The sequence below is a fragment of the Cervus elaphus genome, chromosome 1, assembly GCF_910594005.1.
Source record: "Cervus elaphus chromosome 1, mCerEla1.1, whole genome shotgun sequence".
NCBI classification, from domain to species: Eukaryota; Metazoa; Chordata; class Mammalia; order Artiodactyla; family Cervidae; genus Cervus; species Cervus elaphus.
The window spans coordinates 29,602,077-29,746,255 of record NC_057815.1 but is presented as its reverse complement, the minus strand read 5'-3'; the positions used below and the strand labels follow the sequence as shown (position 1 = coordinate 29,746,255).

Below are 144,179 nucleotides of genomic sequence, written 5' to 3'. Positions count from 1 at the left end.
GCGACTCCATAGACTGTAGCCTGCCAAGTTCCTCTGTCCATGGAATTCTCCAGGCAAGAATACTGGAGTGGGTAGCCCATCCCTTCTGCAGGGGATCTTCTCGCCCCAGGGATTGAACCCAGGTCTCCTACATTGTAGGCAGATTTTTTACTGTTTAAGCCACCAGGAAAACCCAAATTTTAACAAAGTGGCTTTCAATATGTTTTGGTTTCCCATGTAGCTTAAGAACATATTGTATTAAAATGCTGATGGAAGTGTTCCAGTCTACAAATCAGTTCTATTTTTCAGTTAACTTAATAAAATAATCATAATGCTGTTCCCCTCAATCTCACATGTGTCCTAGTATAAATCCCTTTCTAGAAGGCTATCACTTCCAGAAGCTCATCAGAGCCTGCATATGTGCTTTTAAATATGAGAAAATACCTCGGGGTATAGTGTCCAAACCAACAGAGAGAATTCTACACAGCCCTGGTTAGCTTCTCCTGAAACACCACGGTCACCTTTCCATCTCCTCTTTCAAGACTTACTTCTTCGTTGTGTGACGTCTCTCCAGGAATCAGATACCATGAGGGCGCCCTGAAAATCAGCGAAAACACATCTGCTGCCATTGTGCTGCAAGATGGCAAAATGCATTTGTCGGGATTTCTTTGGTTGCATGCAACAGAAACCCCGTTGAAGCTAGCCCAGTCCCAAATTTACTGGATCCTGTAACAGAAGCTTGGAGAGGGTCTTTGGATGTCTGTGACTCACATGACGGTGAACACTATTACACCCTGTTGTTCTGTGTTGTCCCCTCGAGTAGAGAGTCTTTCCTCATACAGCGTGGTCACAGGCAGCTCTGGATATTCATTCTTCTGGCCTCAGGTCTAGAGAGGAAGGGAAGATTTTTAGCTCCCGCTAGGACAATCCCCAGGGAGTTAATTTTTTTCTATTTTTTTGCCCAGTTGAGTAAGGTCTATCTTGGATCAATCCCTGTGGCCAGGAAGATATGATAAGATGATTGACCCAGTCTGGGTCATGGAGCGTGTGATGGTGGTGGTGTCATAAGAAAGATGAAGGAGGTGGTGCAAGATAAATACCTACAATAGACCCTCATGGATTTAAAACATAGTGATGCCCTTTCAATATTTTAAAACATAGTGATGCCCTTTCAATATTTTAAAACATAGTGATGCCCTTTCAATATATGAGGTGCATTGTGATTTATAAAGCCCTTTCATATTTATCAGTGGACATATGAACACCACCTGTTTTGGTATCTGACTTCTCTTAGAAAAATAAAAGCTCTGGTAACTCTGGGCCAGCATTTTTCTAAGGCCATAATCATCTAGAACTGAGTAGACAGTTGTCATGGGCCCCATCTTTTCTTGATCATCCCTCTGAACCACTTGGCTCATTTAAGTTACTTGCTTTATCTCTTTTAGCCACCTGGGTTTGCTAATCCCTAACATAAGCTCATTTCATTTCTGTCTATTCCTGTGAATACTAATTATCTAAATTGTACAGATTTTAAAGCAATATTCAGAGATTCAACTGACTTAACTAAGATGAGACAGTTAGAAGGTGAGACTTGGAACCTAGATCTTAGAGTTTAAGGTTTTTCAGGGTCACCATACGAGGTTGTACAGATTGTGCCCTGTACATCATGTCTATGTGAATGGAGTCCTCTAGAGCTGTATAGTTAACACTATATGTGTAGGCCCTAAGACTATTTTCCCTTCCCTTTCACTGGTTATAAAACTGCTACAAATTTGGTTAAAAGAAGTCAATTGTCAATTCCTTCAAATGTTTATTATAGAACAAATACTCAGATGACTAAGAGAAATGATGAGTGGTCAGGTTGGAACAAGGACCAGCAAGTGTTAACACAAATAGACACCTTGTCTACCTTATGGTGATGATGCCCGTAGCTCTGCAATGAAGAACTTGCTCCCGAATGGCCATAATTGTGCTAAGGGTGATTTTGCTGTCTTTCCATTTCCCTTGCTTTACAAATAATCCAATCTCTCCCTCGATTTCAGTTTCCACATGATTAACATGAGAGGTTTGCCCTCAATTTTCCAGTAAGATGGTAGTGGTTAATCCTGACTAAGCACTGGAATTACCAAGAGATTTTATTTATTTTCAACAGATGCTTAAGTCCAGTCCCCAAAGATATGAACAGAAGCTTGACCAAAAAAGATATGCATATGTCAAAAAAAGAAGAAAGCACATGAAAAGATGCTCAACATCATCAATCATTATGGAAATTCAAATTAAAATCACAGCGAAAGGTACTACACACACACACCCCTGCCAGAAGCATGCAGATGTGGAACAATTGCAGCACTTATTTTCTGTTGATGCAAATGTAGAATGTGCAAGCACTTGCAAAAACTGTTTGGCAGCATCTTAAAATGTTAAATATATACTGCTGTATGATTCAGTCATTCCTCTCCTAGGTATTTATCCAAGAGAAAAGAAAACACGCATCTGTACAAAGACTTGTGCATGCATGTTCAGAGCAGCTTTGTTTGTAATGATCCCAAACTGGAAACAACTGAAATGTCCGTGACAGATGAATAAAGATATTTCAGTGTATCCATGCAGCAGAATGGAATCCCACTCAGCAGTGAAAGGCAATTGGCACACAGCCACATGGGTAAATCTCAAAACAATTCTCAGTGAATGAAGTCAGACCAAAGAAAACAGTATGCCATTCAAGTTTTATAAAATCCTAGAAAATGGAAACAAATTTATAGCAGATCGATGTTTGCCTGGGGATAGGATGGGGAAGGGAGAGAAGGATTACCAAGGGCATGAGGAAACTTTAGGAGGCGATGTCTGTGCTCATTATCTTGGTTATGGTGATGAATCAGGATGTACATTTATGCTGACAAAGTTTTTTTAAAATATGACTGTTGTTGTTCAGTCCCTAAGTTGTGTCTGACTCTTTGCAACCCCATGGGCTTCAGTACACAGGCTTCCCTGCCCTTCACTATCTCCTGTTAATTGCATATCAATTATATAATGTACACAGTACGATGTATATCAATGCAGCTGTAAAAATACTGATGCCTGGATCTCGGGTGTAAGATTCTGATTGAACTGGTCTAGGCATCAGTATTTATAAAACCTTCATATAGAATTCAGATGTACATCCAGGGTTGGCTCTATGGTTTTAGGTCATTACAGTTGCCCTGGGCCAGATTCTTTAGGAGAGCCTTTCTCTACTTTGTGGACTAGAGCAGAAAGGAACGGTCCCACAGCAGCTATTTCTCATGCGAAAGGATGCAAGCTGCTCAAATCCATTGCCTCAGTGCCCAGGGGTCTGGTCTGGCTGCTTAAAGCTGGAGTCGCCTTGACCTTTCAGAGAACAGAAACACTTCACCCCTGATGTTTATCCATCTCCTCCAGCCAGGCTGATGTCTTCTTGGGACTTCCTTTCCTTTCAGAGTTGCCTTGGGTAAGAATGCTGATGATACTTACAGCAGACAAAGATGTCAGGTGGGAGAGTTCTGTGTGTAGAAACAGTGTGATTTGTCCCAGCGAAGGTGCTTCCTAGTAACACCCATCATCAGTACAATCTCAGGCAGGCTGAGAGACTGATACCAGATGCTTAGGCTTCAGAATGAAGGCAGCCAAGTAGGAATCACAGGAAGTGGAGGAGAAATCATCCCCATCCTGGTGCTCCCAGTGATGGCAGGAAATCTTGGCCAGTGGCATACACCAGGGAACATGGCAGTCCAGAACTCAAATGAGGGGGATGGTCTTTTTACCAAGACACTTTCTTCTCAGCCCAGAGACACAGAGAGAAAGATATTGCTTCAAGTCCCAGTGTACCTATTATTAGTTTGGGAAAGTCATTGAACCTCTTTTTACCTCACCTGTAAAATGGGGCTACAAGGTCATTTTCGTTTATTTTCAGAGTTGTTATGGGGGGTCGCATAGGGAAGCATATGTGACCATGTCTTATAAACACGAAGGGGTTGTTATTTACCGTGATTGTCTCAGTGTTTCCCAGAATGGAGAAATAGAGGGCTAGACTCAGTTGGTAGGAAACTGGATAAACCTGAGGAAGGACATCACTGCACAGTCTCCAGAATTTGCTGTGTATGTGACGTGGGTGGTACCATAATCATAATATAACAAGAGCAGCTAAAATTCATTGAATGCTTTTGCTCTAGACATTCTGCTGAAGTGCACATCTATTTTTTCCAAAGGAATTTTACAGAGGAAGGCATCGAGGATTGGGGAGGTTGACATCTTGTCCAAGGTCACACAGCCAGGAATGAACTTGGGTCTTGATGTGCCACAATCCAGCCTTAGGGCCTATAGTCATAACCACCTCAGCTTTCTCCTCTAAGGAGGCCTCTTTCCACTCAATGTTTTCATAAATGTTTCAGGTATTCTTTGCAGGTGTTCTCTCTCAATCCCCAAGGAGGCAGGGCTCTGCCAGGAATCTTTGTTCTAGAATTTTCTCTGCTATCTGGAGATGAGACTGGTGTTTGTGACCAGGTTTTCAATACAAATATTGTCCCTTAACACCTGAAAATAAGCCTAATGAAATAAGCTTAGGGTTTTCAGATGGGTCACAAAATGTAGGATGATCTGCCTTTAGAGTTTTTGATTAATATTCATTTGCTGAATACTTCATGTCCTCTAGGCTGCTTAGGAGGCTCAGATGGTAGACCAAAGATACACTGTGTATTTGTACACTTTACAGTACAAGCTGGATGGGGGTGGCTGGGGGAGAGTGACAAATATAACATAGCAGGCAAACAGCAAACACCCTCAGTATAGACATATTACAGAAATGCCTAAGGAGAACATTGTTGCAATTTTCTGTTACATAAAGTCACAGTTTATCTTTTTTAAGGATTGAGCTCATGGAAAGGAAGATTAGGAATGCAATTTTCCCAAATGATATCTTTTATTGATATGTAATTTTACTGTCATATTTTTTTTTTAAATGGGCAAAGGATCTCAAAATAACATAAGCTCCTGTCTGGAAAAGGGAAATGATTTTTTAATGCAAAATCATTACCAAACAACTTATCTTTAAGAAGGGGCTGATTTATAAATGTCTTCACCACTCTGACCAGAGGTGAGCTTGTAGAACAAGGTTCTACCCATTTCAATTTCCTGGTGTGAAACCCCCATTATTGCGGACAGGTGCTTAACTCCTGCCTTTTTCTCTGAGCAATTCCAGCCCCTACATTTGAGTTGTTTGATTTCCAAAGATCATGAAGAGTCCTCTGCAGGAAAACCAAGGTTGAGTATCTCTGATCACAAGTATTGTGGGGACCCTGAATGTGTTAGTTCCAGTTTAGATTGTATTAGAGACTGCCCAGGTTGTCTTGGGGCAAGAGACTTGCCAGACATGTGCCCAGGACTGTGCTCATAGCCTTGCCAATTTGCAGCAAAAGGGTACAGATGGAAAATTCAGAGAAACTGTGGAGAAAAATCCAATCTCCCTTTGAGAAGGACTAAGAACTTTGGCTCAACCGGCAGCCTGTGTTGCCTCCTAAGGCCCTTTGGTTCCCTTCAGCCTGGAGGCATGTTTAACCTGCCTGGAAACTGTCCTCTGCGTCTTCTAGCGTCACGAGCTGCAGGGATTAAACTGAGTCAGATGAGGGACTTCCCTGGTGGTCCAGTGGTTCAGAATCCGGCTTCCAATGCAGGGATTGTGGGTTCCATCCCTGGTCAGGGAAACTAAGACCCCTCATGCCGAGGGGCAACTCAGCCCCACTAGAGAGCCCCCATGCCGCAACTAAGACACCACACAGGCAAAAAAAAAAAAAAAAAAAAAAGAATTGCTTTCTTTAAAAAAAAAAATTGAGTCAGATGAGGAACTTATCCTCAAACAACTCACGGTCAGGTTGATCGACCAGTTCATCAAGTGCCCTTGGCTGCAGCCTGTTTACTTATGTGTTACCAGAACATTGTGACCCTGGACATTTATTCATTTACTACCAGCTAGTATTGCCTTGTAAGAGTGAGAAAATGGATGAAAAGTGCTCAATTCATTGCTGGGTGCATAGAAAGTGTTTCCAAAACAGCCTCTGTTATGCCAGAGGAGTTGTGAGCAATGGTGTCCTCCTTCCTAACTCCACAGTAGGCAGTGGATGCCTGGTGTGAAGCATAGCTTTGGATTCCTGACACCGTTGCAAGTGGTCACACACCATAGACCTTGAGCCATGTTCTTCCTGGGAGAGGTGTTTCACGCTACCCCATTGCAGGGCTCCAACTTCCAGATGTTGGATTGAACAAAGAAGATAAAGAAGGTGATCTGACCATCAACACACATCTCTCTCCAGCGCACTTACCTAAGGACTGAATTTCAGAATCACTTATTTTGGGAAATTCAGTATTCTATAGAAGTTTCTCCAAATGCTAACATTATGTAAGGACACACCATTGTTTCCTTTACAAGGCAGAGTTAAAAACAACTTTAGGGGGTTGGTTTAGACTGAGTCAGTGAAAAGAGCAAAGAAGAAATCAACTTTCAATAATGAGAAACCATGTCTATCCCAGGAGGGAGCTAGTGTTTTAATGAAAATGCAAACTGATCAGTGAAGAAAGCCTCACAGCCTATTTGATTTAATTGCTGAAAAATGTAAGCAGATTTTATCCTTGAAAATTATTTTATTCCTAACCCTCATCACACAAATATTCTTTTTCTTGAATGAGTATTTCAATCAACTGGACAATGACAAATATCTAGTCAGGCTTAGCTAGATGTTAAGTGAGTACTGTAATCATGGCTAAACTTCTTTTTAAATTGAAGTTTAGTTGATTTACAATGTTGTGCTAATTTCTGCTGCACAACAAAGTGATGAACTTAGATATATATGTGTGTATATATATATATGCACCTATATACATGCATACTCATTCTTTCCTTATATTCTTTTCCATTATAGCTTATCATAGGATATATTATTCCCTGTGCTATATGGGGGGCTTTCCTGGTGGCTCAGAAGGTAAAGAATCTGCTTGCAGTGCAAGAGACCCAGGTTTGACCTCTTGGTCAGAAAGATCCCCTGGAGATGGGATCCTTCCCATTCTAGGAGGCCTTAGAAAATGTATCTCAGGCCGATCTCCCTCAAAGGGGGTCCACCAGGGCCCTCCAGACACATCTCTGTCTGAGAGCGCTCTTGACTCCTCAGAAACAGTGTGAACTGGGAGAACGTATCAACATCCCCCAGATGCCTCTCTTCCTAGGAGAGCTAATGATGACTTCCCAGGTCCATCTCTCTATCCAGAAGGACCTATCATACTATCCAGACATATCTCAATCCAGGAAGGTTCGTGACTCCTCAGACACTTCCTTGCAAGTCAAGAGGACCTACCATGATTGCCCCAGTTCTGACTTTTCATGTCCATCACTTCCTGCCCCAAACCAAAAGTGGTGAGGTACTAGAAAGAGCCTCCAGCAAGTCCTTTCCACATTGGAAGAGCCAAGGACTCTCTCATCAGTCACATCCAAAGGAGAGTAAATATAAATACAGTAGGGCTTCCCAAGTGGCACTAGGGGTAAAGAACCCACCTGCTAATGCAGGAGACCCAAGAGACATGAGTTCAATCCCTGGGTCAGGAAGAGCACTTGGAGGAGGGCATGGCAACCCACTCCAGTGTTCTTGCCTGGAGAACCCCAGGGACAGAGGAGCCTGGCGGGCTACAGTCTGTAGGGTCACAAGGAGTTGAATACAACTGAGCATAAGTTCCATGGGAAAAAAAAGCAAGCAAAATCCTAATCTGCTTCCCACCAGAGTGAGAGCAGGATGGCCTCTGACCCAGACCCCTCTCCTGTGGAACAGGCCTTAACTATGGAGCTTTGATTCTGACTCCAAGAGGAATCAGAAGGCCAGCTCTTCTGATTCCAGTTGGACCTCCTTCACTCCAAATGGGTCCACCTCCTGGGCACAGGTTTCCTGGGGCCCAGATAGACTTGGTATTAACTGACACACAATGAGAATCATAGAAACTGAAGAAGCAAGATGAAGAAAGCATGGAGTTTGAAGCTGAATTCTAAAATGCCAGAGTCTTAAGATAAGCCCAGACAGATGAGGAACTTGAAACTGGATTGTTTGTATTAAAAATGGGAAGCAGAGAAGATGGGGCATCTGCCACATGGGGGAAGGAGACAATCTGAATGAAAGAATGCAGAGGAAAAAATGATGAAGAAACCACTGGAAAGTTCCTTTGATTGGATGCTCAGGGGGAAAGAGGGGGACCTGTGGCCAAATTCATTGAGAAGAGTAAGACCAAGGAGAACAGGAATAGGGACGGGAAGCTTTGTAGCAGTGGCCTGGCACCTCTTCCCAAAAGATTTGAAATCTAGCCTGGAGGAGGGCATATAATGGAGCTGACAGATCCAACCCATTTGAACTAAAGCATTTTGCAAGCTTGTAAGCAAGAAGGTCAGGAAGACCCCTTGGAGAAAGAAATGGCAACCCATCCCAATATTCTTGCCTGGAAAATCCCATGGACAGAAGGAGCCTGACAGGCTACAATCCACGGAGTTGCAAAGAGTTGGACATAACTTAGCAACTAAACAACAATAGCAACAAGCAAGAAGGTAGTAGAAGAAGTTGGTGGTAAGGAGAGTGTTCAGTTCAGTTCAGTCACTCAGTTGTGTCCGACTCTTTGTGACCCCATGGACTGCAGCACGCCAGGCCTCCCTGTCCATCACCAACTCCTGGGGTTTACCCAAACTCATGTCTTTTGAGTCAGTGATGCCATCCAACCATCTCATCCTCTGTTGTCCCCTTCTCCTTCTGCCTTCAATCTTTCCCAGCATCAGGGTCTTTTCAAATGAGTCAGTTCTTCACATCAGGTGGCCATAGTATTGGAGTTTCAGCTTCAGCATCAGTCCTTCCAATGATTATTCAGGACTTTTTTCCTTTAGGATGGACTGGCTGAATCTCCTTGCAGTCCAGGGGACTCTCAAGAGTCTTCTCTAACACCACAGTTCAAAAGCATCAATTCTTCAGTGCTCAGCTTTCTTCACAGTTCAACTCTAACATCCATACATGACCACTGGAAAAACCATAGCTTTGACTAGAAAGACTTCTGTTGGCAAGGTAATGTCTCTGCTTTTTAATATGCTGTCTAGGTTGGTCATAGCTTTTCTTCCATGGGGCAAGCGTCTTTTAATTTCATGGCTGCAATCACCATCTGCAGTGAGTCTGGAGCCCCCAAAATAAACCCTGTCACCGTTTCCATTGTTTCCCCATCTATTTGCCATGCAGTGATGGGCAGATGCATTGATCTTAGCTTTTTGAATGTTGAGTTTTAAGCCAACTGTTTCACTCTCCTCTTTCACTTTCATCAAGAGGCTCTTTAGTTCTTCTTCACTTTCTTCCATAAGGGTGATGTGTGTTGAGGATATGTAACTCTTGTGGCAGAAGGTATGGTCATAGGGGTGTAGACACACAGCTGCTACATCTGCCTCAGCCAGCAATCAGGGATCTTTGGAAACAGCAGCAACTTCTTGGAAATCTAGTTCTTCTACAGGCTGGAGCTCCAACGAGGGGCACCCTCAGCTTTTGAGATACTTCAGTATAGAGGAAACACTGGTTTCTCAACAGGACATCTAGAATTTGTTATGGTTAGGGGTTTTCTCTCTTTCACTTTTCTTAATTAAACAAATGCACACTTATTAGAGAAAATAATCACAAAGGCCCTCAACTTGCACTTCTGGCATCAGTGAGGAGCTAGACTCAAAACCGGAATTTGGAGCTGTCCTCCTCCTTAGAGAGCAACCAGCAGCACAGAGAATGTATCTGGAAGTTGGCTATAAACAGCATTGACATTAAACAAGTTCCACATTTGGTGAACAATAACTTGGGCTCATATGAATGCAAACTCGATCAGACCCTTTATAACAAAAAGGTGAGTTACCTAGTATAGCAGGAAAAAAGCAAAGCAAGTTGGTACAGAGATTAGCCAAGAGATCTGCAGCTCAGCTAGTGCTGAACAAGGTCAAGGTGATGAAGAAGTTAATGAAAATCCGCACTTTGGGCTATAAAATAACCACACAGAGAAGTTTAATGGTGTTGCAGTCGCCTCTTCCAGATTGACTATCTAGAGCTTGCCAAGGGCACCATACTCGGTCATTGCTTCATTTTGCTAAGGAACAGAGGATTGAACCCCCAGAAGGGTACCAAAAGTACCCACTGATAAGGTCTCAGAAGACCATCACCTTCACGGTGTTGAGCAGAGAGAGAAGGACTAGGCAAGTTTTGGACACTCTGGAGCTATTTTCCTTCTACTCCCCCTTTAAGAGGGAGGAGCCACCGTTGGACCTCCTGGTGTGAAGGGGCCCTGCTTCTGCTGATAAACAGGTTTCCCTCTTGGCCATCGCTGCACCCATGCTCCCTGGCACCACCGGACTTCTCCATCACTGCTGCAGCTCCCTGGATCCAACCTTGGCATCAGGAATTCACTGCCAACTTCTGGGATCTCTTCCCAGGGCCTGGGTGCATCCTTCATCCGCGAGGGTTCACACCCAGGCCCCAAAATCCATCCACCGATTCCTGCAGTGCACTCCAAGATCCTGGAGGTCCATCAACTTTTGGGGTTTATCCTGGGCTTCTGTGGGTCACCCCAGCCTCTTAGAGGGGATCTCATTGACCTCAGACTACAAAGCAATTCCCAGCTCTCCAACCAGGAAGTCCTCACTGCTCTCTGAAGGAGGAAACATTCCTATCCTTCTTCCTAATGAGAAGTTCTGCCCTCCCCTCACCCCAAACTTTCATTCTCTTCTGATTTCCTGTGTTTTCCTCTATAGGAAAGTTTTGGTGATTTTTTGTGGAGGAGACTGCATTATCAACAGAGCTGAGGATACAGATTCTAACACCCCCATAACTCCCACCAGGATATGAATACACTGTAGCAACAAAAATAGAATAAGCTGCTAAGTAAAAGGGGCCTGTGGTATGTTTTATGTAAAATAGAATTGCAGTCATGCAGAGACACAATACAAGCAAACAAGTAATAACAGTTCCAACTAAGAAGGGAGATAATGAGCAGGAGAAGGAGTCTGACTTAGGATGAACGGAAACTATAAAGCAGTGAAACAAACTGCTTCATTGGTCTGCGGGTGTATTCATGCCCAGGGTTATGGGTTCCCCATACCTGTGAGGTGTGGGTGGGGCTCTCAGCAGGTGAGTTAGGCTGGGAAGAGAAAGCCCAATCAGGCGGCTGTGCGCTCTGCCCTGGTTGGTATACAGTGTTCTCTTCCTGTTTCTCAAGAGACAGCAACATCCTCAGCTGTGACACAGAACTTGTGTTATTTTTTTTTTTTTATAATTTAAAACAAATTCTAACCCGCGTATTTGTGTAAAGTTTCTGGCTGGTAAAGCATTGTCTAAAGATAATTTTAAGAAGCCGTAAAACAGGGCTATGTGTGGGAAACAGTGACAGCTCATACACTGCAGCAGCTATTAACTACCTTGTTGGAATGAACTCAAAGGGAACTTTTTCAGAGTTTTCGAAAACAGGTTTCAGCTGACTGTTAAAACCCCAGCCTGTTAAAAACGTAGACGCACTTGTGAAGCCTGGGAAAGCAGCTCATACTGGTGAGTCTCCCTGACATTCTTGCTTGAAATGAGCTTGAATTAAAGGAATTTTTGGCATGTTTCTGAACCCACACATAACAGGATACATTTTGGTTTGTTTTGACTTTGTTTTATTTTCTCCCCTTCCTTCTCCTCCCCTTCCTCCCTCCTCTTCCTTCTTTCCTGGTTGCTCTAGGAGCTGGGGCCCCAGCAACGAACAAGACCCTGGCACTGGTGTTCAAGTGCCAGGCAAGCCCTTCCTTCCTTGAGTGTCAGCGTGTGCAGAGGTGGGTGAGTGGGTGTGTAAATAGTCGACCTCAGGGTATGAGGCAAGAAGGTAAAGAGTCTGAGAACTGCTGTTCAAACTACAGACTGACACACACAGAATACAGCAGCCAGAGCCAGCACACAGGGAGATGCGACCAACGCGGGGAATGCATCCCGCATCTCTGCGGGTGGTACCCCGTGCATGAACTGCCCACGTGTTTGCTTCTGGCCCTGCACTGAGCGTTTAGTATCTCTGCCCGACTTGCCAGCGTTACCATCCACCGCCCTTCCTGGCCAGGACCAGGGGTTAATGAATGTTGGGTTACGCAAACATTCAAGAAGGAATGTCCCACTCAGTGGGAGGCGGAGCTAGAAGATTCCTTCCTACTCCGAGATTCTCTGCTTATAGAGAGGGCCCGGGATGTGGCAGGTGCCCACTAAATATTGACTCAGATGATGCCTACCTAGGATTGAGTTCATTTGTACCTGTGTTTTAGCTCTCCATGTCAATCAGCTTACCTTTTCTGTAAGTGTAGGAATCCTTTAACAATCACTGTGCTAATCAATTTGCATTACCTCATTTACTTTTCACAACAGCCCTAGGAGACAGGGCTTTGTTGCCATATAACAAACTGTCCCATAATTTAAACAACAGTTTATCATTATCCATCATGGTTTATGGGTTGACTGGGCTCAGTGGGGTCATTCCATTTGGGGGTGAGGGGATCACAGTCAGATGTTGAGTGAGACCACATGCATTTGAAGGTCCAGTGGGGCTGGACACCCAAGATGGCTCATTAACTTGGCTGGCAGGGATGCTGGCTGTTGGCTGGGACATGGTGAGCAGATGCCTATGTCATGATCTCGCTGAGGGCTTGGGCTTCTCACAGTATGCTGGCTGGGTTCCTACAGGGCACATTATAGGAGACCCAGATGTAATGACTTACTCCCATATGCTCTAGCCTTGGAAGTCCTAGAAATTGGTTCTTTTCATATTCTCATGGTCCAGCAAGTCACTGAGGCCAGCCTGGAGGCCAGGGGATAAGAAGTAGACCTCATCTTTTGATGGCAAGATCATTTCAGAAGAGCAACGGGGGTGGTCAACACTGTTGTAGGAATTTAAGAAAGATATTATCTGCCCTTTGTTATTGTTAATCAGTGACTCAGTCATGTCTGACTCTTTGTGACCCCATGGACTGCAGCACGCCAGGCCTCCCTGTCCATCACCATCTCCCTGAGCTTGCTCAAACTCACGTCCATCGAGTCGGTGATGCCATCCAGCCATCTCATCCTCTGTCGTCCCCTTCTCCTTCTGCCTTCCATCTTTCCCTACATCAGGATCTTTTCTAATGAGTCAGCTTTTCCCATCAGGTGGCCAAAGTGTTGGAGCTTCAGCTTCAGCATCAATCCTTCTAATAAATATTCAGGATTGATTTCCTTTAGAATTGATTGGCTCGATCTCCTGGCATTCCAAAGGACTCTCAAGAGTCTTCTCCAATACCACACCTCAAAAGCATCAATGCTTTGGCATTCAACTTTTTGATGGTCCAACTCTCACATTCGTTGGGAAAATGGACTACTGGAAAAACCATAGCTTTGACTATACAGATCTTTGTTGGCAAAGTAATGTATCTATGTTTTAATACGTTGTCTATGTTTTGCCATAACTTTTCTTCCAAGGAGCAAGCGTCTTTTAATTTCATGGCTGCAGTCACCATCTGCAGTGATTTTGAAGCCCAAGAAAATAAAGTCTTTCATTAATTTCATTGTTCTCCATCTATTTTCCATGAAGGGATGGGACCAGATGACTTGATCTTCATTTTCTGAATGTTGAGTTTTAAGTCAGCTTCTTTACTCTCCTCTTTCACTTTCATCAAAGGCTGTTTAGTTTCTCTTCACCTTCTGCCATGAGGGTGGTGTCATTTGCATATCTGAGGTTATTGATATTTCTCCTGGCAATCTTGATTTCAGTTTGTGCTTCATCCAGCCCAGCATTTCACATATGTACTCTGCATATAAGTTAAATAAGCAGGGTGCAATATACAGCCTTGACATACTCCTTTCCCAATTTGGAACAGGTCTGTTGTTCCATGTCCCGTTCTAACCATTGCTTCTTGACCTACACACAGATTTCTCAGGAGGCAGGTCAGGTGGTCTGATATTCCCATCTCTTGAAGAGATTTTGACAGTTTGTTGTGATCCACACTGTCAAAGGATTTAGTGTAGTCAATGAAGCAGAAGTAGGTGTTTTTCTGGAACTCTCTTGCTTTTTCTATGATACAACAGATGTTGGCAATTTGTTCTCTGGTTCCTCTGCCTTTTATAAATCCAGCTTCAACATCTGGAAGTTCTCAGTTCATGTACTGTTGAAGCCTGGCTTGGAGAATTTTGAGCATTACTTTGCTAGCATGTGAGATGAATGCAATTGTGTGGTAGTTTGAACATTCTTTGCCATTGCCTTTCTTTGGGATTGGAATGAAAACTGACCTTTTCCAGTCCTGTGGCCACTGCTGAGTTTTCCAAATTCGCTGGCATATTGGGTGCAGCACTTTCACAGCATCATCTTTCAGGATTTGAAATAGCTCAACTGGAATTCCATCACATCCACTAGCTTTGTTCATAGTGATGCTTCCTAAGGCCAACTTGACTTCGCATTCCAGGATGTCTGGCTCTAGGTGAGTGATCACATCATTGTGGTTATCTGGGTCATGAAGATCTTTTTTTGTGTAGTTCTTCTGTGTATTCTTGCCACCTGTTCCTAATATCTTTTGCTTCTATTAGGTCCATATGCTTTCTGTCCTTTATTGTGCTCATCTTTGCATGAAATGTTCCCTTGGTATCGCTAATTTTCTTGAAGATATCTCTAGGGTTTTCCATCTATTCTGTTCCTTTATATCTTTGCATTGATCACTGAGGAAGGCTTTATCTCTCCTTGCTATTCTTTGGAACTCTGCATTCTGATGGCTATATCTTTCCTTTTCTCCTTTGCCTTTAGCTTCTCTTCTTTTCTCAGCTATTTGTAAGGCCTCCTCAGACAGCTATTTTGACTTTTTGCATTTCTTTTTCTTGGGGATGGTTTTGATCACTGCCTCCTGTACAATGTCACAAACCTCCATCCATAGTTCTTCAGGCACTCTGTCTAGCAGATCTAATCCCTTGAATCTATTTGTCGCTTCAATTGTATAATTGTAAGGGATTTGATTTAGGTCATACCTGAATGGCCATGGGGCTTCCCTGATAGATCAGTTGGTAAAGAATCTGCCTGCAGTGCAGGAGACCCCAGTTTGATTCCTGGGTGGGGAAGATTGACTGGAGAAGGGATAGGTTACTCACTCCAATATTCCTGAGCTTCCCTTGTGGCTCAGCTGGTAAAGAATGTGCCTTCACTGTGGAAGACCTGGGCTTGATCCCTGGGTTGGGAAGATCCTCTAGAGAAGGGAAAGGCTACCCACTCCAGTATTCTGGCTTGGAGAATTCCTGCCCTGAAAATAGGTTCATCTGTACCATTTTTCTAGATTCTACATATATGCATTAATATACAATATTTGCTTTTCTCTTTTTGACTTACTTCACTCTAAATGACAGACTCTATGTTCATACATTTCTCCACAAATGACCCAACTCAATTGTGTTCCTTTTTATGTCTGAGTAATATTCCATTGTATACATGCACCACATCTTTATCCATTCATCTCTCCGTGGACCTTTAGGTTGCCTCCACGTCCTGGCTATTGTAAACAGTGCTGCTATGAACATTAGGATACATGAGTCCTTTTGAATTATGGTTTTCTCATGGTATATTGGAGAAGGGAATGGCAATCCACTCCACTATTTTTGCCTGGAGAATTGCATAGACAGAGGAGCCTGGTGGGCTGCAGTCCATGGGGTCACATAGAGTCGGGCATGACTGAGCAACTAACACACACAGGGTCTATGCCCAGGAGTGGGATCCACTTCTTTACCATGGTGCTTTACCTAGGACAGTGTTCTAAAACTTCGATAATGAAAGAGTCACCCCTCTCAAAAATGCGGTATCATTTTAAAAAATATAAAAACATAAATTCTAGTAAAAATTTATAAACTAGAAATATAGTCAATTAGAAATATAGTTCTAGTGGGCTTTGGGATGTTATATTTGAGGAATACTATTGAAAGAAGGACTAACATTTGTTGAGTGGCTTCAGTGACCCAGGTTCTTACACACTCTATATAAATGCAATTAATTCTCACAATAATCTTTTTCTCTCAGATTAAAAATGAAATTTTGGGAGGTTAAATAATGTGCCTAAGGTCACACGGCCACTCTGTGACAGAGGCAGGGTTTAAACACAGATGTTCCCAGTGCACTTTCTATATGCTTCCCACGCAGTACAGCACCCAGGGAGCAGGCTCCGAGATGAGATGAGTGGGAAGGAAGTTAGCTCAGGAGTGCTCAGGGATCACAGCTGTGAGCAAAGGTGCAGACACAGGTCCAGGCACAGGAGAAGGCGGGCTGTGATGCGGTCAGAGAAGAGAACGCAGCAGGCCCTTCAGAGTCATCTCCGCTAGAGGGAAGGGGTCGGGACCTTTATTACCCCCCATCCCCCATGGCTGGCATCGTGGTAAATGGTTGCAGAATAAGCAAATGCATCAGTGGTGAAACCAGACGGAACTGTCTAGGGAGGCACCTGGCAGAGGGGAGGGTCCACAGGGGTAAGGGCAGCCTACCCTAGCTCCAGGCCAGGAAAGTCTTCCCTTCAGGACTCTAGAATACTCAGGACCCTCCTGAAAATGAGAAGCCAGGTCTCTAAGCCCAAACAAAGTGCTGAGATGAACACTCCAAGTTCCTCCCTGTAACCTGTCCAAGGAACCCTCAGGGCAGGCTGCTACATTTTTAATGTTGTTGAGTTTAGGCATGGCCCCACATTGAATCAACTTACAGTATTGAATTTATTCACTGGAGGATTCCAAGTGGTGATACACACCCACTGAGGAATTCCTAAAAGTAAATAATTCAGGAGACGTTCATCAGAGAGGCCAGTGCTGGGAGATGGCTGGCTGATAAGAGATTAACAGCCAGTCACAAAGAGAGGCATCTTTAAAGGCCGCCACTTATGAGGTTGGGATGGAAGAAAGGAACCGCATCTTTCCCATCCTCTGTCTGATCCAGCCTTGCCTTCAGTCTCCATGGGAAAGGGGAAGAGGAGAGTGGGGAGGTCAGAGGTCAAGAGGGGAGAGGAAAAATGAGACAACTTGAGGGAAATAGGATGGTTTATCAAATATATGGTATCTCATTTAATCCTTATTGTTGCTATTTAGTCGCTAAATTGTGTCTGGCTCTTTTACAACCCAATGACCTATGGCCTGCCAGCTCCTCTGTTCATGGGATTTCCCAGGCAAGAATACTGGAGTGGGTTGCTATTTCCTTCTCCAGGGCATCTTCCTGACCCAGGGATCGAACCCAGGGGATTCCTCCATTGGCAGGTAGCTTCTTTACCACTGAGTCACCAGGGAAGCCCTTAACCCTTATTACAACCATGGGAGCTACTCTTTTTTAAAACATTGTTCATGGAGTATAGTTGCTTTAAAAACTCTGGGAGATAGCGGAGGACAGAGGAGACTGGGTGCTACAGTCCACGGGGTCACAAAGGGACTCAGTTATGCATATGCATATATTCACTCTTTTTAAGATTATTCTCCATTTTATGCCATTAAAGATCATGGCCTGTGCTGTGCAGTAGGTCTTTATTAGTTATCTACTTTATATTAACATATAATAGCGTGAGTGCCTGTCAATCACACTTTCCCGATTTCTCCCTCTCCTCACTGTCCCCCTTAGAAGCCATAAGCTTGTTTTCCACATTTGTGACTCTATTTCTGTTTCGTAAATAGGTTCACTTGTACCATTTTTTTTAGATTCCAAATATAAAGTGATATCATATGATATTTGTTTTCTCTGTCTTACTTCACTTAATGTGATAATCTCTAGGTCCATCCATGTCACTGTAAATGGCATCATTTCATTCTTTTTTATGGCTGAGTATTTTTCCACTGTATATATGTACCATATTTTCTTTATCCATTCCTTTGTAGATGGACATTTAGGTTGCTTCCATGTCCTGGCTATTGTAAATACTGCTGCAATGAATGCTGGGGTGCATGTACCTTTTTGAATTATTATTTTCTCTGGATGTATGCTCAAGAGTGGGATTGCTGGATCGTGTGTGTGTGTGTGTGTGTGTGTGTGTATTAGTCGCTCAGTTGTGTCTGACTCTTTGTGACCCCATGAACTGTAGCTGCCAGGCTCCTCTGTCCATGGGATTCTCCAGGCAAGAATCCTGGAGTTGGTTGCCATTTCCTTCTCCTGCTGGATCATATGGTAGTTCTATTCTTAGTTTTTAAAGGAACCTCCATACTGTTCTCCACAGTAGCTGCACAATTTTACTCCCCACCAACAGTGTAGGAATTTTCCCTTTTCTCCACACCCTCTCCGGCATTTAATATTTATAGACTTTTTTGGAAGATGGTCATTCCAACTTGTGTGAAGTGATACTTCATTGTAGTTTTGATTTGCATTTATCTGATAATAAGTAACACTCAGCATCTTTTCATGTGTTTTTGGCCATCTGTCTTCTTTAGAGGAATGTCTACTTAGATCTGCCCGGTTTTTTATTGCATTGTTTGTTTCATTGACACAGAGTTGCATGAGCTCTTTGTATATTTTTGAGATTAATCACTTGTTAGTCACTTTGTTTGCAAATATTTTCTCCCATTCAATGGGTTGTCTTTGTTTTATGATTTCCTTTGCTGTCCAGAAACTTTTAAGTTTAATTAGGTCCTATTTATTTATTTTTGTCTTTATCTTCATTATTCTAGGAGGTGGATCAAAAATGATATTGTTGTGATTTATGTCAGAGTGTTCTGCCTATGTTTTCTTCTAAGAGTTTTGTAGTGTCTGGCCTTATATTTAGGTCTTTGAACTACTCATTACAAACTTTTCAAAGGAGGAAATTGAGATTCAAAAGGACTAATCGAGATCTCATACATGTGGGAAGAAATGGAGAGAGGAGAAAGGACTGAAGGGAGGAGGCAAGGGAAGAGACTAGAGTTGGGCATGTTGATCAGAAAAGGGGGACAATTTTCAAAATGTTGCCAAAACATACTCATGCTGCCAGAACACCATGCTTCCTGCCTGTGCATCCAAACCGGAAACCGAGAGGGAAGTAAGTCCTTGAAGCCCAGACTTCACTCTGCCTTCTTTCTCTGCAAGTAAGCCGATCCGGCTTGTGGTGCCCTGAGACCTCTGATGGCCTGTCTTTCCAGAGGTTCTAAACATGTGATCACAGAAGTCATTTTTGGCTTCAGTTCTAAAAGAATTTTCAACAATGAAATGAACATTTCTGTAGGATAAGAACTTTCAAAGGATTTCATTTCATGTTTATTTTATTTACTCTGCACAATAGTGCGTGCACGCTCAGTCATGTCCGACTCTTTGTGACCCCATGGACTGACTGTATCCTACCAGCCAGGCTCCTCCATCCATGGGATTTTCCAGGCAAGAGTACTGGAGTGGGTTGCCATTTCCTCCTCCAGGGGATCTTCCCAATTCAGGAATCAAACCCGCATCTCTTGCATCTCCTACATTGGCAGGCAGATTCTTCACCACTGCGCCATCTGGGAAGCCCAATAACCCTGCCAAAATAAAGAATTATTTCCATTTTTGTAGAAGAGGAATCTGAAACTCTGAGAGGTTGAGTAACTGATCCAAGATCACACAGCTTGTGTCAGAACCTGAATTCTAAGCCAGGTTTTTGCCTACACACTCTTTTCATTTAATCATCCTGCTTCAAAGTTACTGAGGTCTATGAATCCCACATACATCACTCTGGCCTTACTTTTGGTTGATCCAAACATTCAGGGTCCATCAGGGGGTACACATTTTGCATGAATCAGTTACCCAATATTGGGCATTTTGTTCTTATTTGGCAGATTTAATTTTTCTTTTTTGGGTGGGAGGGGGTGACTGTTGGTGCCCAGATAGCATACTGGCCTCCCTCAAATAAATTAAACTTCCCATCTGTACTGAATCATCTGGCAAGAAGTGGTCCATAGCCAGTGTAAATATAAGAAGAATGCAGGAAAGGGTGGCGGTGGGTGGGGGGAACCTGGGAGAAGTTTATAATGTGTGGTGCTACGAGAGCTTCCCAGGTGGCGCAAGTGGTAAAGCATCTGCCTGCCATTTCAGGAGGCTCAAGAGACCCTGGTTTCATCCCAGCGTGGGGAAGATCCCCTGGAGAAGGAAATGGCAACCCACTCCAGTACTTTTGCCTGGAGAATCCCATGGACAGAGGAGCTTGACAGGCTACAGTCCATAGGGTCTCAGAGAGTCAGACATGACTGACCCAACTTAGCACGCACACGTGAGTGAAAACATCTCATCTTTGCCTCCCACTAAAAAAAACAGCACTCACATATCACTGTTCGCCCAAGGGACCATTCAGTCTCTATTTTGAGTCTGTAGCTCCTTAGCAGCCCCACAGCCAGCACCCCTGCCCTGAGCCTTTGGCAGTCATCCTGGGACTGGGAGTAACTCTATCCTGTGGATGTGGCCCAGAGTTCCTGAAAGGAGGATGGATGGTTAACCACGGCCCACAGCTCCCCAGGGGATCTGTCCTTCTGCAAGCCGGTGGGGAGGGGAGGAACTGGGGGCTCCTGGGTCCCGGCAGTGCACTGAGAGATGGGTGTAAACACTGGGGAGGGCGGACAAGTCAGAACCGGAGGGAAAGGACCATTCTGGAAGAACACCTAAGAAAAAGGAGCTGTCCTCTCAGAACCCAAGGAGAAGACAGAGGGCCCCCAAAACAGTCACACTGACCAGTGTTACCAGGCAATCAAGGAGGTGGGCAGAGGAGGGGGTGGAGAGATGTTATTTCTGAGGCAGATGGAACAGCCCTGACAAGCAAATGTCAGGGTCAGTGTCAAAATGGCATTCATCTTCAACCCTTGGTGGTGGAAAAAAAAATGTATATATAGTTTCTCTGAAACAGCACTGAGTTTGAGATCCCCTGTGGTTCCGTGGTAAAGAATCTGCCTGCCAAGCAGGAGATGTGGAAGACGCGGGCTGGATCCGTGGATGGGGAAGATCCCCTGGAGAAGGGAATGGTTACCCACTCCGCTGTTCGTAAGCCCAAAGGGTTAGGAAAGATGCTTGGCATTCTTCCCAGGTCCAGACCTCGAGGAGGAGCCAGGCTTGCGAAGGTTTTTGGAATTCTCTAAGGGGAGGGCCCTGGGTGTGGAGGGCAGTTTCTGCTAGGAGGCTCGCTACTCAGAGGCTTTGTTCCGGGAGGACGCGCCGGGGCGGGTCTGGGAGAGGGCAGGTTTGGTCCCGCCCAGGAGCAAACACGGTGGCCAGCCTCCAACAATAGTTTTGTTAAAAATCAGGAATGCAGGAACGTGCCAGAGACCATTTATTTTCCTTTGGGGTGGGACCGAGGGAAAGCCGCTCCCTTTCTTGAGCGGGACCGAGTGTTGTCCCTACTTGCAGCAGAGTGCCGCTTCCCAGGTCCCCAGGGGGGAGGCCAGGTGACCACCCGCCCCTTCCCTTCCGAGACGGCGCACCTTTCCCAGCCGCGAGCATTTTCTCTGGTGCTAAAAAGAGACGCTCAGACTCCCAGGCCCGAAACCCGGATAAACAACCCATACGGCTGCGTGGGTGTTCAGGCTTGGCTGAACTTTGCGACCCCATGGACTGTAGCCCGCCAGGCTCCTCTGCTCATAGAATGTTCTGGGCAAGAATACTGGAGTGGGTTGCCATTCTCTTTTCCAGCGGATTTTCCTGACCCGGGGATGGAACCCGCGTCTCCTGTATTGGTTGGCGGATTCTTTACCACTGGGCCACCTGGGAAGCCGCTCTTACCCAGCTCTACTGTCGGAAGATGGAGCGGTGGTTGGTCCCCAGAGCGGGCAATTCTGCGGATGCTCCCAGAGGAGACACAGACGCACACACAGACACACACACACACACAGATACACACACACACTTTGGGAAACCCCGCGCCTCCTTCTGGTGCAAAGAGCGTCTCCGCTCGAAGGAGGACTCCTGGGTTCGCCGCCCCGGTCTCCGTTTGGGGGTCCTCCGCTGTCTCCAGGCGCCTCTTCTATGGCTGGGGCTCGAAAGAGAAGGGGACCGAGGTTTGAGAGACTCTTTCTTCCCCGGGATTGCTGTCCCCTGCGCCCGCCTCCAGGTGGCTCTCTCAGCCAGCTCAGGGGACCGAGTCGTAAGGCGACAGCCCCAGTTTGGGATCCTGTCCCAGGCGGCCTCCCTGGTAGCTCAGACCGTGAAGTATCTTCCTGCAATGAGGGAGAAGCGGGTTTGATGCCTGGGTCGGGAAGATCCTTTGGACAAGGGAATGGCTAACCACTGCAGTATTCTTGTCTGGAGCATCCCAAGGACAGAGGTGCCCGGTGGGCTACAGTCCATGGCATTAAGGGGCGATTAACCTTTTCAGGGTTAACACGAGCTTGCAGCGATTAACACGAGTGATGAACACTGTCGGTTTCCCTGCGACGCCCTGGGTGTCCTAGCGCCGCTGGCTGCTCCCGCCACCCCCCCACCCCCTCGCTCCCTGCATCTCTGGTGACACTCGTTAGGAGGATGAACTCAAAGAAGTAGACCGAACGAAGCCGGGGCAGCCAGGTTCCCTCCCGGTGGCCGGATAGGGTCTTTCCTCCCCTCCCAAGGCTGGGCGCCTTTGGGCCTCAGAGGGAAGGAAGCTTCAGACTCTTCCCGGAAAGTTGCGCTCGCATCCATCCAGTTCTGCGTGAACCTCGGGGCCTCCCTGGACCGGCTGACGACCAGGGTGGCGACAGAGAGCAGCCCTGGAGGGCGCGCCGGCGGCCAGAGCGCGGCCCCAGGACCCGGGCGCCACTGCTGGCTGAGACGGTAAAGCATCTGCCTGCGATGAGGGAGACCTGGGTTCGATCCCTGGGTCGGGAAGAGTCCCTGGACGAAGGCATGGCAACCCACCCCAGTATTCTTGCCTGGAGAATCCCCATGGACGGAGGAGCCTGGCGGGCTACGGTCCATGGGGTCGCAAAGAGTCGGACACGACTGAGCAATTTCACATTCACACTCATTCATTCGCCCTCATTTGCTCCTATGCGCGCACCCGCCGCGGCCTCCGCCCGGGACCCGCCTGGAAAGGCCGCGCGGCGCTCCCGGCGCTGAGCATCCTTTATTCCCGGACGCCGGGAAAGGGAGGCAGCGCCCACACCCGTGCGTACGCTCGCCGGTGCGGCTCCTCCGAAGCCCGCGGGGAGGCGGGAGCCGGCGAAATTGCTGGAAGATGGTGAGCCCAGAGCGGTGAAGCCGGGTGAATCTCACGTATGGGACAGAGGGCCCGGACTCTCCTCTAACCCATCTGTCCCCACGTGACCAGATCTCCCGTGAGCCCCGTGAGGCGCGTCCTTCCCGAGACCCGTGTCCCCGTCCCCCTCTTCTCTGTGCTGCACCCCCGCTGAAAGACATGCACTCGGGTTCCCGTGCAGTCCGTCCCTCCTGCAAGCGATCTGGGCACGCTTCCCCCGTGGGCTGATTTCACAGGGTCGCCGGCAGAGGGCAACCCCATTCCAAGTTCTTGAGAACCCCCAGCCCTGTTTCTATTCTCCACCGGCCCACGAAGAGGTCTCACCTGTTTACAGCCGTCCTCATCGGGGTCTCTCAGAAAATTCCCCCGAGCCGGCCTTCCTCACCTGCAGTAAGGCCGAGAGGAGAGGGTCCCAGCGCGTCCATGTCTCTAGCACAGTATGAGCTGCCATCTGTCCAGATGACTGTGCTTTTATTCTTCCCCTTGCCTCTTGTTTTTGGGTTTCCTTGGTGGCTCAGAGGGTTAAAAAAAAAATCTGCCTGCAATGCGGGAGACCCAGGTTGTATCCTTGAATGGAGAAGAACCCCTGGAGAGCGGAAATGGCTACCCACTCCAGTATTCTGGAGAATTCCACGGACAGAGGAGCCTGGCTGGCTGCAGTCCATGGGGTCACAAAGAGTTGGACACGGCTGGGCGACTGACATTGAGCCCTGTTTCTGTTTGAAGCAGCCACAGACTCACCAGCCAAAGGAAAGCAGGCCTGGGAAGGCAGAGAGTGTGGCGGGGTGCGCTTGGGTGTGGGCCGAGAGATAGAGCAGGACGGCTGCGCAGCCTCTGACAGAGGGTGAGCCAAGGCTTTTCCTGCTTCCTGACATCCCCTCAGTTTCCAGTTTTGTTGGCATGTGGGAGCCCCTGCTCTGCCCCAGGCGCTCACTTGCACACTCTCTTCCTTAGTGGAACAAGCTCTGGGCTTGGAGCTATGAGATCTTAACTGGATTCCAGTTCTTTCTTTCCCTATGAATTTCCTTCTAGAGAAGCACCTCGTATTTATTGCACTGCCCACTATGCAATTAAGCACATCGGTATCCATTCAAGACATACTTCTTATGTGCCAATCTATGTCCCCTTGCAGAGCTTGTAGTCAGACAATAAGCAATAAATATAATAACTAGACTGTGTGTGTTAGAAGGGGGCCGGTTGTACAGGGCTTTGTAGACATTTGAAGAGTTTTAATGTGAAAGAAGTGGAGAGCCATTCATTCGTTTTGCTCAGCATGTAGGTACTTAGCTCTTTACAAGGATTGCACTTGGCTGTGAATAGGGAGGAACAACAAAATGGGGACCATGATGGTGATCCGGGGAGCTTCTTTAGGGCCAGAGGTGAAGAGAAGTGCTCAGATTCTGCATGTGGTTTTCAAAGAAGGAGAAAAAAAGATTCCTACCCTCCTGTGTTAGATCCCTGGGTGGAGGAGATCCCCTGGAGGAGGACATGGCAACTCATCCCAGTGTTCTTGCCTGGAGAATCCCATGGACAGAGTCCCTAAGGTTGCTAAGAGTTGAAATGACTGAAGCAACTTAGCACGCCCCCCTGTGGGATGTGAGGGAAATTGGAGATGACTCTGTGCAGCTGGAAGGATAGAGCTGCCGCTGGGACTTGAAGACTGTTGAGAAAAGGAGTAGAGCTCAATTTTGGACATATTCAGGGTGTGGTGTCTGTTAGAAAAGCGAGCGGAAAGGTTGGCTAGGCAGACACTCATGTCCCTGGGCCGAGAAGGTCCCCTGAAGAAGGAAATGGCAACCCACTCCAGTACTCTTGTCTGGAAAATTCCATGGATGAAGGAGCCTGGTAGGCTGCAGTCCATGGTGTCACAAAAAGTCGGACACGACTGAGCGACTTCTCTGGTTCACTGGTAGCCTCTCTGACTCTTGACATCACGCCTCAAATGAACACAAACCTGGGACTCACTTCATAGGGTTTTCCTTGAGAAAAGTTAAATGAGGTAATGAAAGTGAAAATGCCTTACAAGTAGTAGGCACTCCGTGTATTTTAAAGATACAGGTTTGAGGACCTCATCGTCTCTCTTTTTTGTAACTCAGGTTTGTATGAACTTTATGGTTTATATCTCTTGATGGTGTCTTCACAATTATTAATAACTCCTGATGCGTGCACGGTAAACATTTGTTACTGTCATTTTATGAATGAGGAATGTAGGTTTGGGGAGGTGGTGATTTCCTGAAGGCTCACCTCTGATAGTGGCTCCAGTGGCTAGTGTGTCTGGGCATGTCTGTGCAGGCACTGGATTGCCAATTTTACTTGCATCTTGCAACAACACACTGAGGTGGGTATTTTATCCTCTTTTGCATATAGAAGCACTGAAGCCTGCAGAGGATGGGGCGCTTAGTCAAGGCCACGTGGTGAGTGGGTGGCAGAAGCCAGGTCATGAAGCAGACCTCCCGGTCCTTGACTTGAATGATCTATTTGCATCTTTGGAGGTCCTTTTCGTCGTTGGCACCCTAGACTCCGACCAGAGCAGGGCCTCGCCATGGGCAGCAAGAGTGGCCGTCTCCTGGCTTTGGAGATGGCCAGATCCTCTCTCCTCACACTTCTCTCCTACCAAGCCGGCTGCAGGGTGTGAAAGTTCATTCACTTCTTGGGAACTTTCTAGAGCAAGCTAGGGCAAAGCATTTTGGTTCATTGCTCCCTCTCTTTGAAATGTTCTTTCACTTCTTGATGTGTGGTCTTTCGAATTCTGGGGGACTCCTGTGTGTTTTTCCAAATCCAGCTCTACCGTGAAGCCTTCTCTGCTTGTACCAGACAGAGTTAGCCACTGCCTAGTTCCCATGACACTTTGTTCATACCTGTGTCACAACAGTGAAGAGTCTCCTGTGCATTTGACCGATGCCACCATAAGATTGTGATCTTACTTTTTTTTTAGGAGAACTTATTTTTTCCTGTCTTTGTATCTGATGTGGTCTTTGCTTCTGAAACACATAAATGAAAGAGTTTTGACCCTTCAATAATCACCATCAAAGTGTTTTTCTGGATATCAAATACTGTTTCAGAGGTGAGGAAATAGACTCACAGAAGTGACTGCCCAAAGCCATTCAGCTAATTAAATATTGGAGCCTGAGCTCCAGAGAGCTGATGAGGTTGTGTCTTGTGAAATCTCTTGACAACTGGTGACAATCTCTTGACAAAGGTTCCACACCACCCTTGTTTTCTCTTTGTGATGCCATCCAGGGCCCTTGAACTCTGCCTCAGATGATCCTGCAGGTGGCAACAGAAGCTAAGGAAAGGTTCAGTGTCCTGGCCCAAGCTGGTCTGCAGGTGCTTGTAAGGAAGGCAGAGTTTTCTACAGGTGGAGCAACATGACTTGAAGAAATCCAAGCAAGCAAGAACATCTTATGCCCCATCGCGTGGAACTCAGCAGCTGTTTAGACACTTTCAGGGACAGCACTAGTCCTAACATGGAGAAACGTGCAACATGAAGAAACGGAAAAGGCAACAGAAATAAAAGGGCATCAAATAATGAAGTGAAACCTTATGTTTAGATGGAAAAGCCTCAGAATCCACCCCAAGTCACAGAAAGTGGGACCCTGAGTGTCAGTTTCAGGACCACTATGCCTTGTTATCTGCAGGGCAGGTTTCTGTCTGGTGGCTGAACTCAGAAGAACCAGGTGTAGGTTCGAGGACATTTGATGTGACCCAGAGGCTGTTTGGTCATGAACTGATGGCCACCTGGCCCATCAGAGCTTCTGGCTTGTGAGTCTGTGTCCCCGTCTCTGGCCTTGTCACATTTACCCAAGGCTCACTGAATAGCAGAGGGAAGGTCATCGAGTTTGCCAGGACAGGAAACTCTGAGTGCTACAGTACCCAGATGGAAGAGTGGTTGGGGGGAGCTGGAACAAAGGGACATTTGCTCTGTACTCAGAATAGCTGGGAGCGTCCCAGGTAGTTCAATGGTAATGAATCTGCCTGCCAGGCAGGAGCTGCAGGAGACACAGGTTCAATCCCTGGTCAAGAAGATCCCCTGGAGGATGAAATGGCAAACCACTCCAGTATTCTTGCCTGGAGAATTCCATGGCCAGTGGAGCCTAGCGGGCTACAGTTCATGGGGTTGCGAAGAGTCAACCACAGCTGAGCAACTGAGCAGCCGAGCATGCGTGCAAAGTGGAGAAGGGGGCTGCACAGACGTGGCGAGGCTGGAGCGGGGGTGGATGTGGGGAAGAGCGGGGCTGAGGCCTTTGTGGGAACAACTGCGGTTTGTGCAGCCCTTGTAAGGCACTTCCATGATCTCTCTCCTTCTCTCCACACGCTAGGAGGTGGTGATGGGGAAACTGAGGCTGGGAGCATCTCGTCTACCTATCTGCTTACCGTGGAGCTGTAGTATCGGTTGTGTTTCTGTGATGGATTATTCTCTGCTTTGGCTCCACATCTTTAACCAGGCTAAATGATCTGCTCCTTCTTTTTTCAGAACATCGCTCATCTCCAATCTCGCCATCTGCCTTAGTATAGGAGCTATTATTATCTGACTCTTTCTGGGACTGTTCAGCCTCTGCATTTGGTCTCACCCTTTCTTTCTCCCTTAGTTTGATATATGCCATAGGAGTAGGGTTGCCAGATTAAGCAAAAAACAAACAAACGAAAAAGGATGCTCAGTTCAGTTTGAAATTAAGAAAATTAATTTTTATTGTAGGGACATATTAAAATGTTTCTATTTATCTGAAGCTCAAGTTGAACTGGGTGTCCACATTTTATCTGGCAACTTTACATGCAGGTGACTGTCCTGAACACCATTTCCATCATTCTGAAAATGTCCAGTTTCCCAGGGATCCAGAGGGCGGGGGCCACAAGCTCCTCTGGGGCCTGGGCAGGGAACGTCCATGGATGCACTGGGCGATGAGCGGGAGGAATAGTTGTGGAGCTGAGCTGAAAACTGAAGAGCGGTGTTCTCCCACTCCAGACTTTCAAATTCAGAGTTTCACAATATCATTAAATATTTTAAATAAAACATTAAAGGGAAAAGCAAGCCAGCACGCACACAGGCACACACATGACAATCGGAGTCTGGCTTCTTGAAGCCCGGGCTGGGCTGAACCACCAGGCTGGCCTGGTGGCCCCCGATCATGTGTTCCGCCCTCCCCTTCCTCCCTCCCCGCCTGTCCCCCCTCACCTCCCCATCAGCTACTTCTTGCTCATCACATGCCCCTGGCTGTCTTCCAACCTGCCAGCCCCACTGGCCACTCAGATCCCCAGTGATCTTTCTCTTTCCAAGGTCGAAGTGCTCTTCTCCTCCCAGGAACCCTCCCTGCGATCGTATCCAGAGCCCAAAGGAGGCCAGGGAGTGACTTTGAGAGGCCCCCTACCATATATCAAGACCTTTACATACAGATCTTTGCTTCTGTTTGGTCTCCTGTCCTCTGTAGGATGGTGAATCGCTCGAGAACCGCAACCCTGTGACATCCACCTCTGATTTCTGTATTGCATTTTGATATAAATATGTGCTCAGATTACACTGAGCAATGGGGTCAGGAAGGTACAAACTCGTGTGACCTCAGTAACTGCAGGCTGGAGGCAAGGTCCCAGTGCTTCCCCACCCCCGCATTTCCTCACCACATCCCCGTCCCCTCCTAGTTCTAGTTTCAAGCATTTTTCTAATTTGAGGCTTGCCCAAGTTGAAGCCTTGGCTCACGTATCCATCTTTTACAGAGCTGATGAGGACCTGAATTGGAAAGATATTGATTCTCTTTTTGGCCTCAGTCCAAAAAAGGTTAGCTTTATTAGGAAATTAGCCGGAGCATCTTAAAGCCCTCCTCTTGTGGATGTTGAACTGAGTCAGAGTTGGGGCTTTGAGAGGAATGTCGTTTCATCTTGACAAAGCCCCACCTTTTTGTTTCTAAGAAGGAAAAAGTCCTGAGGAATGTGGGTGACTTGGGGCAAAGGGCCAGCTGGCCCCAGGCATGACCTGCTTCCAATGGGAAAAGGACAAGAATCCTGGAAAACGCCTGATTTAGGCTTGGAAAAAGAAAAAAGGCATAAGCACTGGCTAGGCAGCCTTCCAGTCTTCCTAGCTCCAAAGATTTCTCAAAGGTTCTTTCCTCGGGATTCCTGGCCTCCCCACCTGGTGCTGGCTGAGAGGTGCTGAGCTGGGCTGGGGACCCAGGCTGCTGCTGGGGCATGCCTTTGTTGCCAGTGGTGCTTCCTCACAAGCTCCTTCCTAAGACTTGCTCTGGGACCTGCCCTGACAGGGAACTTTCTGGAAGCCTGGTTGCCTTTGAATTCTGTTATTACTAATTTTTAATATATGCTTTTTAAAAATTGGAATATAGTTGCTCTACACTGTTATTGTGTTAGTTTTTTCTGCACATTGTGAATTCTCTTCCTTTCAACAGGAAAAGAGCTCATGACAAAGACTATGTTTTATCATTAGGCTTCAGACCTCTCCATGGGGGGAAAATAGCTGTTGTTTTTTTTTTTTTTAAGTTCAATAAACTTGAAGAAGCTCATTATTATTCATTAACTTCAAAGAGACAGTCCTGGGCCCCTTGGACAGGACTCAGAGCAGTTTCCTAATCACGGGCAGAAAGAAAAGGAGACAGGACACATGGGTGAGTTCTCCTGGATTAGTGCTTTTTCCTAAAATAGTCTCTGGTTTGCTGTCGGTGGGTGGGGGGAGGTGAGGAGGGGCCTTTGCACGTGCCTGCATGCCAGCTGCTGCTGGGACCCGGGGTCGCCAAAATGCACGAGGTGCAATCCCTGGTCCTCCCTGCCCACCGGAGGAGATGGGCTTGTGGGGAGAAGCGGGATAGTGCAGTGGTTACCGGCACCAGCTCTGGGTCAGAAGGCCTGTGTCCTGGCTCGGCTGTTGCTGGGCTGTGTGGCATTGGGCAAGTTGCTTAGCTTCTCTGGGCGTTAGGTTTTGCATCCTAAAATGGGGTTCATTGCAATACCTACATCGGTTGAATGAGCTCAAATAAAGTGCTTCCCCCCAGGGCTTGGTCCTCGTGTTTATTATGATCATTCAGAGGGTGGGGAGGAAGTGTGTGGGAGCCTGGAGGAGCATGTGGCTGACTGCCTGGAGGCGGCAGGGGTGGCTTCAAAGAGCAGGTGACATTTGAGCTGCACCCGGAAAGGTGAGGAGGAGTTTGGTAGACCAAGGTGATGCTGGCTGAACCCAGGGAGAGGAGAGCGTGGTCAGAGGCGTGAACTGGCTGGAAGGAGGGCCAGGGGGGCTGGTGGGGCTGTAGCCGAGGACTTGTATCTGGCCTGGGGAGGGAGTGAAAATCACAAAAGGAGTCTGGATGGGGTCAGGCTGGATTGGGAAAGGCCTCCAGTTCCATTCATTTGGTCGTTAAGTCCCTGTGACCACGTGTGATGTACTTGAAGTGCTCAATCAATATTAGCACTGTTATTATTATGATGATTTTAAAGTCTTCTACAGATATTGTCTCTCTGAATTCTCACAAAACCCCTGCAAAGTAGGCTCTATCACCCCCATTCTGTAAAACCAAGAAGGAAGGCAGAAGAAAGTTTCAGAACCTGCCCAGCATCTCTGAACCTGTAGAGTGGAGCCAGCGGATGGTGGAGCTGGACTTTGGACTTGAGTTTGTCTGACCCCAGAGTCTAAGCTCTTCCCCGAGAGTTTCTGCTTTTTCACAGTGTTTAAGGAGGATGCCTTCAAGCAGGGCTTCCCATGTGTGTAGTTAATGGATTGTACATGAATGAGTGGGGCTTCCCAGGTGGTGCAGTAAAGAATCTGCCTGCCAATGCAGGGGGCGCAAAAGACATGGGTTCGATTCCTGGGTGGGAAAGATCCCTTGGAGTAGGAAATGGCAACCCACTACAGTATTCTTGCCTGGAGAATCCCATGGACAGAGGAGCCTGGTGGGCTACAGTTCAGAGGGTTGCAAAGAATAGGACACGACCAAGCATACGCAAACACACACACATACAAATAATACTATACTGTTTACTTTGAAAGAAATTCAATTAAAGAGATCCAGTAGAGGAGTCTGACAGGGGCCTTGAGAGAATAAATGCACCCTTCGGTTGGGGTGTCTTTTAGGCAGCCTTCTCAGGCTGTATCCTCAAGGCCAGGCCCCAAGGCCCTGCCATCTGACCCCTGATGCCTGTAGCCCAAAAATCACCATGGCAACCCCAGTTAGCATTTCTTTGCAGACTGCTTGGCAGGGCTGAGTGGTACCTGACACCCTCTGGGGCACTCAGCTTTGAGCCAGGGCTTGGCTCCCTTAGGGGCCAGTGCAGGCCAGGGCATCAATCAGGTCTCCAGGCTCAGACAAGAGCCCAAACATCTTCTGCTTGGCACAGGGCCTGTGACAGCGTCTCTCCCACCCATTCGCGGCCGGCCAGGCTTTTGTGTCCGGGGTCACAGTTCTTTGGGGAGACTCTCACTAGGTGAGGACACTTAGTCCCTGGGCCCCTAGCAACCTCAAGGAAGATGCTGGGGAGGAAAGAACATTCTCTAGTGGGGAAGCAAGTGGCAGGCACCCGGGAATTCCCCTTCTCTAACCCTTCCCTCATCACTGTTCACTGGTTCCGCCAATGCCAAGGCTTTAAGAAATCACAGAGGATCTGGTGACCTTGGCCCTGAGACAGATGCCCCAAATTGACATCCTGTGCAAGTGAGCTAACCTGCATACACGTCACCTCGTCCAAGAACCCTGCCAGACCACAATTCACTCTTGCTCCCTGTCTTTCCCTTGACAACGTTTATTGCAATTTCTAGGCTATGATACTAAGATTTTCTTGCTTACTGTTCCCTGCCCCTTGCTCCTGACTGTAAACGTCTTGAGGGCAGGGAGCTCCTGTTTGTTGCCCGCCGCCGGCATTGAGAACAGGCTCTGCACGTGGCGTATGGGTCCAGTCTCTGGCAGCTACTGCCCGCCTCCTTCCCTGGCCTCCTCTGTTGGCCTTGACTGTTGAGTTTCTCAAGGTGGGCTCTTCTGCTGCACAGCCTTTCTGGAAAGCAATTCGGCAATGAAGAGCATTAAGAGTGGTTTTGCCTTCTGGTCGAGAATTTCGCTTTCAGGAATTTCCCCTTCAGGAGAGGTTTGTATCTGGAGTTTATAGTGGGGGGGTTCATTTTCACTGTGGAGAACCCGTCTCTGACACAGCTTCTTCTGGAGGCCTTGGAATTAGCTGCTTTGTTAATATGCAGTCTTTTTTGGTTTCTCTGTCATATACTGAACGTGCAGAGAGGCTGAAGACAGTCAAACTGGATTTAACACTGTAACTCTGTGTATAAAGTCGTCCAAGGGAGGGGGTGTCCCCAGAGATAGATGATTCTCAAAAGGAGCCTCTTGTGGTGCAGAGTGCATAAAAGTTGTGTAGGGAGCTTGTAAAAAGGAACATTGTGTTGGCCCCTTACCTCCCATCTGATTCAGTAAGTTTGGGTGGTTTCCAGGAATGTCTGTTTTTAAGAAGCTTCCCAGTAAATTTCAGCACAGGGAGGTGATTTGAACACCATTCTTCAAACTTGTAATCCCCCAGAGTCCATTATGTTTTTAAAGAATTCCCCTAGGCCTTATTTTCATGGGACTATTTTATGTCATACAGGATCTGTGCATTCAATAAATACTGAAATACCAGACAAGCACTCTTACCACAAAGTTAGAGAGAGAGAGAAGAGTTAATTATCAAAGATACCACATGACTTGTATACCATGCTTTCAAGTGTACACACTGCATATAGAGACAGAGACATCTAGAATGACTTTAGTATGCAAAACTTGCTCTGCTCACAAGCAAGCGTGGGCACTTGCCTTCTTTTCCTAGGGTCTTGTGAACTTGTGTCCCATGTTCACCACCCATCTCAGCACTTCTAAGACTCTGCCATAAAGAGTGATTTTAGAAGGAGCTGGGAATTCCTTTTCATCTTTCCCTAATCTGGCTCCCTTCTCTCCATTCTGCCTGGAGGTTGGAAATCAGGCTGCAGTTCTTTCCACTGTTAAGAAGAGGTCTGCTTGGTAGGAGGTGTTATTAATTTCGCCCACTGGTTCTCAAAATGTGCTGGACACTGGAATGACCAGGAGAACTTTTCAAAGCCAAATGTCTTGCATGCACCTCAGACTGACTCCACTAGAATCTCAGGGTAGGATTGGGGTTCTCAGAGATCAGTGTTTTTAAAGTCCTCATGTGATTCTAGGTGCAGCGTGGTTGAGAACTAATAATCTTGCCTAAACTTCACTTGAGGTAGAAATCAAAGTAGTGCAGGAAACTTTATTGAAAAGCCTGGAGAAAAACATTTCTTTTCCTTGTTCCTTATTTATGATTATTTTCTGTGTCCACTTGTCTTCCTGTTGATTGGTTTGCTTTTTTTCTTTTCATAGACTTCAATTATTACTCTGTTGTATGACCCAACCAGTCCATCCTAAAAGATCAGTCCTGGGTGTTCATTGGAAGGACTGATGCTGAAGCTGAAACTCCAATACTTTGGCCACCTGATGCAAAGAGCTGACTCATTTGAAAAGACCCTGATGCTGGGGAAGATTGAGGGCAGGAAGAGAAGGGGACGACAGAGGATGAGATGGTTGGATGGCATCATCGACTTGATGGACATGGGTTTGGGTGGACTCCGGGAGTTGGTGGTGGACAGGGAGGCCTGGCGTGCTGCGGTTCATGAGGTTGCAGAGTCGGGCACGACTGAGCGACTGAACTGAACTGACTGAATCTTGGGTGGGCTGTCTCACATCTTAGCTAGAACCACTGGGGCAATTCAGCTCGCTCCAAGTGGCTCATCCTCTGAGAGTGGAAACGTGCAAGGCCTCCTAGGACCTGTGCCTGTGACTTGTACGTTGTCACTTCTGACAAAGTGTCAGTCAACTCAGCCGCCGAAGGAGCCCACATCCAAGAAGGTGGAGAAACAGACCATACCTTTTGACAAGTGACGTTGTCAAGTCATGTTCCAAAGCAGGTAGGCACAGGGACGACCTGTTGGTGCCATTTACGCGAACATGCCAATCACCGAAACTTCTCCTCCTTAGGCATCACGTGGTTAGAAGGCACCAAGCTCTGAAGCGTCTTACATTGGTTCTAGACATCAGAAGCATCTGTGCGCACACAGGTGGGAGGGTAAGGCCGTGCACACGGACAGTTTGCTTCGAGTGTCTCAGGCTTCACCAGTCATGGCCTGGAGTATATCGCTGAGGGGGATGTGCAAAAGCATTTGAGAAATGACTCAAGGTATTCAGAAAACATCCCAAAGAAGGCATCACAGTCACCTTGCAGCTCCTGCTTCTGTGCATGTGTGCATGCTCAGTCACTTTAGTCATATCTGAGTATTTCTGACCCCATGGACTATAGCCCACCAGGCTCCTCTGTCCATGGGATTCTCCAGGCAAGAATACTGGGGTGGGTCGTCATCCTCCAGGGGATCTTCGTGACCCAGGGATAGAACCTACATCTCCTGGTCTGCAGGCGGATTCTTCACCGCTAAGCCACCAGGGAGGCCCTTCTGTTTCTACACGGCCCTGAAATTCTGGTCGGGCTCTGGTTGCCAAGGAGATGCTATTGTTTCAGAATATGGGACAATTCTATGCCAGTGCTAAACACCCATGGAAAATGGCTTCCATCTCCTTTTCCAAATGAATAAATGCAAGCTCTTTAGACTGACCTTTCAGACCCTGCACAGTCTGACCAAATTACAGCTTCCAAATCCATCTTCTAATGTAGATCCTGCACATGCACACTCCACGTTGCCATGGACTCTTTTCCCTCTGGCCTCCCTTCCTAAAGGTGTAGCTCCTCAATCACTGCAAATCCAAATCTTAGCAATTCTACCAGCACCTTTTTCAATACTGGCTGCTTGAAAAACTGTCACCATTGAAACAGATCACCAGCCCAGGTGGGATGCATGAGACAAGTGCTCCGGCCTGGTGCACTGGGAAGACCCAGAGGAATCGGGTGGAGAGGGAGGTGGGAGGGGGGATCGGGATTGGGAATACATGTAAATCCATGGCTGATTCATATCAATGTATGACAAAACCCACTGGAAAAAAAAAAAAACAAAACTGTCACCATTAACAGCAAACAAAAATGCACGATTCTCCCAAGTAAAGGGCAATCCACTCCAGTATTCTTGCCTGGAGAATCCCAGGGACAGGGGAGTCTGGTGGGTCAGTCCATGGGGTCACAAAAAGTCGGACATGACTGGGTGACTCACTCACACCCACATGTCTCTTTATTTGGCATTGAGGGAAAAGATGAGTGATTAAAGCCAGACAAATCTGAGGATAGTTCTACCGTCCACTTGTTTGGCCTCAGACAAGTTGCTTCATTTTGCTCTGTCTCTATTTTTAACTCTCTAAAATGGGGAAGAGACCCACTTGCAAGGGGATTCTGATAAAATAATGCATTTAAAGTTCTTAATGTTTAGATAGGATACATGATAACTTGATAAGTCATGGCTCTTTTTACACCACGTTACCTGTTATTATCTTCTTCTTTCCTGTGTAGTGTCATGTTGCCTCTCTTACCCACACTCCCCCCCGCTTTTAACGACAAGGGCTATGTCTTCCTTCTTATTCCTGTTATCCACATTTATAGATGAGAAAATGGAGGAACCATAAGATCTGGTGATTTGTTCATGGCCAGATGGTTTGCCGTGGTGGAGCTAGAATTTGAATTTATTCTAGGACCTGCCACCTAAACCCCTGCACTGCACTGCCTTATCTTGGTGTGGACTTCCAGGAAGGAAAGTCTGAGATTAAAGTTTATTTGAACTTGAGGGGCAGGAGTGGAGGACAGGGGGAGTAAAGTAGGCAAAGGAGGAAAGAGGGGACTGGTACTCAGTTACACTAGGTCCTCTGAGTCTCTGAACTGAGGCCCGGCAGATGGAAAGAAGGAAAGAGTCACCCTTGGTCTCCAGTTAGTCACTGTGCAGGGGTTGACTGCTAATTCCTCACCCTTGTGGATGTATTCGATCAGCATGGAGGTGCTGGAGAAGACTCTGGAGAGTCCCTTGGACACCAAGGAGATCAAACCAGTCACTCCCAAGGGAAATCAACCCTGAATATTCACTGGAAAGACTGAGGCTGAAGCTGAAGCTCCAGTACTTTGGCCACCTGATGGGAAGATTCGGCTTCTTGGAAAAGACCTTGATCCTGGGAAAGATTGAGGGCAGGAGAAGGGGATAACAGAGGATGAGATGGTTGGATGGCATCACCGACTCCATGGGCGTGAGTCTGAACAGGTTCCAGGACATGGTGAAGGACTGGAGTGCTGCAGTCCACGGGGTCACAAAGAGTCAGACACGACTGAGCATCTGAAAGACAACACGGCCCCTCTGGTACCCTGCCACAGGAACTCAAAGCAGCTCCAGGGCGGGAAGCCAGACTAAAAGGTGCTTTCCCACTGTCTCTGGGAAAACCTGGCCCCGGCCTGCGTGGAGCTGGCGGCCACAGCACAGGGCAGGAGGGGGTTAGCAATGGGCCATGGTGATGGTAAGGTGGTTGGTGTGTGAAGTGGCTGGTGTGTGTGAAGCAGTTGGCAGTAATGCCTCAGCAAATAAAGGAAATAGTCAGTGGGTGGTAAAAGTGTAACCAGGAGTCTTCCTGAATTTCATGTTGATAAGAGGATGAAGGATTTGTTTATTTTAGAAGCAGGCTGGTGCAAGAGGGATTATTAAGCATTCTTGTCTCAGATCCCTTTAAAGAATTCTATGGGTGAATTGAAATAAAAGAGTTCTAAGGAAAGGTGTGGACTCACCTGTGTTTTGAAACATGTCAAGTATGTGAGATTATGGGAGAAGAGACATTTTTCTGAGACTGACTTTCAATTCACAGTTAGAATTACCTGAGTTAGAAACTATGCCTTTGCATTGGTAACTACCACCACATAGAAAGGTCCTAAAAATTGAAAAAAAAAAAAGCAACACAGTTTTAAGTTTTTCTGGGTCTTCTTTAAGAAAAGTGGCAGTCGCTCTTTGGAACCACATGAACTGTAGCTCGCAAGGCTCCTCTGTCCATGGAATTCTCCAGGCAAGAACCCTGGAGCGGTAGCCAGTCCCTTCTCCAGGGGATCTTCTTGACCCGGGGATCGCAGCTGGGTCTCCTGCACTGCAGGTGGATTCTTTACTATCTGAGCCACAGGGAAGCCCAAGTCTTCTTTAGGACCAGGCTTATTGTTCTCTTGGGAAAAACTTCCAACCTTGAAGCTGACAGGTGAACCTCCCCCCTAAGTTATCAACTTTTAAATCAAAAGGCTTATTCAGGACTGGAGGGGAAAAAAAAAATCTATTTTTTAAAATTAAAAAAAAAGTTGCAAGTTAGCCAGAAAAGTAAGTTATCTAAACTTTTGTTTGGGAGCACGAACTATTCTTTAATTTTTCAAGCAAGATGTCATGTTGCAAGCATAGTCATTTATATCATTAACCAAGAAACTTAGGCTGGATTAAGGTAGTGAAGTTCAGTGTAAAAGTGGCGTCAGAAAGATGGAGTTCAGCTCCCCACTGTGCTGATTCTAAGGTGCCAACTCTTGGGCAAAGCTCTCAAGACTGTTTCCTCTTGTGCAAAATACAATCAGTTCTTTACAAAGTTATTATGAGGATTAAATGAGACCGTGTATGTGAAAAAACCAAGTACACACATAAGGGGTTTCATTTTACTTTTAAAAATGGCCAAAGTTATTAATCAGTTCCTAGGGAACTAGGGTCAAAAAGCTGTATCTTGAATTGGGAAGAAGTGGAAATTTAGCTGTTGGCTGAGTGTGGTCTGACATGCTCTGTCCTTTATCTCCCCTGCTACTGCTGCTGCTGTTGGGTCCCCAAATCGTGTCTGACTCTTTGTGACCCTATGGACTGTAGCCCGCCAGGCTGCTCTGTCCATGGGATTTCCCAGGCAAGAAGACTGGCGTGGGTTGCCATTTCCTTCTCCATTATCTCCCCTAGAGGTCACATATTATTGAAAATGGCAGACTCTAATCAGCAAGAAGCCGGTTTTTGCTGATCTCCCACAACAGCTGGGGGCTTCCCAGGTGGCGCTAGTGGTAAAGAACCCACCTGCCAATGCAAGAGCGGCAGGAGATGCGGGCTCCATCCTGGGTCGGGAAGATCCCCTGGAGGAGGGCACAGCCACCCACCCCAGCCTTCTTGCCTAGAGAATCCTGTGGATGGAGAAGCCTGGTGGGCTACAGCCTCTGGGGTCACAAAGAGATGGACATGACTGAGACAGCTTAGCAGGCATGCGTGCAGTATAGCTGGACACGGGGCACAAAGGGAGAGTTCCTGCCTTTGCTACGAGCTTTTGTGTAATTAGTGAGCTAAGAGAAATGAGAAGTTAGGGCTCTCCTTGGAATACCTTGCACAAAAGACTTTGCACATCCCCTCTAGCTTTCCCAAAGACTACCTTACATTTCTACCTGACAGTCTTACTATCAGCTCATTACAGTGTATACTCACCCCCTCCTCCCAAACTCTCCTTCCTAACTCTTATTTCAATTTGCAGTAGCACTATTCTCTGGGTTTTCTCAGGCATCCAATCAGCCTCATCACTGTACTGAGTATTTCAAATCCCTTCTTACACATCACCAATCTCAAGCAACTATCTCAAGAAGGCAATTATCTCCCTCAGATTGTGGTACAGAAATCATGGTTCCTAGAAATCAAGTTACTTAAGGTTACAAAGCTTAAGTGGAAAACAATAAGCTTTGAATTCAAGCTCTGACCCCAGGTTCAATGTCCCTTTCCCCATTCTACCTTACTGTTTTTGGTAAATAAGAGATAATAGAGAAATTAATTTTCCTATTGCTGAGATCACAATGGACAGTTTCAAAGGTAATAACTATATTTTGCACAATTTATACTATTCCATTAATGCAATATTAAGTGATTGTAATAAATGTCACAAGAAAACTGTGGGTCAGGAAGAAATAAGAGGGAAAATGACTCTTACAACAATGCAGATATCTTTCAGAATGCAAATCCAATAATTAACAAACAAAACCTACACAAGAATACCTCTTGAATATTCAATCAAATATATATATATATATAAAAGCAAATAGTCAGTGTTCAGTTTTGCCAATTTTATTGAACCAATAAAATTCCTACTAATAACAATGAAATAAATTTCTGCAAGTATAAATGTGATACAGTTTAACAAAACCCATTGTTCTGTACCTATAAATAGATTTTCAAAATGTCATAAAAAGTGCAGTTATGAATTGTTAACATGTTAATACACAGTTGCTTTATTTCAAATGTGTTTGCCTTGACTCACCAACAGTTCCTTCTGTAGCTGTTCAAATAATATTACCCATCCCTCCAAAAAAAAAAAAAGAGGCATTAAAGCACTAGAATATTACACATAAACTGATCCATTGAGGTCAGCTTTAGTCAGAATTGTAAAATCAGCAACATAAGAAAAATAAAACCTAGTTATACATACGAAAAGCTTTCATGGGTTCTATACTCTTCTTAACTGCTGACTCATGTGGAGGGCATAATAGTTGAAAGTCTTACATGGTTAACTAACTTAGACTACATCTACAGCAGGATCTGATTTGCCAGAACAAGTTTAAAGTGGCTGTTTATCAAGTTTGTTGTCTTCAGAATTGAAACCATAAATGTAAGATCGCCGTTTGACGCTGAAAATTGTGTGAATCCTAAATTGCATCAATGATCTATTTGATAAAAGCTTATTCTAATTGAAAACCTTATATAGTAAGAGACTGATAGATATATAGCAGTCTTAAAGATCACGTCATCCGCCTCACATTAGTCCAAAGTCACGTGCTTCGTAAAAAAGAAAAAAATTACAGTAACAAAGCACAGGACCACGAAGGCAAAACATCACAGCTTCTGATTACATGGAGTAAAAAGTACCGAGGAACGCAGAGATAACTGTGTTAATACTGATGAAGTGAAGAACTATAACAGACATTTCACAGCATGCTACATATATCACTCACAACTCAAGGATAAAATGATGCCTAAAATTGAAAGATAAGAAGTTGGCAATCTGATTTCATGTGCAATTCAGCTACAAAGTCTTAATATATACATTCATGATGTAGCTGCCCTGCAAAATCAGGTTCGTTTTAAAAAAGAGAGATTTCAAGTTCAAATCCTATTTCATAAGCTAAAGGATACATCCAGTTCTTCCATGACCAGGAAAGTTATTTTCAGGGTTGAAGGAGCGAATCCAAGTGGCAAGGCCATGTTCCAAGCTGACCTGACAGGGTTCTGTGTAACCTTGCTCCAACTGTGCATGTGGCTGTGAGTATTCTATTAGCATGGAGAAGATGCCAAACTGGCTTGTGGTTTGCTTTCTGTGTCTACCTTATCTGATTGACAAGAGTAGATGTGAAAAGAGAAAAGAGGAAGGGAAAAAATGGTATTTTCTTTCCAGGGAAGATATATGCATATAAAGGGAATATCTGCACTAGGTACAGAGTTGGGATGATGTCCCTTGGTGGACAAGGGTAGCATTGAACTCTTTCCCTTTATTTTAGAGAATCAGTGAAATTGAGGAAGGAGAAAACAAGTCTCAACGTTACAAAGGAAATTTCTTGGTTACCCAACTGATGAATTTCCTTGATCCTACTTTTTGATCCTTCCTTATCAGATTTGGGAGTCAGTCGACAATTTGTAAAGACTGATTAACTTAAGAAGATGTATAATCAGTTTCATTCAGTAGGTGTCATAATGCATAAACTTAAGCTAATCAGGATTGATAAACAATAGTTTAGCATTAAAGACAAGAGAGTCTCTCTCTCCTTTTGATTTTTTTTTTTATGAGATTAAACTGAGAAATGCAAGAAAATAGACTGCTTTAGCAAATTTGTATACCCAAAATTACATTTATCCTAGTTAGACTTACTACTATTTGATGTTGTACTATGAGCTGTAAAATAGGTTGTTTGTTCTAATGGCCATTCTATAGTATGAATTTCATTACTTCAAAGATTTCCACAAGCATTGAAAAGAATCAGGTATTCATCCCCCCCACCCCCACCACCCTCATATTCCTTCTTTTTCAACTCTGGACCTCATGGTGGTGCACTCATAATTAATTTAAAGGTAGAAGGAACATTTTATACCATAGGATTTAATAAAAACTATCCCTTCAGGCTCTATTTATTCAAGTCTCATTTCTTAACTAGGCATATATTCATTTCTGGGCCCTTAAAGGTATTTACTGGACTGTTTTCAAGTTGGGGTGTTCACAAATGGGTGTGGAAGGCACCCGGATACCACCACAGACAATAGTATTTTAATCTGTACTTTCAAACAGGGTGGGGTTTGACTTCAGGTCAGACAACCATCTGCAGATGAACACACCCCGCGTTAGAAATCTGACAGTGTTCCTCTACGGACCGCACCAAACAGGCACTGGCCAGACTGGAAGCGCTGTGGCTTCTTCCCTTCTGTGCGCTTCCTGTTCCTGGATGATAGTCTGGATATCCTGGAAGTACCACCAGGGGAATAAGGACTACGAAGGCAGTGCATTCCCTTTTCATCTCACAGCTCATTTTCCCCAGCGAGAAACAGGGTAGGAACAGGGGTTACAAGCTTAGTCTAACGCGGGAAGCTTGATCAAACCCTTAGGTAGCCAATTTTGTGGTATTTTATCTATATTTTAAATCCAGTGGGCTTCTGTGAGCCAATGGGACCACCTAAACGCCGTTTATCCTATGTCCTTCTGTTGGAAATAAGTTTCAAGGCCCAAATGACACCCATAAAACAAATGTCAGAAACACCACCCAGGTGTATGCCAGAAATTTCCTGTTCCACTGATCGGTTACAGATTAGTCTGGACTGCTGGAGAATTTTCACTTTACATTCAAATAACTTGGACTAATGCAGGTATTTACTACCTAATATAGATCCAGGTTAGGATGGCATTTCAATCATTTTAAAATCCTGCTAAATGCTAAATTCTGCATGGTAGAAATAGTTCGATTTCTTATCATGTATAAATATAAAGATTCCTACTTTGATAGAAGGCAAAACTCTTCTATGATTTATTTAAAATATGGAAGTAGTACTTCTGAACAACAGAGAGTGAATCCATGAAAATGGTTGGATACTCTGAGTTTATAGGCTCTTTGGGGATGAGGTAGAGGAGAACAAGATATTCCGGCAGCGGGGAAAGGGCAGAACAGTATGGGATGGACACAATCACATGTGGTGCTGCAGAATTTCTGGTAGGGGATCGAGGGCAAAGGTGAGCCAAAATATACCTAGATGATTGAGGGATGTCAAGGGAGTTGGGACAAGTCGTGTTCCTCATGAATGGAGAAAAAGTAACTGGGAAAAGTAAATGCTGGTGACGATCAGCAGGTGGCTGGTGATGTCTGGTTTGTGAAAAGGCGTTCACACCAAGATGGGCTGAGGGGAGGGGAGGAGAGTGAGCATGGTTGAGGCTGAGGCACTTGGGAGGAAGAGCGAGCAGGCAGGAAAGGGTGGGCTGAATGTAGGCAGGAGCTCCTGCAACAGGAAGGGCTCCTTTAGACTGGGTGTGTGATGCTGAGGGCAGCCACACTAGTGGAGTTATTATGGTCCATGTGTTCTTTGAAAAACTCTTCCTTCCTCACGGGGCTCTGCCTCGACAGGTACCTCTACCTCTGCGATCCATTCCACTCCAGCTGTTTTTGTTCTAGGTCTCACCTGAGCAGACACTACTGATGAAGCCAAATTAGCATGGAAGTAAGTTCCACATGGAGGGGGCACTGAAGTTCTGTTGACTGAGATGAATACATTCATGTTACAGTACTGTTTTAAGGAAAGACTAATTTGATTCTCAGTCTTCAGACGGATATAATCGGGAAACAGAGTTTATGATGATGGCCACCTAAAATAGGTTCTGACTATGAAATTAAGTAACTTAAAACTCAGTCTGAATAGAGGAGCCACATATCTTTCAGTTTCCTGTTAAATTATACTATTAGCAAATTTCATATACTATTTATATAACATTATAGTTGCATAATTTTCACTCCATGCAAGACCGTCTATTTGCATAAAAGAAGAAAAAGCCCCCCCCAGATAAAGAGTTTAAGGTCTTGCTTTCCAGAGGAATGATTTAGAATTGTCTTTAAAACGTAACATAAAACAAAAATGAAAACCTCATTCTACTAGCACAGTGCAAATCATTTTTATAACATGCACTGAAATTTATTTTTTTCCCTGATGAACTGCCCTTAGAGTTTAAAAGAATCTTACCACCATATAGGCATGTACTCTGCACAAAAATGGTGAACTGTTTTTAAGTACACATTTTTAACTGCTGGTTGATAATTTCATTTTTCTGTAGCATAAAAATTTAAGATTTTGGATTTAAAAACTCTGTAAGGTGGGAAAAAAGTTGCTCAGGAATAATGTTAACTAGGTGTTAGAAACATTTGAAATCTTTAAGGGACTTTATAGCACAATTAAAATAGGGGCTCTGGTTCAAATATGATTTTGATATAGAGCTGACATTGAGGGTTCTATTCTAAGAGTCTTGTGTTGTTATTATTTGGGTTTAAAGCTATAATTACAGGCCAAGACAAGCCCCAGATTCCACATTAGCCATCTTTTACTTAAAAAATACCCGAAATGGGACAAAGGTTCTTCCTGAGACTGAGACGATATCCTTAGCTCAAAATGGTGAAGAAAGTTACAAGTTGTCCCATCTCAAAAGCCTGCTTTCCTCTAATTATCACGAGTCCATCTGAGGAAGCCGAATCCGAAGGATTTAAAGAGGCACCTGTCTGGCCACTCCCACAGTCAAGGGACTGGGTTCACCATTTACTTTCAGAGAGAAGAGTATTTGGATTTTCTTAAGGTGATCCGAGAAAACTGAGCATTCTAACTCTAGCGGGAAAACTCAAACTTTGAAAGTAAACAGAACCATTTCAAGCATGTACATCAGTGGATTGTTAGACCAATTTGGAAACAGTAAGCAACGGAGTCAGAGACTTCACATTCACATGTGCTTTTTGTTTTTCTCACGGACACGTGCACAGCTTAATTTGGCACAATGTGAGCCCCAGGGGCAGGTTAGCGGATCGTATGGTCACATCATGACACCAATGGAACCAGAGAGCTCTTTTAAAAAATATCACATTTTAATATAAAAAGCTATGCTATAAATTACTACATAGTAAATTCAATACTCTGAAAAAATACCACCCTGGAAAACCGCATCAGAATTTCAAGTTTGCAGTAGCTGACGTTCACAGCAAACTCCTGTACAAGGGTATTCACAACCTGGAAGGCGTGCAGGCTGCATCTTGGCAGGCGCTTTGGCACCTCCAAAGTCAGCTTTTCTCGGCTGATTCAGTGAGGTTCATAAATATCTTGTTTTGTTTTTGTTTATCGTTCCAAGTCAACTGATTTTCCTGATTAGCGATAAGACACATCTATGCTAAGCTAAAAAGAAACTTTGCTAGGAGAGAGATCTAGTAAAGGCACTAATAATATTCCCATAACCCAAACTTGAACTACTTACATTTCTGGGGCGGGGAATGCAAAAACAAAAACTAAGTGGCCATTTTAGTTACTTAAACCTTGTTTCCCCTTTTGGTTTAAAGCTCTTCTGATGTTCTATGAGAATTTTTCCTCCTTTTCAATATATAAATTATTTTCAACCTCTAATACAGGTCACCTGCACAAAAACATAGGGGTATTAACTGAAAGAATTCTAGTTAAGAAAACAAAATGTCAAGAGTAAAGGGTATCCTCAACTTGAAAGTTCTAATATTAGGGAAGTCAAATGGACATGCATGTTGTCATTCGTATTTTGCCATTCCCCTAAATACTTTCTTTGTAGTTAGTACCTATCTATATAATGTGATATGGAATAACATCAACATATGGTATATGCAATAAACAAAACAGACTCGATCTGGCATGAGTTCTTTGAATAATCTTTTTAAATAAACCACCCTGTCTTTAAAAATATTAGCAGTTTTTTTCCTCACATGGAAGATTTCAAACAAGATCCTGGACTCTAAAAATGCAGAACTACCTTATATTCATAGGTGTACAGTCATCTTTCTATTTTCTTACCTACAACAAAGCCTAACAGAAAGCAACCTAGTGGATTGTACCAGAAAAGGATGATAAATGGAAGGGGAAAATGATTGACCAGAACACTAGCCCACAATTCTTTCATGAGAGGAAAGAAAAAGTTAAGTCCTAGATAACAAGTAAGTCTAAAATGCAATCTTTGTGGGAATGCTAACGGAAAAATTTAACTATCTTCTTTACTGTGAAAAAAATGGATTTTTTTAAAAAATTAGCATGTTTGTGTAAAATTCAAGTCACCCTTAGTTAACCAAAAAGTGTTTAAGCAGTGCAGTCGTGTCCTACTGGATAGCTGTGAGCATCTCTTTAGGCACTTCACTGGTTCATTAACATAATACAAATTAAAGCTATAAATGTACAACATTGTGCTCTGTGAAGATAGTCTAATCAAGCAACATAAACCAATGCAAAAATGTGACTTTTGGGATGCTTTTTCCTCCCTTAAGACTTGAGATCTTTTTTAAACCAGTTGTCCAAAGAGATTGTTCTGGGAATGGGGATGCTTTGGCATTGTAAAAGGAACATTGTTCAACCCCAGGAAGGCAAATGCCTTGTGCAATAAAGAAATCTAAACTAGATTTCTTTATAGCTCTGTGGTAAAAGGACACTTCTGCAGTGACATACATAAGAGGGGGAAAGTTTGTTGAGTCTTTTTCTCTCTTTTTTTTTTTTACATATTGCACTCTTGTGTTGTTGTTGTTCAATCACATTAATGCATAGAAACACAATTTTTACCTTTGAATAATCAACTGTTTAACCTATCGTAAGAAAAACCGTGGAAAGTAAGTTCTAGAAGCCTAACAGGAAAAAAAATATAGGCATATTAACCTTCCTCTGCTTACTGAAATATAGAAAACACTATGAGAAAAGAAAAATGTGCAAAGAAAATTTTTGGTCAGTCTTGTGTGGGTACATGTTTATATGTGCCAACTAAATGAACTGTAAGCAGTCCTGTGAGCACTGATTACTCTGATGACTGAGGATTACTATCAGTGATAGAAAGGAGTGTGCATAATTCCACTTTGAATATATACATCTGATATGGAAAACGGAAGCTTCTGTTTCAGAAGAGAAAGAAACTAGCTGAATTTGGCATTTCAGTAGCATGCTATAGAATTCATCATGATCAATTTCACATTAAATTATGGACAATGGCTGTATCACATTTCATGTTATCGCCAATAGCAGAAAAAAAAAAAAAAAAAACAAATAAAAAAAATAAACAGTGCCTGACAAATAAACTCCTGGAGACACAGATACGTGTCCTGTGAGCAGCTTAGTTCAACAGCGCATGCTTCTCCTCCACCAGGTGTAGGACACAACCTTAAAATTCTAGAATGGCCAGAGGAGGTCATTCATTGCTGAATTCTGATATCTGAAAAACAATTGCTCGAGCAGATTGTAAGCGCTTTTCCTTATTTAAAAAAAAAAGGAAAGAACAAAAATACACATACACACAAACCCCAAAGCACTGAAGTTAAGCATTAACAAACCAGGTTCATGATTTATGATCAGTATCCAAAAACCCAACTACAAACAATGCCAAGTAGTGCTCCTCAGTATTATTTTTGCAATTGTTAGTCATGTTAAGCATCAAGGAAAAGAAAACACATCATTGCACATTACAGCCGCCCCCCAAAACGGCTAAAACTTTGACACTAGAGAATTGAATAATGTTTGATGCTACATCACAAACAGCTTCTGATGTATAGCCTATGTGAAAAGGTCTTTACACATATATGGTATCTTCCCTGGGCGATGCTTCAGGTCAAATGCCGAGTTATGGCACGAAGAGCATAGAGAAGCTCAGCTTGCATCCGTGCTTCCATTAGAAGTAAATTGACATGAACCTAGAAATCAAAGTGTTACCAATTTAGTGACCATTATAAATAACTGAGAAAACTTTATTTCATATATCAGACATTCACAAATGTATTATAACATTAGGTATTATAATTTCACCAGTATTACAGACACATATACAAACACACATGCCTCTGCATGTCTATGTGTGCACATGATGTACTACTCATAAGAAAACTGTTTATTAAAAACATGTGAGCAGTAAAAATGACCCCGAGAATCTTAAAAAGTCCAGTAATTTTCTTAGGATAGCTGTAAAGCCAGACAATCCTTTGGGTTATAAAACAAAAATAATTTTTGCAAATTACAATTCTACAAAAAATACTTTCTTCCAGATGTAAAATTTTATATGGCTGAAAACCAGCCTGACATTTCCTATAGCCTGTACTTATTCCTTGGAAAGTTCTTAAAAACATTTTTTACTATTTACAGGCATACCTAATTTTATTGAGCTTTTGCTTTTTTTTTTTTATTATTATTATTATTTTTTTATTAGTTGGAGGCTAATTACTTCACAACATTTCAGTGGGTTTTGTCATACATTGATATGAATCAGCCATAGATTTACACGTATTCCCCATCCCGATCCCCCCTCCCACCTCCCTCTCCACCCGATTCCTCTGGGTCTTCCCAGTGCACCAGGCCCGAGCACTTGTCTCGTGCATCCCACCTGGGCTGGTGATCTGTTTCACCATAGATAGTATACATGCTGTTCTTTTGAAATATCCCACCCTCACATTCTCCCACAGAGTTCAAAAGTCTGTTCTGTATTTCTGTGTCTCTTTTTCTGTTTTGCATATAGGGTTATCGTTACCATCTTTCTAAATTCCATATATATGTGTTAGTATGCTAACGCACTACATAGACACTGCTTTTCTTTCTTTTTCACAAACTGAAGATTGCATTGCATTGAGCAAGTCTATTGGCGTCATTTTGCCAACAGCATTTGCTCACTTCTTTGTCACATCTGGTAATCCTCACAACACTTCAAACCCTCCACCACAAAAAAGATTATGACTCACTGAAGGTTCAAATGATGGTTAGCATTTTTTAGCAATAAACTATTTTTTAATTAAGGTACCTATACTGCTTTGCTTTTAAAGACATGATGCTATTATACACTTAATAGGCTACAGTGTATTATAAACACAACTTTTACATGCACTGGGAAAACAAAAATTCCTGTGGCTTGCTTTATTGTGATACTAACTTTGCTGTAGTGGTCTAGAACCAAATTAGAATATCTTTGAGGTATGCCTGTTCATGGGAGAAACCAAGGTGAAAATCTGAAGCTTAAAGCAATCTGAAATTAGTATCTGGTAGTTTATTGAATGGTGACGAAATTTTGGTTATGCGTTTTGTCCAATGTGGTGTGTAAAGTAAAAGTCTAGCATTGGCCTTTGAAGTGCTGGACCTGACCCTGATGCTAGGAGATTGAGGGCAAGAGGAGAAGGGGGCGACAGAAGATGAGATGGTCGGATGGCATCACTGACTCAATGGACATGAATGTGAGCAAACTCTGGGAGATACTGAAGGACAGGGAAGCCTGGAGTGCCGCAGTCCACGGGGTCGAAAAGAGTCAGACACGATTAAGGGATGAACAACAACAACTTAGATATGCTTAGCTTGCCTAGAGTCTTTCATATACAGCTGTGAACAAGCACCTGGGGGGATTTTTGAGGGGGATACATCTCACCCGATAGGTTAAAATAAGCACCCACAGATCTTCAAAAGTTTTTACAAAGAAGTATGATATATTTAAGTTATTTTGATATCTTTCTACAGGTTAGATATATCACTGGATCTATTGATGAGTAAGGAGAAATTCTAGATACCACTGAGTCAAGGGGGAAACGGTAATGCAAACTCCTAAGCAGAGCATAAAGATCTATCAAGGAGAGATGCTGGAGGTAAATGGGCATTTATCTGATGTGTGACTGGCTCTAAGACTTCAAGAAAGACTGCTAGGGATCGAGGTCATAACATTCTCTATCGAAGTCATATAGTTAATTAGTGAATATTAGGACTCTAAAAAGGTTTTCTTACCTCAAGCTTAGGAACTATGGTATAAATGGAAGATTCTTGGATTTAAAGGTCAATAGACCCATGACTTAAGGCCATACTTATACTATACTATCGGTCATTTATTAGGTCTTAAATAATGTTTTCTATATATTGATATTTCAATCCCCAAAAATCCTCATATAATAATATACTTGGCTCAAAGGTCTGCATTATATTGTCAAAACACTAAATTACCAAATTGGAATGAGAACTATTGTTCTGATAGGTTAACTGTAAAATGTCTAGAATGAAAAATCTCTAAATGGATATGTCTTCTGGGCCAGATTCAATTTTCAGATCCAATCCGTCAAAGGCCAATGCTAGGCTTTTATTTTAGACACTACACTGGGCAAAACACATAACTAAAATTTAGTCACCATTCAATAAATCTGAATTTTAAAACATTGTAAAAGAAAACAACTGATGGCCAAATGATGCCACTTCCAACTTCTCTGATGGTGCTGATTTATTAATGTTTTCACATTTAATTTTTCATAATCATTACTCCTTACATGGAATATATGTCTATGATAAGTCATGAAACATACCTTTTCTGAGTGTTTGAACTGACGCCAGTAACTATCATACATGCGCTTGGTAGTCCTCTCAGGGTAGCAGGTCACTGTCTTAATGTAAACCTTCAGGCTTCGTTCAAGTAATTGATTAACTTCTCCGTAATCATAGTCATCATACCTATAAGCAATATGATAGCAAGCTTTAGAATGGCAGAATCAAAATTTCTAAAGTTATACCAAGGCACAATAATTATCTAGTAATTAAATCCCAAAAGTTCATTCATTAACTCATTTAAATAATAAATATTTGAATGCCTACTATAAGCCATGTAGTTTCCAAGTACTCCTTGAGGCACTGATGAAACACAAATGAACAAAATAGACAAAAATCCCTGGTCTCATGGAATCTAAAGTCTATCGGAGAAAGAAGAAAAATGAAAAAGAAAACCATATAATATATCAGATGGTGACAACTGCTATGGAGATAAAATACAGCCGAGGGCTGGGAGGAGAGTTGTGATTTTAGATAGAGTAGGCAGGAAGGCTTCTCTAAGAGACTGACATCTAAGCTGATACTGGAAGGAGAAGGAGCATGTGTAAAACCCTCAGGTAGGAGTCTACTGTCTCAGTGAAAGTGAAAGTCGCTCAGTTGTGTCTGCCTCTTTGCGACCCCATGAACTGTAGCCCACCAGGCTCCTCCGTCCCTGGAATTCTCAAAGCAAGAATACTGGAGTGAGTAGCCATGCCCTTTCTCGAGGGGATCTTCCCGACCCAGGGATCGAACCCAGGTCTCCTGCTTGGCAGGCAGATTCTTTACTGTCTGAGCCCCAGGTAAGCCCCTAGTGTCTGAAGGAAGAGGGAATAATCAATTGTGTCTGATGCTACTGAGTAGGCAAAGAAGACACTACGGAGAACTGGTTGAGGCGAGGAGCTGTGGAGAGGCGAAGGGCAACCTCAGAAAGAGGAGTTCCATAGACTTGCTGCTGTGTGGGGGTGAAAGCCTGATGCTGCAGTCGGTTCACAAGGGAACAGGGGATAAGAGAATGGTGACAGAGATACACAGAATGTTTTCAAAGCGATCTGCTGTGCATGGGAGCAGAGGTGTGGGGCAGTAGCCAGAGGAAATTAAGGATGAAGAAAGGATTGTTTTTTGAGATGATGAGAGAAATAAAGGCATGTTTACATATTGATGGGAAAGATCCGATTAAGAGAGTAAACCTAATTATGCAGGAGAGAGAAGGGAGAATTGCTAGAACAGGGATCTTTAGATGAGAGGAGATGGGATTCTGTGCCCTAGTGCATAGGAGTGTAGATAGTTCATTCATAAGATGAGAGAAGAACAGCGTAAATGGGCACAGAAATAGCTATGAGGGTAAATGTAGTGGTGGGAGCTTGTGGGATTTTCCTTCTGTATTTTCAGTTTATTTTTAACCCAAGCATGATACTTAGTTAAAAAAAAAAAATGCTGGGATTTTATATAAGCCTTATTTAGTAGCATCCAGCAGAGAAATATCACCATAATATTTATTTATTGCCTTAAATATATTATTTTGAATATAATATTAATTTATAACATGTATTGAATTAAATCTGTTAGTGTTTATTTTTAATTAGGTTGGTATAATATGTTTTAAAATGTGATGATTTTTTCTAGAATAGTAAATGGGCAAATAGTGGAGCTACTATTTACCATCATAATAGTATCTTTTAGGCAGAATATTTCATATTAGTTGACTTTTCCAGGAAATTTGGGATTTTTTTTAAGTCAAAGTTATAGAAACCACTTTGCTTAACAAATAGAATTCTAATTCCATTCCATAAGGGCTTTGTGATACTATATCAGAAAGGATACAGTACAGAGTCAATTGAATGTATTCATAACTGGGGATTTTCTCTTTTGGCAGATCTATCTCCATAGAAGTCTTCAAACCCAGCTCAAAAAGGATGTTCTCCAAGAAGAGCTTTCCTGATTAGACCACTCAGTCTCATTCACTCCTTCATTCTCAGTTCTCTCAATTCTTATCTTCTAAATTTAGGTGCCACTAATTTATTCTGACTTACAGCTTCATTTCCGTATTCTTACATGAGCTTATGTAAGTTTTATGAGGGCAGACTCTATCTTAGTTTCATTTATACCCAAATTATACCATACCTTCAAAAACCAACCAACCAGCACTTGCTATAGTGATCTAACAGGATATCATGGGCTTCTCCTGTGGCTCAGCAGGAAAGACTCTGTCTGCAGTGCAGGAGATACAGGAGAGACGGGTTTGATCCCTGGGTCGGGAAGATTCCCTGGACGAGGGCATGGCATCCCACTCCAGTATTCTTGCCTGGAGAATCCCATGGACAAGGGAACCTGGCAGCCTAGAGTCCATGGACTCACAAAGAGTCAGTCACGACTGAAGTGACTGACACGCCTGCACAATGTCATATCATCTATACTTTTGAAAGGTTCAGTTCTTCCAGGAGAGATCCTCAAATGGAGAGCTTTTCTACTGTTCCCAGTGATTACTGATGTTTTTCCCCTCCTTAGTAAAATTTTACTACTGTATTTATATGTGCATATTAAGACATTTAAACCAAGAAAAATGCTCTTCTATAAAACAGAATTAATTTTTCACAGTCAGGGGTCCACATGTAATTTTCTCCCCAGAAGTATATACTCTTAAACAGGATAAAGGTAAGACTCCTGTCAGAATTTTCATTTAGAAACATGTAGAACTGTCTCTATATGGCTTTCCAGGTGGCGCTGGTAGTAAAGAACCTGCCTGCAAATGGAGGAGACTGAGAGACGCGGGTTCAATCCCTGGGTTGGGAAGATCCCCTGGAGAAGGGCATGGCAACCCACTCCAGTATTCTTGCCTGGAGAATACCACGGACAGAGGAGCCTGGAGGGCTACAGTCCTTGGGATCTCAAAAAGCTGGACATGACTGAAACAACTTAGTGCACACACACAACTGTCTCCATGACAACCATACCTGATTCCAAACATACAGTGAACATAGTTAAATAAAGCTCTGCGCAGCATGGTTGTGTCCACATCCTCATGGGTGGCCATAGTGTTATAGGTGAGATTGTAGACCATGCGGAACTTCTCGTCAAGAAGATGTCCAATATCAGAATAAAGTCTGTTCACCAGGGAGAACCCATGATTTTCCCAGGTATAGTCCTAAAAGAATAAAATGTATTACAAAATGGTCACTCTCCATTTAAAGTCTATGTTTTTGTGAAGTATAACCACTGAAGCAAGTAAGTGGAGGATATTTCAAAGTCTGTAATCCTTTCACGGATTCTAAGTTCGTCACTTAACCAAGATTGCTTTACCAACACATCAGTCTGCAGATGGAAGGGCCGTGCTCCTTCCTCACTGGGCCCAGGATGAGGCACACTGGTGAGACACTCTGGCTACTCCCCGTGGTGATGTACTGTGCAAACTACGCCCTCATCTGGAAGGACCCCAGAAGGCCCTGGAATTTTCCTACGTGACTAAACCTGCTCAGTGACACGGATGGCTAGCAGGTCATCTGAAACAAGCACAGAGGAGTCTGTCTTCGATCTCGCCTGCACTGTCTTTATGAACCACATCGCTACTGTGGCTCTTATCTAGGGATGGGGAACAGGTGGCCCTTCAGTCCATAATTATAGACATATGGCCTTTTTATAAAAATGCCTTCTTATTATAAATGTGAACATATCACTCAATTTCCGCCCTGCTTCTCTCCAAAACATGAACATGATACTACTACCATGCAATAATGCAAGTAACCACATAAAGCAGTTTCCTTTTGCCTTCTTGGGGTTGGAGGTAGAGGGGATGCTAAAATAATAATCCATCAACTGAAGATCAAATTAGACAAGGTTGAAAAGTAGGTTAAATAAAGATATTTATAGATTCTATCAAAATGATCTATTAGTTTCTTTGGGAGTCAACTTATTCAACATTTCACAGTTAAAATGACAGTATCTTTTCTCCAATTTCTCTCAATTAAAGGCATCTCATACCTGAGCTCGGAAAGTTGGTAAATGTTCCTCCCCTCGTCTGGCAAAGTCTTCATATCCAAAACCAGGGTCTTCAATATATCGGGAGACATCAGATGTTATAATCATGTCATCCTCAAAATCTAAGTACAATAATGAACAATCTGGTGTTAAGAACACTGCACAGAGTTAGAAGAATGAATTAACTGCACTTTCTTTCCATTTGTCACTTTAGCTTTTCCAAGGATTTCCATAGTGACAATATTGACTACATGCCTTACATTCACACAAAATACCTTTTGCTCAAGTTTTGAATACAATTTCATTACTAAATACTGGCAACTGTAACATTTTAGCTGTAGCTATTCAGGCAAAAAATTGACTAAATTAAAATATCTAAATATTAGTTTAGCCAAAAAGTTCACTTGGGATTTTCTGTAAGATGTTACAGAAAAATGTAAATGAACTTTTTGGCCGACCCAATACAAACATTTTTTTTCCCCTAAATTTACCTTAAGAAGTTAAAAATTTCTTAAAAAGGAGTTAAAATTAATATTCTGACAAATCTAAAACTCTAATTTTAATTCTATTTAAACAAATGTTTCAAACTCTGGACTCAAAGGAAATAGTACTTTGCATATTATCCGCATTCTTCTGCTCCTAGGAGATGGATACAAATAAAATACAGAAAATACTATGTTACAGTAATGGAACATCATTCTAATTTGAAAAGGAGAAAACTAATAAATGCTAGTCAACTCTGTTACCAAGCTATAGAATAGCACCCTTGTAGAAAACTTCAAACATTTTCTTCAAAAGACTTGAAAAACTATTCTTAGAATCTCTAAATGGAATCTGAAATGCTTTATCATACTGATCAAACCAAGAAACTTGTTATAGGGAAAAATAAGTTTCTATTTCCATTTTAAAACACGGTAAGTCTACAAAAATAACTCAGCCACATACTGAGTCATTTTTCTCTTATCTTTGTGTGACCAGAAAATTTAGTACTGGGAATGGTGAAGATTAAAGAATAAAACAATTTATTTCCTAATTTAAAAATGATATAGACTCTTGTTAAAATCAGAATATAACTTTCCACCAAGGTCTAAGACTTGCTGGTCAAAGTTCACTTTAGAAGGCAAAAGTCCTTGCTCAAGCATCCAAGAAGGGAAAGACTGACATTCTAAAATATACTTTCAGAACAGCATCGAAACATGTATATTATCTATGGTGAAACAGATCACCAGTCCAGGCTGGATGCATGAGACAAGTGCTCGGGCCTGGTGCACTGGGAAGACCCAGAGGAATCGGGTGGAGAGGGAGGTGGGAGGGGGGGATCGGGGTTGGGAATACATGTAAATCCATGGCTGATTCATGTCAATGTATGACAAAACCCACTTCAATATTGTAAAGTAACTAGCCTCCAACTAATAAAAATAAATGGGAAAAAAAATAAAAAATAAAATAAAATATACTTTCAATAATAAGAAAAGGGCTTCCCCAGCAGCTCAGTGGTGAAGAATCTGCCTGCCAATGAAGGAGGTACAGGTTCGATCCCTGGTCTAAGAGGATCCCACACGACACAGAGCAAAAGCCTGTGCTCTGAAGACTGAATGCTGCAATTACTAAAGCCTGTGTGCCTAGAGCCCACGTTCTACAACAAGAAAAGCCACAGAAATGAAAAGTCTGAGCACTGCAACTAGAGAGTAGCACTATTAAAATAGCCAGGACATGGAAGCAATCTAGATGTCGATCGACAGACAAAGAAGTTGTAGTACACATATACAATGGATTATTACTCAGCCATAAAGGAACGAATTTGAGTCAGTAGTAGTAAGATGGATGAATCTTTAGAAAATTTTAAAAAGAGAGTAGCCCCCACTCACCACAACTAGAGAAAAGGCCTGTGCAGCAATGAAGACCCAGCACAGTCAAGAATAAATAAATTAAACAAAAAAATTAAAAGAAATAAAACGTTTATGTCCTTCAAGCTCTAGTGGTCTTAGAGAAGCTTTAAAAAATCAATGTCTAGGGAATTTCCTGGTGGTCCATTGGTTAGGACTCTGAGCTTCCACTGCAGGGCACCTGAGTTCAATCCCTGGTTAGGGAACTAAGATCTTGCAAGCTGCCCAGCATGGCCAAAAAGAGACAAATAAATAAATAAATACTGTCTGTGCCATCTTTCACTGCCATTCAGCTCCAAATATTTTCAAATTTCCACTGCAACTTTTTATTTCCCTATGAACTATTTAGAAGTATACTGTTTCGTTTCTAAACATTTGAGAAACTTCTAGTTATTCCTTACTGATTTCTAGCTTACTTCTGTTACAGTCAAAAGTTATACCCTGTAAAGTTTAAACCTCTTAAAATTTGCTGATACTTGCTTTATTAACAGTATATGGCTGATATTGGTAAATTTTCTATGTGCACTTGAAAATAATGGTATAGGTTGCAGTTTGGGATACAGTGTTTTATTTATGTCAGGTAAAGTATGCTAAATAAGTTTATTCTCTTTTTCTGGATTTTGTGTCTCCTTACTTTTAGTTATAAAGAGATGTATATTAGAATTTTTCACCCCATGTGACCCCATGGACTGTAGCTGCCAGGCTCCTCTGTCCATGGGATTTCCCAGGCAAGAATATTGGAGTCAGTTGCCATTTCCTTCTCCAGGGGATCTTCCTAACCCAGGGAAAGAACCTGCATCTCTTGCACTGCGGGTGGGTTCTTTACCACTGAGCCACCAGGCAAACCCAAATTTTTCATACTTACAAAAATTAATGTCTAAAAGTAAATACATACTACTAACTTTAATACAATGTTTGCATTTTAAAATATTGGCTTCCCTGGAAGGTTTATCCTAGGCTCATTACTTTCCTTTGTCCCACTTGTTTTCTCTGGATGATTTTTTATAAACAGCTCTTTTGATTTTAACTCCCAAATATATACTGATAACTTCCAAAACTTTATTTTGGGCTTAAAACCTTCTCCTATTCAACCCTGGCTGCTCCAAGTGTGGTGTGCAGACCAGCAGCGTGGGCATTACATGAAGCCATGAATGAAACGTAGCTTCTCAGGTCCTGGTGCAGACAGATTGAACACAAATCTGCATTTCAACAAGATTCCTCAGTGATTCACCTGCATATTAAAGTCTGAGAGGCACTAGTAGATGTTTCCAGACTGGAGGTTTTATAGGCATCACAACTCAACATGTCGCAAATATGGCTGGTTACGTGATCTTTAAGGCTGGAAAGGTCATCATGATAAGGCCTCTATCTACCGAATCAGCTTCCTGTTCACAATACCTACCTCATGTGTCACGTCCTAACAACGCAGAATCAATTGCTCCTGCACCCACCATCCTGTTTCCTCACCACTGTGCGTTGGCTCAGGCAGGTGTGCTGTTTACCACCAACTCCCCATCCCCGAGCCACTGCCTGACTCCCTTGCACTCAAGTCTCTAAGGTTTAGCTTACACCCAAGCGGCTGGAGGAGGTCTTTTCCTAGGACCCCTTCTGTTCACACTGCCCCCTCTCCATCACTGGCTCCATTTACTCCTCACTTTCTGCTTTGTATTGCAATTATTTCTCTCTCTCCTGCTAGCAATGAGAGCCTGCAGAGGGCAGCAATCACGTCTCCTTTAGCCTGAAAACACTAGTGCCTACCACTCTGCTGAGTCTACGTGGAGTACAATAAATGTCTGTAGTATGAATAGCAAACCAATAACTGAAACGCTTCTTTATGTTTGGGATTTCCTGCTGGTCAGAAGTTCTGAGAAATTATTAATAAATATACTCAATTTGGTAAATAAAATCCTTCATAAAAGAAATCACTGGGGAAATGATAAAAGAGGGATCTTGTTCTTCCTGGTAAAATTTCTGAGAGCTATTGGTCAATGCCATATTTAATATTAACAAACCAGTCATGGCCAAATCAATTACCCTCAGGATTTATGAACCTGACTGACCTAATGACTAGTCATTTTGAAGCCCTCTTTTAAACCTATGGAGCTCTACTTTAAATGTTATGTAGATTGATGACTTGGAAGGGTTTAAGCTTTCAAAGCCTACTGAATCCATGCTATTTTAATAACATGTACTCTGTGGTGTTCAATATCTTTTTAAGTTGTAATTGAAAAGTTTCCCTCCTATTTCAAAGTCTCTCAGAGTATTAGGAAAAGAAATGAATTTTAAAGACTAAAGCAAAGAAGTCTTTTGATACAGAAAAGCCCAACTTTTAATACAGGATGAATTCCTCCAAATTCAACCTAAGAAAATGACCTGAATAATACATTTTTATATAATTCCAAAGGTTTCTCCAAAGAAATGCAAATGCAAGTGCAATGTAACTTTAGAAATAATCTGGAAAAAACCAGCAGTGTGAGAACAATCCTCCCACACACTCCACACCCACAAAAAAGGAAGAGATATTTCTTACAAATTACATCTATTGAAACAGGATTTTACTTATCATTAAAAAAATCACACAAGTATGATGGGTTAAATACTCTTATCTAACTTCATAAGCAGCTGGTCTGCTCTGAATAACATTTTATCCAGGATAAGAGGATGAACTGCATACATAGCTGAAGTACCTCTCAGCTGGATCTGAAATATATTCAAAGATGCAGCAACACAAGAGGGGAAGCAACAGTATCAGCATCAGGTAGAGGAGAACTAAATAGAAGAAACGTGATAGTGGAATCATTCCATTATCCATGTGGAAAATATTGAAGGTGGTCTGAGGTGGTCAGTCAGGGTTCTAAGAACAACAGGGATCTTCCCGACCCAGGGATGGAACCCAGGTTTTCTGCATTGCAGGCAGATTCTTTATTATCTGAGCTACCAGGGAAGTCAAAGGCAAAGACAAAAGGCAAAAACAGTGAAATAGAAAAAGCACCTGAATGAGGAAATGAATGAAAAGTATCTCCAGAGACCACAAAAAGACTTTCTTTCTTCTCCTTCTCAAAGCGAGTGGTCATTTCTTCCTGAGATGCCTCTTCATCTTCCCTTTCTTCTTGAAGCCTTTTCATTCTTTCCATTAAGGCCTCTAGCTCACTTAGAGAATCGACAATCTGGAGCCAGAGAATATAATATTGGGTGTTATTAATATTAAAAGTTGTTCTAGTAAATGTCTCCATCTCCCAATGTCACCTTATGTACAGTGGCACTAGCACAGTCATTAATTTCCTAAGTGGGCTTTCCAGTAACTCCAAAGAAAATCATATGGCAAAACCAACATTTTCAGAGGTATAGTGTTTCTGCTTCAGCCATAAACACAGAAAGTTTATATGAATGGATTTATTTAATCTAGAATTCTACTGGGTTAGCCAAAAAGTTCATTCAGGTTTTCCCATAATAGCTTTCAGAAAAATGCAAACAAACTTTTTGGCCAACCCAATACAACAGAATTTGATATATATTAGATTATTTTATCACTTATTTCTAAAACTGGGACAGCCTTACAAAGCCTTACGATTTGTAATTGCTTTAAAAGCCTCCTTAAGACAATTCAGAACTTCAGGAACAGGTTAAATTTTTAGGATAATAAAAAAATTATACAAAATATTTCAAGCCTATAATATCCTGTTTAATCAGATAATTTCTCTAGATGTTTTTAACGTAGCAAGTTTAAAGGCAAAGCAGTAAAGAAAAACAGTTAAGAAAACGAACCCCGAAGTTGCTGCCTGTAAGGGATGCATTCTCTATGTTGTTGTCATTAGCGAGATCACACACACAGAAATTGTTGACTGGTATTAGCCTGAGTCCATTGGAGATTTCTGGATCTCTTTCTGGATTGATGCCACTACCAAACACAAAGCTTGCCAAAGCATGATAATGAGCCAGTAGGACCACAGCATGTACCAGTTCAGGCAGAGACCAATTATTTTCTCCAGTTTTGACAAGTTTCTGAAATGAGAAAGCCAATGAAGAATAAAAGTGAAAATCACAGAATGTTACAAAGCAATTTTAGAAAGTATGGAAAAATGTATAAAATTTCACATGTCCATTTATAGTAATAATACTAAAAGTTCCATTTAAACTGTTTCATATAATAAAGATACAGCTTTGGTCAAACAATATTACATTAACCTTATCAAAACTAACAACAGAATTACATTGTGGCTTCTCTGAAATTCCTTACACATATAATGGAGTTTCTGTTTCCAAAGCACTTTTCTATATTATGCTATTTTAATAAGGTATTTTAGAGAATCCAAGAACATTGACGCTAGAAGGAACTTTATTAAAGTTTCTCTAGCAAGACCATTCATTTGAAGGTTTTAAAGGTAGAGACTACCTTAAAAATAACATAAATATTTAATTCAGTAGGTCAACATTTAATTGTCTTTTAGATATCGTCTCTGACAGAGGAAGAACCTACAGCAGATGATAGACACTGTAGAAAACTACCTCACATTTGAAGGGACATTAAAAAAAAATCTGCTCTATTTAAAATGGATAACCAACAAGGTCCTCCTGTATAGCACAGGTAACTCTGCTCAATGTTATGCAGCCTGGATGGGAGGGGAGTTTAAAGGAGAATGCATATGTGTATATGTATGGCTGAGTCCCTTTGTTATCCACCTGAAACTATCACAGCAATGTTAACTGGCTATAATCCAATACAAAATAAAAAGTTAAAAAAAAATAACCCAACAAAACAAAAATATCAGAGCACTTTTTTTACATGCTATTTTACTGAATCTTCCAGATGAATGGGCTTCCCTGATAGCTCAGTTGGGAAAGAATCCATCTGCAATGCAGGAGACCCTAGTTGGATTCTTGGGTTGGGAAGATCCGCTGGAGAAGGGGAAGACTACCCACTCCAGTATTCTGGCCTGGAGAATTCCACAGACTGTATAGTCCATGGGGTTGCAAAGTGTTGGACATGACTGAGAGACTTCCACTTTCACTTTTTCCAGATGAATGTTGGAATCATAAGTGAAGCCATTAAACACAATAATCATTACAATTCTAGCTATTAATCTATTCAAGGTTTTCCTCATCAATCCTTATTTATTAATCTATCTCTCAGTGTGTGTATGGGGGTCTGTTCTCAAATCTAAAACTTTCACTTGGCTCACTTCACATCTAAAAACTAAAACCAAAAAACTGCTTTTGCTTTACTCTCCATTATTTAACTACATACAAATTTAATACCAAAAGTTCAGGGGGTAAAAAAGGAAAAATCAATCATATTCTACCACTTTAATGTAACTTTTACATATCTTATTTTACGTTTAAAAGTATAATTAAATAATCAGAGTATACATCCATTTTTCTCTGCTTTTCAAACTTTTTGAAAAATTTGATTTTCATGAGACTCCGCTGTCTTCAATTAATTACATTAAGCGTGGGCATATTATAGCCCAGAACTACAGTTCCATTTCCTTACACATTTAAATTGCTTCTAAATTTCTTATTTGCTACTATAAATAACACCTTTATGCTATAGCTTTGTTCATATTTTATAAACAAGCCCTAACAGATCATACAAATCTGACAGTATACAGACTGACAAAAGCTAAGTTTGGTTTAACTGGGCAAATGACTAACAAAACGAGGGAAAAAACAAAACCAAGGAAATTTCTAATGCATTAGAAGAAGGGATTTTAAGTACCTAAGGCTTCTACTGATAATTATTTAGCTGATGACTCCTACTAACTGAATAGTGCCAAGCATGGTGCTAAGCATGAATTCAACAACCTCATCCTGGAGGCTTTTTACTGATGCTACTTTTGAAGGGCAAGTGTTCCAGTCAATCACAGTTCTCTTTCTTACCTAAGTTCTAGTCTCTAGAGGCATGTAAGTATATATACATCAGTTGGCAAATCACTTTTATTTGCAAAATAATTTTTTCAAAATCTTAAAATTATGAAATGTTAGAACTGCAAAAGAGTTTAGAACTCATTTCATCTAGGCATCTCATTTATAGAAGGGTGAACTACCAAGGCCCACAAAAGTTAACTTACTAAAGGTCACAAACTTTGTAGTTAACAGAGTTAAAGACTAGAACCTACATATGTTATCCTCCTAAAGCATTTTCTTTGTTCTGCCTACTGCTTGAAAATAGAAATCAACTTTTCTTATAGCTATTTGCTAATTACTGATTACTTAAAGAGAAGTGGGCTTCCCTGGTAGCTCAGCTGGTAAAGAATCTGCCTGCAATGCAGGAGATCCCTGTTCAATTCCTGGTGGGGAAGATCCACTGGAGAAGGGAAATGCTACCCACTCCAGTATTCTGGCCTGGAGAATCCCATGGACTATATAAGTCCATGGGGTCACAAAGAGTCGGACATGACTGAAAAGACTTTCACTTACAGAGAAGTGTTCGTTAATATTTAACTTAAACCCATTGACTTCTGTTATCTATACATTTTAATACACTATTTTATTTATTTTTCAAATTCCTAACATGCAAGTATTTCAAATTAAGTCTTAAGCAAAATACTTAACTGAAAATAACTCTTACTAAGAATCATTAGTAAAATTTCTTTCTCCCCTAAAGAAATACTCAGTACCTGAATGTGCTCTTTTGTGATCAGCCAGGGTCGGTGTGCTAACAGCTTGTTTATTTCATTAAGATTTTTCAGTCTTTGTGGTACATATTCCAAACCATTCAACCATTCAGCAATACCTCCTGTCTTTAAAAATTCATCCACATGCATGTTTATTAAGTAAGAACACTGATGTCTAGCTGCAGCCTACAACACACAAAAAAAGAGTTGGTGGATAAAACAGTCATGGTACCGTCGTCTTATACAATTACTAAGACAAGTCATTTAAAGTTCATGTTTATAGCTACTAATTCTTTTCTTAGAGAATGCTCTTCCTAAAACTTTCATCAAAATGTTGTCATAGATTCTTGAATTAATACATAAAGCTGATAATTTATATAAGTAAACGTCACATGAAGCCAATTACTTCCTCATCCATAAGTGGTAGGGGTCAATCTAGAACCTATTTTCTATTTATGTGAAGGAAGTATATGTTCATTTCATTATGGTAAGTGATATCAACTGTATTCTATTTAAAACACAATGAAATCTCATTAACTTGTACCAATTCAGAATATATACTAGTTTGAATATTTTTCTTATTCCCTTTGAAATAACTGTGAATCAGCCTTATCTGTGCCCATCCTCCTATTGAGATGAAACTGAAGCTCACTGACCCTTTCTTTCGTAGGCAAACCAGAATCAGCCTTGATAAACTGGTAAATCCATGCAAAACAGACTTTTCACCGCTCGTTTCCTCAATTAAATAGTACTGTTTTACTCTATTTTCCACATCTTATTTCTGTTTGTCCGTGACCATTCTAAGTTGGCTTTCAGCCTTAGTGTCGTCAAAACCTTAAGCTGAGTAATCTTAGTCAAGTTCATCATTTAATAAAACACAGGAAGCAGCCCTTTTTTTGCTGTTTAAAACTTCAGTGAGAGCATAAACAAATTAAACTTGATAAAAACTAACTCCTGGCTGGCTCTGATCGCTCTGCCAGCCCAGATGTCCCCCTAACGTCTCCAAATATATTGCACTTGCATCTTGTTCTTTTCTCCAGCAATAGTCCAACTGTAGCACTGTTTCTATCTTCTTATTCCTGCTGCCCATCATCCCAATTTACCATTTTCTCCCTCTCAAACATTAACTAGTTAACTAGCTTGTACCAAGTACTAAACTTCGAAGTAGTATAACTTATTTAAGAATTCTTCTCTGACAGAGTTACCTTTGGTGTTAATACTTTGCTATTATTTAGCCAAATTAGTGATATTCTTCATGTACAGAATGACTAAATGAAAAGTCACAACCAACCTGTTTTATACTGAAAGAAAACTATTAGGAGTAAAAAGAAAATTTGAGGGACACTAGGAACATTACTTTCGACCCTATAAACATCTTGAATCATGAGATTAAACATGGGAGACGACTTTACTAATAATTAAATCAGAAACATTCAGTATATTAAGTGGGTTACAACATTCAAGATGTAACCAGTGGATCTGGAATCCAAAAGGTCACAAGCTTCTTGAGTTATTGTTTCCGTGAAATGACACTTAGCTCTGCACCACATGTACTACCAGCAGGGGGAGGGACTAAATGAGGACGAAGTCACGCGACCACAGGAACCGGAAGTGAGCGCACCATGATGGCGATGTAGTGCCGGTGCGGTAGAGGGAGGGGGCCGTCCATGCGCAGCATGTAGAACTGGCTCCTCAGGAAGGACTCCAGGTACTGCGTGTGCAGGCTCATGACCTGGGTGATGTTGTCCAAGCGACCGGATGTAGAGTACTCTTCCACCAGAAAGTTAGTACGTTCATCCACTGTGTTTGCCTGGACAACCTTTCAACCAAGAAACACAAAACAAAATCACGACTGAGAAGTAAACACACCAGTGGTTTAGATGCATTATTCCACGACTGAAGCCGATGAAGGTCCTTTTGATATTAACAGACACTGAAATAATGCAGTTGTTCATACTAGAAACAGAAATGAAAACAAAAGCATCATTCATTTTTGGCTCTGGGACCACAATTTATTAAACAACAAATGTCAAATTATCAAACATTATACACACAGCTATGAAATTGGAGAAAAGAAGCTTCCATCTGCTTTGCCAGGCACATAAGGCAAAAATTTTCAGGGCCTGCTTGCCTGGCTATTGTCACACTGAGTCGTGGGGAAGGAAAGCATTCAGAATTTTCTCTCAATAGCCTATGAACACACTTAATGACTATATCTTAGGACAGACATTTTTCAGTCTGATCCCTTGCTTGTTTTCGTTATTCAACATTAAAAAATCTTTCTGCAGTCTTTTTTGGGGACAAAGAAAAATAGGATAATTTGTAGGAAAGTGTTAATTGAAAAATTAAGAGGACACTAGATTCCCATTTTAAGCCTATTATATTAATTACTAGAAACAAGGTAAGTTATTAAAATGGATGTGCAGCATCTGAAAAAATCAAAAGGACTTTCTCAAAAATAGATTATTTACATACAGATTTATAAACAATGACAGCTTAGGCGTCATACCAACAATTGACTTCTGAAGGTGTTAAGAGCTTATTAGCACCCCGTGGAAGGACTTGTTTCAGTGGGAATCAGTGGACATCAGATGTGTATTTCTTGGCTTGGTTCATTATTTATTGACATTTTAGAATTAGAGTTCTAGACTTAAGAAGAATTTGTCCCTTATTTTAGATAAGGTAACAGACTCAAGATTAAATGTCAGTTCATATAGCTATTTAATAGCAGAGCCTAGTCTAGAATCTAGATCTCCTCAAATCTAGACTCGTGGTCTTTCTAAAGAGCCACGCTGCTCTTAAGAAGCTCTGTTTACTTTTCGGTGCTGGCTTCACAATCTCTTCTGAAGATAAGTAGAGATTATACAAAGGCACTATTGATTGAGGAAAATTTAATCCCAAAGGAAATGTAATGTTTGAAAAGTGTTAATTGTGAGGAAATGTTAATTACAACGGTGTAAAAAAAAGGCAATTCCACTTTGGCTCACTATAAAACCAAATGTATTTCCATTTGTTCATGTCCTCCCATTTTGTCAACTACAGGGAACCAAGACGACAGTTAAAAATGGAATAGGATCATGATAAACTCTATATAATTAGGGACAGGATATTTGTTGTTTTTGTTTTCCAGCAGAAGATTCTTCTGCTTAACTGATGCCTAAAAGACATTAATAGATTCATATGATGCAACAGAGCCTGAAAACAGCCGTTGCTGCGGCAAACCAGATTGTCTCCAAATACATTCTGTGTAAATGGCAGTATTTCAGGAAGTCTTTATATATGTATTAGGCAATCACTCTGCTAAGAGCAGCCGTGTGCTCTATGAGGGAAACAGGACAAGCCCAACAGTTTCTCTAATGCGTGGTCACCACCTAGATCAGCTACAGTCCCTGAGCTCCTGAAACATTACAGGTAACTTTCGAGTTTCATGTAAATGGCAAGGTCACTAAAAAGGCAAAATGAACATGATGGAACTGCTGACTCTAGTGACGACCTGACATGTATTATTATTCAAATTCTACTCATTCTTTAAGGGATACCTGAAACATCATATGTACTCTAAATATCTGTTGACTAATTTCTGAACAATATAGGAGTAATGCTAGTGCTCTAAGATAAATGATATCTTTTATAATTAATAAATAGTAAATCAGTATATATAACCAATAGTAAATCAGTATATATAACCATGGTTAATATGAGTTAATAACTCCTTGAAGCTGAGAAAAACTCAATTAATGGGCCTTAAATTTTTCTTAGCCCAAGTATAAGTTAAAGGCAGCTAGCAATCTCCAGGTCCTAAATATTGCTGTGATCTTTCATAGAGATGTATACCCACTAAACAGGCATGAAAATTTTCTTATAATATCTTTTGTGTCATTTCCCAAACTTTCTTTCTGCATTTACCATCTTGACTCCTCTAGCTTCATCAAAAGTGCAGCTTGTAGTGGAGATTCTCTGACATTCTGTCTCATGAGAGACTTAGAACCAAATGAAAAGATTAATTACTAGTGATATAATATCATGTTTTCTTCAATAGATTTGGGAAACTTACTTTTTCATTTTAAAATGTCTTTTCTTAACATTTATGTAACCTATAATCACTGTGAAACACTGGCCATTTTAATACCTTAAACCTACATGATAATATTAAGTTTTATTACTGCTAGCAGCTTTATTCAGAAATGTATTTGAAATCAAATATGGTAAAATTTATATTTTTCTAAACTTGCAGTACTAACTCCAAATAAGACAATTATTACACATACAATCTTTCAAGTGAAGTTGAAAATACTTCTGTGGTTTTCTGACAAATAAGAGCAAAACACATGTTTACTTCCATATTAAAAAAATGCAGATATTCTTTGACACAATTGAGTTATTTTTAAAATCACTTTATATATATTAAGACAGATTGACTTACTTCCTTCTCTGGAATAAAGGCACTTGGTCCTCTTGTCAAGGGTTGAGATACTCTGATTCTTTTATCCTGTTTTTAAAAGAAAAGTTTTATGTATTAATGATGACTTTCTATGAAAAGTTAAATTGGTATAAATTGCTAAAGTATAAAATAAATGGAATAAGTAAATAGAATTATGTAAAATCAGAGTGTTAGTCTTGGATTCCGCCCCTTCCAGCCGCATAACAAACAACAACAGCAAACAACCTACGGGGTCATTGTATGAACAAGATAATGAGACAGAAAAGCTCCTACCACAGCGCTGGGTATACAGGCGGGCTCCTCAAATATTATTTCCCTCAGTCATATTCTATAGCACCAGAGATTTTTTAGCCCATATTTCACATGACTGGAAACCATCAGCCTCCATAATAAAATCATATCTAATAGTATATTAGGACACTGTTAAACCTCAATTTGAAAGCTAAAGTAAAAGTTAGATTCTAAGAGTATTACATATAACCTCCTAAAGCAATGGTCTTATTTCTGTTTTTCTTTCTGAATAAAATAGGAATAAGCATATCTAATATAAACTTCTGAAGCTTTAGGTAAGAAAAATGTAAAACATGGAGAAGTAGAGGTTAATTTAACCTGAGAAATGGAGACTATAACAATGTTTATTGTTCTATCGCTATTCTACTTAGTATTAATAACTGCCAGATTACCAATGGTATGTCTGTGTTCATTTTAACTTTTTTTAAAATATTGTTTTTGTGGCCCCATTTAAGTACATTCATCTATAAGTCAGAAAAACTCCCATCAGGAACGAACTTCCTCCTCTGCAGGCATAAGGAAGAGCAGGCAGGGTCAGAGGCAGGCTCTCAGGTTTTGAGACCCTTCTTACCAGGAGAAGAGATGGGAGGAATGGCCACTTGATTTTCTATAATAAAAGTAATAAGTTTGTGAAATAGAAGCCCTCCAAAGTCGTGCCGTAAAAACAGGGACTATGCTGCAGTTTGTGAATATTATAACGACCGAGTGAGAGACTGAAGAACAGGGGAAGGAATGTTAACATTAAGCTTGCCCTTATCCCCGCTCCCTCCTTCCCTATCTCTTTCTCCGCAAGGTAGCCTGAATCTTTTTTGTTCCTTACAGTCCAAGAGTCTACCAAACACAAAAAAAGTATTTGAATCCCTGACTTCATTAGGAAGCAGTCAAGTGTTCAATAATCTTTTGAGAACCGAACCAGATACTGTGGTAGCCTCAAGATACAGGGTAAGCAAGATAGACATGGGCCCTGCCCTCAGAAGTTTGGCACACAATCTCCAACAATTTTCAGGGTGCTAGTGAGATAAATATATTAAATAATGATCATCTTAAACTGCTAGTGCTTTAGGAAGAACTAATCATCTAGGTTATATTTGTCAAGGGGTGACAAAGAGATCTCAATCTGCTGGTGAAGTACATTAGAAGATTCCATGTCAAAAGAAACAATTTAGAATTTCTAATATTGGTATTTCTTGCCTGCATCAACCATCATCTGGGTTTACCTAGAAAAATAATTAAGAAAATGACAGACTTCTTCCCCTTGCTAGTCTTGGTAAATTATAGGAAATAAAAATTTGAATACTCTCTATATAACACAGCCTAATGCACCAGTATGTGAAAGGCAATTTCCTTGACAACTGATCATTTCAAATAAACAAAGCAGCCAGATGAACTGATTGTGAGGACAGATCACAGGTTTGAGGGGGAAAATGTCAATAGGGAGATAAGTGGAGTCTTTTATATATATTTATTTTTAAAAATACATGAAATTCAGAGAAAATATAGGGAGAGAAAAATAAACTAAAAGTGTACAAAGGGACTTTAGAGATACAGAATGATTTATTACTAATATGATTTATTTTTTAAAATCATTACTTGATATATTTATCAACTGATTTACCTTTAAAGGTCTGAAATAGTTATTTTGCCTACAAAAATATTTTCTGGATTGGCCAAGGTTTAAATCTGAAATACATTTTCACCACAAGTGGAACTGCATACCACTATACTTAAAAAGAATATAACATCTGTTAATTTTAACCAGTTGGTAAGAAGCAACTGATACGATTTCATTTGTGTCAACACTCATTTGTTCATTTATTCAGCAGATATTCACTGAGCATTCACAATGTGCTGCTGCTGCTAAGTCGCTTCAGTCGTGTCCGACTCTGTGCGACCTCACAGACGCCAGCCCAGCAGGCTCCCCCATTCCTGGGATTCTCCAGGCAAGAACACTGGAGTGGGTTGCCATTTCCTTCTCCAATGCAGGAAAGTGAAAAGTGAAAGTGAAGTTGCTCAGTCATGTCTGACTCTGCGACCCCATGGACTGCAGCCCACCAGGCTCCTCCGTCCATGGGATTTTCCAGGCAAGAGTACTGGACTGGGGTGCCATTGCCTTCTCCATCACTATGTGCTAAGTACAGCCAAAGAACTGATGCTTTTGAACTGTGGTGTTGGAGAAAACTCTTGAGATTCCCTTGGACTGCAAGGAGATCCAACCAGTCAATCCTAAAGGAAATCAACCCTGAATATTCATTGGAAGGACTGATGCTGAAGCTGAAACTCCCAATACTTTGGCCACCTGATGCAAAGAACTGACTCATTGGAAAAGATCCTGATGCTGGGAAAGATTGAAGGTGGGAGGAGAAGGGGACAAGAGAGGATGAGATGGTTGGATGGCATCACTGACTTGATGGACCAGAGTTTGAGTAAGCTCTGGGAGTTGGCGATGGACAGGGAAACCTGGCGTGCTGCAGTCCATGGGGTCACAAAGAGTTGGACACAACTGAGTGACTGAACTGAAGTACAGTAAAAGTATGAAACTGTAATAGTATGAAACTGAAGTACGAAAAAGTAATAGACTGGCAGAAATGCATTAACTATATCATAGTTTGTATATGCATATACAAAGCAGTATGGAAGTACATCATTTTATGAATCATCATTTACTTAGTCAGTTGCTTCCCCAATGGCTCAGCGAATAAGGAAGCCGCCTGTGATGCTGGAGACACAAGAAATGTAGGCTCAATACCTGGGTCAGGAAGATCCCCTGGAGAAGGGAATGGCAACCCACTCCAATATTCTTGCCTGGAAAATCCCATGAACAGAGGAACCTGGTGGGTTCTAGTCCACGGGGTCACAAGAGTTAGAAATGACTTAGCCACTAAACCACCACGGTTTATGTTGGTGTATAGTTTACGGTGGTGTATGTACGGTTTCATTATTGTAAATAGTGAATAGATATGATGAATATCTTTGCATAAAGAGACTTGGGGGCATATTTTGCAGTATTTAAGGTGGTTTCTTTAGAAAGATTCCCAGATGTGGATTTACTGGGGTTTAGGTTATAAATCTTTATAAAGTTCTTGTTGCATACTACCAATATGCTAATGAAAAAATGCTTTACCAATTTTATTTTCATCAGTTGAGAAAATGTTCACTTAACTCACTAACCTCAAAAGTGAAAGACAGCCTTCAAAAAATGTTTCTGAAACTTTTAATTGGACACACGGTGGTGGTGTTGGTGGTGGTGACTAGGTCACTAAGTTATGTCTGACTCTTGCGACCCATGGCCTGTGGCCTGCCCTCTGCCTATGGGGTTTCCCAGGCAAGAATGCTGGCGTGAGTTGCCATGCCCTCCTCTAGGGGATCTTCCCAACCAAGGGATGAACCCTCATCTCCTGCATTGGCAGGTGGATTCTTTACCACTGAGCCACCAGGGAAGCAATTGCATACATAGTTCAGATAAAAATTCCCTAGGCAGAGTTGTGGGTCAGATCTGTGTTTTTAATAATACAATTCTTGGTGTGATACAGTCACTCCAGAGGGGGAAAAAAAAACAAACCCCAAACAAACAAAAATACCCCAAAAGAGAAACAAACAAACCCCCAGCTAGGAAGCTATTGCAATAGCCGAGGAGGGCAGAAATGATGTGGCCTCACCTAAGAGAGCTATTTATACACTGAGAAGTGAAAGTGAGAGTCGCTCTGTCATGTCCGACTCTTTGCGACCCCACGGACTATGGTCCATGGAACTCTCGAGGCCAGAATACTGGAGTGGGTAGCTGTTCCCTTCTCCAGGGGATCTTCCCAACTCAGGGATCGAACCCAGGTCTCCCACATTGCAGGCAGATCCTTGACTGTATGAGTCACCAGGGAAGCCCATGGAAGAGAAGGCAAAAACTAACATTTTAAAATTATACCAACATGTAGCCTTCTTCAGTTATATTTTTAAAATGGTGTCACTATTGAAAGAAGCAGCCTACTTCCTGCTTCTGTAAAAGAAGCATCTTTTCTGGTGAGGATACTACTATATACAACTGCTTTGTATATTTATATGAAGGTAAAAAAGTTCTTTCAATGATCAAGGCAGTTTATAAATTCTCCTTAAAATTCATTTTACTGAACATTTATTCCCCACCTACTTTCTATCTCTATATGTTTTTAAAGTCAATAAAATAAAACACAAAAGAAGTAGGATAGTACTGTTGACTTAAAAAACAGTCATAACCTAAAAGTTGAGTGAGTGAGTGAAGTCTCTCAGTCATGTCTGACTCTCTGTGACCCCATGGACTGCAGGAGCCTATCATACTCCTTTGTCCATGGGATTTTCCAGGCAAGAGTACTGGAGTGCCTCCTTGGAGGAGGGTATGGCAGCCCACTCCACTATTGTTGCCTGGAAAATCCCATGGATGGAGGAGCCTGGCAGGCTATAGTCCATGGGGTCCAAAGAGTCGGACATGACTGAGTGACTTCACTTTGTAGCTCAGTTGGTAAAAAGTTGAGAGTTATGTTTTATTTGATGGAAATTTTGAGGACTTAAGCCCAGGAGGCAGCATTTCAAGTAACCCTGAGAGAATTGCTCTAAGGAGGCAGGGGGAGGAGTCAGGTTAAATAGAAATGTGCAACAAAGAGCAGGTCTGAACATCAAAAGTATTTTTGTGAATTAAAGAAAACCAGATACCTCAAGTCAAGGAATTTAGCATTTTTCTATATATGGGAAGATGCAAGAGCCTAGGCTCACTGACATCATTCCTTTCATATGCATCTCAGCTCTCTGGGCCAGTATCCTGCATATTTTTACATCCTGAGCTTCTGTGCTCACCACAGGGAGTGGCTGCAGCCATGGCTACCAGATCAATTCAGCTTCCTGAGTGCCCTCAGGGCTCAGAAATTCACATTTGGAGAGCTGAAATCACTGATGACCCTGACATCCTTGTTTACTTATATGGTAGGAAATACTCCATTTTCTCAATACCATATCCAAAAGATTCCATTTACAACCATAAGCTGGAATTCCAGTCTCCTACAATACTTTGTAAAACCTTTCCTCATCTTTCATTTCAAATGCAAAATGCCCAAGAACTGGGTTCCTACTTTACTCGTGCTCTGATTAACTTTCCTAAAGTCTCTAGACCTGGGGTGTAGCCATCAGCCACATGTGACTACATTTAAATTCATTAAAATTAAATATAATTCAAAGTCCAGTTGCTCAATCACACTGGTCACATTTCAAGTGCCCAACAACCACCTGTGGCTCTGACTGACTGCACAGCCTGTGGAGATATCGCCACTGGACAAGGCTCCACCATCACAGACATGCTGCTCAAGACTAAATGTGATTTTTGTGAAATCACATCTTCAGGCATCTTAATGCCTTTTGAAATGTTAAGTGACTCCTCTGCAGAGTTATTGCTTTGATGGTCACACCTACTCAATCCCATAACCAAGCATTTTAATCTAATTGCAGAAATGCTGTCAACCATATTGAGAGTGAATTCAGACAGAAGCAATTTGGGAAAAGAAAAAAAAACCAAATCAGCCAGTTCTAAGAATCTTTTGTCTCAATGTCTGCACATAGTACAGGCTGCAAAAAAGTATCAAGGACTTTGTCTTTTCCCCTTTTAAAACTTACAGTAAAAAATATATAACATGAGCTCTACCCTCCTAACAAATTACAGTAATTACTGTACAGTACATTACTGTTAACTATAAGCACAACGTTGTGTAACAGATGTCTAGGACTTTGTCATTTAGCATAACTGAAACTTCACACCCACTGAAGGGCATCTCTTCACATTCTTCAGATCCCAGCTGAGAGGCTACCTCTGTGATCTCTAGCCTTCTTGCCTCCGTGCAAAACTCAGAAGATCTGCCTTTTGCTAGGCAAGTCTCCCCTAGTTTGGCTTTCTTGGCTCTGAAGCACCCAACCCTCTGACTTCTTTCACCACTTGTACTCTCTTCCTAGACATTCCCTGCATCTCCTTCATCGACACTTATTCTCTCAAGTGAGTGTTCTGACCCACGGCTTCCATCTTCCCGATATAAACAAAACTCTGCTGGATTGTGTGAGCCTCACCATACTGGCGGGAGGAGGGTGGAGTGGGTAAAGGAGAGAGAAGGTTGTGTGATATGAAAAGCAAGCAGGCCCTGTAACAGACTCCTGCACCTTTGCTGAAGAGCTCGAGTTAGCACTGCTTGGCCCTTCCATTGGACCTGGGCCATTTTGAACTGCCTGTGACATGCTGGAACCTTAAAATTAACATGTTTAAAACCAATCTCCTACCCTAAACCAGCTGGCCCTTACTTTCCTCTTTAAGTTATAAAATCACCACATAATAACCCTCGCTCTGATTACAGAGTTATCTGAGACTCTTTATCTTAGGAATCTGCACTTAGTCAGTTGCTAAATCTGATCATTGTCTTTTCCCAACAATATCTTTCAGCTCTCCTTTCCCCAGCTAGGTCTCAACTGTAAGAGTGTCTCTCATGCTAAGAAATATTTTCCCCTCACAACTGAGAGTCATGTCAATTCTAGGCCCTAGCTTTTGAGGAGATAACACTTAAAAAAAAAAAAAAAAGACAAAAACACAAAAGTGCAATACAAAAGATCTCATTTTTATCATTCTGTCAATTTCCCCTAAAACAAAATAAAACACCCCAAACTAGAACAGCTGTGATATACTTCCTCAACATATGCTACTCTAATAGAAGTATTCCAGGGTTGGTCTATATTAGAAGTGAAAATAACTTGCAGTTGCACTGATTTTGAGGAATATTTGCTAAGTTTTCCTCTCTTAAATATAAAGCTAATATACTACCCTAGGTAATAAATGATTTTGATCATAGTAGTGAATCTTACACAATGACCTCTAAGTCATAAATCTTGTTTCACAACTGTAAGAATGAAACAAAAAATCAAGTCCTGGTTTGTTTTTTTAACTGTACTGTCCATTATAGTATCCCTTAGCCAGATGTGGCTATTTAAGTTTGTTGTTGTGTTAGTTGCTCAGTTGCATCCTACTCTATGTGACCCCATGGACTGTAGCCCACCAGGCTCTTCTGTCCATGGAGTTCTCCAGGCAAGAACACTGGAGTAGGTTGCCATTCTCTTCTCCAGGAGATCTTCCCAACCCATGGATTGAACTCTGGTCTCCTGCATTGCAGGCAGATTCTTTACCATCTGAGCCACCAGAGAAACCTAAATTTAAGTTGATTAACATTAAATAGGAGATAAAAACTAAGTGTCTTGACTGCACTAGCCGCATGTCAAGTATGTAACAGCCACATGTGGGTACCAAGCTGGATTCTTCTATCATTGCCAAAGGTTCCATGGCACAGCATGGCTCCATAGCATTGATTAGTCTTGGTTTCAGCTATTTGGATAATGCAAAGATACAAAATGGTTAAAAATTCAGGAATGAACATAAGCAGAATAAACAGGTATTAAGGTAACTTCGTAGAAATAAAAATTTTACTTGGATAATAAGACTGGAAAATGAAAATTCAACAAATTAATCACAGTGGCAGAAAAGTTTGCAGATACCATTCTTTAGAGTCTCAATTTGATGACAATTTTCAAATCACTAACTTAAAAAGAAGAAAGGAAATTCTCCAATATGTTGACTCATTAAAAATAAAAGGAGATATAAAATATGTAAGAAACTTGAGACAGTAGTAAATTTAATTGATTTTCCTTCAAATACCTTAAGACGACATTCACAGAATTTGCTTAAAAATTTTCCCATAAAATCCAACAATTTCAATCGAGAGAAAAACTAGTTATAAAATAAGGACTCATATTTTTTATATATCAGTGTCATTTGTCCTAAGAGATTATTTTACAAAGGTTATGATCTCGACTGCCACAAAAGGTTATGATCTCAAGAGTGCTACAAAAACATATCTTTTTTCAGATATGTTATTATAGCTGAAAGAAGTTATGCTTGAAATTCATCAGCTGAAATTATGCCTATTAAGTAATTATCTACTGGAAAACAAAACACTAAAGGCATAAAGATGAATTATATTTTAAAAAATTGCTTAATCTGACACTTCTCTGTTAGGTAATTTACTAGATCACTTTAGATAAATTAATCCCACTAGAAAATTAAGATATGTGAAAGTTATGAATTCTTAAAATTATCAGTCTTTAGAGGTAATTAGTAAATTACTTGCCCCTAACAGGCTGTTAAAGAGAACTAATTGCTGCATTTTAAGCTACTAAATATCTTTAAAATAAATTATTGAATTTAATTTTTACATTTCTCGAGTTTATTTCATTAAAATATTGAAAAGCAAAAAAAGTACAAATTCTATCCATTAAAATGTAAAAGAAAAACATACAAATTCTATCCATTAAAATGTAAAAGTTCCTTATGAATTTATATCTATAGGAGAGAATAATACTGAAAGTAATGTGTGTAAATAACTGTACATACAAACACTTTAAGAGGTTAAAAAATATGTTTAACATATAAAAAATTCTGTCAAAGCAGAAATTTTTGATTCCACTGAACATATAAAGGTATCCTTAGAAGATAGTTTAATAACTTCAAAAAAAAATTTAACGCACTGCAGTGACAAAATATCTTAGGTATAAAAAACATGCTCAAACAAAAATTTTAAATGTGACTGTAAGAAAAGTAACTGCAGTTATCAATACAAACAGTAAATTACAGATGCTGACTCTCCTCTCCTTTTTAGATGTTCCGTTTTGCCAGAAGCCACTGCAAAAAGGACAGAGATGGGCAGGTGGCTCAATGCTTTGAAATAATACTGATGTCATCTTATTTCCTGGCAGACAATTGCAGAAATAAAGACTGGGTTTATAGAAATTGATGCCATTACATATTTCAGAAGAAACGGACAAATGGAAAGGAACACAGAGATGTTCTAAAAACTCTCTATCCCTAAATGAGAAAAGAATGGGTTTTAAATTAGATTGTCATAGATGTGTAACTTTATAGTAAACTTATATTTAAATGTCTGCCATTACCTGAATATACATAATTTCCCACTATTCCAAAATGGCCTAAAAGATTATAAAATTATTACTTCTCCTACTCTAGATTAAAATATGTATTGACCATCCATACAATAAAAATATGTATTGTAATAAGTAACTGAGATCTAAGGTCATTTAGTGAGAAAAGATTGGGAAGCAGAAAGTTGTAATACCATCTGAGGCAAGATTCTTGCAAATTACACATCATTTCCTCTAGTCCTTGGAGCCTGAGTGGTATAGGGACCCCAGGAGCCTCAGGAGCCCAGGCCGGGACAGAGGGTGTGGCAAATATTCACTGAGGATCCAAAGAGCACTGGAAATTCCCCTTCATAAGTGGGGAATCCAGTTGCCTTCTAAAGGTCTGAGACTTCGGTTCCCCTTTCTAACTGAGCTCTTAAAACCAAGGCAACCAAGCCCTTTCTGCAAGAGCTCTACCACTGAGTATGATCATTTGAGGAACACTGCAAAAAAGATCTTGTAACTAAGAGCATGAATTTCAGCTTTCTTCAACAACACATACCGCTTAAGATTTTTAACTTCCAATCTCAAAACATTTCCACTATAAGGAGTGTATTTGTCAGCTTCTCTACCTCCTTCTCCCCCTAGTAAACTGTCAGGTGTAGTGGACTGGGACAGTACCTTGTTCATTTTGGAGTACATCAACTTTAGTGTGGAGATCGTGTCAGGTAAACTTCAGTTTCATTTTTTAAAGATTTACATAAGGCCACATTAGCTACTCATTTAAACAGTAATTCTAAAATCAAGTTCAAGTCCAGTGCCATCCAGAAGTAAGCAGCAAAGAGCACACCTAATTTCCCACTTTTCATGTAATACACCACAGAGTAGCATAGATCAAGTTAGATTCGCTCGTAAACAAAAACTTGGGAATTCTAACGTGGCAGATCTTTTCTGTGTTGTGCAGAATTTAGACATTTGAACCAGTATTTCCTGAGGCGCTATCCTCCCTTTTTGAGGTCTATTGAAATACTACCTATTCTTCCTTTAAGACCCAGTTCAAACACCAACTCCTTTGGTCTTCCTCCACTCACACCAACTCCCAAGTTCTTCTAGGAAATTAAAATGATTCCTGGGAGAAGGCGAGGGTGGGATGTTTCAAGAGAACAGCATCAAAACATGTATATTATCTATAGTGAAACAGATCACCAGCCCAGGTTGGATGCTTGAGACAAGTGCTCGGGCCTGGTGCATTGGGAAGACCCAGAAGGATTGGGTAGAGAGGGAGGTGGGAGGGGGGGTCGGGATGGGGAATACATGTAAATCCATGGCTGATTCATGTCAATGTATGACAAAAACCACTACAATACTGTAAAGTAATTAGCCTCCAACTAATAAAAATAAATGAAAAAAAAAAAAGATTCTTCTTAAGGTTCACAATTATATTTAGTTCTTCTCTCTTAGAGCTATTAAAGTATATCATTATCTTACCGCTTTCTTCAGACCATAAATACCTTAAACAGCAGGATCAATTTCTAACACAGTATCTGTACCTTTATAGCACAGCAACATGAAAATAGTAGACCCCATGCATATGATGAGTTGAACTGAGGAGACAGAAGTCTGGTACAGGCTCTTCCATCCCTTTTCCTTCCTTCAATGGGGAAGAGTATCCTGTGGACTTGAGGCAGTTCTCTGTACTCTTATTGAGACATACCAATAAATTAAATTAATAACCACAGTCCTAGACATCAATCTACTACCTTCCTTGTATCATCTGGGTTCCCTATGTGACAAATATTCCCTTTTCTCTATTTGTTTATTTTCTAGTGTTATTACAACAAGCAGTACATGCAATTTCCTGTAGTTTATGCTTCCTTCTTAAAAATCAGTAATGATACTTCATGCCTTGACACTGATCTTAAGCAACAAAGGCTCCTATACAAACTTTTAAGTGTTAAACACTTTCTTTAGAGATGCAGAATGACAAAATATACTTGTTGAATATATTAAAATGTTGGGCTAAGTCCCCCGAAAATGAGATTTCTCTCAGGTACAGAAAACTCTGCACCTGAGACAAAGTCCATAATAACTACTTAACTAAATGCTTCCCTAATAACATATAGAAAATATACTTTCCTACCACTAATTATAAAATTGCTCCCCAGCTCCTCATGAAGTATTAAGAACTGCTTTACTTTTATACAATTTTTAATGTTGTCTACTGTGTAGTAGTAAAAACTTGGCTTTAATTTTAGAAAGTTTTACCTATTAAAATTATGTCCCAATTAGATTAAAAGAAATTAAAAAATGGGAGCTTTTGAAATTAAGACTCCTATTAGAAACAATTACAGTTACACAGGCCTGTGGACAGCAAAGAGATCAAACCAGTCCATCCTAAAGGAAATCAACCCTGAATATTCATTGGAAGTACTGACGCTGAAGCTCCAATACTTTGACCACCTAATGCAAAGAGTCAACTCATTGGAAAAGACCTTGATGCTGGGAAAGATTGAGGGCAAGAGGAGAAGGGGGCAACAGAGAATGAGATGGTTGGATGGCATCACTGACTCAATGGACATGAATTTGAGCAAACTCCAGGAGATGGTGAAGGACAGGGAAGCCTGGTGTGCTGCAGTCCCTGGGGCTGCAGAAAGAGTTAGATATGACTGAACAGTTACAGAACATTCTAATATTACTCGGTATATGGCTGATAGTCTTTTAGAGAAATAAAAAAAAAAATATGCTGTGAATGTAGCTACCTGGGGTATGAAAGAAAAGTAGGGCTTTAAGTCAAACCTCTGTACTTAGCATCCACTACCCAGGTTGTAACAAAATCAAAAGGTCTTCTAAGCTATTGTAATGAAACAGAATGACATGACAGTTTCCAGCTTTTTCAAAACACAATGATTAACAAAATAAAGGTCACCTGCTCAGCTTAGAGAAACTGTGAAAAAACATTAAACCTGTGTTTTAATGTATACAGGTAAACTCAAAACCCATTGTAATCAAAATTAAAACATGACTTATTATGCTCATGTAAGTAGATGGTTCTCTTGATATTAGAAACTCTTTATATTCCTAAAAATTATTGATCCCCAAAGCTTTTATTAATGTGATTTTTTTTGGTTTGTTTGTTTTGTTTTAGTTGCTAAGTTGTGTCTGACTTTTTTTGCAACCCCATTGACTGTAGCCTGCCAGGCTCCTCTGTCCATGGGATTTCTCAGGCAAGAATACTGGAGGTGGGTTTCCACTTCTTTCTCCAGGGGATCTTCCTGACCCAGGGATCGAACCTGTGTTTCCTGCATTGGCAGGTATAGTCTTTACCACTGAGCCACCAGGCAAGCCCAATGTGAGTGATATCTGTCAATAATTATTATAAATTAAATCAAAGAAAAGTGTAAATAATTCATTTAAAAATAAAAATAGAATAAACCCATTACATATTAACAGAAATGAATTTTTTGAAACTGTAATTTCCAAATCAAAACAAAAATTTTACTGAGAAGAGTAACATAATTAAACAGTTGTGCAAATATCTGGCTTAATTAAAGACAACTGGATTCTTACATCTAATTCTGCATTCAATCTGTTTCTAAATGTTTTATAACATGAAGAAGACAGCCTCACAGAAGTATTTTAATAACCTTTTAAGATAATTTTGAATATTCTATGATACTACACTGAGTGAGTGAGTGAGTGAAGTCGCTCAGTCGTGTCCGACTCTTTGCAACCCCATGGACTGTAGCCTACCAGGCTCCTCCCTCCATGGGATTCTTTAGGCAAGAATATTGGAGTGGGTTGCCATTTCCTTCTTCAGGGGATCTTCCCGACTCAGGGATCGAACCCAGGTCTCCTGCGTTGCAGGCAGACGCTTTAACCTCTGAGCATCAGGGAAGCCATGATGCTACATTAAGACTTGACAAATAGTAGCTTTTAAGTTTGGTGGAATGTGGAATCTGAAACCACATCAATAATCGCCTTACTTTGTTACATTAAAATCCATTGGTTTATCTTATACTTTGAAGAGATCAATTACTCATGTGTGATTTTGTATTATTAACTATTAGTCATTTAGAAAATACTGGATCAGGGATGTGGGAGGGGTGTTCAGGATGGGGAGCACATGTACAACTGTGGTGGATTCATGTCAATGTATGGCAAAACCACTACAATATTAAAGTAATTAGCCTCCAATTAAAATAAATAAATTTATATTAAAAAAAAGAGAATATTGGATCACTGAGTTTGGCAGGCTTTCCAAATGTTCATACATTGAATATCTTATTTAAAATAAAATATGTTAATGTCACCACTGTTCATATCAGAAAAATCTTTAAGCTTTGAGAAATGGACAGAGGATTTGTCGTGGCAGAGGATACCAGTTTTCCAAAATTGTTTTCTCCTCAAAGTCCAAATTTTATTTTGGCAGTAAATCCTATTGGTTGTTTTCCTGGAAGTGATGGATTCACTTTGTTTATTTTTGTAGAAATGTCTGCCAAATACCCGTCTGGATAACCGTAACTATCAGTCAGTCATTTTTTCATATAAAATAGTGTTCAATAAAAAGAGACTAGTTTGGCTCACAACTCAGTCACACAGCTGCGTTTTCTCAAGACAACCACCATACTTTGGCATGGAGAAGAGCTTTATGTATACTCCCCATTTTGAAAATGATTAAGCATTTCATGGTCAAGATTTAATAAAATGCCTGATTTTTACTGTTTTATCAAGGATATTCTTCAGTGAAACCAACTTTTTTTTTACTGAGAATACAGAGCAGAGAGGAAAAGAATGATGACTGTGTCAGGAGAAAGCCACTGCTTTGTTTTGTGCTGAACATTTAGCCAGAGTTCCACAGCCACACTTTGGGAAGCACTGATTGAAATGAATGTTCCAATATACTCTGCCTCTCTTCCTTCTAATTGTGTATCCTTCTGAAACAGCTTCAGTTGCAAAAAGATTGCTACAATTAACTTTCATATGAAGACAAGGTATGAAGGAATCATTATGAACACTTATTATTATTATTTTTACTTTTCTCATTACTGCCATGGCCATAGAACTTCTATGGAAGTGTTCATTTTCTTATTTGTAAAATAAACTTAATTACAAAACAGTTAAGCACGAATGATCAAGAAGACCCTGTAAAAGCAATGTAGGAGGGGTGCTAGCCTTACCATATAGTAAAACATAATAGTTCTATATTTAAAGGAGCTGTATTAGCACATAAATAGACAACAAATGGAACTTCCCTAATTATAACTCAAAATCCAGAAACAACAAACAATTGATAATTCAACTACACATATACACACACACACTTTAAAAAAATTTTCTGTATGGTACAAAAATATGATAAAAATCAGATGGCAAATGTTTGCAATTTAACACACAATGGCTAATATATTATATTAGGAGCTCCTGAAAATTAAAAGGGAAAAACCAACAACCAAATCAAAAAATGAACAAGGAATGGGCAATTAACAGAAGAAACAACTCATAAAAATAAAAGCAAATGTTATATTTCACACACCAGATTGGCAAAAATCCATTAGGCAACATATTTTTTGACAATACTACAGGGAAACAGGTATTCTCAAAAACTGTGGGAATGCAAAATTAAACAACCCTCCTGGATAGGGATTTGACAATGTCTAGAAAAATTACATACGCATCTGCCCTTTGACCCCTAAATCTCACTACTAGGGCTCTAATCCATCAATACAACCATTAAAATAGGATGAAGAAAATGTCTATACACAAAAATAATTTGAACATGATCAGTCATGTCAGACTCTTTGCAACCTCATGGATTATACAGTCCATGGAAGTGTCCAGGTCAGAATACTGGAGTGGGTAGCCTTTCCCTTCTCCAGGGGATCTTCTCAACCCAGGAATCAAACCCAGGTCTCCTGCATTGCAAGTGGATTCTTTACCAGCTGAGCCACAAGGGAAGCCCGTTTAATCAAGCATTTAGCCCCAACTACAAATTCATAGGAAACAGAAGGTTAGAGGAACAAATTAAATGACAACATGAAAGCATAGAAAATGATCCAGGTTATGAAATATTCTAGAGGACAGCTGACAACAACCAGTTAAGGGCCTGAAAAACAAAAAGTGATTGTAGGAACAACTCCTAAGAGAGACTTAAAAGACATAACTACCAAATGGAATGGTGAACCTAATTCAGAAAAAGTTACCTCTAAAAAGACACTAAACAATTGGGAGGAAATTGAATAAGATGAGGTATTAGATGAACGAAAGTGAAAGAAAGTGAAGTCGCTCAGTCGTGTCTAACTCTTTGCGACCCCATGGACTGTAGCCTACCAGTCTGTCCATGGGATTCTCCAGGCAAGCATACTGGAGTGGGTTGCCATTTCCTTCTCCAGGAGATCTTCCCAACCCAGGGATCAAACCTGGGTCTCCTGCATTGCAGGCAGACGCTGTACCATCTGAGCCAATTTCAATCAATAACTGCTGTTTGTTAGATGTGACACTGGCATTGTAGCTACACAAGAATGAGTCTGTATATTTTAGAGATGCATACTGACATGTAGGGGTAGAAGGAAAAGAATTTTAAATTACTTCAGCAACAATAACAACAACATGCGTGCTCCGTCTCTTCAGCCATGTTCAATTCACAAGATTGATAAAGACTGGCAAAATCTTGTCAATACTGAATTTGAGGATGGGTTTTGGAGGCTCATTACACTGTTCTTTTTGACTCTGTGTAGTTGGACATTTTTCACTATAGTTTTTTTTAAAGGTGCATAGCAAAGTCCCTGATATGAAACAGGCATTTAATAAATAGCATCTATTACAATAAAATTTTAGTACTTCACGAGTTTGGAGAAAAAATGTGTTAAGTATATTTTACACCTTACTAAGATTAAACATTGCAACTTTTATAAAGAAGAACTATTAATGCATTCAACAGATTTTTTTTTCCTTTTTAAAAAATTTGTTATCTGGGAGTTCTTGGGCTAAAAATTGGAAGTGTCAAGATAAATAAAGCATAGGCACTGACCTCAAGAAAACATGAGGTAAATAAATTTGGATGCATAGTTACAAAACCTGTGAGGCGCTTTAATGGAGTTTAACTGGACAGGAAAGCCTAATTCTGCAAGGGGATGAAGCAAAATTGCCCTTCAGATGGTATAATTCTTTAGGAAGAAATAAAAATCTGCCAGGTTTCTTAGAAAAGAATGGCTAGGTCTGGAAGAGTACAACATCCCAGGCAAAAGGAATAGAAAATACAAAGACAAGGCACATTTGGGGAACTATATACTGGTTCTACAGGATCCCTGAAACTGTCTCAGGGACTAAGATTGATACATAGGCAAGAGTCATATCATGAATGTCATACTAAAGAGTTTTGACTTCATAGAAATGATAGACAACATCAAAATGGATATTTGTCTTTTGAGAAAGCATTTCTGACATCAGTTAGAAAATAGACTGGGATGGGGTAGCTGAAGGAAATCAAGTCTCTTAGAAGGCTACTATATGTTCTAGGAAAAAGATGCGACGTAGCAAGCAGTATAAATTAAGAAAAGGAATTAGGTTGAGAGTCATTTAGGAGATAGAATAAATGGAATTGACTGACCGTGAGGGTAGTGAGAGACGTCTAAGATGCATCACAGAATTCCGCACTGGATAAATGGATGATGAACAATGGTGACACCAGCTGGTATTAAAGAAATCAAGAGACTGAGGCAGCTTGGATTTAGGTTGATTCTAATAATCCAGGGATGTATGTTTATAAGGTAGATGTATGGAAGGATATGGGGTTCAGGGAGATGAAATTGCTGCCAAGAGTCAAGAGTTTCATCCTTTTAATCTGCATCTAAAGTCCCCAATTCCCTAGCATGAATAACATCCTAACATCTAATAACAGCTTCACATCAGGTTCTTTACTCCCTGTTCACAAAGTTTCTCTCCGTGACTCTAATATGCTTTCCATTCCCAGCATCACTACTCCATTCTGGGCTATGATTTATCCCCAGCTACGGTGGGGGACTGGAGGGCACAAGTGCAGTAGAAGCAAGAAAGGAAGGTTCTCAGCATTCTGGCCCATACCGAGCTTCCCCATGTTTGTTTTCCAAGCATTTCTGACATGAGCACTTCACTTCACCTACACCGATCTGCTGATTCCCCAAAACTCCCGTACTGCTCCTTCATCCTTGGAACCCCCAAGTAGAATACCACATCCCCTCTTCATATTTATTACAATGTTACGGCTCATTCATCTCATATGACCCAACTGAGTTCCTACATTCACCATACTGAGTCATTCAAATCCTATAAACTGTCTCATTTCAGGTTCTCACTTATACAGATACCTTGTCATATCCTTACACATCTTTATCTTCTCTGTCACCAACTTGATTATAAAAGAAGTGTTCCATCTTAATTAACTTGAATAATTAATTCAAATCAGGTGCTCAATAAATGTTGGTTGATCACAATTTTTCTATATTACTGAGTCTATAACACATTTAATGATACTAAGCAATAATTTTTGGACAACCATCACCTCAACAATTGTTTTTTGGCATCCTGGACTCATTCTTGTCCTAAAAAACACACCACACACACAGATATATTATAAATGAATAGGATTATTTTATAACATCCAAGGTTTTGAATTTGTTTGGCAACAAAATTCTCACAGTGTAGTTTCTGATGGAAAAGAAAGAAAGTGAAGTCGTTCAGTTGTGTCTGACTCTTTGTGACCCCATGGACTGTAGCCTACCAGGCTCCTCCCTCCACAGGATTTTCCAAAGAAGAATACTTGAGTGGGCTGCCATTTCAAAGAGCTATAATTATGCTACAGTTGAGACCTGTGAAAATAATCATTTTCTAATAATCAAAAGACTTTCCTTAATTTGTCATTCTCCTGATAGCTCCTCCCATTTTACAAGCTGGCTTACATACAGATGTTATCCATGCAACTTTTTGTCCTTTCTTATTCTATCTGAACTAACTTCACTTATTTTAACTAAGGATGGCCTGTACTTAGGGTGTCACTATTAGCAGACTGGGTTCAGTCTTCTAGTTACCTCGAAATAAATAACAGTCATTCATATAATTTAAGCATTACCAATTTTTAAGCACTGAAGTGATATTTAATGGGAACCAGAACACTACACTAAGCATTCTAAGTTAAAAACACATATTCAAATCAATCAACCACCCAATCAATATGCACTAACTGAATTGTTCATTGTTAAACAGTTTATGCAATAGCTCTTTTAGGAATATACAAAGTATAAAAGCTACCCAAAAGAAACTTACAAACTAGCTGGTGAAATCAGGCATATATACCTCTAACAATAATAGATATGTAACTGAATGGTATAGGCAAAGTGATACAATGAAAACAGTACAAAAAAACCTGAGTTCTTTTCCCTTCTCAAGCACTGAGAGACCTTGACCAGTTTCTGGGGCACCAATTTTCTCATTTGAAAAACAAAAAATGAGAAAGATGATCTCTAAGGGCCTTTTTGCATTAACATTTTCTGGTTAGTCACAATGTGATGACAGGTTCTAAAGGCTGGTAGAAAGTTTTCAGAAGAAAAACAACCAATTTGCTTTAAAATTGCTTTCTCGTTTTCACTAGCTTAAAACAAATATTGTTTTAAAAGTAACCATTTTTCCTATAGTCTATTAATAAACTGAGAAAGAGTTTTTGGTAAAATATTATAAAGCCAAGATAACCTATAAATATACACTATATAATGTATACATGTTTATAACAGAATGACTAAGTATATCTAAGATTCTTTTCAATGATCCAGTTAAGAAAACATACCATACTCTAAAAAACCTAAAGAGAAAAAGATCCATTTCTTGTCAGGATCCATGTTGCTTAAAGGTTTTCTTCTTTCTCTCGGTTTTTTTTCTGGCCAAATCAATCAAGGGGTCATGATAAACTCCTTTGTGGGAATGATGAAAGTAGTCTTGTAAGTAATCCTCATAAGATTTATAATCTTTTATAAATATCATAAATAATTTTTGAAATTCATCACAAAATATTACATGGATTTGTTGACTTGTTGTTCTCATATAATTCTACTTAATGTATTAGAGAGTTTTGGCTTTGGCATTAAGAATTACTACACCTGTCTATGGGGCTTCCCTGGTAGCTCAGCTGGTAAAGAATCCACCTGCAATGCAGGAGACCCTGATTTGATTCTGGGGTCGGGGGTGGGGGCTAAGGGTCCCCTTGAAGAAGGGATAAGGGATAGGCTATCCACTCCAGTATTCTTGGGCTTCCCTGGTGGCTCAGATGGTAAAGAATCTGCCTGCAATGCGGGAGACCTGGGTTCGATCCCTGGGTTGGGAAGATCCCCTGGCGAAGCGCATGGCAACCCACTCCAGTATTCTTGCCTGGAGAATCCCCATGGACAGAGGAACCTGGCGGATTACAGTCTATGGGGTCACAAAGAGTCAGAAACGACTGAGCAACTCAGCACAGCACAGGCCTGTGTATATTCATAAATTCTAATTTTCCCTAATGTATTTTTAGGGAATTTACACAATCTTAAGAGGTCTTCAGCTGTTTCTTCCCTAGAACACAATCTCCAAAAGATAACAGGATTTTTCTCTTCTATGTTGTTGCTGCTATTTATTTGCTAAGTCATGTCCAACTCTTTGCAACCCCATGGACTGTAGCCCATCTGTTTCCTCGGTCCATGGGATTTCCCAGGCAAGAATACTAGAGTGGGTTGCCACTTCCTTCTCCAGGGGATCTTCCCGACCCAGGGATCAAACCCATGTCTCTTGTTTGGCAGGCAGATTCTTTACCACTGAGCCACCTGGAAAGCCCCTTTCTCTTCTATAGGAACAGTCATACAATCATTGATGTGCCAAACACGTATACAACTATCTTCACGTTGGCTGACAGGTCAAGATGTCTCACTCAAATGCTGCCACCTGTGCTGACTAACGGGTGTCCTGCTTCCTCTCCACTTGGGCTGCTTTTTTGCTTCCTCGAAGTATGGCAGCTAGGTTCCAAAAAGAGGCCTACGAATGGAAAGGTTGAAGCTGCAGATCTTCCTCATGAGTTTTTAGTGTTAGCCCTTCAAAGTGTAATTTTACTTTGTAAAGCAAAGAATTTTAGTTTTCCTAGTCATGCTCCAAACTATCTTTTCTCTAAGAGGAGGGTACAAGAAGTGGGAACAACTCTTAAAGTTTCTTCAGGACAATTATATAAGTGATTACAAGATCTAAGGATTAAGTTCACATGACAAAATATATGTCTAAATCAATAAACTAGTCACAAAGATAGCTTTTAGAGGATTTAAAGAAGAATCAAATGGTGATTTTATGTTATGCTCGAGTGGAAATGAACTTAACGAAGCTAAGACACTTACCCACGTGAATACAGTTATTTTCAATAACATTTGAATAGACAAATATGATTATCTATGAGCAGAATTTAGTTGGCAAATATTTTTAAACAATTTCAAGGTACCAAAGAACAGCTGCATTTCCAATAGCCAACAATTTCGTTTATATTTTGTTAACGTTATTACTTGATTTCTCAGGGAAAAATATGAAACTATCAAATAGGAATGCTATATGGAACAGAGGCCCCAGTTCAAAGTCACAGATAAACACTGAAGCAGTATTTATTCCTATTGTGGCAAAACATGAAATAAAGATTCATGAGTCTTGAGTGGCAATGTTCTACAATATTTTAAAGCAATGAGGTCCTTTGTTAGAAAAGTTAACAACAATTTTAACCCAAATAAGTGTTTTTTTCCAATATAGAGAACATATGATAGCATTTTTCTTATTACAAATAAAAAAAACAAGTGTTTCAAAAATACACTTTTCCTCAGAGAAAAAATAATGCATTATAATGATAACAGTGCAGCACCCAAGGCAGCAGGTAAATAATGTCAAGCCTTGATTTATTCTTTGGTCAAGTGGGGATGGAATCTCAGCTTTATAAGATATGAGGATTAAATGAGATGAGGTACAAAGAAAAAAATCTAGTAATGTGTCAAGAATATAGTGGGCACAAAATAAAAAGTAGCCCTATATTTAAATTTTGAATAGAATTCCTGGCAAGATTTACTAATTTCCCTCCATTCTGGATTATGTCTTCCTTAAGAGCTTCATGAAGAAATATATTGCATTACTGTTAGTACAATACCCTCCCACATTTGTGTGCTCTCCCCACCTCTGTAGTTTTTCTTTTTTTTTTTTGATTTAACTTTTTATTATCACTTTTACTCATGATGGAAAAAAACTACAGAGAGCAAACAAAAGTTCCTCATAATTTTATCATACTAAAACTACTAACATGGTGATTTCTATCCTTCCAATATGGTTTTCTAGGCTTATATATGCAGATGGACAAAAACAAATGTACTAGAGATCATGATTTTTTATAATTTTTAAATTTCTTTTTACTCCAAACATATATTTTAATAATGTTATAATAATAAATTATGCTTTCAGCCTTTAATTTGGTTGATGGGTTCATGACAGTTCCCTCTGGGCCCCTCACAGGTGACATACTTTAAAGACATCTGTGATCTCTAATGGTCCAATTATTTTAAAAAGTCTACTGAATTCCTATATGCAATTTATCACATCTATAATTAGTAAATTTACTAAATTAATCACACTATTACATTATTAAAAGCCAAGGGTAATTTGGAAAGAAAAAAAAAAGAGGATAACCTTTTCAATTACAGTCATTCTGCTGTATCACAATATATGTGCCCCTAAAAATTTCACTGAACTGTGCAAAATCATGCAATAAAACTATCAGCTTATGGGGAAAATGAAGTTAAGGGCACAATACTTAAAAAACTGCATCAGTTTTACATTTTAAAAAAGGAACCTAATAAAAAATGGTGTCAAATTCTTCATACATGTTAAACTACTAAAAATGACATAAGGAAATGACATTTAAAATAAATATGGCACATTACCTTGAAAAAGATCTGAAGGTTGTTTGTGGAAGTGGGTCATTGGAGGGCCTGCAGCTTGGGAGTTACAAAGCAGTAAGGAGGAGGAGGATCTGAAATTGGATGAAAAGCTGTGACACCAGACCTGGAGGGTGAAGGTTTGAGCAACATGTGTGTTTAGGGTATTCCTAGGCAGCTCAGGTCAGCCGAGTGTGGTTTTCTGAATTCACTGAACATTCTCTCTGATGAAATTGCCCATAAGCAAATGCAAAATTCACCATCATGCTCAAATTATTCCCTGATACATCAGTTGGAACAAATTGACGTGTTACAGTAGAACTAACAGCATTCTGCACTGACACTACATCAATGAGGCACAGCTCTCATTAAGACAGAAAGGAAGACTAAAGAAGTTTATTATCCCTGTGGACCAGATGACTCAATACTATTTAATAGGTAGATGTGAAGTTGTTTTTATTTTCTTAAAAAGTTAATTTGACAATGTTCACAGACAAGGGGAAGGCAATGAGAAAAACTCAAATGTGGAAATTCTGTTTTTGATTGTCAGTTCATGATAAGTAATACTCAATAAATATGTACTTATCTTCCTTATATCAAAGGTTTGGCCATACCAAAAAAAAGTAAAAACAAAACTAGAGTTAATTCAGGCAGTTTATAATTTGATTTGCATTACTTGAAGACCAAATCTAGAAAAATAGATCTAATTTTATCAAGAAAAATGAGATACTCTGATATTATTAGAGTGATAAAATAAGATATACATCACAGATAACCATTAACTACCTCCTGTTGCATAGTTAAAGTATGTTTGTTAAAAAAATAATGACGAATCTCGTTTGGGGGACAATGGATACATGTATGTGTATGGCTGAGTCCCTCTGCTGTCTACCTGAAACTATCACAACATTGTTAATCAGCTATACTCCAATATAAACTAAAAAGTTTAAAAAATAATGATAAATGGGATTTTCAAATTTCAAAGTTGTAACCCAGGAAAATTTCTATTGATCAAAGTTGTTTTTTTTTATAAGAAGTATAGCTAAGCTACTCATACAAACACTAGATCAGTGGACTGTTCCCTCTGATGCTAGACAGAATAAAATCCAAATAATCTTAATATTTCTTCTGCTTTTAAAGGCCCTAGAAATAGAAAATCAAATCTATTACCTCTCTTGATAATGACTGTGTCCAGCAACTCTCAATCAAGGAATGAAAACATATTTACTTAATTTCAGAGTTTATACATTTATAAAGAAAAACAAAAATCATCATGACAGAGATGAAAACTCCTTGACAGCTAGTAAACAAACAAACGTGAAGCCAGTTCATTTCTGTTCATGAGATAGACATGGGGGTGACCCCATGACTTTCTATATGCCTTCCTGTTATTTCTGGATATTGAGAATTTCTACCTACATTGAGGGAAAGCAAATACATAAGGAATAGTTGGAAGTGTGGTCATCATAGTGTTTAGCAGGTTAGCTTGTGTACCTGCCAGCCTCATCTATGAAATGGGGTTAATAATTCTACCTATCTCATAGGGTTGAACTGTATAAAGCGTAAAATTAAGGCTCAATATTATGTGCTCCTTAGGCATATGATGAAATCAGTTCAGTTCTGTCACCCAGTCACGTCCAACTTTTTGAGATCTCATGAACTGCAGCACGCCAGGCTTCCCTGTCCATCGCCAACTCCCAGAGCTTACTCAAACTCCTGTCCATCAAGTTGGTGATGCCATCCAACCATCTCATCCTCTGTCATCCCCTTTCCTCCTGCCTTCAATCTTCCCACCACTAGGGTTTTTTCCAATGAGTCAGTTCTTCGCATCAGGTGGCCAAAGTATTGGCGTTTCAGCTTCAGCATCAGTCCTTCCAATGAATATTCAGGACTGATTTCCTTTAGGATGGACTGGTTGGATCTCCTTGTAGTCCAAGGGACACTTGAGAGTCTTCAGGAAGACCTCAAATGGCCCAATTTGCAAGTTCTTCTCCTCACTCTGCTCATGAAGATAAGGCCTCTTAGCTGAATAACCTTCTTATCAAGAGGACCAGGTGCAATTCCTGCTGATCCCTGAGTAGCAGGTTTCAGCTCCCTAGCAGCCCGTGGAATTACTCAAGCAAGACATGCACAGATTCCCACAGGAACCAGGAGGCACCTCACTCTCTTGATACAACAAACTCTCCCTCCCGCGGCCCCTGGTGGCTCGCTCCTGAACACAACCTCCATATGGCCTGTGCAGCATGCAATGTTTTCTTCCCTGGGCTGTGGTATATGTAACTAATAAGCTGTTGATCTCATCTGTCTAGTTTTGAGTGTTGTTTCTTTGGTGATCCCCATGACCTAAAGCTAGGAATCCCTTCCTCACTAATGGGATGAATAGGAGGCTATTGAAACAGGTAGTAAAAATACTATATGAGCTAATACCTGTCAAGCTCTTAAAACAGTGTCATATTATCTACTATATATGTGCTTGCTATTAGAATTATGCAACACTGAGTTCACAAAGTTCAATGTAACTAGTCAAAGAGTTTAAACATTAAGTTAAAGAAAAGATTTATAGAATGGACTGGATTTAGAAAGCTATTAATTGACTCACAGTAGTCCCTTAGGTCAATATTTTGCTCAACAAATAACCAAATTAAAAATGGAAAATAAAATTAGAAAATAAAGCTTCTTAAGTGAGAAACACTCATTTACAAAATAACTGATTATAATGAGATGATCTCTTTCAAGAATTAAAATAATTAAAAAAGTAGAAAGTCATCAAGATCACATCACTCCACCTTCAAAGTAAGAACAAGTATTTGATATTTAATACTTGACTAATCTTCTTGTCCATACACTACCATATTTGGGTAACTGAAGCTTTATTCATGCCTTCATAAATAATAAGATAAATAATAATCTATGAAAATCTATAAAAAACCAAAAGCATATATATTTTATATTTTAACATGCCTTCATAATAATTTAGTAAAGGTCTTCCTTTCCAAACACACAGTAAGTTCTCTAAAATCTAGTTCATATTCTGTGTACTTTTGTATTCCTCAAATGCCCTAAAACATAAATACTAATTAAATACTATTAAATTAATACATAAATACTAATTAAGCTGTAAATTAAATTACTTCACAAGTTAATTAACTTTTCTTATCTTCAGGTCCTAACTGAAAACACCTCTAGATGAATATATAATGTTCCAATTACAGATTTCACACATTTCTTAAAATTATAAAAGTCTCATTTATCATGCAGAATACAATTGTAGCTATCTTTTGAATTCTAAATTAAAGAGAAAAAGTAGTTTTCTGATTAAGTAGTAGTAAGAACATAAAAAAGAAAATTCTCAAATGACTGCTATAACATAAAGGAATATGATATAGAAATAGCTACAATACTGTCATTCATTTCCAGATTGTATATATCTGTGTCTACATATCTGAGCACTCATTAGTTTCAACTACAAATTGGCACTTATCAAGAGCATTGCCGATGACTGAACTATAAAGGCATTTGCCATCTGCCATGGAGTTTGAACCCCATGATGCTATAGCTGTTGACCTTCAACAACCCCTGAGGAGATCGGGGGAAGTGAGGCACTCCATGCTCCAGGGGATCTGGTGGGACAGGTCTTTAGATAGTTGAATGTTTTTAGGAACAGATTTTATGTTCTCAATCCTTGCATCTCCTCAGATCTAGAGAAGCACTAAAGCCCTTCATGGTGACATCAGATCCTCATGGTTAACAAAAAACCTTTTCTAAAATAAGTGCTTCATGTTATTGAACTTCCTCTTCACCAACACCTTATATATTGACTTTCCCCCACTGCCACTTTGGAGCAGCCTCTCAGAGCTATCTGAGACGCTGCCTTCCAGGCGGCAGTCCTCATTTTGCCCCCAAAAAACTTAAATCACAACTCTCAAGTGGTACATCTCTTTTAATCGACGTGAGTCACCTGCACACGTTATTATTCCCTCAGCAATCTATCCATAGCTTCTATTAGTTCATTTGCTCATTCGTGTCTGACTCTGAGATGCCACGGACTGTAGCACACCAGGCTTCCCTGTCCATCACCAACTCCCAGAGAGTACGCAAATTCATATCTGTTGAGTCAGTGATGCCATACAACCATCTCATCCTCTGTCATCCACTTCTCCTCCCACCTTCAATATTTTCCACTATCAGGGTCTTTTCAAATGAGTCAGTTCTTTGCATCAGGTGGCCAAAGTATTGGAGTTTCAGCTTCAACATCAGTCCTTCCAATGAACACTCAGGACTGATTTCCTTTAGGATTGACTCGTTGGATCTCCCTGCAGTCCAAGGGACTCTCAAGAGTCTCCTCCAACACCATAGTTCAAAAGCATCAATTCTTTGGTGCTCAGCTTTCTTTATAGTCCAACTTGCACATCCATACATGACTACTGGAAAAACCATACCCTTGGCTAGATGGACTATTTGTTGGCAAAGTAATGTCTCTGCTTTTTAATATGCTGTCTAGGTTGGTCACAGCTTTTCTTCCAAAGAGCAAGCGTCTTTTAATTTCATGGCTGAGGTCACCATCTACAGTGATTTTGGAGCCCAAGAAAATAAAGTCTCTCACAGTTTCCAATTTTTCCCCATCTATTTGCCATGAAGTGATGGGACCGGATGTCATGATCTTAGTTTTCTGAATGTTGAGTTTTAAGCCAACTTTTTCACTCTCCTCTTTCACTTTCATCAAGAGGCTCTTTAGTTCCTCTTCACTTTCTGCCATAAGGGTGGTGTCATCTGCATATCTGAAGTTATTGATATTTCTCCCAGCAATCTTGATTCCAGCTTGTGCTTCATCCAGTCTGACATTTCACATGATGTACTCTGCACATAAGTTAAATAAGCAAGATAACAATATACAGCCTTGACGTACTCCTTTCCTGATTTGGAGCCAGTCCGTTATCACTTGTCCAGTCTAACTGTTGCTTCTTGACCTACATACAGATTTCTCAGGAAGCAGGTCGGGTAATCTGGTATTCCCATTTCTTGAAGAATATTCCACAGTTTGTTGGATCCAAACAGTCAAAGTCTTTGGGGTAGTCAATAAAGCAGAAGATGCTTTTCTGGAACTCTCTTGCTTTTTCAATGATCCAATGGATGTTGGCAATTTGATCTCTGGTTCTTCTGCCTTTTCTAAAATCAGTTTGAACATCTGGAAGTTCATGGTTCACGTACTGTTGAAACCTGGCTTGTAGGATTTTGAGATTTACTTTGCTAGCATGTGAGATGAGTGCAATTGTGCGGCAGGTTGAACATTCTTTGGCATTGCCTTTCTTTGGGGCTGAAATGAAAACTGACTTTTTCTAGTCCTGTGGCCACTGTTGAGTTTTCCAAATTTGCTGGCATAATGGGTGCAGCACTTTCACAGCATCATCTTCTAGGATTTGAAATAGCTCAGCTGGAATTCCATCCCCTCCCCTAGCTTTGTTCATAGTGATGCTTCCTAAGACCCACTTGAATTCGCATTCCAGGATGTCTGGCTCTAGGTGAGTGATCATACCATCATGGTTATCTGGGTCATGAAGATCTTTTTTTGTACAGTTCTTCTGTGTAGTCTTGCCACCTCTTCTCAGTATCTTCTGCTTCTGTTAGGTCCATACCATTTCTGTCCTTTATTGTGCCCATCTTTGCATGAAAATTTCCCTTGGTATCTCTAGTTTTATTGAAGAGATCTCTCGTCTTTCCCATTCTATTATTTTCCCCTATATCTTTGCATCAATCACTGAGGAAGGCTGTCTTACCTCTTCTTGCTAATCTTTGGAACTCTGCATTCAAATAGGTATACCTTTCCTTTTCTTTGCCTTCAGCTTCTCTTCTTTTCTCAGCTATTTGTAAGGCCTCCTCAGACAACCATTTTGCCTTTTTGCATTTCTTTTTCTTGGGGATGGTCTTGATCACTGCCTTTTGTACAATGTCCATAGTTTTTCAGGCACTGTCTATCAGATCTAATACCTTGCCTCTATTTGTCACTTTCACTGTATAATCGTAAAGTATTTGCTGCTGCTGCTGCTGCTGCTGCTAAGTCACTTCAGTCGTGTCCTACTCTGTGCGACCCCACAGACGCCAGCCCAGCAGGCTCCCCCATTCCTGGGATTCTCCAGGCAAGAACACTGGAGTGGGTTGCCATTTCCTTCTCCAATGCATGAAAGTGAAAAGTGAAAGTGAAGTCGTTCAGTCATATCTGAATCTTAGCGACCCCATGGACTGCACCCTACCAGGCTCCTCCGTCCATGGAATTTTCCAGGCAAGAATACTGAAGTGGGTTGCCATTGCCTTCTCCAAGGTATCTGATTTAGGTCCTACCTGAATGATCTAGTGGTTTTCCCTACTTTCTATGATTTAAGTCTGAATTTGGCAATAAGTAGTTCATGATCTGAGCCACAGTCAGCTCCCAGCCTTGTTTTTGCTGACTGTATAGTTTCTCCACCTTTGGCTGCAAAGAATATTATCAATCTGATTTCAGTATTGACCATCTGGTGATTTCCATGTGTACAGTCTTCAGTTAGGTTGTTCAAAAAGGGTGCTTGCTATAAAGAGTGCGATCTCTTGGCAAACTCTGTTAACCTTCGACCTGCTTAGTTTCGTAATCCAAGGCCAAATCTGCCCGTTACTCCAGGTATCTTTTGACTTCCTACTTTTGCATTCCAGTCCCCTATAATGAAAAGGACATCTTTTTTGGGTGTTAGTTCTAGAAGGTCTTGTAAGTCTTCAATTACAATTCAATAGATTCAAATAGATTCAATTCAAATACAATTCAAATACGATTCAATAGAATCGTTCAGTTTCAGCTTCTTCAACATTACTGGTTGGGGCATAGACTTGGAGTACCGTGATACTGAATGGTTTGCCTTAGAAATGAACAGAGATCATTCTGTTATTTTTGAGACTGCATGCAAGTTCTGCATTTTGGACTCTTGTTTACTATGGTGGCTACTCCATCATTTCTTCTAAGGGATTCCTGCCCATGGTAGTAGATATAATGGTCATCTGAGTTAAATTCACCCATTCCAGTCCATTTTAGTTCACTGATTCCTAAAATGTCAATGTTCACTCTTGCCATTTCCTGCTTGATCACTTCCAATCTGCCCTGATTCATGGACCAAACATTTCAGATTCCTAGGCAATATTTTTCTTTATAGTATTGGACTTTACTTCCATCACCAGTCACATCCACAACTGGGTGTTGTTTTTGCTTTGGCTCCGTCACTTCTTTCTTTTTGGAGTTATTTCTCCACTGATCTCCCATAGCATATTGGGCACCTACCCATCTGGGGAGTTCATCTTTCAGGGTCCTATCTTTTTGCTTTTTCATACTGTTCACGGAGTTCTCAAGGCAAGAATACTGAAGTGGTTTGCCATTCCCTTCTCCAGTGGACCACATTTTGTCAGAACTCTCCACCATGACCCATCCATCTTGGGTTGCCCTACATGGCATGGCTCACAGTTTCATTGAGTTCGACAAGATTGTGGTCCATGTGATCAGTTTGGTTAGCTTCTATGGATATCCATTAAATCCATGAACCTCTGTTTTCCCCTCTAAGCATCTTCAATTTTCCATCTCACTTGGACTTGCTCTTTGCACTATACTTCACTTAATTTGTTCTAGTCTGTCATTTCAAAATGCTAAGAGCTCTTAATATTTTTATAAAATACACATTGTTAAAAGGAACAAAAGGTAATGAAGAGAAAGATATGGTAAAAATAAGCTTCAGTAACCTCACTACCCAGAAATTAATACTATTCATTTTGGAGTCTATCCTTCTGTATTATATTTTTACATTTTAAAAAAATTAAAATGAAAAAAGAAAAACCTTAATATCCTTTAAAAAGTCTTTTCTACTCAGTAACCTGTTATGGACATCAGTTCATGTCAACACATCCTAAAAGTTGTCCAGTATTCCACGGTACTTATGCCACAGATTTTAATCAATTCCCTTCTTAATAATAACATCAGAGTATTAAGTATTTACTGAGGATATTTTACAAAAAAGAAATCTATATGTAAAAAAGGATCTTATGACCCAGATAACCACAATGGTGTGATCACTCATCTAAAGCCAGATATCCGGGAGTGCAAAGTCAAGTGGGCCTTAGGATGCATCACTATGAACAAAGCTAGTGGAGGTGGTGGAATTCCAGCTGAACTATTTCAAATCCTAAAAGATGACGCTGTGAAAGTGCTGCACTCAATATGCCAGCAAATTTGGAAAACACAGCAGTGGCCACAGGACTAGAAAAGGTCAGTTTTCATTTCAATCCCAAAGAAAGGCAATGCCTAAGAATGTTCCAACACCGCACAACTGCACTCATCTCACATGCTAGCAAAGCAATGCTCAAAATTCTCCAAGACAGGCTTTAGAAGTATGTGAACCAAGAACTTCCAGATGTTCAAGCTGGATTTAGAAAAGGCAGAGGAATCAGAGAACAATTGCCAACAACCGTTGGATCACTGAAAAAGCAAGAGAGTTCCAAAAAAACATCTACTTCTGCTTCATTGATTATGCTAAAGCTTTGACTGTGTGGATCACAACAAACTGTGGAAAATTCTTCAAGAGATGGGAATACCAGACCACCTGACCTGCCTCCTGAGAAATCTGTATTGACCTAAAAGCAGGTCAAGAAGCAACAGTTAGAACTGGACATGGAACAACAGACTGGTTCCAAATCGGGAAAGGAGTACGTCAAGGCTGTATATTGTCACCCTGCTTGTTTAACTTATGTGCAGAGTACATCATGTGAAATGCTGGACTGGATGAAGCACAAGCTGGAATCAAGATTGCTGGGAAAAATGTCAATAAGCTCAGATATGCAGATGACACCACCCTTATGGCAGAAAGCGAAGAGGAAATAAAGAGCCTCTTGATTAAAATGAAAGAGGAGAGTGAAAAAGCTGGCTTAAAACTCAACATTCAAAAAACAAAGGTCATGGCATCCAGTCCCATCACTTCATGGCAAATAGATGGGGAAACAATGGAAACATGACAGATTTTATTTTCTTGGGCTCCAAAATCACTGCAGATGGTGACTGAAATTAGAAGATGCTTGCTTCTTGGAAGAAAACCTGTGACCAATCTAGACAGCATATTAAAAAGCAGAGACATTACTTCACAGACAAAGATCCATACAATCAAAGGTATGGTTTTTCCAGTGGTTATGTATGAATGTGAGAGTTAGACCATAAGGAAGAGTGAGTGCCAAACAATTAATGCTTTTGAATTGTGGTGTTTGAGGAGACTCTTGAGAGTCCCCTGGACTGCAAGGAGATCAAACCAGGCAATCCTAAAGAAAATCAATCCTGAATATTCATTGGAAGGACTGATGCTGAAGTTCGAATAGTTTGGCCACCTGATGTGAAGAACCAACTCAGTGGAAGATACTCTGATGCTTAGAAAGATTGAAGGCAGGAGGAGAAAGGGACAACTGAGGACGAGATGGTTGGATGGCATCAGCAACTTGACGGACATGAGTTTGAGCAAGTTCTGGGAGTTGGTAATGGACCAGGAAGCCTGGCAAGCTGCAGTCCATGGGGTCACAGAGAGTCTGACATGACTGACTGACTGAACTGAACTTTTGAGAGATGAGTCAACTGGAAATTAATCCCATAGTTAGATAAGGCTTAGTCAAGGAGGAAATCAATATAGTAAAGGACAAAAGATTGCAAAGGATAATGTGGTCTTTTTCCTTAGCCTCTAATACATAGCACACTAACTGACATTTCCTGAAGACTAGGTGGCCTAGCAGTGAGAACTATAGGGCTTTTCCTCTTCCGTGGGTATGGACACAAGAGGTAAAAAGGGCGGCAAGTTGCCAAGGGTGTCTTTAACAAGAGAGGTAACCTATAAATCCCAAATTATAGGAACTAGTTAGAAAAAAAAAAATCACATAAATTGTTAAATTTTTGTTTTTAATCTCTTGTCATTGCTTCCAGTGTTCCAGAGATAATTCAGTTTAAATATAATCAAGAACGGCCCATAATTTAGTCAGTATATTTATTCTTTATGAGAATAAAATTATAGCCAGTTCTAGGCAAGTCTTTTTTCTCAGGGTCCCAATTCTAATCTTGGATCTGAGCTCCTCAAATTTTCTATTAATCTGAAGATAATAATTATCACTCATTAATTAAGTGAAGGAATTGTTCTATAGCATTTTGAAATATTCAGACAAAAAGTGCTATGTGAAAAAAAGATATGTTAGCTTAATCAGTCATGCAAGAACTGACAGGAAATATTTTCATACCTTACTTTTGCTGTACTGCTATTTTAGACCATGAAAATGCCTTTTAAAATTTCCTTTTTTATAAGTCTCAGAGTCAAAAGCTGACTGGCCATTGCCATGGAGACAGTTCTATTTAAGGTACTATATTAGTCCTTTCCTCACAGAGGAGGATAAAAAAGTGGTCAATAAAAAAGCATCTCTCTCCATGGTTGAGAATTAAGTCAGTAAAAATGCTTCTTGGGCAGGCAACATAGAGAAATTTGGGAGTGGGGTGGGAGGGGACAATTTAATACAGTCCATTACTTTTCCTGAGTAAGATCAACATGGGTTAAATTTTAGTATTAAAAGCAGAGAAAGTATGAGGAAAACTCCATTACCTCAAAATTAGATGCAACCAAATAGCAAAATAAAATTACTTATATTCACTATCCTAGAGAGAACTGCAACTAACTGAAATGATCTTTCCTTTTCAAAGAGTAATCTTTTTTATTCTTCTCATCTAGCTAGGGCCCATGTATAATTCCTTAAGTTTGCTTTGTTTCAGGCTTCCAGACTTCCCATTTGTAATTGAAGAGTCAGCTACCAGTTTACAAGTAAAAAAGAATAGTTATAATTCATATACATATTTAGTCTTGTCTAAGAGACTCAAAACAATTTAAAAAAAATGTGCCTATTCTAAATCTGTCTTGGAGACAAATATAGTCATTTCTCCTTCTATTTAAGAAAAGACATTCAAGATAATTTTATTTTCCATAAGAATAAAACATCAATCTTCCTTGAAATACAAGTAACCTAAGATGATAAAACCCATAAAAGTCTACCAATGTTAGCACTAAAACACTTATTTTCAAGTAGAGGAGGGATTCCAAGAGATATTTTCACTTGATTTCAGTCATAAACAAGTTTACAAAATCCATCTTTTTTTCCCGTAGAGTTCAGTATCTAGCAACAACATAATAATGTATTTTTCTCAAGGTTAAGAGCATATTGTATCTAAAAGTCTGAAATCTATTTTTTAAAAAGGCAAAAGAAATCTTCCTGATTCTAGAGCTGGTACTTGTCATTATTACCTCTAAAGAGTAGAGATTTAGTATCGATTTAATTGGAAACAATTTCTTCCTTTTACGATATTTCTCAAATAATTGATAACACATACTGAACATAAAATGGATGTAAAAATTTTAATTTGCAGAAGTATTTAGTTATTAATCCTAGACTAGCAATTTTCAGTCCAAGAGTGCTTCATGATCACCTGAGGGGCTTATTCAAATCCAGATTGATGGGTCCCTCCTCCAGAATTTCCAGTTCAGCAGGTCTGGGATGGGGTCCAAGAATCTGCATTTCTAACAAAAGTCCCAGGTGATGTTGATACTGCTGGTTCCAAGATTACCCTCTAAGAACCATTGTCATAGAGCTTAAACAAACTTCTCAGACTAGAGAACTGTTATTCCTTATTAATAAAATACTTCAATCTTTCCCCAAATGAACCATTTTAAATAGAACAACATCTTCAGTCCCTGGGGGAAAAACAGTTAATCACAGCAATTTGGAGAGGCTATTCATTCAATCAAGACTATGCTAATTCCTAAAAATTGCTAGGTAGTGGCTGGATAACTGCTGTGAGGTTACAGTGACATTCAGGAAAATAAACCCCTGACCAGCAATAAACGGCTTGTGTTCCCTGTGAATTCTTGAAAAACAAGCATCTACTATTAAATCATGCAGAGGAACTTAGTACTTGAATGTAAACTTTTCTTAGAAATAGCTGCAAGCCAATTATGCCAATTACATAGGTTCCAGAAAAATGTATGTGTATTGAGTTTCTGTGAGTCCCGTGTAGCTTTTCCACTGATTTACATATCCATTTTAAGAAATCCTTGATCTTGGATTGACTGATCCACAACTGACACATTATAAATATTTTTGTGTGTGTCTCATTTTAATGTAATGAAAGACAGCATGGATATAGACAGAGACACTGAGGCAGGCACAATTCATATGAAAATGGACTTGTTCCTTCTGTGGCAATGTTATTGTCGGCATTTGGGTTTATCTAGTTGGCAGCCCACTCCAGTGCTCTTGCCTGAGAATCCCAGGGATGGGGGAGCCTGGTGGGCTGCTGTCTATGGGGTCGGACATAGACGACAGACACAGACAGAGTCTATGTCAGACACAGAGTCGGGCACGACTGCGGCGAGTTAGTAGCAGCAGCAGCAGTTAGGAGATAATCCAGGTTTGGCTTTGTTGTTGCTTTGGTTATCCTTCAGTGTACCGCATGCTTCACCCATCTCTAATAATGCTTAGGACAGCACTTTATATTTTAATTTTCACGTGCTCTACAGCTCTGTCAGACAGTTAATTACCCATAAACACTAAAATGCATTAAAATAACTATAAAGATAGAATAAAAAGAAAAGACCTTTTTATGGTAACAATGTACTCCTCTCCTTTTTTTATGGTCATGAAAAGCATACCTGTCACTGAACAAAAAAGTGATGGACAAGTCAGGAGTTCTAGAGGGCAAATTACTTCATTTTTATGACATCAGAGTACCTTTCAGGAAAGGTAACACAGTGGTTTGTTAAAAGCTAAAATTACTAAATGCACACTGCCACATGAGATTCAAATTTTACTGGCAACACCCTGTAGCACACTGACAGTAGGATCCTCAGTTTCTTAGTCAGTAAGAAATGGCTTCTATAAATATCTGAAGTTAAAGGAAGCTATCATCCAGGTATTCATTCATTTTCAATTCTTTCCATTCGCCATTGTGGCAAATGCATTCCCTGCAGAATCTTCAATACAGACCATTAATAAAGGAAGAAGCAGAAAAACACATAGATGTCATGTACTTACCACTAGAAGTTTAACATCAATTAAGAGTAAAATATTTTCCATTAATGGCTGCTTAGACATTATGGAAATTTGTTTTTTTTAAATCAAGTGCATAAGATTCAGGATTCCTTTATAAGATAAACAAGAATGATCATCTCATATCAATACATGGGCTATGTAATTTAATTCTCCTGCATATAATCATAACCAAGCAATCATAACAAGGGTTGGTCAAGAGAACTCTCTACCAGATCTAGTTTGAAGGACACATTTTAAAATGCATAGTTATCAATCATCATTTCAATGAAAACTCTGATTGACTAAACAGGGTTTGAATCTTGCCCACGACACTGGCTGTGTCAATGCTGTGGGTATCAATAGCTCTCAACCACTGAAAACATCAGATACCGATGCGTTTAAAATGCGTGACTTGGACAAATGGTGTCATATTATATTCACTGATTAAATGCTCAGTGTGAAATTTTTTTTTTCATTGATATGAATCAGCCATAGATTTACACGTATTCCCCATCCCGATCCCCCCTCCCACCTCCCTCTTCCCTCTCCACCCGATTGAAATTTTTTTAAAAGTTCATCTCCATTATAAATATTCTGAATAGCTAATGATTTCCCTTGCTTAAATTATTGACAGTCATCACCTCCACTCACCATAGAAGGGTTCTGTTTTGATGGAACCATCCTCCCCTCACACTCCCTCCAACACCAATATTCAGGTATCACTGCATTCAGATACCACCCTTGTCAGCTGGGGAGCATGTGTTTATTTCACTTATATGACACATTGCTCGAGTGTTGCTATGTGCATGTTTGTGGAAGGTAAGTAGGGAATTAGGACTTTAACAGAATAAGACAATAAGCTCAACACTTTAAAATTATTTACTATAAAAACTACAGTGCTAGTTGTACTGCCAGTTTGTAGTCATAAGGAACGTCTATGGAATTACCATGTACGCTTTTCATGTGAGACCTCAAAGATGGTAAGAGTAACAGAGCTCTGAGATCCTAACACGGGTTTTCTGACCAGCACAAAAAGAGATTCTTAATTAGTTGCACATTAAGACATATCAATCCAAACAACTCAGATTTTGGAAAACTCTTGAAATGTACCTTCAATTAAGATGTAAGCCTCTGTAATATATAATGGCACTTGCACTGAATTCAAACAAGGCATGACAACTTCAAAAGAGGTAAACAGCACTGCTGACAGATGCCAACCGACCTGACAAATATGCTTTCAAGTATATTCAATATCTACAGATGTGGATCCATCCAAATTACATGCTATCTTTCCAGGTGTAAATAGGCAGGTCATCCTAGTTACACGTTTTTACAAATGGTAGTGCTTATTACATAGTTGGCTTCTGATTAATTTTGTACACCAGTGAAAGTAGATAGAATTACATAGAAAAAAATTTTAATAGGTCCTATTACTATTGATATTTTAATAATAAGCAAAGCACAATTCAGAAAGGTCACCTAACTGAGGTGATGCAAAAATTCCTTGTACTGATTTTATACCAAGAGGTCAGCAAACTCCTAACTGCTGCCTAAATCTGGTCTGCCACCTGTTTTGCTACTACATGTGAAGTGAAAGTCACTCAGTCATGTCTGACTCTTTGTGACCCCATGGATTGTACAGTCCATGGAATTCTCCAGGCCAGAATACTGGAGTGGGTAGCCTTTCCCTTCTCCAGGGGATCTTCCCAACCCACAGATTGAACCCAGGTGTCCTGCATTGTAGGTGGATTCTTTACCAGCTGAGCCAAAAGGGAAGCCCAAGAACACTGGAGTGGGTAGCCTATCCCTTCTCCAGTGGAACTTCCGGCCCAGGAATCAAACTGGGGTCTCCTGCATTGTAGGTGGATTCTTGACCAACTGAGCTATCAGAAAGAAAGTGAAGTCGATCAGTCGTGTCCAACTCTTTGTGACCCCATGGACTGTAGCCTACGCATACCAGGCTCCTCCATCCATGGGATTTTCCAGGCAAGAATAATGGAGTGGGTTGCCATTTCCTTCTCCAGGGGATCTTCCCGGCCCAGAGATCAAACCCAGGTTCCCCGCATTGTAGGCAGATGCTTTACCATCTGAGCCAGGGAAGTCTATCAGAGAAGCCCCTTTTTTCTCCCTACTGCTTGGGTGCTAAGCATGGGGTTTATATTTGTAAATAATTGGAAAAAAATCAAAAGAATGTTTACGATGCCAAAATTATATAAAATTAAAATTTCAAGACCCCTAAATAAAGCTGTATTGGAATAAAGTCACGTCTATGGCTGGTTTCACTGGACAGAGGCAGATCTGAGTAGCTGTCACAAAGAAAGCTATGTAGGCCTTACTGTAGACTAGGAAGCCTCCAATGCTTACTACCCACCTCTTTGTGGAAAAAGTTGCCAAACCCTGATCTATACTATCTGCCAAGTAAGGGGCATAATCTTGAGGATGTCTTTGTGAGATCCAGAGGTGTGACGCGACTGATCACACTGCTGAGGCAAGAACCTTCATGCCCTCACTTTGTGCTTTTTCTGTGTCTAACAGGCAAGGGCACTTAATGTCTTCTGAATGAATAAATACATGAAAGATATTCACATGGTGTGAATGGTTTCTAAATGTTTACAACTTTTACATATCTTGCCTGCTTAAGAATATGGAGGCCATTAAAGAGTAATATCAGTGAGACCTAGAACAAGTGTAAAATGGCAATCCATACATTTTTACCAAAAAAAGACAATTGTTTCTACCTTCTTATTTGCCAAAATAAATATTTTCCCTCATTTTAAGGGCACTGAATACTAAACAGTTCTCTTGCATAGTCAAAAGAATATTTATAAGTTCATGCTAACTTTGAGTTAATAATCAATCATCAATGTACTTCATATAAAGAAAATTAGAACCAGGACCTTGTAGTCATTTTAATAGCTATACAATATACAATAACTAATATCTCACAAGATTATTAACTATATTGTCATATTTTCAAAAAAAACTATAACACAATCCTATAAATAGGATTCCACACTTCAGCTGAGAATTCATTAATTTCAAGTAATATATTAAACAAAAAAGCTTTGATAAAAGAATTTGAACATTACTTGGAGTTTAGTGCTAAGATACCTGTAGCTTACATGATTTTTTGTTTTAATTCTTTCTGAGTGGATTAAATTTGCTGGTGTAATTTGTTTTATTTGTTTACACCAAAAGAATAAAGATACACATATTAAATTCCTAATTGCAAATAAAAAGGAAACTTTCTTGGAAGTTAAATTATTTGCCTCATTTATATTACTTTAAAGACATCAGTAGGTAGTGATACGCCATACCATATGCCAGCATATGCCACCCAGCTTGTAATGAACCATTCTGGTCCAGTCTGACTGAGTGAGCAAAGTGAGCAAAGATGGGAAAGCTTGATGGTGGCCCTTGGTTATCTCAACACCCTGATTATCACCCAATTTTTATCCCTTCCATCAACTCTTACTTGAGTGTTGGACAAAACTGCATTAACACAGCTTTCTTATGAGACACAACAACCAATAGCCAAACATAGCCTCAGAGTCAACATACTAAATCATTAACCTTCTTGGGGTTAAGCATACAAATTAGGAAAGATAGCTCCCGTGAAGCAGTTACTTGGATTTTACAATGTATTTTTTCCCCTGGAAATGATGTTACCTCTAGTTGTTAGGTTTCTGGCCTAAACAGTAAACACCTATTGAATACACTAGTTATATTAATAGTCCTCTGGAACTAAATTAGATATCTTACTGTGTTTCTATGGAAAATTCTCAAGAGTTTCAACTAAGAAATAGCAAAACCACATCTTCCCACATATCCTCTCCCTAACATAAGCCCTTTGTAAGATTAAAAAATTCTTCTGGAGACACAGTATTGTAGGGATACTGGTAGGGGAAGGATAAAGTCCCAGGGTTTCTTTGCTTTTTTTTAATCATTATTTTTTCCTTAACACAGAAAGCCAAAATGAATAGCAGGCATAAACATTCATGCTACTTCTTATCTCTGTAAATTAACTCTTTTTTTACTGCAAAAAGTTTACCAAAAAGTGAGACTGTTTCTTAGAGGTCCTCTTTAAGAGATACAATACTTAAGCTCAAAATGTTTCTAAACAGTATCTTTTGTCACAGACATCATAGCAGTATTGAATGAATCAGTATCAGTGAACTAATGAATGGCTGGTTGGCAAAAGGAGTGGGTCAAAGTTTGCTAGGAAATTAGGAAAAACATATCCTGGGATTAGGAAAGTGGTCACATGATTAACAACAGATTTACATAGATAAAATAGCAAACTAGATAGGTCAAAATTGTTTGACTTCAATTTAACCTTATAGAGAGAAAAATTTACATTTTTCATGTAAAATTAAAGTAGTAGACAATATCCGAACTTGAAATCACTCCTAGTAATCTCTTAGTAACCAAGTCCTATTAAGTTTTATTAATTTTTACATTTTCTGAGTCTTGTACATAAAGAAAACATGTGGAGGATAAGGGAATGCAGGGTTTATAGGTGTATAAAAGCCAGGCTTTGGAGTCAGACTGGTTTCAAATCCTGAGCCTGCCACTTATTGGTACTGTGACCTTTAGCAAGTAACCAAGGTTCTCCGAGTTCTGGTTTCTTCATCCATAAAGTATGAGTGATAATTCTTCATGGGTTAGTTGTGACCATTAACTATAATACACATGTAGGGCTTAAATACTTAGCACAGTCCACTGCACATACGTGATATTCAATAGACGCTATTATTGTTATTGATATTATAAAATGCATTTCAAAACTAAGAGTTACAGTCTCAGTAATTATCATAATCTTCCACAAAACCCGGTTTTAGTTCCCTGTGAGGTAAATTTGACCTTTTAAATTCTGCATATAAAGAAACAGATATTTCATTTAAGTGCCAAGGTCCATCTTTGCAACATAGGAAGATGCAAAAATAAAATATAAATCAAGAAATGAGAACATATACCTCTAGTACAAGTAGTTCAAAGCTACACTTTAAGAAATCCCTGGTACAAGAAATAACATGGCCCTAGTCGGCTAGTTCTATGGCTATACTTGTTATACACAGGATATGTTCAATACATTCTTTGTGAAACATAGGCAACATGCCTGTCATTCCTTATTAACTTTGAGCAGCAAAATTCAAGATGTTTCAATCCACTGTCAAATAACCTATAATATTCATGTGCTCCTTAAGTGGCAGTCAATATCCTGGTCCATGGACCACAAATGACTTCTGGTAGGATCTAAAAAGCAAAGGCTAGCTGAAGGGTAGTCCAGGCCAACAAGTCTCTGGTTCACATCTGCCAAGGCTGAAGGGATCACAGCCGACTCTGGAATATCCCAAAGTAAAAGACTCCTGGTGAGGAGGGTGGCAGGAGAGGGAAAGGCTTAGCCAGAATTATCCAGTGAAATAAACCCCAGGAGGAGACTTGCTGTGAATCTGGAGGTTTTAAGATCACACCTCTAAAATAGCCTTTTCTGAGAGAGCTCTAGCTGACTCCAGGAGGTGCGGGATGTGTCCACATCAAAGCAATGGCCATTTCATATTTCTGAGAAGGACCAGTCCCTAAGGGATGTGTCCTGACCCTCTTAGTGAATTAACATTCTGACTCCCTCCAAAAAGGGATATGATATTTAATAGAAACAGTCTCATGGTCAAAAAGATGACCATGGTCACGACTTCTCAAAGTGGAAATGTCACAAGAATTTTGAAGAAAACTTTTGAGCAACAAATAGAAAATTTTAACTTTTGTTATTAAAATTCTCAAAGTGTTCAGATAAACCTTATTGATAAAGAGGGCAAAGTATGGCTATAAAGAATAGATATATCCTGGAAAATGAGAAAAATAATTGTCATTTTCTCGGATTATACTGTATCCAATATAAATGTACTGCCAATATTTGCTAAAAACAAGCTTTCCAATAACTAGATCACAAATAAGATGCAACCCAGTAGAGAAAGATATATACATACACATGCAAAACACAACAAATGCAGTGTACTAGAGTAGCATGGCAGTCCAGACCACAGAAGAAAAAGAGTTTGAAGATGAAAGACTTTTGGAGATGTCACAAGAGTTTTGAAGAAAACTTTTGAGCCACAAAGAGAAATTCATGTTAACTGTAGCTTTAGATGGGGTGTGTGTGGGTGTGTGTGTGTGTGTGGGTGTGTGTGGGTGTGTGTGTGTGTGCCCAGTTGCTCAGCTGTGTTCAATTCTTTGTAACCTATGGACTGTAGCCTGCCAGGCTCCTCTGTCCATGGAATTCTCCAGGCAAGAAGACTGGAGTTGGTTGCCATTTCCTACTCCAGGGCATCTTCCCAACCCAGGGATTGAATTCACATCTCCTGCATTGGCAGGCAGATTCTTTACCACTGTGCCACCTGGGAAGCCCTTAGATGAGACAGGATAGATATTTTCAAATAGTTTAAATGCAGCTACTGATAGATTTAAGGTAACTGTTATGCAACACAGGACTAAATGTCTTGGTTTGGCAATGTATATATTATGTATTATGAACTCCACCTCCTCCTCCTATCCCTACTCCCACTACAGTGATGTCTAAAAGGGACAGGTCAGCTACTGGAAATCATTTGTAGGTCTCACCAGATCTAATCAGGTAGATCTTTATGCCCATGCCTTCAAGACCACGCTGAATTACAGCTGCCCTAGCTTTGTGTACAGTGTAAACCAACCCCCCAACCACACACCCACACCCTATATAGAAAATGCACTAGACCTTAGCAGGCTGCAATATTTAGGGACTTTCGCATTTAGAGCTGTCCTATCTCCTGTTTACAATACTGGTTTTCTTTTTCTTTATTGAAGCAATCTAGTTATCAGTTGTCTACAATGATACACCTCTTTCTTCTGATTCTTTTCCCTTCTGTATTGCTTCTCCCACACTTCTTGGCTTTCAAGAAAAATAGGCTAACCTTGCTACTTAGGGCCTTAATTTCCTCTCTAGCCAAAAACCGACCCATTAGAGCACAATGGACATAATCTTTGGATCTGACCATTCTTTGCTCGTTGCATAGTGAGTACTAAGGAGAGCGTTCCTTTAGAGCCAAAGGGCTTTGTTTTTGTCCATCTTTGGTTTCTACCAGGTAAAAGGATGCTCACAAAACTTAGAGAAAGATCATCTCTAGCTAGTCTAAGCTTTTACTCTACTTATTGGGATACATCCCAATAAACTCATTGCAAGTTGAAAAATATCCTAAGTCAAGAATGCATTTAATATACCTGGCCTACCTTCAGTGTGCTTAGAACAATCATCTGAGTCTACAGTTGGGCAAAATCAGCTAACACAAAACCTGTTTTATAATAAGGTGTTAAATATCTCATGTAATTTATCAGACTCTGTACTGCAGGTGAAAAACAGAATGGCTGCATGGGTCTGAAAAGGCTGCACAGTGAGTGAGTTGGTTAATTTATGATCACATGGCAGACCTGGAACTCCACTCAGCGCATCATAAAACACATGGCTATCTCAAGAAAAGATCCAAGCTCAAAATTCAAAGATACAGTTTCTACTGAAAGTCTATCGTATTTTGTTGCTGTTCAGTCGCTAAGTCCTGTCCAACTCTTTGTGACTCCATGGACTGCAGCACTCCAGACTCCTCTGTCCTCCACTGTCTCAAGGAGTTTGCTCAGATTCATGTCCATTGAGTCAGTGATGCTATCTAACCTTCTCATCCTCTGCCACCCCCTTCTCCTTCTGCCTTCAACCTTTCCCAGCATCAGTTTTTTTTCCAATCACCTTTGCACCACAAAAACTGTATCGAACCATCCTCAGTCAAGGACCATCTGTACTCTGGTACTAGAGAAGCTTCCACTGTGTCGCTGACAGGTGCTAGGCAGCATCTGGAAGTGATTCCCACATAGATCAGAGATGGCTTGGTTGGGTTCATCTGTGCTTCCTGCCAGTGGTATTAGCCTTTTATTTCTCCCATAGTCACTCCAGAGAATTACATGCATATGCATCATACGCTGCTGCTGGGAACTGACTCAGCAGTTCTCAAATGTTTTGGTCTTGGAACTCCTCCACACTTTTAAAAACACCTTAAAAAACATTTCTGCAAATCTCTTCAATGTCTATTTAACATAAGACAGCTAGATTTCATCTCTCTTCTACATTCAATCTGTTGTGATAGGTTTTGATGGAAGGTATGTAAGGAAAATCTTGTCTCCCACAGATATATTAGTTGAATGATGCAAAAGGTAATTGTGAATGTTCTGCTTTGATACTACACCAAAACTTGACAAGCAGAACTTCTGAAAGGTTAGCTGCAATGTGGAATCTTAGCCCCAATCAGTAAACTTAATTTTCTATATTATATTAAAATTCATTTGTCTATCTTGTACTTTGAATGGATCTTTTACCCATGCATGAATTTTGAAAAACTAAAGTCAGCCTGACAGGTGTTAAGTAAAAATGAGGTTCATTTTATAAGTGGCTAGTTTAGCCTGCAGCTGAAACAACTACACAAATTCTTTCCCTAGAGACAATCAGACTGCTGTGCAGTAGAAACACAAACAAGGATCAGGATTTAACAAAATTTAACAGTCATTACTGTTTGGTGCCACTACCTTTACTTATTCTAAGGGACCAGTACAGTTTTACGTCCATTACTTTTGCACAGTGAAAAAAGCTATAAAGTCCTGTATGATCATAAAAGGGCCTCCCAGGTGGTGCTAGTGGTAAATAATCCACCTGCCAATGCAGAAGATGCAACAGACATGTTCAATCCCTGGGTTGGGAAGATCCACTAGTGTAAGAAATGGCAACCTGCTCCAGTTTTCTTGCCCGGAAAATCCCATGGACAGAGGAGTCTGATGGGCTACAGTCCATGGGGCCACAAAGAGTTGGACATGACTGATCAACTGAGTGTACACATGTGCGTGCGCACGCACACACACACACACACACACACACACACACACACACACACGATCATAAAAATAGTTTTGACTTCCCAGACCCTCTGAAATGGTTTTGGACACTCTCAGGATCTGAAGATTGTATTTGAGATTTGCTGCTTTATATCATTCAAGAATTAACCAAACAGCAGTTAAAGAGATAATAAAGATAGCCAACTAACTCTTCTCCTTCCCCTCCAGTTGGTCTGCAGTCATGCGTCAAAGAGTGGCTAAAAGTCAAATCTCTGGCTAATATTACCTGGAGAGTTTTAGGACCTATAAGCATTCCACAGATGCTGAAGCTGGCAGAGCGGGGATAGATGTTCTCTGATAGCATCAATACAGCAGGGGACAATTCGAATGTAGTTTTAGTTTATCACAGAGCCAGTATTAAAAATTAAATGGACTTCATACTAGTTGCATGACAGAGTTCATTCCTCTCAAATTTTCTCAGTTTGTGAGACCGAACTGATAATGTGAAAACACTGTAAAAATTGTGAAAAGTCAAAGTCTCTCAGTCATGTCCGACTCTTTGCGACCCTGTGGACTATACAGTCCATGGAATTATCCAGGGCAGAATACTGGACTGGGTAGCCTTTCCCTTCTCCAGGGGATCTTTCCAACCCAGGGATCAAACCCAGGTCTCCTGCACTGCAGGCGGAATCTTTACCAACTGAGCTACTAGGAAGCCAAAGTCTACACAAACATAAATTATAATCCAGTCCGTTCAAAGGCGAAAAAGAGGATGAAGAGATGGGGAGAAAAGGTTAAAGCATTTTATTTCCCTAGCTCTTCTCCTAAATTAAAAGTTAAATATTCTTTGCTTTACCCTAGATTTGCCCCAAATTCTAGTAAGCACAGTCTTCCTTAACTCTTAAGTCTTTTCAAATCAAATACCAACTTCCCTCATCTGGTGAAGTGTCCAAAAGGCAATTTTTTTATTTGAAACGCCAGAAATACATTAGATTATTACTTAAGGGAGGGGTAGAATACAAATATAAGTATGCAAATAAAAATTAAGAGTTGATCACCCTAATTAAAAGCATAATGTCATTACCTCTCATTTGCAGGAAATAATTAGTTAAGACAGAAAAGTGAAGGCTAACCAAACCAAACTATTCAGTATGTATTGATATATATTGCCACAACATACAAAGGTCCTACTCTAGGAATAGGGAAAACACATAGGCTTGTCCTTCTTATATTTGTAGTTGTACTTTATGGTTTATGAAGTACTTTAACACACATTACCACTCTCCAGCTATGCAGCAACCAGCCAGGCAAGTAGAAATGATCTACATTTTCCAGAGAAAACTAGACTCCAAGAAGTTAACTAAGTTGCCCAATACTCACAGACCTATCAGAGACCTAAGGATGAGCATATCTTGTGGCTTCCAGTGTTACTATATTTGCAGTTACATTTTAGCAATTTATTTATTTGGTGGGGGCTTCCCTGATGGCTCAATAGTAAAGAGTCTACCTGCTAAGCAGAAGACCTGGGTTCGATCCCTGGGTCAGGAAGATCCCCTGGAGAAGAAAATGGCAATCAACACACTCCAGTATTCTTGCCTGGGAAATCCCATAGACATAGGAGCCGGGGGGCTACAAAGTGTTGCAAAGAGCAGGACACAACTTAATGACTAAACAACTATTTATCTGGTGGTGGCGAGTTTGTGGAAGCAGTACCATCCCTTTTATAAATGAAATCTTATATTGAACCTGAACTGTGAGACACATAAATACACTAAAGGGCTTTCATAAGTGTTTAATTATAAACTAACAAATGCTGATAATAAGTTTGTGTTCACACAAATGAAAATTGATCATGAGCAGATATGTAGAGGAAGGTTTTTCTAAAGGCCCGTGCCTTCATAATCAATGAGTCTTTCTCATCAATGTCTTATTAGCAAAAGTGTTCAAATACACGTACAAAGGGAGCAGAACAAATTTTTCAAGGCCTGCACAAGAACAGTCTTGTAATGAAAGATTTTGGGGTAGTTGTAATTTTGTACTTAAAATTTAATCCAATTCAAACATTTTTGAATACTGAAGCATCATAGGGCTCCATAAAAAGCAGTCTGAAAACCACTGCATAATGACTTGCTGTCATAAATTCACTTGCTTGCGCTCCGCTTGGCTCATTTTGAGATAAAACTAAAACCTACTTTGACAATCCAAAAAATGTATATAAGAAACCTGATTAATCAAAACAAAATATGATTACTATTTCACAGTCAAAGCAATACCACTCTTTTGGCTGGACCATATAAAACTGCCATTAACTGACAATTTTGACTATAAAAATAAGGTTCATATGGTCTAAACTAATATTTCTCATATTATTTTCCCAGTCTCTTCACTCATAAAACTATCAAAAAATTGTCAAAAATAAACAGACATATAAGCAAAGTGGAAAAAGTACAATATCCAACAACAACAAAAATCACTGGAACTACCTAAACATATTAAGCATTTTAAAATGCTAAACCCTCTAACATAATGTGCAGAGTTTTATTCACTTCAGTAGCACTAACTGCTCAACACTCAAAATACATTGTCATATGCCCCCTTTTATTTACTGGAGGATGTGTGGGTTGACAGTTACCTACCTTTCTTAATGTAGACTGGCACTCCACTTTGAAATGTATCTAGTTGTCAGTGGAATTTCTTCAAGCAAAACCTATAACACTTCCGAACTCATCAACTTTTCCAAAGTAAATAGAAGCATTTCCTTTTTTATTAAAAACTTTATTGAATTACTTCATTGATAACAGAGCAAGTCAGAATAAGTAGGAGTTAGAGATTTGAAGAGAGTTTTGTTTCTTCATTTCTTTCCCTATCTGGTTTACCTCTCCATTCTTCCCACTGACCTAGGGTTACCAAATTAGGTATATTCAATACTTGAAGAAGTCTCTCTTTTTTTGGAAGACATTGAATCAAAATTATAAAGGTACTTCTAAGAATAAAAGTGATTCTCATACAACACACAATTCAATTTTCAGATATTGGGTTGAACCAAATCATTTACTTTAATGGAGAATCCAGTTCCTTTCTAAGTTCCCCCTCAAGTTCAATACATTGCAACAAATGAAGCCACTTAAACAAAAAGGCCTCATTCCACATAAATAAAGGTGACTCTTTCCCCATCATTAGTGAGGATTTTACAGCAAAGAGTAATTCACTCTGGGTGTGCATGAGTTTCATTCTTCCATCATGAACTACACTGAACTAAAATTCAAAATGCTGTGACTCACATGGTTATTACTGAACACTTAATATTAAGCGGAAAACACAAGATAAATCCAGAGAATCCCATTTTGAGAGTTACAGATGAATTTTGCTTAGTTATATACTTTCTATAAAAAAAAAAGAAAACCCATTTCTTTATTAGAAAAGTCTTACATGCTATTTTTAGAATGATAAAGAATTTAAAATGCTAAACACTTGATATCTTTTAAGAGCACTTAAGGCACTCTTAAAAAGCTACAAATGTTGCCAAGTCATGTCATAACTGGCTCAAACAATCCCATTCCCATCTAAAGTCATTTCATGCTACTGCATGAATCAATATTAAATACCTTGGAGTTACTAAAAACTGGAAATTGGCATAGATGTGCACAGCAATTGTAAGATATAAAAATGGTGAATATTCATTTTCCATATATTCTCTCTTTTAATAATAGGAGGATGTTTTCCTTCTAAGTAAAAAGATATAATTTCTTAAAAGCTAAAGAATCCGTCTGCAATGCAGAGACCCTGGTTCGATCCCTGGGTTGGGAAGATCCCCTGGAGAAGGGAAAAGGCTATCCACTCCAGTATTCTGGTCTAGAGAATTCCATGGACTGTACAGTTCACTGGGTCGCAAAGAATCAGACACAACTGAACGATGTTCACAAGAGAAAGATAAAAAGAAGTCTTGAAAGCTAGCAAAATGTCATGGATCATAGCCTTGGTTCTCTCAAAAGAAAAACAGATTTTGAAACTTCAATACTACCTTCAAACATTTTATTAGTCTACCAAATTGCCAGAATCATTTAAAAAAAAAAAAAATCCAAGTTAATACAAGTCTTTCCCCCCCTTATTCAGTTAAAAAAGAAAAAGCTGTTTTTTTTAAACCAGGCTTGAGTTTAATCAAATGTGTCTCAAAAAACACTTCTTTTTTCATATTAAAGACATAACATCACTTTTAAAGCTGGAAAATCATCATCATTTTTTAAAAAGCTAAGTTCAGATGACATCTGACCCAGAAATGAAAGAGTTAACATTCAACTAAGCTGCTCTGCACTTCTGAGCCTTTACATTTCTCACAAGCTGCCCTACAATGAGCTGAGCAAGTATCAACTGTAATTTGATCCCGGAGTTTATGGAAAAAAATAACTGCACATACTCAACATGCACATTTAATAAAAATCTGTTTCAAGAAAAACATACCCGATAAACACAATTTAAGGCATATTTAACTGTTTGATTAACTTTAAATATGCGATCCCTTTGCTTTCTTCATGCTCTCAAATAAAACTGGGGTGGGGGGGGGAAGCAGCGGCTCTACTGCAGGGAAAAGAGGCTTGAAAAACAACTTTGATTGGCACTTGGCCTGACCCACAGAGGAAGAAAAACAGTTTTTGGACAAAGAGCGCAAATATTTGAGCTTACTTACTTACATGTTTCTTTCTTTCTTTTTTTTAATATAGAAAGAACAATCTCAATTGAACTGTAGTTAAAGAAATTGACTAAAAACGGTGCCGTATTCATCTTAGCCTTTCAGTCCCGACGCATTTGCACAGCTCAGCAATTTTAATTCATTTGTACTGGACAAACAGAAGCACCTCAACTACTGTTTCCACTTAATGAAATGTTAAAATAGTCTCGAGAAGAATAAGCTAATTATAATATAACCCAGTGACGGCTGTTAAAGTCTGATTAAAAGCTTTTCTCGGTCTAAAGCAACATCTTTTCATACCGCACCCCCCCACCCCCGCCCCAACCCTTAACGGAGCGATTAAGCCAAGTGAGCTAAACAAAACTGGAGTAAACTTTCTATCAGTCACTCTGGGAAGCAATAAACTGATTGCGCGTCAGATTTTTCTGGAGCAACACCGGGTGCGGGGGATGGGGGTGGGGTGGGTAAGCGCTAAAAAGGGACAACTCACGTCCACCCTCGTCTCCACCTCCCCCAGCCCCAGCTTGAGGAACTGTAACGTCGAACAGCGTTTCCCATGGGCATAAAGTTCAAGCTGCTTTACCAGTTTCCTTCGGGATCGACCCGGAGCCACAAGACGACAATCAAAAAGAAGGTTAAAAAAAAGAAGAGTATTCGGGTAGAGCGTGCAGAAGCAAAAGCGAAATAAACAAAAACAACACCCGCAGGAGTTAGGCGCAGCCGAGAGGGAACCAGGTTCCTCTGGACCAGACCAGTTCTGATTTCACACCGACTTGCACCCAGAACACCGGGAGGAGGACCGAACAGGTCCGTCACCCCTCCGCCCGAGGAGCGGGAATGGGGGGTGGGGCAAGGTAGCTAGGTGAACGGAGAGACGGGCTGCAAGCACCCCCAGACCCCCGTCCCCCAAGCCCCCAGCCCCGGGGGGCCGGCGCTGCCCCGGCAGGAATCAAAAGCCCAGCAGGCTAGCGCCTCGCTCGCGGCTCAGGCCCCCTTCTAGGGGTCCGGCGGATGGGCCCCGGGGTCCCTCGGCCGCCGCGAGCAGGAAGCGCCCCTCGGGGCCGGCCCCAGGCCGAGCCCGTACCTTCCGCAGCACTTTCCGGCAGTTGGTACAGAGCAGGTAGCTGGCGGCGGCCGACGGGCTGCTGCCGCCGCGGTTCATCGCGGCTGCGGGCGCGCGGGCACCGCGGGCGGGCGGCGGGCCGGGGCCGGGCTGTCACTGCGGCCGCCCGCGCCGCTGCGGGGCCCAGACTGTCCCCCTCACACGCCCCGCAGGCCGCGCTTGTAGCCTCAGCCTCCTCGGGGCGGGAGGACGGGACGGGGGGGCGACGGCCGGAGAGCGGGCGGCTGCCCGCAGCGACCCCCGCGGCGGCTGCCGGAGCGACGGCGGAGACGGCGGCGGCGGCTCCTCAGCGGCGCGTCGTCCCGCCCGCCCCCATCCCGCAGACCCCCGCCCCCGCCCGGCCAGGACCAGCAGCCGCCGCCGCCGCCGCCGCCGCCGCAGCCGCAGCGCCTCAGCGCCTCCGCGCGGCCCCGCCCCCGCCGCCTCAGCGCCTTCACCACCTCCGCGCCCTGGCACCGCCCCCTCCCGCCAATCGGGCCGCCCTGGCCACGCCTCCCGGCGCCAGCCCGCAGCCAATGAGCGGCTGAAGCCGGCTGAGGCGCGGCGCCGGCCAATCACAGACGCCGAGGACGCCTCGAATCTCCGGGCAAGTTAAGTTTGTCTCCGAGGTTCCGAACTGCAGGGAGACGGCGGTTTAGTTCGGTAACCGGGTGGGAGGGAACCGAGTTTGTGCTGCTCCGCCAATAGGAGGAAAGGGGTGTGTCATATGCAAATAACCCCGTGAAACCCGGCCCCTCCTCTAAGGCCAGCCACAGCCCCTGAGCTAGGTCCGTGCAAAAATGGGAAGGGAATGAGATAAATAGCTGGGAGCTAGAGCTCGCTAGAGGGTCTAAGACTCGACTAAATGTTTCCTGATTTCTTGAGAAAGACGGTGGGAATGGGGGGGGGGGGGGGGGGAGCTGAAAGGTTCATTCCGATCCACCAGGGCAGTGGTTAGGCTTTCTCTTAGCCAGAATCTTAGCTGGAAAGAAGACTGCAGTCCTGTAAGCAGTTGGCAGCCAAGGATCTCAAAGAACTTTATGCATCGCTTATCCTTGTTTTGCAAAAGACCAGTTACCTAAAGCTTCGGCAGCGGGTGGGGGATAGATGTTTAACTACATTTACACCATTAGTCGGTTAGAGGGAAACAAAAGACTCAAAACCTGTGGGTTAGCGGTTTCCTCCTCCATCTAAAGCCCCTTCTCGTCGTAGTCTCTCAGCAACGAAAATTCTTTTATTTGTTCAGCTCGATAAGGCCAAAGACACAGGTTTGTCTTCCACCCCAAAGTCCTTCTGGGGCAGCTGGTTAGATAAACGCAGAGCACGGAGCCATGACTGGGAACGAAGCTTCAGAGAACAAATTGTCATTTAAAGCTGTTGGGCTAGACCTGCCTCTTGCAAAGCTACAAATGAATTCGGCATTTTGATGTTCACGCTCTGGGGAAAGAAAGCAGATGTAACTTGGGCAAGCTCAGGCTGGCAGGGTGTGGGGCGGACAGGCAAGCGGGAGAGTACGGTCTCCGGAGGGGCTAGCAGCGCTCATGCTGGTTGAAGGCGGGTTCCGACGCGAGACACCCCGAAACCTGTTCCTCCGTGAGAACAAAGGCAGGTGCCGAGCGAGAGTCTGGTTGGTGTCGGGAGCTCCCCGGCGTCCTCCGGGCCCCGGAGATTTCTTGCTCTGCCCACTGGAGCCGAGTTCCGTGCACACTGGAACCCCAGCTCCCCACCCGGCCCTGGCTGAAACCACACAGACTGTGCGTTATGACATCACCTGTTTTCGCGCTGGAGAACGCGATCGGTATTCTCGGCTTCTGCTTTTCTTAAAGGTCGCTAGCGTACGAGGATCTGTGAAGGCCCGCAGTTGGCTGAATGAATCTGTGGAGATGATTTACATGAACGATTTCACTGGTTTGCATTTCTCTCTTTTCTTTCCTTTCTTTTTTAATTTAAAAAACTATCCTGGTTTCCTTAGGGATTCAGTGTGGTGTTGTGATGCAAAATCAGAAAGGTACACTTGGAGGAGCTAGTAAGTTTAGCATATCAAAGCTATTAGACCAAATTACGTGGTTAAAACTGCCAATCTCCTCATTTTTCGACAGCTGCCCCCTCTCTGTCCCTCTTAGAGACCAACGGGCATAAACCAAGTCTACACAAGGAACAAAGGAAATGGAAATCTGCCAGTGTCAGGTTTAAATAGATTAAAATAGACTGGAAAATCCCCAAAGGGTCTAAGTAATGTGGTGGGGTAAATGTGTTGATCCATTTAACTAGTGATAGCTAAAGTTCTCTTGGTGTTGTGTGGATTTATACAGCCTAGAAGAGCAATGGCGTGGGGAAGGTGTATAACATTGTTAGAAGAAACTAGAAGATTCAGCAGAGGGAGAAATGACTTCCACACACTTCAATGCAGAGAACCAAGAAATCTAGGGAGAAAGTTAGGAAGGCACAGTTGTCCTCAGAATTGAAACACATATGTGTCCCCATTTAGTGGTACATTTCTTGAGTTATATTCCTGGCTTGGAAAGCAGATTTTATGTGAATACATTTTAAAGGCAAGTTGAAATTAAAGGATGAAATGAATTTTTGTGCAGAGATTGAATTTTCTCAAACAATTTTAGCTTCAAATTATTTTCTATCATATACTTTTTATATCCTTTCCTTTTATTTAATAGCTAAAATTCTTTCGCAGTGAAGTCCCTTAAGTTCTTCAATAACCCAAAGAGGAAGGCCAAGAGAGGCCAGCCCCATACAATTATACCTTCTAACAAAGATTGCTAAAAGGAGGTTTTAGAGGAATCTCTTCATTGATTCATGGTCGCGTACATGTATGTGACCAAATGATGCCCTTCTCCTCCAAAGTTTTATAAAATTGTCTACACTGTCATTTATTTGGCAGTCAACCATGTAACATTTCTCTTATTGAATCATGATATATATGTAATATTTCTTCTATTAAACCACAATATATGTGTTTGTGTCCCACCTCTGAAATTTCCAATCCTGTAACTCATTCTCAATACACAATGACCATCCTTTCCTCTGGTTTCTCACACCCTCAATTCCATCATCCTTCTCCGCTCTCCTGGTAATGCTCAGCTTCTGGACTCTTCCTTTCTTTTCCATCCCTCACCTGGCCTCTTTTTCTTTCCCAGGCAGCCTGAATACTAGGAGACTGTGACTTAGAAAATAAGTGACTTGCAAATCCTGGACCACATTGTTAGTTAGAAAGAAGGAAACAAAAGCTCATTCTTTGAACTTCTGTACAGAGCAAGGAAAAACTCCACCCCTTTCATTGTCTGGTTGTCTAAAACAAGAAAGAACTTTAGGAAAGTAAGACAGCGGTGAAAATTAACAACCAATGTTGAGCACTCCTTTTTAAGTTTTTAATTACAAATTGAGAATGATACTTCGTTACACATTTTACACCATTTAAAAATAATTTTTGCTTGTTTTGGGCTATTTTTTCAAGTGTGACCTTTTTTTTTTCCTAGTCCTACATAAAATCACATGGCTTGAATGTACCGTAAATTATTTAACCATTACTCCATTATGGAACATGTAGATTATTTCCAGTTTCTCATGATTATAAATAATACCCTGATAAGCTTCCTTATATGTAAGTTTCTGGCAGCATCTTTGGTTCCTAGATATGAAATTTCTAACCAGAAGGATGTGAATATGTTTTAAGACTCTTGATATAATTTACTAAAAGGTTTTGTGGAAAGATATAACCAATTTGCATTCAGCTCTCCATAAGAGGGCTTCCCAGGTGGCTCAGTGGTAAATAACCTGCCTGCCAATGGGGGAGACACAGGTTCATTTCTGGGTCAGGAAGAGCCCCTGGAGCAGCAAACGGCAACCCACTCTCCAGTGTTCTTGCCTGGGAAATCCCATAGATAGAAGAGCCTGGTGGTCTACAGTCCATGGGTCCTGAAGAGGTGGATACAACTGAGCGCGCACGCACACACACACACTCAACGAATAAGCACAGAGGGGAGAGATCTCTTGGTAGATTAAGCATTTGTCAAAGCATCCTTTCCTATACTTCTTACTTAGCATCAAACTCAATACCGAAATGACTGGTTCAGATTCTATTTTCTCATTAGACTGTGAACCCCTGAAGGGCAGGCAATGGACTGCATTCACTTATTCACTCCCAGCTCCTAGCTCAACCCATTTTAAGAGAAATGCTTTAAAAATCTTGGAGAAAATAAGGAGTTTTCGCTCTGACTTTTCTCAATATACTGTAAGTCTAGGGCATCTCTTTTTAATCTCTAATAATAGCTACAGGATCTTACAAAAGGATCCCAACACGTATCTGTGAATTGAATGGTTCAAAACAGAGATTGGATTCATGTCCTTACCTGTCACCAAGTCCTTCTTGACACTGAACATCATGATCATAATTGAGGCTGCTCTCTCTCTTATAAAATGAAAGTTCTTACCACAAACCAAGAGTATAGGGAGAGAGGGTTGGGCACATTTTTCTGTTCAGCACTTTTGAAAGAAGATACTGTGTTAATAACATGCTGTGACTTTTGGACTTGAAATTGTTTACTTCTCTAGATAGTCTCATTCTACTGACCTAAGAACTGGGCCCCTTTATAGTTCCTAAATAAGGATTCAATTGAAAAAATAAGTTACTGAAGATATTTTAAAAATTCCAGTTCTGGAGACAATAGGTCATTTTCAATATTTTGCCTTCTCAGACTTCTTTGTCTTTCCCCTGGGGGCACCCAAAGCCTTGGATTGCTAGGCAAGTACTGCATTATTTACAAATTTGCAAATACTGTAATTTGTTTTGTGCACAAAGGAATTCACACAATTGTAAATTGATTGCTCCCTTTGAGCTGTTAATTAGATTCCTGCTAATTTTTCCTAGGGCCCAAGACCAGTACTATTCCGAAAGAGGAATTAAAAAGACGTGAGCCAAAAGCTGCACTGCTTGAGTGCCCCTTCCCCTTCCACCCTCTCCATCAGCCACATTCACTAGGAAAATTATTCTCACCGAAGCTCATTTTCCAAAGAACAAATATTCCATCAAGATCTAGATTTCTGCTAGCTTTCTCTTCTAACTTCCCCTTCTAGAGTTTCCTGCATTAAACCCTGTAGAAAGCAGACTGCAAAGGAGAGGCCTACAGATGTGGGCTCGTCATTGTTTGGCCTGCAAATGTTAGCCAGCACAGTCCTTTTTAACACTGAATTACTTAAAAGTACTTGTTGGAGGAGATTTTTGCCGCCACTCCCACCCCCACCCGCCAGCAAGTCTAGATTTCTGGTGTCTCTTGAAAAATGGTTAGATCTGGTTACACTGGATGTATACTGGTATATGGGCACCATCTGCTGGAGCCCAGTACCTGTTATCTGCATTTGGAGATGCATTTTCTAGTTTACCAACGTCTCTGTCGCTCTTCTGGGGTTCCATTTTGCCACTTTATGTACATTATCTTCTTGAATTTGTAAGGATTTGCCGTCTCTAAACTTTCTCCAGCACTCAAATTACTGATCTGCTGACTGATCCTCTTAACTTTATCATAGAATATGAGTTAAAAAGAAACTTGTCATCTCTTGGCTACAACAAAAGTTGAGGAAAAGGACCCAATGTAAAGAATATCATGATATGCAGTTGCCCGGGTGATAGTAAATAAGGGATGGATTGCAAAGTGGCCTGAGGAATCTTTTGTTGGTGGTGGAAATGGTATGTATCTTGATTGTGCTAACACTTTCACGGGTGTACATAACTGTCAAAATGCAATAAACTGTACAGTTTTATTATGCAGTTAACTGTGTGTAAGTTATGTCTCAATATAGTGGATTTTTAAAAAAAAAAACAATAATGGTTGTATAATATTTTAACATTTGTATGTATAACAATCTGTTCAGTCAAAATTCTATAATTGGATATTTGTGGGAATACTTTTAGTGAAAATAATAATATCAAATATGCAAAGTCAAAAAAAGAATATCATAATATATATTGATTATACATCAATTAAAAATAAATTAAAGAAAGAATACTCTGATACTCTGACACATACATGTGTGTGTGTGTGTGTGTGTGTGTACACATCTGGTACTCTGACACATATGTGTGCATGTGTGTATATACACACTAGGGGAAGGACAGTTGTCTAAGAAGGGACTGTTATGTCCTTTACACTGGTAACCTCACTCCTTATTCTACCCCTATCTAAATTCCCATTCAAATTGTAGCTTTAGGAGAAAGGGACCAAGGGGAACGTGGCAATAGTAGAAGGACCACAAGAGTGTTTTCTTTAATAAGCATTATCATATGGGGACTAAGATCCTGGGCTCTGGAGTCAGATATGGATTTGAGTGCTGACTTGGCCCACCTTGGGCAAGTCGCTTACTGTCTCTAGGCTTCCGTTTCCTCATCTGTGAGATTGAGTAATAATGGTACTTTCTCAAAGGGTGATTGTAAGATTGAATGAGACAATGCACTGTAGTGTTCAGGAAGTGACTAGAACCTTGCAAGCCCTCAAAAAATGTTTGCCACTGGCTGCCACAATACAAAGGATGTTATGGTCTGACATTGGTCTAGATACTTAACTTTTCTAAGTCTCAATCTTTGTCATCTAAAAAGAAGATATTGATATTGGCTTAGTTATAGACAGCTGTTTTGAGGATTAAATGAGTTATATGAGCAGCACTGTAAGACAATGTCTAGCACATAAGAAATGCTATATGAGTATTTACTCTTATTGTATCCTGTGGACAGGAAATCTTTTTTACTTTCTTCTTTTTTTTCTGTGGAGATTTGATTTTCAAAGTACTTCTCAAAAGTAAGGTAACATAGTGTTGTAGAAGTAGCAATGGACAGAAAGTCAGAAGACCTAAGGTTTAGTTCAATAGTGCTGTAAACTAAGTGATTTTGGGCCTCCTCAGCTTCTTTATCTGTTAAATGTGGCAGGGTCATTAAGTGGGGTCAGGGCCAATCCAGATTGTAGGAAAATTGAAGCTTATGTAATATGGAGACCTTCCTTAAGAAAAAAATATGAAACTATGGATACAAAATTATTATGAAAGTGAATACTTATTTAAAATAAGTACTTCTTTAAAATCAATAAATGGAATCAATAAACTTTAAAAAGCTGAAAATACTATAAATATCACAAAATCCAAATAAATAACAAAACTTTATCAATCAACTACCTGACACAACCCTATATTACTTTTTTCCCCTACATATTTTCGGCTGTATATTTTGATGTCCTTTTCTTGTGAGAATAATTTTTGCAATAGTATCTTCTATGGAGAAAATAGAAGGATGATTCATTTTTTTCTCTAGTCTAGTGCCCTAGGACACTGATGCATCATAAACATTTTCCAGCCTACATGTTTGTGACATGATGCATGTGAATTGGCCTGGTGGCAGTAGAAATATTCCTAGAATCCATTCTTACATTGGGACAACTCAAAACTAACAACCACACATGAAATGACTAATATCTCTCTCTCTATATATAACCTACCAAACACAAGCTAAAGGTATCTCCATCTCAACTTCCCCTTACCTAGAATAACAAAAATACCATGGCTTCCCAATTTCTCCAGCATGAGGGAGAGTTTGAAAGAGCTAACTTGAGTGCAAAGAGTTTGTGGTCCTTACCAATAATGGTTAATAGCTTGTTTTTAAAATTTAATTAAGACTGTGACTATGTGAACACATTTCTCTGGCCTCTCCAAAGGGCCTTGGAAGGGGCCAGTACTAGTAATGGACACTAAGGTTTAAATGTCATTAAATTTGTGGTTAATTTGTATCTGAGAATCACAAAGACCTATTCAAGCTCTAAAATTCTGTGAATTTGTTTTGTCTTACAATTTCCATGAGAATCTAGTGCAAGCAGGATTACTAGGACAGGAGAAGCAGGAGAATATCTGCAAGTAAACAGGGAGAAAGTAAAAGCAGCTCTAGTCTCAAAAAATCCCCAAAGTTGCCTGGGTTTTCCTTTGTTCCCTTATTTCTTCTGTGAGCCTATTCCTTTTTTTGTTAATCTATTTGTACTCTGCCTAGTTCTTAATATCTTTCTTATAGATGTGAGGAAACTAAAACAGAGAAATAATTTTATGTAAAGAAAGATCACTGTGGAATACGCTAGTTGTCTGTGTGTTAAAAAGGAAAGTGGGTGAATAAAACAAAAATCCACATTATAGTAAGGGAGTTTGGAAATAGGATCCTGTTAATCGGCGTATAGAGGAGTTATAATTTTTAGACTCAAGTGTCTTAGATAACATATAAATGGTATTTATTCTATTGTGAAGAACTTGCAGGAAATCAACACATAGTTGAAGGGACCCTTAGAAGGGAATAGCCTACACTTCAATTTTCATCCCTTCTGAAAGGGACAGTTACATACAGATTTTGAGCATCTTCAAGGATGAGTATGAGTATTCAAGTGTCTTCATCTGAGTATGTCAAGTACTGGGAACCTAAGAGGAAGTGCTTGAAAAAGCTTGTTGGATGAAATAATTGGATGTATTAGAGTTTGTTAACTAGAAAGTAGATATACTTTTACCAACAAAAGTTCCCAAGCTGTCTTAAAATTGTAAAATGATTTTCATGCAAAGGTAAAATTTGCCTTGGTAGCAAGAAGCAACTTTCAATAATTATATAAATGGTAACAACAAACAGCAATTTCAAAGATAAAATGTCGGCATTCCTACCTGATCTGCCAGCTTGGAATCACAATAGCGTCTCATAAGATTTTGGAAACCTAGAAGCATTTTGGAAGAGTATGCTTCGAGATACATACTGTCCAGATATTCTTTTATTCACCCATTTATTTATTGGATACTCAGCAAGTAGTAAGTCCCAGTGATTAAAAAAATAACAAAAGATAAGTTTACAATTTAATAGAGAGACTAAGGTATAATCTCTGAACTGGTGTAGAAGATAAATAGAAAATGGAGAACAGAGGGTAAGAGAATTATTAGCAAAGAATTCAGAAAGCTCCTTTGAGTAACTGTATGGCTCTTAGTGGTAGTGTTGGAAATTCATTCCTGAGTTCACACGTTCATTTGCTCAACGTGTGTCTGTGGAGTACAAGTATCAGGTTCTTGGCTAGTTAGGGAACATGCAAGTCGGGGTCTTACAGAACAGATAATCTGCCAGAGAAGATGGACTTCAAACAAGTAACGCCAATATGTAATAAGTATTTTTATTTTTATTTTTGGCCACACTGTGTGGCATGTTGGACCTTAATTCCCCAACCAGGGATCAAACAGGTGCCCTCTGAAGTGGAAGCTTGGATTCTTAACCACTGGACCACCTGGGAAGTCCCTGTAATGATTATTATAGTAGGGATCACACAGGAAGGAAACAAACAGCAGGGGAATCCAACATAATCCAGGCTTCCCTGAGGAAGTAAAATGCAAACCCAAGTAGTGGACTGTCCACAGTTTGTGACAGTGACTACCCTGTATGCCAGCCAGTAGCTCCTTTCCATCTGCAACTCTCATCTTGATGTTTCAGTTCCTCTTTTAATATAGTTCCTGTTACAATTATAAAACTCCTATTAATCCTGAGTTTTTACTTTACAGTAAACAAACTTTGGGCTTCCTTGGTGGCTCAGATGGTAAAGAATCTGCCTGCATGCAGAAGACCTGGTGGGACACCCAGGTTTGATCCCTGGGTCAGGAAGATCCCCTGGAGAAGGGAATGGCAACCCACTCCAGTACTCTTGCCTGGAAAATTCCATGGACAAAGGAGCCTGGTAGGCTGTAGTCTGTGGGGTCGAGAAAAGTCAGACACGACTGAGCGACTTCACTTTCACTTTTCACTTTCATGCATTGGAGAAGGAAATGGCAACCCACTCCAGTGTTCTTGCCTGGAGAATCCCAGGGATGGAGGAGCCTGGTGGGCTGCCGTCTATGGGGTCGCACAGAGTTGGACACGACTAAAGCGCCTTAGCAGCAGCAGCAGCATCCTTATTTAACTTGTTTTTCTTAATTAAAGAATATCATTTTACATCATTTCACGCTTGATATTTCTCACTTAGCCTACCACCATGCTGAGTTCCATCCGTGTATGTGCAAGTTGAAGAAGTATATCTATTTTATCTCTCTTAAGACACTCGGGTATTTGAAAGTAATCCTCCTATCTCTGATCTATATTCTCTAATCCCCACAACACCCATTGTAATGATACTATAATCATAATAGATATAGTAATAGAAGCAACTACTACCATTTACTGAGTGCTTTATTGTGTACCAGTCATTTCACAATATCCTTTATATATTATCTTACCTAATATTTACAAAATGCCTATGAATGGCTATTAATATCTTCATTTTTACAAACAATTTATAGGGATTAAAAGTTTGGTCAGAGTTATTACTAGACATTTGAGATATGAACCCAGCTTTGCTTAATGCCAGTATTTATAGATAGTATTATGCAATCCTGTCTTTGCATTGTACAATCAGAATATTGTAATTATTCTTTGAAATAATTCTCTGTGATAGGTTACCAGACTATGAGGTCTGCTGACTTAGGTCTCCCCATGTCCACCAAATACAGTGCGGGCATTTCTGGTAGCTGGATTACTATTGAAATCAATGCTATGGGAGTAGAAAAAGCAATATGCATTATTCTCTATTCTAATACTTCATTGCCCATTGGCATGTTACTCTAAAATAAAACAATTGAATGATCATGGGATTCGAAAAATCCTTTTGTTGACACTCCAAATGCTGAAATTCCAAATGTTTTTGATATTTAAGTCTGACAATCCCTAGGCAAGTGGTTAGTCACGGAGGTAAAATGGTGTATATACTGGAGATAAAGTTGAAGGAGAGGGGAGGCGAAAGAAGTTACCCTTGTTCCTCTTACGTGCTGTGTCAAGGATGGTCCAGGCCCATTGTGATTGGCTGAAACTAGCTCATCTAACAGAGAAGATGAATGAACTGGTTTCCATGTAATCTGCTGGCAAACTAGAGGTATTTATCTCAGCCTGACCCATCCAGATCCTCCTCTAAGGAAATCTTCCTGCCTGTGGGCTCATTCTAAACAGCGATGCTCTATACTATGTGTTTGCTCCCTGTCTCATATGAGTAGACCAAGGAGTAGGCACTTGGTGGAAAATAGACATTCTGTGACCTGGCCAACCATCTGGATGGACTAGCTTAAGATGATGATCTGGGCCAATCAGTTTCCTTTCTGGGAAATTCGGCAATTGGAAACTAAAACACCAAGCCAGCTGGCAGCAAAGTCAGATTGTGAGAGGATGCCATGAACCAAAAGGAACCTAAAACTATGAAGGGCAGAACAGATACTAAAGGTTGAGGAAGCAGGTTGGACAAGAAGGATGGAGGCAATGCACAGAAAGAAAGCGAAGACACTAAGACACTGCCATTTATCTTGGCTGTTTCCAGTTCTGGTCCCTGCCGTGTATCCTTGTGACAATCCACCCCCACACCACTCCACCCCCTCCCCCATCTAAATCTCCTTCCACCACTAATTTTGTGAAGTAACTTGAGTGTGCCTGTTTCTTTCAATCAAAAGAGATGGATTGAAATCATCTTCCTTCCCTTGCATGTCAAGTACTTACAAATATGAAGTATTAATCTTAGTTCTCATTAGCAAATGGATGTGAAAGTCTGACATTAAAAAGAAAGAACTAGAATGCACTGAGCCAGAAAACCCCATTTTGGTTTTTGCACATAGAAAAAAATCTTCCAATGTACGTTTCATTAAGAAAGTCTGCTCTCGAATTTTTAGGAACTTTTGTGCCTCTAGTTGTAGAATGAAGGTCAGTAATCTATAACCTAAACTGCTTCTCTCCAAGTTTAACATCAGCATGATTCTAAAGTGTCTACATGGGCAACTGCTCATGAAGAAAACTTTGAGAGATAAAGGTTTTCCCTCTTTTTCCTCTTTATCCTTCATTTAGACCTCATGCCTGCTGGCCCAGTTTAATGATTTTCTAGAGTTCTTGAACCAAAAAAGATTTGTTTTTCTTTAAAAAGTAAAAATAAACAGAAATGAAAGTTAAATGTCTCTGAACATTTCCAAGAATTAAGTAGTGAAGAAAAAAATTAAGTAAATGAGGGCAACTTTGAGTCAATTTGCAAAGTTAAAGATCACTATGGTGGTCTTTATGAAATAATGAAGAGGACCAGGTATGTAACTATGAACAGGTATAAATATTTTCATTTGACTCAACCTGCCAGATGAGGAATATGCCTGAACAAGTGATCTGTTACTGTAGGGCCAATCACTACCTTCGGAGGAGCTCAAGTGCAACTCAGGTAGCCACGATAAATCTGGAATAGTCTTGGTTTCCATTCCTGTTCCTCACACGCTTTGTCTCTGCGGAAGCCACTACTTTTTCTCCCTTTTCTAAGTGTCTCTCTCCCCCTCCCTCCTCCCCTTCCCCATCCTTCTCCCTCCTCCCCCTTCCCTCCCCCTTCCTCCTCCTCCCCCCTTCTCCCTCCTCTTTTCTTCCCTCCCCTCCTCCTCCACTTCCTCCCAGTCCTCCCCATTCTTCTCCCTCCTCCCCCTTCCCCCTTCTCCATCCTCCCCCTTCCCTCCCCTCCTCCTCCACTTCCTCTACGCCCTCCCCTCCACCCCCCTCCTCCTTCCTCTCCTCTGCTTTCTCCTCCCCTTCCTCCTCCTCCTCCGTTCTGTCTTTCCTCTTCTCTCTCTTTCTTTCTCACTTATATTGGGTTTATTCTAATGTACACTCCGCCACCCTTGAACCCATTCTCTCTCTTGCAGTTACAATAGTTCTTGGGGTTTGCTAAGATCTTGGAAAATAAAGGAGATGCTTCACCTGACCAATGAGGTCCTCTCTGCCATGCCTGTGGAAACATTGTGGATGGGGAATTAAAGAAAGTGGTGCTCCCCCTGGGGCCATCCCAGAAGGATTGTGGTTGTGCTGGACTTGCTGTTGATTCGACAACTCTACTGTTCTTTCTGTATATTCGAGACCTATCACTTTGCATTTTCTCTCTCCAAGAAGACCCAAACATCTAGAGGTTCACATGTCTGGGGGGAACTGGAATGCCAAGGGATAGAAACAATTGGAAATACATTATACCAGTGGAACTTCAGCTATGACCTGAAATGTGTTACCTAAGAGCTCTGTAAGGGAGAAATTGAAACTTTTTTTCTATCTTAATATTATATAATCTAGTCACTGTTGAAAAACCCTTCAAATTTCATTTTTTTTAGTAATTACTGTGTAGAGCTTTTTGAGGATTAAATGAAAAAATTTATGTAAAGTGCATAGAACAGTGTCCCTCCAGGTATGAGCACTCAATAGATGTTAGCTATTATTATTACTTTTATAAATTTTCATACAGCAATAATATATTTGTTCAACTGCAATTGAAATTTATTTGTATTTTAATGTTTTGGGCACCCTAGTGCCATTTACCACTGTATTTGATTTAAAAGGGCTCAAGTACTTGGTAACATGCAAGGTGGATCATCAAGCATCTTTACTGCAATTGTGCTTGCAAAATACATTTTGCTCTTCTATTAGTTAGTCTGTTCAGTCACATTATAAGATAGAGAATTCTGTGTCAGAGATCCTGTTGGAAAATGAAGAATCTAAGTTGTCAGGAGAAATTAAATGACAACAATTAAATGACAACATTCTAACCTCTCTCTAGATGAAGAAAGACCATCTTCCCTGGAACTTGGGCTTGTATGTGAGGTATATGCATCCACACTGGAGTAGGAAGTGGCAATCCACTCCAGTACTCTTGCCTGGGAAATCCCATGGACAGAGGAGCCTGGCGGGCTATAGTCCATGGTGGTTGCAAAGAATCAGACATGACTGAGTGATTAGACAATAATAACAGTGCATCCACACACATGAATATATGCCTTTATGTGTCCTGCTCTCAACAAATTCTCTTTTTTTTCTTTTTTGGCCATGGTGTGCAGCTTGTGGGATCTTATTTCCCTAACCAGGGATTGAACTCAGGCCCTCTGTAGTGGAATTGAGGAGTCCTAACTCCTGGACCACCAGGGAATTCCCAACAAATTCTTTTTCCTAGAGTATGAAAAGGCAAAAAGCTAGAGATAGTGAGTCGAAATCATTCCTTAAGCTTCTGACAGAAGAGCTGCAGCTTGTCAGTTAATGAAAAGAAAGTATTATTCCCATTTAAGAGCTGAAATCCTGAGATAGAGTGCTCTGGCTCTTGCCGTCAAGATCTTTGCCTGCTAGCCAGTAGCTAATGATCTCAGTTTTGATCTATAAGAGGAAACTAACTACCTTTAGGAATATGGACAATATCACAAAAGATAACATGCTTGATACATTTTGTATGACTCTAGTAAGAAGCTAACCATACTATAAATAGGTCTGGTTTTTTTAAATATAGGTCTGGGCTGAGAGGGTCTTCTGGGAAGTGTAAATGGGGAGGATATATAAAGCATGGACCAAGCCATGGGTTATTTCATCTTTGCCTTTTACAATTGCCCTCTGTTTATAGAAGTCTATTTATGAGTCTGCCTTGGTCATCAGGCAAATGCCATATTTATTTCCTGGCTGTTTACAAAACCAAGGACCCAGGCTACAGGATATTTATACTGTTGTCTATCAAAGCATTCACTGGGAGAAGAGATAAGCGATTCATCTACCAAAAATATTGCAGCCTGCAAAATAGGAGCACCCATGAAGAAGTCACCACATTACAGTGTCATGAGAAAATAAGTGTGTTCTCTTGGATGATGTAACTCATTTAGGTCGATTTCACCTTCCTCAGATATCATGTACATAATTTTTGCTTTTTCACTATAGTTCTTCATTGCTTAGACAGGGACATCTCAGGTGGAAAGGCCCTGAAGCCAAGTCTGAGTTGGATCCTCCTGAGAGCATCAAGAAGAGTTTTCTTCCCTTTTTTTTTTCCCAAAGAACTGAGGAGTATATTTAGCCAGACAAACATAAGCTTCCAGATGTGGAGGATTACGAGGAGCGGTAAGATTTTTCTAGGTGGAAAAAGCAAAGGGAAGACTGATGCTTGGGTGTGTGCAGGGGCTTATAGCCCTGGGGCTGCCCTAAAGAGCTTCCAGGTAAAGACCAGCCATGTGACCCCCAAGGCAGGACAAGGGCCTGGGGTGAAGAGCAGTTCCAGCCCAACCTGTGGGTTCCTGAGCCGGCTCAGCACTACCTCATCTTTGTTCTATTTGCTCTTTGTCTTCAGGGCTTCACTGACATCATTTGACCCTATTTCTGAGTGAGATCAGGTTGATTCCTCAGAGCCCAAGGATCCCAATGACACGTTAGCCTCACCAACCTCGAGTCACCTCTGCTTCTCCAGAAACACATGCAACAAGATCATTATGATTTCCCAGAGCCTTTTAATATCTCTTGCCTTTGGCGTGTCACTTATCTGACCTACTTCTGACTTTTCATGTGCCAGTGTCCCATCCCTTTAATTTCATCTGGCTTTTTTCTCCATCATCAGCCCTGCTTCCTGGTCCCTTTTCACTAGAGCAAATCGCCAACCCCAGGGCTTTTGCTATCCTATTCACATTCCCCTCAAAAGTCACCCAAAGTATCCTGGAAGCAAAGTAGAAGAGCTAATACTATTTTTGCAGTGGGAAGCCTCGCGACGACTTGTCTAAGCATGGCCTGTTTGCCAACTGAAGTGGTTCATGCTCTGGCCGGGGGAAGGTACTGTGGGATTTTGCCCAGGCACATTTTGGCCATCCTGTGTGTTATGCTGCCTGTGCTAAGTCGGCTATTGTTTTTCCTTGAGGAAAAGTTTTGGAGGCACGGGTGGAGTTCACATAACTGTAACCTTTCAGGTTGTCTCTGGTCCTGTCTAAGAACAGAATCTCAACTCCAGCCAAATACTCCCAAAAGCAAAGATCATTTGTCATAGACTGTAAGCCCCCTGAGAGCACACATTTCTGTCTGGGTTCTCTTCATTCCAGGCACATCTGTCTCTTAGCCTGTCCAGATACGTCTTTGTTAATTTGAATTCCTGCCTGATGAAATTATTACTGTTGTACTCTAGCGCTGCATTGCAGCAAGGCTCTGCTCCAGTAAATAGTGCAATATCAAATGAGCATGGCAGGGTAGATTTTAATACGCTAACTAGTACACAAAGGAGAAAAAGATCTTTGTGTGTATCATGGGCTTTGAATGAACATGAGCTTCTGAAGTCTGCAGATATCTTTCAGAGAACAGGACTGAAAATGGGGCAGAAATATAATAAATTCTAAGGAGCGTCTTGAACATGAAAGACAGTTGATAAAGAGAAAGTTAAGCTTTTTAATTATAAAAATATGAAATTGATAGAGTTCCCTGCTTATTTGAAACACCAAGTTTTCCTAGGGCCTTAGTATTGCTACTTCCCAAAAAAGGAGGTGGGGGGTGTTTATACTAGGTAAAATTCCCTCCAGTTCTAAAAAGTTGAGAGACTATAATTATAAATGATCAAAAATCATAAAAAATTAAATAAAACTGATGTCTTTATTCTCTCTCGGGGGAATGAGTCTGCTGCTGCTGCTGCTAAGTTGCTTCAGTCATGTCCGACTCTGTACAACCCCATAGACGGCAGCCCAGCAGGCTCCCCTGTCCCTGGGATTCTCCAGGCAAGAACACTGGAGTGGGCTGCCATTTCCTTCTCCAGTGCATGAAAGGGAGAAGTGAAAGTGAAGTCGCTCAGTCATGCCCGACTCTGTGCAACCCCATGGACTGCAGCCTACCAGGCTCCTCCATCCATGGGATTTTCCAGGCAAGAGTGGGTTGGGTTGCCATAGCCTTCTCCAGGCATGAGCCTAACCCTAGAAGAAAAAACCTGAAATAACCTGAAGTCTATGGTTGTACTCTTTTGTGTATTTGAATTCCTTAAACTGTGTACAAAAATTTTATTTTATTTTTCCTTGAGGAACAAGAATCCATAGTTTTCATCCAATTCCCAAGGCAGTTTGAGACCCCCCTAAACCTTATAAGCTACTGGATTATAACATTTTAGATTGTTTCCTTATAAGGCTTGAAGTAACCGTTTCTGTATGTCAGGCATTATGCTATACATTTTATATGTATTTCCTCATTTAACCCTAACTTTGCAAGACTGCTGCTTTTCTGAGAAATTAACTTTCTCAAAGACTTACAGCTGGTAACTGGTGAAGCTGAGACACCTACCCAGGCTGAACCAGGGTGCCAGGCTTTAATTCATTATATAGAACTACTTTCTTTTTGGGAGACAGAACATCTTCTGCAAACCAGAGCCTTTTCATTCTTAGCCATTTTTTTCCCTGTAATTCATCTTTTATATCTATATAATAACTGCTTTCTGAACACCCTAACGCCTTTATATACCCAAGAAGCATTTCTCTGTAGAACCAACCTTCTAAAGCACTGAAGCAACCCTCTCCAGACCTCTCACCTCCATTTTCTTCCATTGTACAACCAGGACAGTAAGCATAATTTTGCCTTAACCATCTATTCTAGGCTCAAGTCTGGCCACGTGGCACTAATGGACAACCCATACATTTGGAGAGACTCCAAGAAATCCATCCCAAGCCCTGAATGGTCCTGGCCCCGTTCCAGAATTTTACTAACTTTCCACAAATTGTGATTTCAGACACGTTCATACCTTGGCCCCCAGGATAATGGAAGCCACAAAAGAGAGAAATTAAAATGTCAGCCCAGCTGGGCCCACAGCGTGGGCCAGTAATTACAATGGAACCCTTTGCCTCTTCGATCACCTGAGTGGAGCACATCTGTGCCTCCTGCAAAAAAGGATAACAGAGTAACTCAGAGCAGTTTTTTTCAAAGATATCCCTTAACTCAGTGTAAGTATAGTGCGCCAATTAACAGTGGCAACTAAGGTTTTAATAAACCACAGGAAAATTTTTAAAAGCAAGGTGAGAAGCAGAGATCAGTCTTCTGATGAGCTTTGTAAGTCAGTGACCACCGTCATCACTCAAGACCTAAATTACCTGAAATGTGTCACCAAGGCCTCAGCAGCAAATAAAAGAAAGCGTTGTTATTCTCTGCCTGAGAAAGGAGTTACCGCCCAACCCTTTCAGCTACAGCAGATTCTGAAGGACAAGTTGTACGCCACATCACTATGGACAGAGAAAAGGATGTCCACAGCCAAGGGGACACCTGAGAGGTCATATACTCTGTAGGATCATGATAGAAGTTCAAAACATCAGCCTGAGAAAGGTAAGTGAAACTGACCACCAAGTGTGAAGTGTGGGAGGCACAAGGGATTAAATGGTGTGGGAATCAGGACATTGGCTATCCTCTCACTTTCTTCTTTTTTTAAAAAAGATTTTTTATAGACCCAGCCACCGATAGGAGTGGCTCATTTCGCATGAAGTGATCTGTTGTTTTCTATGCCCTGAAGGTGCTGATATCCAGAGTCTGTGATGTTACATCCATGAGTTTTTCCAACTTTGAAACTGAGCGCTCCAAGAACTTGGATCCCTTTTCTTCAGCTTCCATGCCAGGGAAACACTGAGATGACTTCGGCCAAAATGACCTTTCTGCCAATTTATATCCTAATCCAGAGAGGCAGCCAGTTGCGTTACCAAAGGAAACTAATGTTTGGTCATGAAGGAGTGTGATGAAACTTTCCCTGTATCTTTTTCTCTCTCAATATAACAAGATGGAGATGGGTTGTTTTCTTAAAGTGCTTGTCACCTACTTTTTGATTGTTGTTTTACTTGGCTGCTTTCTCCAAGGCAAGATTACAGGTTTCATGAGGACAGTTTTCCCCCCTCAACCTATCTTCAATACAATAACAACTTTTTTTTTTTTTTTGGCAAAACAAATAAAGAAAATCTTCTGGTCTGTGTTATGTGAATAGTGACATCTTTTCAGGGTAGTAAAATATGGGTTGAAATGCTCACCCCGTGGTTGTCAGCTGAGTTTCTATTATGGGTGAATGTAATAGTGAGTGCACTTACAAGTTCTAGAACAGGGACAACGACAATGCAGTTACAGGTTCTAGAATGCACAACAAGCTCAGGCTGTGGTGGCTAAGTGCTATTTTTGCCCTCCGGCTCTTATTTTGCCTTCAGGTAACTCTTAGCCAGTGTTAGCCTTGGAAATCGCCCCCTCCTTCATCCTCAGTCCCGTCCTGTTCTCCCTCAGGTACGCTGGGTCCTACATGGGAGGTGGTCCTCTGTGCAGCAGAGAGCCGCCTTCTGGGGGCCACCGGGCTTTGTTCAGTCACGGCCCCCGCTGGTCCTGTCAGCGGAGCGTGTCCTGTCTTTGCTTTGGTCAGAAGTGAGTGGAGTTCTGAGTTCCTCTACACTGAAGCCAACACAGGGGAAACTGGGGGGTGGTGAGATCGCAGGGTAGAGAGAGTCCTGATGACATTATTGGAGACAATAAACTACCCATAACTTAGTTCTCTGGTGCCTCAGATGGTAAAGAATCTGCCCGCAATGTGGGAGACCTGGGTTCAATCCCTGGGTTGGAAAGATCCCCTGGAAAAGGGCATGGCAACCCACTCCAGTGTTCTTGCCTGCAGAATCCCATGGACAGAGGAGCCTGGAAGGCTACAGTCCATGGGGTCACAAAGTCGGACACGACTGGGCAACTAACACACATGTCCACAACCTAACTTTTTTTCCTGTCATTTGCCACAAAAATAACTCTAACTTGGTCCAGAGACTTTGTTGTGTTATTTTATCTTTGTAAAAGAAAGATAAACATTTAGATGGCTCCCAAAGGAAGTACAATTTGGCACATCTTGGTCTTGTTAGGAAATTCATTATTTTCTTGGACAGAAACCTCTGCCTCAGATATAATGTTGGAGCCTCTGGAACTACAGGTGACTCAAGATGCATGTACACTCTTCTACCTGAAAGCTCCATATGAAGAGAGCTATTATGACTCATTTGTCCACTCATTCAGTAAATAGTTATTGAGCACCTACTATGTGTGGCCACATGTTTTCTTTAGGATTTATGTTTAGATTTTTCTTTGAATTGTTTCTCACATCACAGGGATTCTGGCAATACTGGAGTTCCTTCCTTAGAAGGACTCCAGTGTATCAAAGGCTCCCCTTTAAAATGTAGCATCTGGAGCAAAGCGTGACATCATCCATCCATATATTTTATACATGACTTAAGTGTCAACTATGTGCCAGGTGTGAGGGTAACAGTGAATGGGGGACAGTTGTGTGTTCAAAGGACTCACCACCTAGAAAGAGGAGTGCATGCATGCGTGCTAAGTCGCTTCAGTATTGTCTGACTCTTTGCAACCCTATGGACTGTAGCCCACCAGGTTCCTCTGTCTGTGGGATTCTCTTGACCCAGGGATCAAACCCAAGTATCTTATGTCTCCTTCATTGGCAGGCAGATTCTTTACCACTAACTTCACTGGGAAGCCCTGTGAAGAAAGAGGAGGCTGCCCCGTAAATAAGATAGGGAGCTACAGTGAAACCCAAACTGTCATAGGGAAGAGCAAATTATTTTAACCTTTGTATTCTATTGCTTTTGCTACAGGTTACTCACTAAAGAAGGGCTTCCCAGGTGGCACTAGTGGTAAAGAACCCGCCTGCCAATACAGGAGATGTAAGAGACTTGGGTTCGATCCCTGGGTCAGGAAGATCTCCTGGAGGAGGGCATGGCAACCTACTCCAGTATTCTTGACTGGAGAATCCCACAGATAGAGGAGCCTGGTGGGCTACAGTCCACAGGGTCACACAGAGTCAGACACATCTGAAGCAACTTAGCATGCGCACACACCATCAGTAAAGGGATGTTGCCTATAGCTTAAAGTATACATAATGACCCACTTGTAGGACCCCTGCCTCTGTGTAATGAGCACTAAGCTAAAATACCTTTGTTTAGCCCACAGGAAGCTTCCTGACCAGACCCACCTGCAAATGGCTGCAGGAAGGAAGAAATGAACACATCTCAGACCCAGGATTTTATCCCATCCATTCTAGTATTAAGGAAGCTTGAATTTTTTTTTTTTTTTTTGGAAGCTTGAATTTAACTCAGGAAAGATGGTTCTTTGGGACATTAGTCCACCATCTTCTTGGCCTGCCAACTTTCTGAATGAAGTCCTGATTTCTTGTCCCAACGACTTGTCTCTCGATTTGCTGGCCTGTTGTTCAGTGAGCAGTGTGAGCTTGGATTTGGTGAGGGAACTGCCAGTCTTCCTTGGAGAGGGGAATCCTTGGAAATGCTTCCCACCCAGGGGAAGTAAGTCAGAGTGTGCATGTGGACATCTGATAGGCAGTTGGAGTTGGGGGACAGTCTTGTAGGGAGAGTCAGCAGCCTGAGTAAAGGTAGGGAGGAATGAAACAGACTAGTGAGTTCCAGGAACTGCAAAGGCTTTGATAGGGCAGGAGTGTGGGGTGTGAGAGCACCCTATAAGAGTTAGGGCCAGAAAACTTGGCAGGGTAGAGCCTTGAAAGCCATAGTGAGGAGCTTGGATTTTTTTCCCTACAAGGTGACAAGGAATCTGAAGAGAGACAACATGATTGGGTTTAAATATCATCCATAGAAAGATGCTCTGAAGCTGTATGAGCCAGGTGTCGGACCTCCAGGAAACTGAGGCAGGAAGAGCAGCTGAGAGATCAGATCATCTGGATAAGAGATGTGAAAGGATTCCAATAAGGCAACAGCTGTGAGGATGGAAAGAATGGGATGTACTGCAAGCAGAGAGGACACACAGGCAAGCAGTGTGGCAGGACCTGGCTACTCAAAGTGGGTCAGAGGACCCATAGCATCAGCATCCCTTAGAAGAAAAGCAGATTCTCAGGTCCCACCCTAGACCTACTGGATAATGATCTGCAGCTTAGCAAGATCCCTCAGGGCATTGACTTATAGACACACTCAAGCTTGAAACACTCTGGTCTGGGTACTTGGGATTCAGTGGTGAAGACACAAGGCAGCTGAGATCCTTGCCCTCATTAACACTGCATGGTGATGATAAGTACCAGAAAGGAGACATATCAGGAACCGAGACACACCCTGGGTTCAGGGCTCAGGGGAGGTTTTCCCATGTAGGTATCAATGACAAGTCATGGTGAACCGAGAGGAGCAAGTAGAACGTGGGTTCGTGTGAGGGGTTGGGGAGAAGTCTCCCATCAGAAGCCGGCACATGTTCAGGCTGGAAGGGACGCCAGGGCCTTGGAGGAAAGAGCTGGGGCAGCACATGAGGAAGAAGGAGGGTCCTGGGAGGTGGGGCTGGAAGTCAGGGGGGGATCAGGTCAGCTGTTCAATCATGCAGATGAGTCTGATTTTCACTGGAGAAGAAGAAGAAATCTGGAGGAGAGAGCCCAGAGCGGTATCAGGAAGGTGGTATGTAGGAGGAGAGTTGATAGCCTACCCTAATGGTCTGACCAAAGCCCCTTGGTTCACGAAGCCTATTGCTTTGGGCTTCCTTAGTTTTGACCCCACTTAAGAAAGCTTTATGGAGCACACGCTCTGTATTAAGCCTTATGTGAAGCAAGGGAGGGCTATTCAATGTTTGAGATGTGATTCCTGCCCTCAAGGATACCACAGTTTAGTAATGATACTTTGCTTTATTAAAGCAGCTTAAAGTCAAACCAAGAACTTCTGGTTAATCATTCCCCAGGTCTTCCCACACAGGCTGCTTCTGAGACAGCTTTCCCTCTTTCTGTTCTTATAGATGTTTTCTACAAAATTTTACATTTTTCTTGATTTCAGGCCATCCTCCCAAACTGCGATATCCTTTTAAATCTTGCTTCAGTCATCAGTTTTTCAGCTCTCTCCCAACTTTATGCCACATGCAGAACTGATGAACATATCCTTTTAAAAAAAAAAAATTAAGATGCTATGTTAAAAATTGGTGACAGATGTCACCCGCCCTTAAGCTTTTTAGCATGGTCATATCAGAGTTTCCTTTCTGAGTGATTATTGATAAGTTGATCAATACATGTTGGGCACCATATAGTATTTTTTTCCCCCCCTGGGAAGAGTTTCTCTGTCTTATAGCTAGAGATAAATGCACTCTTTATGGGAACCCACAGCATTGGTGAATACCAGTGTTACAGTATTTGTAGCATTGCATTTTAGTTTTGTTACCTCTCTGACCATCAGTATGGGGCTATTTTACTCATCACCCTATTCCCAACACTGAGTACAGTGTGTTGCGTATGGTGGGCACTCAATACACACTTTATTCAGTGACTTAGCCTGTATAAAATATTTTATGAATTTGCAGAAACAGCTAGGCTATTTGATACATTTCAAGGATTGAAATATAAAGCTTAGCCCTCCAGACCTTTCCCAGGTCTGCAGCCAGCTTAGCTCTATGTGGGTCAGTAACAAGGCCTCACATTGATTCCCCAGAGTTGGCACCACAGTACCATACCCTTTGCTTTCTGGAACATTTCCTGATATTTCATAAAACTTTTTAGTGTCTTCAGCTTATCCTAGAGATTCTGCAAGTGATGCAGTGAAATCTGGAGAAAAGAGATGTGTAACCACTTCTACACATAACTGATCCCCCAGTTTCATGGACAGGGTATGTCAGCCCCATACTGAGAGTTAGATAGGTAACAAAATGAAAACGCAATGTCACACATATCATGAAATGAGGATTCACAAGTGCGAGGCATTCTTGTAAAGAGTACACTCACCTCTAGCCACAAGACAAGAAGACTCTAGGAAAAAAATACCATATAGTACCCAATATATTGGCTGGATTTTGCTAATAGAACTCTGCTTAATGGATATATGAAATGTAATAACGGCCATGATTTAAGCTGGCAAAAGTCATTAATAACAACAATCAAAAAATCCTTCTTTTTTGATGTTAATCATATGGACATATTTCTAGTTTTTCATATTATCCCTACATGTTTCACTTTCTTTTATCTGGCCATGCTGCAGAGTTTGAGAGATCTTAGTTTCCCAACTACAGATCAAACCCAGGGCCTGGCAGTAAGAACACTGAATCCTAACCACTGGACCACCAGGGAATTTCCATTTGTATTTTTTTAACCATGGGATACTACAGATAACTCATTTTTGAAATTTGTTTTCATTAATACCTTGATTGTTTTCTTCTTGTGTCTGAATTTCTGTCAGTTTGACAAAAATACTTGGCAACCTCTTGTTGGAAATGTAAACTGGTACAGCCACTGCAGAAAACAGTACGGAGGTTTCTCAGAAAACTAAAAATAGAACTACCATACGATCCAGCAATGCATCTCCTGGGTATACACTCCCTTCCCCCCCAAAATAAAACCCCAAAACACTATTTTACAAAGATACATGCACACCAGTGTTCATAACATCACTGTTTACAATAGCCAAGATATGGAAGTAACCTAATGTCATTCATCAACAGATGAATGGATAAAGAATGGAGATATATACATATTTATATATATATACATATGTACTCACACAATGGAATATTATTCAGACATAAAAAAGAATGAAATTTTGCCGTTTGCAGTGACATGGATGGACTTAGAGGGCATTATGCTAAGTGAGCTGAGTCAGACAGAAAAAGACAAAATACTGTATGATATCACTTACACATGGAATCTGAAAAATAAAACACACTCAACAAAGAAGTAGACTCACAGATACAGAGAACAAACTAGTGGTTACCAGTGGGGAAAGGAGGATACAAACTATTAGGTCTAAGATAAGCTACAAAGATGTATGGAGAATATAGCCAATATTTTGTAATAACTGTAAACAGGGTATAATCTTTAAAAATGGTATAAAAAAATACTTGGTAACTTTTATTGGGAATTTTCTACATTCCACACCCCAGTTCTGCAATATGAATTTCACAGGCATTACCTTATTTAATCCTTATTTATAAGAGGTATGCATATGACTATCCTTGATTTATTTTCAAAAAATGACACAAATGGGGGAGATTAAATTGCCTATCTCTAGTCTTTCCCATTCTATTGTTTTCCTCTATTTCTTTGCATTGATCGCTAAGGAAGGCTTTCTTATCTCTCCTTGCTATTCTTTGGAACTCTGCATTCAGATGGGTGTATCTTTCCTTTTCTCCTTTGCTTTTCACCGCCCTTCTTTTCACAGCTATTTTAAGGCATCCTCAGACAGCCATTTTGCTTTTTTGCATTTCTTTTTCTTGGGGATGGTCTTGATTCCTGTCTCCTGTACAATGTCATGAACCTCATCCATAGTTCATCAGGCACTCTGTCTATCAGATCTAGTCCCTTAAATCTATTTCTCACTTCCATTGTATAGTCATAAGGGATTTGATTTAGGTCATACATGAATGGTCTAGTGGTTTTCCCCACTTTCTTCAATTTCAGTCTGAATTTGGCAATAAGGAGTTCATGATCTGAGCCACAGTCAGCTCCCGGTCTTGTTTTTGCTGACTGTATAGAGCTTCTCCACCTTTGGCTGCAAAGAATATAATCAATCTGATTTAGGTGTTGACCATCTGGTGATGTCCATGTGTAGAGTCTTCTCTTGTGTTGTTGGAAGAGAGTGGTTGCTATGACCAGTGCGTTCTCTTGGCAGAACTCTATTACTTCTGTTCTCCAAGAAATGCTTCATTCTGTTCTCCAAGAAATGGTGGGGACCTAACAGAAGCAGAAGATATTAAGAAGAGGTTGCAAGAATACACAGAAGAACTGTACAAAAAAGATCTTCATGACCCAGATAATCACGATGGTGTGATCACTCACCTAGAGCCAGACATCCTGGAATGTGAAGTCAAGTGGGCCTTAGGAAGCATCATTACAAACAAATCTAGTGGAGGTGATGGAATTCCAGTTGAGCTATTTCAAATCCTGAAAGATGATGCTGTGAAAGTGCTGCACTCAATATATCAGCAAATTTGGAAAACTCAGCAGTGGCCACAGGACTGAAAAAGGTCAGTTTTCCTTCCAATCCCAAAGAAAGGCAATGCCAAAGAATGCTCAAACTACCTCACAATTGCACTCATCTCACTAGTAAAGTAATGCTCAAAATTCTCCAAGCCAGGCTTCAGCAATATGTGAACTGTGAACTTCCAGATGTTCAAGCTGATTTTAGAAAAGGCAGAGGAACCAGAGATCAAATTGCCAACATCCACTGGGTCATTGAAAAAGCAAGCAAGTTCCAGAAAAACATCTATTTCTGATTTATTGACTATGAGAAAGCCTTTGACTGTGTGGATCCCAATAAACTGTGGAAAATTCTGAAAGAGATGGGAATACCAGACCACCTGACCTGCCTCTTGAGAAATCTGTATGCAGGTCAGGAAGCAACAGTTAGAACTGGACATGGAACAACAAACTGGTTCCAAATAGGAAAAGGAGTACATCAAGGCTGTATATTGTCACCCTGCTTATTTAACTTATATGCAGAGTACATCATGAGAAATGCTGGGCTGGATGAAGCACAAGCTGGAATCAAGATTGCGGGGAGAAATATCAATAACCTCAGATATGCAGATGACACCACCCTTAGGGCAGAAAGTGAAGAAGAACTAAAGAACTTCTTGATGAAAGTGAAAGAGGAGAGTGAAAAAGTTGGCTTAAAGCTCAACATTCAGAAAACTAAGATCATGGCATCCAGTCCCACCACTTCATGGCAAATAGATGGGGAAACAGTGGAAACCGTGGCTGACTTTATTTTTCTGGGCTCCAAAATCACTGCAGATGGTGATTGCAGCCATGAAATTAAAAGACGCTTACTCCTTGGAAGGAAAGTTATGACCAAACTAGACAGCATATTAAAAAGCAGACACACACACAAATATGCAGAGACATTACTTTGTCAACAAAGGTCCGTCTAGTCAAGGCTATTATTTTTCCAGTAGTCATGTATGGATGTGAGAATTGGACTATAAAGAAAGCTGAGCCCTGAAGAATTGATGCTTTTGAACTGTGGTGTTGGAGAAGACTCTTGACAGTCCCTTGGACCGCAAGGAGATCCAATCAGTTCATCCTAAAGGAGATCAGGCCTGGGTGTTCATTGGAAGGACTGATGTTGAAGCTGAAACTCCAATACTCTGGCCACCTGATGGGAAGAACTGACTCATTGGAAAAAACCCTGATGCTGGGAAAGATTGAGGTCAGGAGAAGGGGACAAGAGAGGATGAGTTGGTTGGATGACATCACTGACTCAATGGACATGGGTGTGGGTGGATTCTGGGAGTTGGTGATGGATAGGCTGGCATGCTGCAGTTCATGGGGTCCCAAAGAGTCGGACACGACTGAGTGACTGAACTGCACTGAAATTGCCTGTACTCATTTATACTGGTTTCTGTCCCTCCTCCCAGGCTCCCGGTGTGTGCAGAGCTGAGGTCTGAATGAGGCTTAATTCCAGGGCTCAGACTCTTAACCCAGCACACACAATTTTGCAAAGGGCCCAGAGAGCTTAGAATGCTGTGCTAGAAGTGCCCTTTGAGAATGTCTAGCTTAGAGCATTATACTTGTGGACCTGATTCTGTCACTTTCTGGGCAAAATGACTCTCTCAACAGAGAGTGAAAGGCTGAGTGGGGATGGGAGGAGTGGGTGAAGGGGGAGGGGATGACTCTAACTCCTAGGATCCCAAGAGAGGACTTTCATGTTCAAAGCTCTGGAACTGAGTGGATATAATACAAATCTTTAACCTACATAAATGTATTACACTTCATCAAGAAAATATTCGTTGAATAATTAAGTGAGGTTGGAATCACATTTTAGCTTTAACCACCATAT

At 40.9% G+C, this 144,179-nt stretch overlaps 1 protein-coding gene across 1 annotated transcript; it reads right to left on the bottom strand.

Moving 5' to 3' along the window:
- Positions 1-39,184: 39,184 nt before the first annotated feature.
- SESN3 (sestrin 3) lies at positions 39,185-116,943 on the bottom strand. Its single transcript, XM_043897993.1, has 10 exons — positions 116,547-116,943; positions 66,557-66,622; positions 63,755-63,952; positions 62,137-62,319; positions 59,285-59,521; positions 58,512-58,686; positions 53,637-53,755; positions 52,613-52,803; positions 49,664-49,808; positions 39,185-47,038 (listed from the first exon to the last, which is right to left on the bottom strand). The coding sequence occupies exons 1-10, from the start codon at positions 116,622-116,624 to the stop codon at positions 46,952-46,954; spliced, it is 1,479 nt and encodes a 492-aa protein (XP_043753928.1). The 5' UTR covers positions 116,625-116,943; the 3' UTR covers positions 39,185-46,951.
- Between the last annotated feature and the right edge of the window lie 27,236 nt (positions 116,944-144,179).

Excerpts from the sequence above, each read along its gene's own strand:
- SESN3 (XM_043897993.1), bottom strand. The coding sequence starts at position 116,624 with ATGAACCGCGGCGGCAGCAGCCCGTCGGCCGCCGCCAGCTACCTGCTC. Across the intron at positions 66,623-116,546 it reads GCCGGAAAGTGCTGCGGAAG|GATAAAAGAATCAGAGTATC; the intron begins GTACGGGCTCGG and ends TTTTAAAAACAG. Across the intron at positions 58,687-59,284 it reads TTACAGGCAGCAACTTCGGG|ATTGTCGATTCTCTAAGTGA; the intron begins GTTCGTTTTCTT and ends CTCTGGCTCCAG.